Source organism: Camarhynchus parvulus, chromosome 10 (assembly GCF_901933205.1).
Source record: "Camarhynchus parvulus chromosome 10, STF_HiC, whole genome shotgun sequence".
Taxonomy (NCBI): domain Eukaryota; kingdom Metazoa; phylum Chordata; class Aves; order Passeriformes; family Thraupidae; genus Camarhynchus; species Camarhynchus parvulus.
The window spans coordinates 10,250,094-10,377,015 of NC_044580.1; the positions used below are offsets into that span (position 1 = coordinate 10,250,094).

General features: G+C 40.1%; 8 protein-coding genes across 12 annotated transcripts; 6 read left to right on the forward strand and 2 right to left on the reverse strand.

The window, feature by feature from the left end:
- The first annotated feature begins 17,361 nt into the window (after positions 1 to 17,361).
- Positions 17,362 to 24,284, forward strand: SPATA5L1 (spermatogenesis associated 5 like 1). Its single transcript, XM_030955587.1, has 8 exons — positions 17,362 to 18,658; positions 19,665 to 19,850; positions 20,463 to 20,627; positions 21,098 to 21,307; positions 21,701 to 21,928; positions 22,793 to 22,927; positions 23,579 to 23,704; positions 24,076 to 24,284. Exons 1-8 carry the CDS (start codon positions 17,582 to 17,584, stop codon positions 24,226 to 24,228), a joined length of 2,280 nt encoding a protein of 759 aa, XP_030811447.1. The 5' UTR covers positions 17,362 to 17,581; the 3' UTR covers positions 24,229 to 24,284.
- Positions 24,285 to 26,294: 2,010 nt separating this feature from the next.
- C10H15orf48 (chromosome 10 C15orf48 homolog) lies at positions 26,295 to 30,136 on the forward strand. The gene is made up of 4 exons (XM_030955588.1): positions 26,295 to 26,369; positions 26,696 to 26,784; positions 27,541 to 27,601; positions 28,245 to 30,136. Exons 1-4 carry the CDS (start codon positions 26,328 to 26,330, stop codon positions 28,311 to 28,313), a joined length of 261 nt encoding a protein of 86 aa, XP_030811448.1. The 5' UTR covers positions 26,295 to 26,327; the 3' UTR covers positions 28,314 to 30,136.
- A 7,887-nt stretch (positions 30,137 to 38,023) lies between these two features.
- Positions 38,024 to 54,961, reverse strand: SLC30A4 (solute carrier family 30 member 4). The gene is given in 8 exon segments (XM_030955004.1): positions 38,024 to 40,466; positions 41,127 to 41,261; positions 43,514 to 43,619; positions 43,890 to 44,051; positions 44,054 to 44,120; positions 44,370 to 44,523; positions 49,420 to 49,566; positions 54,372 to 54,961. Coding segments are annotated over 8 exon segments (1,317 nt in total). The 5' UTR covers positions 54,763 to 54,961; the 3' UTR covers positions 38,024 to 40,311.
- A 4,167-nt stretch (positions 54,962 to 59,128) lies between these two features.
- Positions 59,129 to 64,774, forward strand: BLOC1S6 (biogenesis of lysosomal organelles complex 1 subunit 6). The gene is made up of 5 exons (XM_030955006.1): positions 59,129 to 59,313; positions 59,998 to 60,142; positions 61,206 to 61,293; positions 61,898 to 61,984; positions 62,723 to 64,774. Exons 1-5 carry the CDS (start codon positions 59,256 to 59,258, stop codon positions 62,840 to 62,842), a joined length of 498 nt encoding a protein of 165 aa, XP_030810866.1. The 5' UTR covers positions 59,129 to 59,255; the 3' UTR covers positions 62,843 to 64,774.
- A 1,773-nt stretch (positions 64,775 to 66,547) lies between these two features.
- On the forward strand, positions 66,548 to 75,111 carry SQOR (sulfide quinone oxidoreductase). Its single transcript, XM_030955007.1, has 10 exons — positions 66,548 to 66,672; positions 67,969 to 68,214; positions 68,540 to 68,710; positions 69,171 to 69,224; positions 70,788 to 70,982; positions 71,865 to 72,074; positions 72,540 to 72,723; positions 73,528 to 73,595; positions 74,418 to 74,596; positions 74,799 to 75,111. The coding sequence occupies exons 2-10, from the start codon at positions 67,987 to 67,989 to the stop codon at positions 74,854 to 74,856; spliced, it is 1,347 nt and encodes a 448-aa protein (XP_030810867.1). The 5' UTR covers positions 66,548 to 66,672; positions 67,969 to 67,986; the 3' UTR covers positions 74,857 to 75,111.
- A 393-nt stretch (positions 75,112 to 75,504) lies between these two features.
- LOC115907255 (nicotinamide riboside kinase 2-like) lies at positions 75,505 to 78,513 on the reverse strand. The gene is made up of 8 exons (XM_030955008.1): positions 78,221 to 78,513; positions 77,982 to 78,072; positions 77,535 to 77,580; positions 77,209 to 77,395; positions 76,899 to 76,970; positions 76,098 to 76,204; positions 75,806 to 75,897; positions 75,505 to 75,699 (listed from the first exon to the last, which is right to left on the reverse strand). The coding sequence occupies exons 1-8, from the start codon at positions 78,244 to 78,246 to the stop codon at positions 75,694 to 75,696; spliced, it is 627 nt and encodes a 208-aa protein (XP_030810868.1). The 5' UTR covers positions 78,247 to 78,513; the 3' UTR covers positions 75,505 to 75,693.
- Positions 78,514 to 78,735: 222 nt separating this feature from the next.
- Positions 78,736 to 86,739, forward strand: LOC115907649 (CDC42 small effector protein 2-B-like). Of its 2 annotated transcripts, none has more exons than XM_030955648.1 (5): positions 78,736 to 79,511; positions 80,907 to 81,496; positions 82,911 to 83,118; positions 83,546 to 83,647; positions 84,178 to 86,739. In XM_030955648.1, exons 3-5 carry the CDS (start codon positions 83,065 to 83,067, stop codon positions 84,250 to 84,252), a joined length of 231 nt encoding a protein of 76 aa, XP_030811508.1. In that variant the 5' UTR covers positions 78,736 to 79,511; positions 80,907 to 81,496; positions 82,911 to 83,064; the 3' UTR covers positions 84,253 to 86,739. The 2 variants fall into 2 exon arrangements, 1 of the variants encoding a protein (XP_030811508.1); XR_004061053.1 differs by having other exon boundaries at positions 78,739 to 78,841.
- Positions 86,740 to 94,702: 7,963 nt separating this feature from the next.
- Positions 94,703 to 120,847, forward strand: SPPL2A (signal peptide peptidase like 2A). 4 transcript variants are annotated; one of them, XM_030955258.1, is made up of 17 exons: positions 94,703 to 94,925; positions 98,683 to 98,802; positions 99,537 to 99,719; positions 100,492 to 100,581; positions 103,911 to 104,044; positions 106,137 to 106,288; positions 107,037 to 107,133; positions 107,640 to 107,741; positions 108,354 to 108,435; positions 108,694 to 108,768; positions 109,403 to 109,459; positions 109,617 to 109,670; positions 110,095 to 110,194; positions 111,016 to 111,093; positions 111,421 to 111,581; positions 113,689 to 113,722; positions 118,160 to 120,847. In XM_030955258.1, exons 1-17 carry the CDS (start codon positions 94,872 to 94,874, stop codon positions 118,189 to 118,191), a joined length of 1,605 nt encoding a protein of 534 aa, XP_030811118.1. In that variant the 5' UTR covers positions 94,703 to 94,871; the 3' UTR covers positions 118,192 to 120,847. The 4 variants fall into 4 exon arrangements, with proteins under 4 accessions (XP_030811118.1, XP_030811117.1, XP_030811121.1 ...); XM_030955257.1 differs by lacking the exon at positions 113,689 to 113,722; XM_030955261.1 differs by lacking the exon at positions 109,617 to 109,670.
- Positions 120,848 to 126,922: the final 6,075 nt, after the last annotated feature.

The following is a 126,922-nucleotide window of genomic DNA, read 5'->3' on the forward strand; positions in this document are numbered from 1 at the left end:
TCAAGTTTAACCAGTTCAGTATCCAATTACAGACTGAATCCTCTCACCTTTCCTTATTTCCTTTCCTTGCCCTTTAACAGGCACTGTACAAAGGTTCCAGCTTTGAGATATCAAGAGGACAGTACTTCAGCTTTCCTTTTCTGAGCATACTTTAAGAGTCAGAAGAGTGAGCTAGAAGTTTGGAATTTTTGTGGTTTAAGTCAAAATAGCTCTAAAAAAATTATGAATAGCCTATCAGAAGAGCAATGGGAGATGATTACAGGAATATACTCAGAACTGTCAATATTATTTACCTTTTGGAGAAAAACTTTTCACCTCTATACAAAGCGATCAAGGATAGCAATTTTCAGTTATGCTGTGTTTGTAAAAGAACCTATCTCTTCAAGAACAAAAATTAAATTTAATGCTAGAAAAAGTAATCAAAAATTGCAACATAATCAAACCCTTTAATATTTTAGGCTTCTTAATTGAGAGAAACCCATGACCAAAAAAAGTCTTAAAATGTATTTAAATTCTTTTTTGTGGTTTAATTCATTATTAAAAAAAAAAAAGACAAACCAAAACCAACCAAACAAAAAACCCCACATTTGAGGAAACTAATATGAATAACCCTTCATTCAACATATGCCCTCAGTATGAGAATTTTTAGGCAAGTCCAAAGGAAGCTTTGCCCAGTTACTTGAGTGAATTCTTTCCCCATGTTGAGCATATTAGGATGAAGTGAACCAGGCACCACCTCAGGTCACTCTCCAAAGAAAATTTTGGAAACAAAAAGATCTGAGGAAGATTCTGAAAGACTCTCAAGTGAAGCATATGTACATATGTACAAGATCTTGCAGTGAGACTAGTGAGTTTAAAAATTAAACTAGTGATTTCAATTTTTATCTTTAAGTGGTTGTAAACCACTGACAGCCAAGAAATAAATCCCATGTAGTCAAAATTATTTTAGGTGGGATTGAGTCCTCCATGCGAACAGAAATTGCTGAACCACTCTTCCAAATACAAAACTGTTTCTGTGCATCTCAAATTATGAAGCCTTGTAAAAATGTGCATGGCCTCCAGCAGGCTCTACTCCAATTGCAAAGAATGCATAATCTTTGGTATTGCCAGTGATGTAGTTTTATTTACTTAATTGCTTTCTGATTACAAAGGAGTTCAGTCTTATGAAAGATATTGATGAAATCATTGAATGAGACAGTATTGTACATACAATACTCCAGCAGAAGTACAGTTTCATGTGAAATCTAATGTCCAAGTGAACTGAACAAGGGATATTAGTTCTCCAAAAAAGAGTATTTTGTTCTGGCACTGTTTCTATGTCACTGTAAAATTAAAATTACTGAAGATACTTTGATTACAAATTAAAGATGACCTTAAACCAATAATACTGAACATAAGAAATCACAACCTTAAATCCATTCCCATTCTATAAAGAAAAAAAATTATATTTTGAACTTTAGCGTGCATATAAATTGAACTATTTCTGTAAGTCCACTGCCAGTCTTCTTGTTGGCATTACACAAAACTTGGTAAGACATCAGCAATTCTGCTTTGGTTCTACCTTTCTGAATCCCAGAGACTCCCTCACCAGTAAGGCACTAAAAACACATTCCCATGTATAAAGCTGTTCAAACCCCATGGAAGAACACAGAGGGCCAGGACAACACAAAGAAATCTACTCATTGTAACAGCCAAGCATCAGTTCAGCTTTCACACAGATACATCTCCTCACTAGAGGAGAGCCACTCACCAGAAAGGGAGCCAGTCTCAGATAATCACACATCTGTCATAACACTGAGATAGATACCAAAGTGATGAGAACAGTTAAAATTAATAAAATGAGAAACTATCATTATCTTTGTGCACTGAATAAGAGGAGAGTTAGATGGAAAAAATTCTGTCTTGACTGGGCAGATGCATTTACACCACAAATACATGTGGACAGATGTTCAAATAGACTCACATATAAAACTGCTTTTGAAGATTGAGAACTACCCTCATCATTTGCTATATAAGGACAGTGGATCTAAGCTCTGTATTATTCAATTTTCAAACTATTTAATAAGAGAATCTGTTGCTAATGAAAAAGTGAATGTGTTGCTATTTCTGTCAAATCCATTAGACAAGATGTTTGAGAAACACTCAAAAAGAAAGAAAAGCACAGGAATAGAAACTGTCTGTAATACTCATCCCAGTAAGGATCCTATTTATTCCAATTTCACTTGTATGATGCAAAGAATATAATTGCAATTATGACAGCATGCAAAATTCAAAATTGACTGGACTGCTTTTTATTACTGCTCAGTGTGTGACTTGCATGTGTCAATAACAGCAGCATGATTTTAATACAGTATGCTGGGCAAAATGTTTTAAAAGATTTGAACAAGAACCACCAACATCTGTTTATAAGCAAAACTTTTGCAAATAAAGCAGAGATGAAGTCAGGAATTTTGATCTCGCTTATCTGGTTATGACTAACTGCATTGATGGATGCTTTGTCTGCTGCATGTGGTGCACAAGTGGTGAAAGATTAAGGGCAAGACATCAGAGAGACAAGAAAAATTGCTGTGCATCAAGCAGTCCATCTGCTTTGGCCATACAACAGTTACTATCAAGTGACTAAGAGGCCAAATCTTAGTCTGCTTCTGAAACTGGGCCATCTAAAAAACAGCTTCAAATTCTACTCACTAATACACATTTAAGACTTCTGTGAATTCTCTGTGGATACATTGTTTCACATAAATCACTGCCAGACAAAAACGGTAATTTTGGTTTATGTTTAAACTCAGGTTTCTTAAATAGCATTTAAGATGGGGTATGTTGTTTTATTTTTATATCTGACTTAAGGAATAAAAATAAAGGCTTTAATGACTACAAATGTAATACCATGGACTGTAATGCTCTGTTAACCTCCTCTATTTAAAAAAAAGTTTATATATAAAACCCACACAAATATGATTCACTAATACACACCTAAGGCACTAAAAATCAAGGACAGCCAAAAAAGGACTGGTGATACCTCTCTCAAGAAGTTTGCTGCACAGCTTTTAGAAGTTCCCCCCATTTAAAGCACACTGAAATATCCACGTTTATTTAGCTAAAATTCCCAGATGCATATATAAAATGTTTGGTTAGATGAGGACTGTCACAAGAGTAGTGACAGTCTGTGTTTGTGACTAATTTTTGTAGAAGTTCATTAACTGCCTTAAAATTTTATATAAAAGGAGAATTAAACATGGAAAGCCAAGTGCTACTAGCTGCATTGCTGTATATCTTGAAAAAATATTTGGATGGTTTTATCTTTTGGAAGAGAATAAGGTAGGGTTATCCACAACACAGAAAACTACAGTAGAACCACATCAATACACAATGATAATGAGAGGTGCCTTAAGCACTCTGTTCAAGAGTGGTAGCATCACAGAGACAACAGAATAAAATAAAACATCTTGGATTTTAATCACCTAAAATTAGTTCTCAGCACAATTGCTTTCTAAACTTGCTCAAAATTCAAACTGAGAAAACATCACTTGAAATTTCAAATGTACAACTCAACAGTATAAAATGCAAATAAACAGTTATTACACTTGTAAGATAAACTTACAGTTTAAAATTAAGTCATTAGCTGCAATATTGTCACCAATGAACACTTCAGATTTTTAGCTGTTCACCTGGTTATCAATTTATGGCAAAATTGCAACACTAATCATGAAGATAAGTGAGCACTAGCTAAGAAAACTATTTCAGCAAGATGTAGCACTTCCATTAACGACAAAATCCCATCCTATGAGATTAAAAGAGTTCATTCTGAATGTAAACCTAAGGACATCAAGTATTCTATAAAATTACTTAGCATTTTTTTAGATCATCAAAAGCACCTCTCGTTTAATTAACCTACAGCCAAGTGTTTGGAACACAACTTAGGTTTGCTATGAAAAACATACCAAACACCACATTTTCCAAATTAGTTTACTACTATTATTTTAAAAAACCTTCAACATTTCTCAGAAGGAGCTTTCCACTCATCATGCAGCCCAGTTACAGGTCAAAGGGCTAAATCCTGTAATTATTCAGGCTATAAGCCTATTTTTGAATAAATATACTGCTGCTTCTAAGTTTGAAGAACCTTGTCCAGCACTCTTTGAACTCTGGCTACAGCAGGCTTTTTCCATTTTTAACATGCATGTTGTCAATACTTTTTTAATTTAAAAATAATAATTCACAGCCCAACATCCAATAACCATTACATTTTTATTACTTTTTTGAAGCTGGCATACATAAAATAACTTTTTTTTGAGAAACCATTTGCTAAAACAAGTTTTTACTCACAAAGGAATCCACTACTATCAGTCTCTCTACATTACCATTACACATTAACAAAATGGAAAGCAACCCAGCTTTTCAAATCAGTTGTCTTCCTTTAAAAAAAAAAAACAAAGAAAATGGCTTTGTCTAATTTATTGAGTTTTTCCCAGTTAAATATCTCTCTCAAAACCAATGGCTCAAATTCCCCTCAAATACTTTAAATGTGTTGTGTCAGAAAACTTGATATGATTCTTACCATAATGTTACTTTACAGTTCTCAGGTGAAACATAAGACTTTAAACAAAGCCTTGACCTGGAAGCTTACCAGCTGCAGTATTTCTTTCAGGACACAGCATTCAGAAGGATGCTCTGTGGTGGGATTGTCATTTGTGGTGCTTTGCAACACTAACACAGCATCTTCACAAATAGCCGAGAGAGAACCAACTTCAGTATTTCCATGTGTGTATTTTTCCTCCCTCCTGCACAAGAAACAATGCTGCTGTTTCCACCTATCCAGGGCATCCCAGTGCATACATTGAAAGGTCCTAAGGGAAGTCTACATTATAAATTCAATTCAATATTTAAGTTCTGCACTGAAATAATCATGCTGGATATATTAAACTCTATGCTGGTGAGCAACAAAATGCAAGATAAGTACACTAATAACTGATCCCACAGCAACTGCAGCTGTAACAAAGGGAGCTTGTTTGAGTTTCCTGTCAAATTAAATGTTCTAAGCCAACATAATTTTATTTAGTAGGCACTGTTAGTGTAGCTAAGGGAGCCGAATTCCTAAAATGAACAATAAACTTTCTAAAAGAAGTTTGGCTGTGGAGACTAGGTGGCTTCTCATGAAATTCATGTGCATCTATGCTGCCTGTGTGTAGCAGCACAGAGAATTTTTTCTGGCTTTCATTTCATGCACAGGGCTCTATCCTGCTGCAGCAAACCTGATACTTTTACATATTTTGTCTAAGATTAAAGCTCATTTGTGCTGCTCATACTACACCTTTGAGACCCCAATTCCTAACTACCTCTCTTGCTGCCAAGAGCAATTACTTTGTCTCTCACCATGGGCACAACAGATTTTCCCACACTGAAGAGAAACCACAAATTCTCTATAAACAGGGAAGAATGGACAAAAGACTTTTTTCTTCTCCCTAATATCTTAAATGTCTGATTTTTCTTACATCTTGCTGGGTTTTGTTACATATTTTATTGGTTTTCAGAGGCATTCACAAGGAAACATGGGGAAAATGAATCTCAGTTGTTAAAAATCTCAAGCACTTCTAAAAACTGGAGCAGGTCAGAGCTATCTGTTTATATAAAGTCCAGAAAGCTCCATTATGATCACATAATGTAGGCATGGCCAATTTGTGGTTCTTGAGCCACATGTAACCTTCAGGCAGTTCAATGAAGCTCTAATGGGGCTAAATCACGCAACAAACACATGTCTGCCCTGAGCTGCTGAACAATCCAGACCTGCAGCTCTGGGCTAGCATTCATGGTCAGGCTCCTCATCTCTTTCATCACACAGAAATATCTGCAAAGCTCCAACAGCAGCAGATAAAAGAAGGCACATTCAAAGTATTTTCATGGTGTTACCTCATAGCATTCATAACTACCATCTTCTGCAGCACTTCTCCCTTTAAAGTATCCATTTCCACTCTTTAAAATACTCCCATCATTTCATCAGGTTACTTGAGGACAGAGCACTCAAATTCTTGTCTCCATCTCAACACACTGCCTGACTACCAAACATGGCATTTTCCACTTTTTAGTTTCTGAAATTCTCCTTTTAAAAAAAAAGAAAAAAATAAAGAGCTCTCCTCTACATCACTCAGATTTTTTCCCTACTTCTCAAATATTTTTGGTGTTAATTCGGCACAAGTACCACCACATAACAAAGATTCAGAGTCTATTCAGTCTTCTACAAACTACCTTTGAAAACCTACTTATCCCTGAACACACAAGATTTTTGTTTAAAGCTACACAGATATAAAACAGATCAAAATTTGTTAATCAAGAAATATCAAAACATATTTTAGAAAAAAAAAATGGGGTTATATCAACTCTAAGTTTGGGGAGGGGAAGTATTTATTTGAGACATACATCAGTATGGCAATTAAAATACTTTAAGTCATAAGATTAGTTTTATGGGTATTTCATAATTATTCCTTAATATGTCAATAAATATATATGGCTGTATATAAGAAACAAAAAACTGCCATTAAAACTGATTTCAGTTTCATCTAAAATTGAGGATTGGAATTTTCCATATTATTTATATCTCTTCATTATACCAGATTCTTGCATAGGGAAATATACACATGCTTGGAAAAATTATACTTACATTTTATTTCAGATTAATGTTCTTTTCAAAGTGTTGCAATTACAATAATGGCTTCCTGCTATTCCCAGCAGATGTCACTGCAAGGCAGGTGCAGAGAAGGCACATATGTTGAGAGAACTGAAAAGGGCAGCATAAACTGCACAGGTTCCCTTGCCCACACCAAAAGGCACTTTATGAATCATTTAAACTCATTCCAAATTTTTTGCAAGATAAATTTAGTTTAACTGCTACAACAGCTATAAATTCCAATTTTAAAGTTTTCTTTTCAGCTGTCTTGTCCTTTTTATTTCTTTTTAGGACATCTGATTTATCTTAAAATTCTACTATGCATTATCCTCTGATTTCAGACTAGTATCCTCTAATTTCATTTTTTCCAAGTGCCCTATCAGGTATCCAGTGGGAATCTGAAGCTGAGAGGCTGTTAATCCACTCACTTCATCAAACCTGGGTGTAACAAAAACATGGGCACATATCTGGGGAGGCAGTCTTGCAAAAGCTTTGTACCAACAAGCTACTTACCCCCACTCCTATGTTCAGTGTCACTCTAGAGAGAGATGTCACATGACTGAGCAGGTCTTCAGATCCTCTTTAAAAACAAGAGCATGAAAATACTTTAATCACTTCAATTTCCCTGCTTGCACCTTTTTGTAAAGACAAAGGCAGTATTTCAGAAAAAAATAAACCAAAGCAAGAGAACACCTTTACAGAAATTTAAACAACTATGGCTTACGTAGCTTTGGGCTTCAATGAAGTGAATTTAGAGCTTTGAAGAGATCCAGCCCGATCTCTAGCTTTAAGCGGAAATTAGGATCTTAAAAATGGCACAATCTCTAACAGCTTTGAAAAAAGGCTGATAAAATGAAAAAAGTTAAGAATCAAAGCACTGTGGGTAAAACAAACTGCATGACTTGAGGAAAGGTGTTTCTACTGAGATGTTTCATTTCATAACAGATGGAAAAACCAAAACAGAATCTTTAATTTTATGAAAGCATTTGTTCAAGAAGCAGATCTACACAGAACATTCAGAGGGAAAGAATTAGTCTTCAGAAAGAACTCATCTTTAAATATATTTAATCAGTAGTCACTTTCAGTCTTGTAGATCTATGGGAGAGAACTGTCACATGTGTCTCATGAGTTTAATTCCCTAGTCACAATTCACATGACTTAACACACTCTAAGGATACTTCCTGGACATCTGCACTAGCAAGTTACTAACAGGGTACTCAGCTATATGTGATTACACCATCTTGCTTCATCAGATGACTCCTCTGGTGTCTAATATGTGGTTCATGTGAAAGCTAAGTTTAATTTCTAATTTATTTCAGAAGTTCTGATTTCTTAGAATTCTCAAAATGGGAAAAAAAAATTAAGTTCCCTTAGAGAATAATTGAGATATTGTATAGTTTCTTTCTTCAAGTCTTTGTTGCAGACCAACAAAAACTTCCTAACTAAAGAATCCAGCTAATTGAAGAAAGACAGCAAAGACGGTTTAATTCATGCATTAGCAATTTCAATAGTCCTGCTTTTCAGACTACACCATTATGAAAAATGAACTAAATTTTATCCAACTGCATTTTAGAAAGGAAAATATTCATACTCTGCTAGTCATCAACTACAACAAGGACATTTGAAGTCATAATTCAATTTGCTGTGGCTGGATGCAGCTCCAGCAACCTCAACAGGTTAATTATTTCACTGATATTGCTTCACAGACCTACATTCACCACAATAACAAACAGCTGTTTACCATTAACAAGACTCAACTTGACAAGTGGCTTTATTATTTTTTAATTATTCACTTTGATCTTCCACAAATTTTAATCATCATTTTCAATTACAATGAAGTTACACTTGACAAGAATCTCCTTTGGGAAAACATTCTGGAAAAACAACATTTCCTTCAGGCTACTGATGTTCATGGTGCTTCTCAAGCTGCCCCATCAGTTTGGGTGATGTAACAAACTATGCCTATGGTCACGTTGTTGGCTTGATAGATTGCAATTCAAAACTCAGTCTATTTCTGTTTGCTCAAGCAGTGCAAGTTTTCACTGTCAATGATCCATGTAACATGAATTTGGAAGAGCATTCTTAAGCTTCTAACCTGATACTTCAATGAGTCTGTTCCTCGCACAGTTAAAAAGGTTTAAACCTTTGCAGAATAAGGTATTTCTATTGCAAATATTCCCAGCCTTCCCCTTTTTCAGTTCTGCTAACTCCATGCCTACCTGAACACCTAGGTTGAAATTTTAAAACATTGTAAGTAACAGAATCAAATCATCTTTTGCACAGTTTTAGCCAGCCAGCTCCCTAAAGCACAAGGCAAGATCCCCAAACTGATGCCATTAGCAGAACGTTGCTTAGTTACTCCAATGAAAAAAGCTACTTGAGTTAAGATCAAAGTCTAATTACAACATCTGTATCACAGCACTAAGTTGTTCTCATTATAAACAGGATGACTTTGTAATTCTTACACCAGGAAAAATTGAAGGAAAAGAATACTCTCTTATTAGGAGAAAGAAATCCTCATTGCAAGTTTTCAAAGTAATACATTGCTACAGTTCTTACAAAATAACAGGGGTGGCCCTTGGTACCACCTGAACACTGATATAAATTCAAAGTAATTGCAAACTTCAAGCCTTAAAATCATCAATGCCTTCAAGTTATTCATGCAGGCAGTAGCTCATTTGTTCTTGAGAACATCCTTCTCCAGGGTCAGCTTCGCCCTCTTGAATGCCAGAGAAAAAACCCACACAGAATTCATGTAATTCCCAATGCCTTAAATACATTTTCTATATCCACTGACAATGCTGATTTACAAACCTAAATGTTTCTGTTTCTTTGGTGGCTAAGAAATTCAATTTCCACAACAATCTAGGGTAACAGGGAATTAATTTTAAGCAATATAACACAAGTAATGAGGAACTTTGAAAGAGAAGAAATGGGAAAAAAGATCTTAAAGATGAAGCAGCATGAGCAATAATTGAACCCTTTTCCATTCAGGCCCACTCTAAGGAATTTTGTATCACAACCAGGAATCTAGAAATATGACTTAGTCATTATTTCTGTGTGAATCTTCAATCTCTCCTTGTTAGGAAAAAAAAAAAAAAAAACACATTCCAAGGTCAGAAGCTAAGGAAATCAGTCACTGAAAATTCTTGTTATGGTTTTCTTCCATTTTTGTTCATGACAGCATTTGGGTGACATTACTTAACCACCAGCAACTGAAAGTCAGTATATTACAAGAGAAGATCTCATTCTGTGAAATATTTTGCATTGTAAAGTTCTCTGAGGTATGGAACTCTTCTAACAACATAGAAATCATTCCTATTCCCTTTGTCAAGTTGTAACAGTCTCCCATCAGCAAGATCAGTCATCAAAGACTGGAGTGGGAAGTACAAAAAACAACTCATTCCAGTAGCCTTAAATATCTTAAAACCTGAATAGACAAGGCATCTTAAATATAGAAATGCAAAAACCCAGACAGTGAAGCAAAAATTCATACAAGTTTAGAATAATTGATCTAATTAAGAGATGATGACAAGCGAAGACATGTCAATATTTGGGCATGACTATGTTCCAAGATATTTGTTTTAGCAAAGAGGAATGCTGAAGGCATAGGACCCCTCCCAAAAGCAGAGACTAAAATTATTATACTCCTCACAGACAATTCCTCAATTGGATTGACTGTCTCTCCAAAGTTTCAAAAATACCTCTCCAGCTAAAGTATAAGAGATGCGCATAAATATGGACAAACCACACAGCTATTCTGATATATAACAGCTCAAAAATATCTGTAGAATTATTTCACATTCCCAAAAGGAACACATGCATCCCTGTAAAGGCAAAGAAAGTGCAGGTTTCAGTTCTAAGAATGCTGCTTTTCCCTTCATACTGTATTTCCTACCCTCATGGAGCCTATTCCAAGGTTTCCTAGTCACAAGTCACTGGCCTTCTTTTTGCTGTCTTAGTCCCTTTCTAATTTGTCCTTCGCTCCTCTCTAAGAGCACAGATGACTTCTATAAACACTGTAGCACATTTGATGCTTGAAAGACAATTTCTTTAGCAGAAAAAACAAATATATTCACTTAGTTGAGAACACAATGGTTTAACTAACAGAATTCAAGACTTACCACTGCATGGGCTATAACTGTATGAAATTACCGCTGCTAAGGTGAAGTCAGATTTTGCCAACTTTGCCAGTATTTCTCAGATAATACCAAGACCTCAAATGTCTCAGGAAATTGAAGGTGCTCATATACCTTTCCACAGAAAGAGAACTAGCCAATAGATAAAGAATAGTTCCATGCATTTTAATCAAAATTATAATCTAGATGCAACTGCTAACTATGACCCTCCCATAACAAAATTCCTTCCCAGTGAAGAAATATCATATTAATGCTTTCTTGTACTCTCCCTCACCCTTTGTATAAAAGGATAAATAAAAGACTAAAGAACTGCTATGACAAATATTAACATCCTTTGTAAGGACTCTACACTAGGGAAATTACACAAGTTTCAGGGTGTCTCCAAAAATAGTAATAATAGCATTTAATCACAAGTACTTCTTAGAATGTATTTGTTTCTTTATTTTTAAAATAGAATCAAATATTCTACATTCCACTAGAAAATTAAACTGTGAATAAAAGTAGGCAAACAGGCCTCCACAACAATAAGTTACAAGAGATGACAATGTGCGGTAACTACTCAAATAGTTTCAGGAACCCACACCAACTGACAGTGGTTTATAGAGAACTTGGCTAGCATGCAAGTAAAACAGAAAACCTTACAAGGAAACAGTTCCCAAACAAGGAAGACCATCTATGTAAAGAAATGTTCTAATGTACACATGGCTACATACTATCAACATATCAGCAACACTACAAAACAAATCTGGAGAACAACAAGGATCAGCAGCTCTGGAAGAGTTAGAAACCAGCAATCAAATTTGATAAGAAGGATGGCAAGGCACACCCAGAGAAGCCTATGCCCAAGCAATACAGCCCTAGGAACAATGGCCAAAAGCCCAGGCCACCAGACAAAACTGTACCAACAGGAGCAGGTCCATGAACAAACCAGGCACTCCAAAGACTGCTGTAAAGACACAAACCAACAGCTCAAACCACTCCAGAACAAAGCCCAAGCCCTGAGCTTAAATAGAGCTTGGGGCTCATGGGCGGAGGTGTGGCTGGGGAGCCCAGGTAAGTGTGGTCAGGGTAATGAAGGCCCATTGGACTACTGAGTCCTGAGAGGGCTTGGGAACAAAAACAGTGAAACAAAAGGAAGCAAAAACAAGTGCATCAAAGGCTTTCTAACATAATTAAGCACTGAGCTCCCCTCCTAAAAGCTGATTGTTTCCCATGATAACCCAAATGAATTAAATGCTAATGCATTTACCTAATTTTACAGTCTCCAAAGGGAAGGGATTTCAAATTTCACAAAAATGCTTTAAATAAGGGCATTGAACTTAACCATTAAAAACAATTATTAGGAACCAAAGCCAAGTGGAGTGAGCAAAACAATTATCTGAAAAAAAACCATAACTGAGTGCAGGTGACGCTGGCCAGGGTAATACAGATGTTTCACATACATCTTATTCTTAATTACTCTAATTAGCTGCTGATTTAGTATTTAGTCTTTGTGCTATCTCTATATTAAAATATCATTCAGAGATCAATGCATTTAATTGACTCCTATCAATAAAAAATGTAAATTACCTGACCTTGCTGGAGTTTTTAAGTTAAGATTCAATGACATACACATTCCTGCTCTAAAAACCAGTCTAAGCAATAGTCTAACATGAATACTCTGTGACTGTGCAAGGAAGTGATAGCAGCTGTTCTGAAGAAAGTAACACGGCCTATGACAAAACCTGAAAAAGATATAAAAGAAAACCTACCTATCTGACTTGGAGGAAAGGAGAGAAAAAAGTACAATACATAGCTGTGGTGTGGCACAAGGGAAGTGTAGAAAAAATGGTTGAACATTTTTCAAGCTAAGTTCTAGGTAGGAAAACAGATCTACTGAATAACCATCTTCAGACCTAAAGCCTTTAAGTTCTGCTCCTGCTCAAAAAGCAGGCACTGCAAGGATTCCTAGAGTGCCTGGGTAGAATCTTTAGACAGTTCTGGGTAGATACTTGGAATGTAGGAATGTTCCTACAAAGTAGAGAGAATTCCTAGAAATTCTTCTACAAAGACTTCCTAGAAGGCACAGAGGGGATTCCTGGATGCACCTGGAAAATTCCTAGAAAACATGGGGCAAACACCAGACAAACTCCTAGGGTACACTCAGAAAATACCTAGAAAACAGAAGAGAAAATAGAACATTTCTAGGAACCATTGGCAGAAATTCCTACAAAGCAAGGAAAGAAAATTTCAGAAAGCACCATGAAAATTTCTATCAAGCCTAAAAAGAAATTGTGAAAATTGTATAATAGCACAAGGGAAATTCCCAGACACTACAGTGGGAATTCCTTGACAGCATTTGGGAAAATTCCTAGGAAGCACTGGGAAAAGCCCTAGAAAGGTGCACGTCCCTCAGGTTTGTATGGCCTTCTCTAATTCTCAGCCAATCCACTCTCATTCCTATACTGAACACCACATAAGGATTTCAATTTTACATATCCAAAAGAAGATTTAGTGAACCACTGGATTATACATTTTGCTGAAACAGATAACCAAGCATCCCTAAGCAGTAATCAAAAGGTGTTATAGACAAATACTGACAAAATTTAAAATGTACCCTGTCAAATTATCTGCAGCTGTCCATTCTCCCTTCTTTGAAAAGCTTTCACCCCAAAGTTTCAAGAGAAGGGAATGTGCAGTTGGGACTCCAGTCACTCCCAAAGAAATGTAGAGCCTGAGCATAAAATCCTTTCCTTGGCAACTTAAGACAAGCGAGTTTCCCCTGGCAGGCTCCAGGTGCAGGCACACATTTTTCCTGATGCACCTGCCATGATGGCAATGACTTCTGCTAGAGATGCACATCAGTGGTATCCACCTAAGGTGCAGTGATTTCACCAGAACTTCTGTCAGCAGGCAGAGATTTTCACACTGTAAGGCCTGGGCCTAACCCATCCCCTGGGCCTTGCCCATCCAGAATTCCAGACTGCAATGGAACTTTTTCCATGTAAAGATACAAGAGTGGATGCTCACTAGAAAATTAAGTAAACACATTGAGGGTGGCCCTCCCAGAAAGACATGCAGACACACAAAAGGTCTTTCCATTCCATTTTTAAGCATGTCTTTACTATTTATTTATGAGCTTTTGTTATAACAAAGCCTGGTGTTTCAAATGTGCAATATCTGGCCTAAGTGTCATAGAGAACTTATACTTAGTCAAAGAACCTCCACAAATACTAAAATCCTGCCCTAAAGCATATACATGCCAGCTACTCACTTTGAACTATCCTTATTTGATTAATAAACAATCAGACCACATCTTCAAATCCATCTACCATGAAAAAAAGACCATGTTAAAAACACAGTTAACTTGTCAATTTAAAATGAAAAATTCCATTCTGGTAATAGATAGGGTAAAAGCTACTAACAAAAGAATCAGTTTAATATTTTATTTACTTTGTATGCAGGGAATTATTGTAACAAGACAATTATTTTATTTCTTGAGTCATAATAATTGGGAATTTTGAACATTAGTCCACCAAAACCCACTACATATATTAAGGGAACAAGAACCCAATGAAATATTGTTCTTTCTTTTTAGAATCTTTAATAATTGTATGTTCTCTTATAAAAGAAGTTAGTCTGGTACACTAAGTATGAAAAAGAAAACAAAAAAAAGGGAACATGAGTCCCTAGAAATAGAGAGCAACAAGCTCAACAAGAAAAAGTAATGAAGCTGAAAATTATCTGAACATTCACTGTGCCAGTTTTTCAGTTTTGTATTAGAAATGGAGTGAAGACAATGCTGGATAATATCTGACTTCTCTAAGAACTGATGACTACTCCCTCCAAATTATCAGATCTGAAAGGAGAAATACAGCCATTCTTGAAGATCAGCTGCCATCTAGTGAACAGTGAGAATATTGTTTAAAACATTACTTTCAGGGGTTTGTCAATTTAAACTAGATTCTTGGAGGAATATTGTTTGCTACTTTGTAAACTTTGGGATCTGTAAATTATTCAGGAGCATGGCTGCTAAAAAGTATACATTTGACATGACAGCAATATCACTCAGCAAAGTTTTCTAAGAAAATAAATAAATAATATACATATGATTCCACATTTTTTTCAAAATAAGCCAATCCTCTGCTCTTTCCATAGGACATATTAGTTTTTTGGGGGCTTCACTATACTGAAAAAAGAACTGAACTATCAGTGTCTTAAAGTAAAATAATCAGTATTACAGGAATAAAATACAGTAAAAACTTTAAAAAGTTTAAGTAAAAACTTACTGAAATGTGCTCATCAAGCAACAATAGCAGAGTTTTTACATTGGACACTAACTTTTGCTACTTAAGATTAGATTTGCAGGTGTTTTCGTTCTCATAAGAAATCAGATTTTCCAGATGTTACAATAAGTCTGTTAGAGGGAACCACTATATATGAATATAAACCACAGGGCTCATTGCAAATATTCAATTTTCCATACTTTCCCTTCCTAAACACAACTTTCTAAAACCAAGCAGAGAGTTTACCACTTACAGTTTGAAACTCTGAAACACAAATCTGCCATTTTAAACAGAGTATGTTTTTTGTTTAATCGAGAATGTACTTGAGGGCACACATGTTTATGAGAACCTTTGATGGAAAGAAATAAAACAAGAGAATATGTTTATAAGACATTGGCTTGAAAATACATTTGCCTTCTTGGAATGAAAGCTCCTTATAATCTTTTGTCTGTACATTCTCTGGACAGACATTACTATGTCCTACACCAAATACCTGGTAAGTCTACACATTCCATATAAGCATATTCCATATAAACATTTGCATATGTGTGAAGTACAGAACTGTGCCATGAAAAGAAAGATTAAGTAGATATCCAGGAGTAGAGGAATAGAAAATAAACACTGAAATGAGAAAATTTGGTCACGAATTGAAAGGAAATCTATTACAGGCCCTTTTGCATATAATGAGGCTTAAAGAGAAGGCTTGCTGTTTTTCACACTACGCAGCCCTACAAAATTTTGTGAGCTCCTATTCAGCATTTAGAACTATTATGAACTGGTTCTCTTAACACTACCTGCTTTTATTCATATGGCTTACTGAAATATTTTGTGTAGAGCCTTGGTTCAGTAAGGAATGTGATTAACCAGGACACCATCACAAAGGTTTTCTTACACTGCCCCTCCGGACACCTTCAGGATACAATGCAGGACAGGTTGTAGCTGTGCTGAACCACCTTCTCTGGGTTTTCTGTGAATTTAACTGTGTCTGACTAGCATCAAGCACTTGAGATCCCAATTCTTATATGTCTGTGGTCTCAAAGTGTGTGTGTATTCAGCACATGTGACTTTATTTAAAACAAAGTTACTTTCAAGAATAAAACCATGCACATACTAAATTTTATCTTGTAGCCCACAACGCTGACAGACATCCTGGAAAATTTTTATAAAAGCACCGCACAATTCATGGCACAATCTAAGAAGGTGGGGGACCAAAACTTTTCTTAAATGCTGACTAAGCATTTGTCAGAGCACATACTGCAACAGGTTTACCAAATGAATTAATATCTGTGTCTTAATTACTTGTATCAGCAGCTTCTCAATCCAATACTGTGGCTCCCCACATTTTTTAACCAGCACCCACAGCCGAATCAATGGTGACTGCTGGTGACAAAGGAGCAGAGGGAAGCACTGGCAGGGGCACAGGAATGGGGATGCTCAACATTTGGGAACATGTTTCAGAAGCCCTGAACAAACAGGCAGCACTGAGGAGACAAAAAGAGGGCAAAGAAATGAGGGTGGCAAACAAGCCCTGTCGTGACCAGCTCTGTGGAGAACAAGCCAGATGGCAATTAGAAAGGGGGTCAATTTATTTCATCTATGGGATAAAGGTATAAGAAGTCTCCAGGACACAGCACTCACCTCACAGGTATTGCTGTGTCAGCCCTTCAAAAGGGAAGGCCCAGGGCAGTGGCTGAGGGAGGGCATGAGGGAGATGGTGGACATTGAATACTGTGGCCATTTCTGGGCCCCTCAGTTCAGGAAGGACAGTGAGGGACTGGAGCAGGTCCAGAGGATATCAATGATCTGGTGAAGGGTTGCCAAGGATGCCAAGATGGTGAAGGGCCTGGAGCACAAGTCCCATGAGGAATGGCTGAGGGAGCATGGAAGGCTCAGCCTGGAGAAAAAGAGGCCCAGGCAGGACCTTATTGTCTCTACAAGTCCCTGAAAGGAGGCTGTAGCCAGGTGGGGCTTGGCCTCTTCTCCCAGACAGGACAAAAGGCCACAGACTCAAGACGCACCAGGGGAAACTTAGGTTGAACACTAGGAAAAAATCCTTCGCAGGAAGGGCGACTAGATATGTCATAAAAGATATGAATGAACTGCCCAGGAATCACCGTCCCCGGCTGTGTTTAAGGAGAAACTGGACACAGCACTGAGTGCCACAGTCAAACGGACACGGTGGTGTTGGACAGGGGCTGCATTCAATGATCCCCAGCTCCATTTCCACCGAATTCATTCCGTGATTCTGAGGGGGCTGAGGGGGGGCGCAGTGCGCGTGCTCCGCTGTGGCGCATGCGCAGGGCCGCCTGTCAGCGCGCGAGCGGCTGCGCTCCGGCCCGTCCGCTCCCTGCCCGGGGTCCCGTCCCGCCCGCCGCGGGTCGGCAATGCCGGGCGGCCGCAGTGCGCCGGGCGGCGGCGGAGCGGGAGCCCCGCGGGAGGGCCAGACGCGGTGAGTAAGGAGCCGACGGGTCCGCACGGAGCAGGGAGGGTTGGTACCCTCCCTCTCGGAGGCAGCGATGGAGGCGGCAGTCTTAAAGCTGCTCCCGCTGGACCCGCGAGATGAGGGCACGCAGCGGTGCCGCTTGGGACCTGCCGCGCTCTCCTTGCTGGGAGCCAGGATCGGCGCTCCGCTGAGGATCTCCTTGCCCGGCGGCTGCTGTGTGTGCACGGCGTGGCCCCGGCACGACCTGGCGGACGGGTACCTGCAGGCCGACCTCAGCTGCAGCACGGCGGGGCTGCCGGGCCGGGAGCTGCGCGGGCTCTCGCTGAGCGTGGGGCGGCTGCAGCTGCTGCCGCACGGACAGCTGCGAGCAGCGGCCCTCAGAGTGGTCCTCAAGAGCGCCGCGCTGAAAAAGTCGACTCCCAGAGCGGTGTTGCAAGAAACAATCAGAGAACTGCTAAGAAATGTGTATGTTTCGCCTGGTTATGTTGTTACTGTTGCCCCAAGTCCCGAAAATCCCGTGGTGTATGTTGAAATACTGTCTGCGTCTCCTTTGGAGGAGGGAGCTGGACTGATAACTCCCCAAACAAGCATAAAAATTAAGGAGGTGATCACTTTAGAATGGTACAGACATCTGTCAGAAGACACTGCAAAAACTCCAGTTGCAGGACTGGATGATGTGGGGAAGTCTTTGAAAGAAATTATTGATTTGCCTTTCCGCTTTCCAAAAACTTTCAAGAAGCTGGGCCTTTCTGTCCCGAACGGAGTGCTGTTAATTGGGCCCCCGGGTGTAGGGAAAACGCTAATGGTAAAGGCTGTAGCAAAGGAGCTGGGTGCGTATCTGCTTGGCATCAGCGGCCCAGCCCTCCATGGTTCAAGACCAGGAGAAGGTGAAGAGAATTTGCGAAGAGTCTTTGAAAAGGGCAGAGAGATGTCAAACGAGGGCCCAACCATTCTGTTTTTTGACGAGATTGATTCTTTATGCCCGAAGCGAGGAAGTTCAAACAATGCTCCTGAAGATCGTATTGTTGCTCAGTTGCTGACGCTGCTGGATGGTGTAGGGAGTGAGGGCAGGATGGTCATTGTGGCAGCCACAAACAGGCCTGATGCCTTAGAGCCTGCACTGAGGAGACCTGGCAGATTTGACAGAGAGGTAAATAAACCGTGCCACTCATACACTTGCATTTTTCTTTCCTTATTGAGGTGGAAGGGGGCTGTTAATAGTTTTGTTTAAGGTCTTCTAGTCATATTTCATAATGGGATTCTACGGGTTTGGGACAGGTGTCTTGTTTCTGTCTGTAGTTTGCTGCAACTTGGGTATGGTTGTTTTGGGATTTTTTACTCACAGCGCTGAGAGCTTCATATACTTGAAAATGGATGGGAGGAGTCTTTTTGTTTCTTTATCATAGAGACATTGACCTGATCTTCAGGGGATTTGTTTGCTTACAGATGCTTAGCTTTACAGGATTGGATTTTTTCCATTTAAATCCTAGATTGCAGATTCGTGCATTTCTCCTTAAAAATTTATTTTGACAGAGACCTAGTAACCTGTTGCATCAAAACTTCTGTTCAGGCTTCAGTAACAGAGGTTGGGTCTACTGTGGAAAACTTCCATTAGCCTAGTAGTCCAAGGAAGAAAACCACATGCAGTAATACAACATACAGTGCTTGTGCTTGTATTGTTTATTTTCCTGGATAAACCCACTCCTAGATCACCAGTTTAATCAAGTTCTTTAATTTTCTGGGATTTATAGATTGTTGAGATGTATTTTTATGATGAAGTTTTACCAGGTTTTCAATAATATATGAATGTTTGTCTATTTCATTTTTTCCTATCATATTAGTCTAATTTAGTGCTTGTGATGTAAGGAAATTATTATTTCAGTGTTATGGGACTTGATAAAGGCTAAGTTGTTGTCTTGTCAACAACTCTTTATGCAAACACTGTTTCCTAGGAAAGTACATGGCATTTTAAGTACTTGTCATTTGTATAGTGCTGGCAATAGGTTTCCTGTAAAACTCTTTAGTTGGGATATAAGTATATATAAATTTTCAGTAGCCAATATAAAGCAGAGACAAAATTGCTGGCTTAGGTCTGTAAAATAAATGAGTATGGCAAATTATTTGCTTAAAATTTTTGCTTATTCTGTTTGGTTTAGGTTATTATTGGGACCCCAACAGTTGCACAGAGAAGATCCATCCTGCAGTTGCTGACATCTGACATGCCCATTTCTGCAGAGGTTGATTTGGCTAAGCTGACAGAAATGACGACTGGGTATGTTGGAGCTGACCTTACAGCACTCTGCAGAGAAGCTGCCATGCAGGCTGTGTCCCACAGCTCTTGGGTATGGATGCAAATCAGTCAAGAACAATGTCAGTAATATTGGTACTACCCTTTCTTCATTAATACTTGAACAGCTCAGTATGTTGAAGACTTGCACCGAGCATATTATAAATATAAATATGTTGGTTTTGCTTATCCTTTCAGTTCTCACCTTAGTTCTGTTACTGGATCTGTGGTTTAGTAGTGGCATTTTATAACCCATTTGACATAAAGTTTGTTACATTCTTCAGTATGTGGTAAAAATGGATTTTGCAACTTTTTTATTTCTATTCATAACATTGTAGGATGTGATGTATGTTAACCCTGAAAGCAACTATTTGATTGAGTAGATCACTGCCTAATGGAGCTATAGTTTAGGGACGAGTAGTTTTCTCTGAAACATTAATTTCTGTTAAAATTGGGTTTTTTTTCCTGTGTAAAAACTTGCTATTAAAGAGGTTATATTTTACTTTATGTTGCACTTTTGTGTCTGCAGTGTTTAAGCACATTAGATCAGGAATTGACTTCCTTATTAGTTGTGTTTAGCCTTATGTGAAGTGTTTTGCATTTAATGCAGCATTTAAGTATTGCATTAAAATGTTGTTAATATGCTCTGTCTGGGCTTATTTTTCAGGATTCAACTGAAACTGAAACCATGATCAACATGGGAGATTTCCAGGAAGCTTTTAAAAAAATACAGCCATCCTCTTTTCGAAGTGCAGTTGGACTAACAGAGTGTAAACCTGTGACTTGGGAGCAAATTGGTGGTCTTGAAGATGTGAAATTAAAGTTAAAACAGGTAATGCATTAAACTAATATAGATAAACAGCTAATTTCTAATAGGCACTCCAAGGTATTCTGTACCTTGCATCACAAAAATTATTTCTTTTGCAAAATACCTGATTATAAATTGTATTTTAAACATTATTATGGTGTTATCTTGTAATCTCAAGATACCAGCGCCAAGCATAGTAATATGGGAAAATAGGCATGTTTTTGGTAGCTGAAAAATATTTAACTTGTAGCCAGATCATTTGTCCATTCCTGAATATTTATCCAGGGATGTCTCTTGGGTGTTATCTTGTCAGGTTTGCTTTTATTTCTGTTTCAAAGAGAAAATGTAAGCAGGGGGCAATATATGAAGAAAGACTAAATCACTATTCTCTGATTTCCAATTAATGTTTGTATCAAGGAGAGGAAATTATGTACTTGGCAATTTTATTGATTGCTTGTTACTAAGAATTTCATCCCTTTTTTATGTACTGCCAGAGTATTGAGTGGCCTATGAAATTTCCTGAGGCATTTGCCAGGATGGGCCTGTCTCATCCCAAGGGGATTCTTCTCTATGGGCCCTCTGGGTGTGCCAAAACCACGCTGGTGAAGGCTGTGGCCACGAGTTGTCACTGTTCCTTTCTCTCCGTAAGTGGTGCTGACCTCTTCTCACCTTACGTTGGAGATTCAGAGAAGATTTTGTCTCAGGTATGGTTTTTAATTTGTGTAAGGTTCTGTAGTCTGTTTTTGCTTGATTTTTGTAAAGTATTAGTTAGACCTTAATTTTGTTGTTGAAAAGATGATAGAGCTCTCATCTGATTATAAAATGGAAATGGTTTAGAGATTCACATGTACATAAAGTGAGAGTCTATCCCTAAAATTGTACCAATGTTAAACTTCAGATTTCTAGCCTTTTGTTTTCAGTTCATTTAGGAATATATAAAAAAAGAAGCAGAATTTGCCAAAAGTAAATGTAAGCTAGAACATCTCTTAAGAAACATTGCAAATGTACCTTTAAAGTTAAGTAAAATACAGAGTCTGTGTAAGTGGGATTCTTTTTGCAGGCATTAATGTTTTATTTCATTACCATTTGTTGAAAAGGTTTTTCGCCAAGCAAGAGCAAATACTCCAGCAATAATATTCCTGGATGAGATTGATTCCATCTTGGGATCTCGGGCACTCTGCAGAACTGGCCATGGTGTCTCAGAGCGGGTTCTCTCTGTTCTTCTCAATGAATTGGATGGGGTTGGGCTGAAAGTTACAGAAAGAAGAGGAGGCAAGCTACAGCTTGAGGCTCAGTGCCAAGAACAAAGTGATGAGGAAAGAAAGGTATTTATGCTCCCTTTTCTTTATAGGAAGAATGAGAAGTGCTGTCCAGGTGTTTCAAAAATTTTAGTTGTTTAGTTGTTTAGGCATTCACATTTTAAACTTAAAAACATGCAAGAAGCTGCTTTACTCTGCCATAATTACTAGTTTTTAGAGGATACTGTATATAGGCTGCTGATTGTTTTTACATACACTGTTCCTCAGTGAGGCTTTGTTTGACCAAAATACCCACACAGGCATCACTAGTTGAGTGTTCATCTTCTGTCACAAAAATCCTTTTATTGACACTAAAGTAATTTTTTAGATTGATTGTGTTATTTTTACTCTTAAACAAGTTCCTCCCTGACCTTACTTTTCCTAAGTACTTCCCCTACTTCATTTGCAGCTCTTTCTCACACATGATGCTTACAAAAGCAGCACAGTTATTATCAGTTATTTATTTAAACACAAACTTGTGCCTTCACTTGTCAGTGAATTATTCACAACATTTAATATTTAGCTTTTTTGTATATAAATTTTTTCTTATTATGATACTCTCTGGGGGAATAATAAAGAAGACAGTTCCTGAATTATAGGATACTGGATTTTTTGCATATAAAAAGTTCTTTGTTCCAATCTGGTCAAAGTCTTTATTTGTTGCCAAGGCAGATACTAACTATATTTCTTCTTTGTCATGTAATCTGCCCTGCACCAAGGCATTTTTTTACCTCAAGAAAGATAAAATACTAATATTGAAGGGAAAGTAAAATGTAAAATTACCTTATCTTTTTGCCCTTCCCCTCTTCTCATTAGCAGTTAACTAGTATCTTCTGATAATATCTATCTCAACCATGTTGCACTAATTTGCTTACATGATCTCTTACTCAGCTAGAGTTTCAGGAAACTTTGAACAAAGATTTCATGGTAGTTGCTGCAACAAATAGACCAGATATGTTGGATGATGCCTTGCTCCGCCCTGGAAGGCTGGACAAGATGATTTATATTCCACCTCCGGATCTGAAGGTACTACACATCCATACCTGGCTTTAAAGGGAGAGGTGTTAATTGCCAGCATACTTTAAGAGCAAAGGGGGCATATTCCTGTAACATCCTTAGCAAGTGAGGGGTGTTTCACTGGAGATCAGACAACAAATTCAAGGTACAATGAAAAAATTTAAAAAGTAATAAAGATATTTGTATTTTAAACACCAATAACATTTTAACTGGTGTAGGTAGTTATCATATTGCATATGGAAAATAGAGAAAATGTATATTTATAAAATCAAGCTACAATTCAGGAAATATCAAAATAAGTTGTCTGTCCTTGCTTCAAATAATTTTTGTGTACTGTTCCCAAGGCTAGTGTAGCTATTTCTCTTGAGCTTCACAAAAAAAAGTTGTCCCAAAGTATGCCAAATCAGACCTGTTCAGCCTAAAATACTGTGTTTTCATGAAGCAAGCAGTGACTGTGAATAATAGACCTTAACTATATGAGACAACCAGAAGTGCATTATCACCATTAGTAGCGCTCTATTCTTCCACCAAAACCAGGTAGTTTTGGTGCTCTTCTGAATTTTCCCTTGCTCTAATTTCAAGTTTGGTGCTGCTTTGGAGAGAGATTAATTTTTGGTTTGTTTGGTTTTGTTTTCTTGCATAATATGCACCAATTTACAGGGAAGACTTTCCATTTTGAAAATCTGCACTGAGAAAATTCCATTAGATACTGATGTGTCATTAGAAGATGTGGCAGTCCTAACAAACCTCTTTTCTGGAGCTGATATTGAAAACCTGTGCAAGGAGGTAAGAAATATTCCTGGCTCATCTGTGAAATAAGCTCTAAATAGCAACTCTGAATGAAAAAAGAGAGCTAACTCATAGATGTTACTGAGCCATCTGTAGTAGAGATGCTTTCCAAATTTCCATTGAAAATCCAAAGAAAATGGTTAAAACAGAAGAACTGAACAAGGGTTCATTCTTTAAATAAAAAGTTATGGTAACCTTACTTGGATCTTTATCTGTTGTTAAATAACTGTTACTTTCAGATGTTTTAAGTTATTTTCAGATGTTTTAAGTAATGCCTTGTTCCTTGTAAAATATTTTAGAATACTTACAGTATTCTTTACAATTTAAAACATGATAAGGACTAAGTTGTTTTTCTTTTTCTTTTAAAGGCTGCTTTGTTGGCATTGCAAGAGAATGGACTCGAAGCAACTGCTGTAAAACAGGAACATTTTGTGAAATCATTGCAGACTGTAAAACCATCTTTAAACATAAAAGACTTGGAATTTTATGAAAAATTCTCTAATCGAGAATTAGCCTCTTGAATCTATAAAGGAGTGGCATAAGTATTTTTAAATATATTACAAAGATTTTGAAAAGGTTTGCATCTTTCCTGCTTTTTAACACTGTACTTACTGTAGTTTTCAGGGAGTGTGAAATACAGTAAAGTGTCATTTTTGAAAAGTTCTGTAATTTAAATAAATTAAAATCTTGTTTGCTTTGGGTAGGTTTACATCTGATGAAACAAGTAATTGAAATAGATGAAACACTATGGAAAAGCTTGGTGTTACTGTAGATTTCCTACTTTTAGGTCCAAAAATGGCATAATAAGAAAATGTAAAATGTGCTGTGAAGTCTCCAAAAGACAGCAAATGCATAGGAAATAGAAAAGCTTTCAGGAAATTAAATAGGAAGAAGTCCCACTCTATATAAAATGTAAGATGTTTTATATGTGCCTATCTAGGCTTACATTCTTAAAAGCAGATTCCAAAATACAGTGGCAGTGAAAGGGTTGCCAGTGCTTAACTCCTTGGTGTAGGTTTGGAAGTCAGGGGTTTGGGAGTAATTTTGGATTAGTTAGTGCTTACTGTACGAACATTTGGATTGAGTAAGCAGATACCAAGTATGTAATCAACTCAAACTATAATTTCTTCTTTAGAAAAGGGAGTTTGCATAATGACAATTTCTGCAGAATTATTTTCCCCACCCAGCCATTCCTTGTCAATACATTTTTGTGGGTTGCCTTCTAAAAGACAGACACTTCTAAGGAAATTGGTATTTACATGTATATAAGTATGCATTTTAACTTACTAGAGTAGGAAGGTTTTTTTTTTTATTACCTTTTTCCCAGTGAAAATGCTTGGGAACAAAATACACCACTCTCAAAGACAGTTCCTTATTTTAGCCAAGATTCAGAAATTATAAGCCCTTTAACAATTATTTCTTTCTCATAACAGGCACCCTAGGGACTACACTGAGTATGGTTTATAGTGAGATGGATCACAAAAGGAGCTTCCAAGGTAGCTGGTGGCTGAGCAAGGCAAAAGGCAATAGTAGAAGCTGTTGTAACCTAGGAAGGGGCTCAGATACAGCTGCCCTACAGCTTGGCTTTCATCACCAGTTTATAGAAGGGACCATCCTGTAGCTTTCTTGGGAGCAGCACATAGACAGTGCTCATGACCTTCCCAAATACACAAAGATTTCTCAGCAGCAGTGCTGAGAAAAAGTATGAAAACTCTGTTTTGCTTCCCAGTGTTTGAGAGTTTACATTGGAATTGCTGCATCTCAAAGTTGTTACAGTAAGATGCTGCTAGCTCCTCAAAGATGCTGCTGCATCATTTCCACACTTGCTCCCTAGAAGGACCAGCTGAGCTGTTTGTGCCCTGTCATGTCTGTTCCTTGCTGCAGGGAGTAGCAGAACATGCAGTACAGGCAGCCTCTCCTTCCTCTCACTGCTTTCCAGTGGGCAAGAGAGAAGGGGAGAAACCAATGGATGGAGTCGCCTGCTCTCACCTCCAGCCTGCCCCTGGTAGTTTTTCTCAGAGAGGGATATTGGGAAGTGATATTGGGAAATTTTTCTCAGAGAGGGATATTGGGAAGTGATAGGAGCTGTGGAACACAGGGCAGTGATGAGAACCTGGGCCTGGGTTGAGCTTTTGCTGCAGCACGAGGGGACACAGTGACACCGGGCTCCTCTTTTGGTCACCCTAGGCAGCTCTCCAAGCTCTGAAGAGGCAGCTCTGTCATCACCTGGGTGTTTGCCTAGATACCCTCTTCTTTGGGCAGCTGCCTGGAGAAGGGGCAGACAGGAGGCCAAAGGAGAAGCGGAGTAGCCGGGTTGCAGTGCTGCAGGCACGGGGAGAGAAGGGTTGGCGCAGGAAGCGCGCCGGCCGCGGCCCGCTCTGTCCGGCCGCTCCCTCCGGCACCTGCAGGGGGCGCTGCCCGCTCGCTCCGCGCCGGCCGCGGGGGGGCGCGCTGTCCCGCCCCCTCAGGGCCCGCTCTGTCCGGCCGCCGGGGGGCGCGCTGTCCCGCCCCCTCAGGGCACGGGGCTCAAAGAGCGCGGGGCGGGCCCGGCCGGCGCCTCCTGCCGCAGTCGGGGAGAGCTGAGAGTCGCTGGTGGAGGCGCTCCGCAGCTGCTGCCAGCATGAACAAGGGCATCTTGCACACGCTTAGAACGAAAAGAGAAGTGAGTTCGCCTGAGGGGTCGCGGCCGTGGTTACCCGCCCGCGGGGAGGGATGCGAGGGGTTCGGGCGGCTGCACCGGGGTTGCCGCTTGATTTCCCGAGGAAATGGGACCGGTGTAAAGTTCTTGTATTAAAAGTGAGGTGTGAAGGGTAATGTAGAGGTAAAAGTGAAATTCACGTATTAAAAATGAAGTGGTGTAAAGAGTAATACAGAGGTAATATACAGGAACCGGTAATCCCTGCCTAGTTCTGTGTAACCCTTGCTCCCCTACTCGTGGGTCTGTAGCTGGGACATAAGATCAGCTCTTTTCTCTATTTTATCTTTCAGCTCATTCCCCTGGCCGGAATATTGTCCTTCGCAGCAGCTGGGGCATTCTCTTTTTGTGTCTATTCCCTATTCAGCAAATCTGATGTGATGTAAGCAAAAACTTATTGCTTGGAGCTTACCCTAACATGTTTTATTCAACCAAGTATTTCACTATCATGTTTTACACACAGAAAAAAAAACATTGTGCCAGGCACGTGTTCCAGAGTACTGGTAATGACTAAAGTATCTGCAGATTGTAAATAGTGAGGAAATTAATTCATTTGGAGTGTAGTCCAAGTTATTTCCTAACTTTTGATTTAATAATGATGGGGGTTTTGCTTTAGGTATAAGAAGTTTTAAATGTTATAATTAAGAATGTCATATAATCACATAGGTAGATGAGATGCACATATATTGCAACCAGGCTATTGACTTGTATATAGAGAACAGTGTTTGATAGTATTCCAATGGCTTGGCTGATAATTGGAGCCAAATCCTATACTCTTAAAGGTTTTGGGAGTATATTTATTTATTTTAAAGTGATTGGAATAGGCATTTTAACTGTTAGGATAAAAGTGTTAGGGTAAAAGTCCCTTGTGTCTTCATTCAGTTTTGATTTTTCAGCTTGCTTCCCTCACAATGATACGTGAACAGTGCTGGCTTGCTTGGTGCTTTAGAAGCTGCAAATAAAGCAAGCTATCATTGATTCCTATCCAGATTTTAAAATACAGTGCCCAAACCTGTAAACTTGTGTTTTAGGGAACTCCTTACTAAAGTGAATAGCTCTACTGACAATAGGCTGCTCATATGAAAATGTGTTCAAGGACACACCTTAAAACACAATGCCTGTTTATCTTCTTTTAAAGCATTCACAAGATTGGCAGTTCAGAACCATGGGAAGCTATTGATCCTGCCAAGCCTCAGAAGGTAATTTGTACATATAATATATGTATAAATAGCATAGATTTCCAACACAATTAATCACTTTTTTCAATGTGTAAGAACTAGCAAAATATGATCGAGAGAACAAGTGTAAAGTTGATGTGTATCTAGTTAAAAGTGGAAACAAATGCTTCTTTCATTACTTTATGTCTTCACCTTATTAGCTAATAATAGGGATCTCTTACACTGTAGGTCTGATCTTAAATTCATACTGTACTTCTGGTTGTTGTCTTATGTGTGTTCCCACCCCAAACATCCATTTACTCCATTTCATTGATAACAGTGGAAATTTGGAATATAGAGGAAGTGCTGTTTACCCTTACCTTGTTCCTGAATTACAGAATTGAGTAAGAATGTTTGAGTACTGTAGCCCAAAGGAAAAATACCTTAATTTATTAGAACACTTAGAATAAGGAAAAGTAAAATTATTTGGCATGATTACTTAATTAATATCCAAGTGATTTTGTTCAACAAATTATTGTGCCATCTGTTGCATATTTCTGAAAGGAAAATGTAAAGCCACTAGAACTTCTTCACCAATAAGCTGATCTTTGATATGGGGAGGTGTGGGAGTGGAGTAAATGCTCACTGGGATTTTACTAACTTTCATATTTTCCATTTCTTCCAGCTGGTAACAATCAATCAGCAGTGGCAATCTATAAAAGAGCTGGAAGAGGTCAAAAAGCTGACGAAGTGAGAAGTTTCTGTTGCCTCACAAAGGTACCCTATGAATCTAGTGGAATCATTTCTGCACAAACTTGACTACTGAAATCAGTGTGCGGAAATGCTTCTGCTACATTTTTAGGGTCTCCCTACATTTTTTTGGCCTCTGGATGAGGAGTTTGATGTTGCTTTAGAAGCTGGCATACAGCATCCACATAGTCCAAAAATCTGAATCAAAATACTCATTTTCAATAAGCATTTGATGTAAATTTTTGAGTATTCAGGTGGCAATTACAGATCAAAAAAGCCTTCATAGTTTTTGTAGCATTTCAGGATTTGTTTCAAAATACATTAGTTTTGCCATTTTATTAATTTTTAATAAAATAAATTCTAAATTTGTACATTTAATGTAAATTCAAAATATTTTCTAAATTGGGAATCCTGGTCTTCTTTCAGAGACACCGAACTTTCTGTTCTGTATTTCAATGTTGTATAGAGACCAAAGTCATAGCCAGAGGATGTCTTTGTATGGCAGCATATGTGGTCATACAGTACACTTGCATTCCTTGTCTGCATTAGATGTGGGGACAGATTAACAAAACTAATGTTGTGCTGTAAATACTGAAACTTACCCACTGAGGAGTCCAATAGGTTATTTAAGAGTGTATTTGAGACTGCAGATTTAGAACCTCAAAACCTAAGGGTTAGGCATGGCTAGAAGGAAAATGAAAATCAGGTAAATGTAATTCATGACTGAATTTTTTTGAAGTTACTAGAATTAGAAATTCTGCATCATCCAAAACTACACAATGTTAATTTCTTCTTTTTGTGCAAGGTTGTTCAAGTGCAAGCTACAATGTACTGCACAATTAACAATATTTTGAAAGATTTCTACATGCTATTAGGAATATCTCTTCTATCAAATAGAAACTAGCTGATTAAAATTAGGAATGATTCTATGAAGAGACAGTTCCTCTTTAAGCTTCTGTGTGTTTGATTATGGGTTGACCAGGGTAAGAATGTAATGGGCAGGGTCCCAGTAAAATCATGAGACAATAAGTGCATCCAATGGCAGAGCAGTCCTTTTGTAGATATTTTCTGTATGTGCCCTCTTCCAAGCAGTTTCTCAATCTGTTCCACAGTTTATTTTACAATGGATTGTCAGAATTCATAATGCTTTCTGTGAGGAAGAAAGCAAAAGTGAAACAACTGCTAATTGGGAAAAGTCCCCTTAAATGAGTAATAGTCAAGTGCTTTAGGTCATTCTGCTGCAGCAAAGACAAACTTCATTTAGAAAAGCTGTCTCCTGAATTCCAAGGTAGCTTGACTTCAGAAGCTGTTTTCTTCAGCTGAGAAAAAAAATAATCTAAATGTTGCATAAATATTTGTTTATCTAGTAAGGATGACTCAGCAGCATTTCTGCTTTAGAGTGAGAGGAGCTACTAGTCTTCAGAATAAGTCCTTAGCTTATGTTAAAGGAATGACATTACAAGAAGATTATCATAGAACCACAAAAATACAGAGCTCTGAGGAATACAAGTTTTAAGTGCTTTAAAACAGAAAATATTTTAAAATCTTTCTCTGTGTTTCCATATTTCTATGGACTGTAGCAAAAACAAAGTGCCATGCTCCAAGTTGATGCATTGATTGTTCTTCAATAAGTCACTTTTTTTAGCTGCAAATACTATGACCTAAGTATCTGTCAACATTAGGAAAATAAGTGTAAGTAAATTTTAGTTAATTTTTGTATTTAGCCACATTTCAGTGATGTTTCTAGTAGCACATTAAGCAGTGTGACTGCTGTCAGTCACAGGTTGTTGCTTATTTTATCATGTCCTGAAGCATAACAGCTTTGCTAATAAATGTGTTTTCCTTTGTAAGCTGTTCTGTTTTTCTTTATTAATATGGATTTCTGGGGAGGGTTTTCACACAATCTAAGAAAACAAAAAAAATTTTTGGCAGTTCAAAAAGATTATGAATATTGTTAAAGCTCTTAGGGTTTTGTGTCTTTTCTGACTGTCCCTAAAAATCTGTCTCCTGCATAGAGCATTTTTCTCTTATAAGTAGCATACACCAAGAGCAATTACTGTGTCTCCCCAGGCACCTATTCAACATAAATCTATAAAGCAATGTGCAAGTTATTTCCTTGTTCTACAAACAGTAAAGATTCAACTGGTTGAATTTTATGAGCTGATGTTTATGAGAACAGTAAGGCTTCCCTGATCTGTGTCCTGCAAACCCATGAGTTTTAATTCCATGAACAATTTAGAGGCTATTGAAATAATTTAACAACTTTCTTATTTCTCTCTATTTCCTTTGCTGTCTTTGGTCTCCTACTCCATTCTGCTCTTGATTGTGGTTTGGTTGATGTTGGCTTTTTTTAACAATCACTAACTTTGCTCGCCCTAGCTAGTACATTTACATGGAACTATATCACTTCCAAATTTCATATTAATTATTAAGTTTAATAAAAATGGTCACTAGTTTGTTAGAGTTTCCAGTATAGGTTGGAAGCCATTAGAAGTGTGTTTTGATAGTTCTAATCACTATTAGAAATCCATCATTAGAATCTATAGTCATGCTTCTCTAAATTTTTCTATGTAGTCTATATGTAAATAGCTTTCTGGAAGAGCAGAAGAATAGAAGACTGCCTTTTGCAGTGTATATACAATGAATTGATAATTTTTGTTATTACAGTAGTACTTCAAGGCCTTAAATCTGCAGATCTTGTGGTGGTGTGGCTATCAGAGAGCTGTGTTGGGGTTTTTTGTTTCTTTGCATGTGATAGCCCCAGCGTCATCATTTCTCCTTCTGCACCCCTGCATTTCTCTGCCACAAGGTGCTATTAGTGTAGTTCTGCACTGTCTGGTTCCTTCAGTGGTGCCTTTCTGCAGAAAACAGTAACTTACAGAGGGGGCTGATGCACCTGCTGGAGGAAATGGTTCATCCTGCAGTTGTCTGCCTTAATGCAGAGGGTGGCTGTCCCTAGGACTAGCTGTGGAAAACAAACGAGTAATGGGAATGATTACTGAATCCAGCCAATATTTGGTGTTGGACACTGCTGAAAAAGCTTTCATGTTAAGCAAACATGGCACAGTTTTCCTTTGCTGTCCAGCACATCCGTATGCCAGACAGGAGCACATGGACAATGAAATCCCATGAAAAGTGTAACTGAAATAGCAATGAAAGCACTACTGCTGGCTTGGCCTGGGGCACTGGGGTTGGTGGGTGTTGCCCCTCAGGGGCTGGTGTGGACAGGGAGCAGGCAGCTTGTGTGCCCAAAGCTCTCTCCATGGGGCAGCAGCCATGGCTGTGATGGCCCCTGGGAAGCCGTGAGCTGACGCCGCATCCAAAGCACCTCGGCCTGTGCGCCCCGCCCTGGCCAAAGATCACACACCCTCACCAAGGTGTGCCAGCCCTATTTATGCTGGACCTTGCCCAGGTGAACAAGGGGTTTAGTTTAATTAGCATTTACTTTTAGATAATTTTGTTGCGGCCTACATTCTGACCAGAGCCATTGCTGGGGAGGTGTTGCCCTTCAGGGCTCACCCAGGGCGTGGGAGAGCCCCTCATAGCATGGGGAGCCCAGGGCTGGGACAGATTTCACCCTAACAAGTGAGAGCTGTCCTGCAGCATCACCACAGTGCCTGTGTGGGGACTGAGGGCCCTGTGAGCGAGGTGTAAGAGTGGGGGGGACAGAGCACTGGTTGGGAGCCCTAGAGACAGTTTGTCTGGGTACCAGGATATAGACCAGTGCTGGCCTTCACTGCCAGGTTACCAAACTAGTTCAAATAAACCCTCATCTCTTACCAACAGGGGCATGACAAAGGCTTTGGTTTGGTGTTGGTTTTCACATTTAAGTCTTCCAAGGTTTGGCCTGGTGTGCCAGGCTGGCTCCGTGGCTTCTGTTCAGGGGCTGTGACACTGCATGGCTCTGTCCTTTATCTGATGCTGCTGCTGCACAAACAAGGAAGTAAATGCAGAAAGTCTTGATCCCTGGTAGTAACAGAAAAATCTTATCAGTTTTCCAAAGAAATGCAGTCATCTACTGCTAATAAATCACCAATTCACTACATTAAAAGAAAGGGAAACATGGGGTTTTTATTCAAGCTGTTAAAACTGTTTCATTTAATGATGCATCTTTTCCTTCTGCTGTGACTTTTATAATTCAATAAAGCAAGCCTAAATTTTTTTTAAGACTGTTAGCACTATGCTGCCCATGCTGCTAGCATTATTAAATATGTTAGCATTATACTGCCATTACTGTGTTTAGTTTTCCTCTTGGCAAATGCTTTGAATAAAACATGCTATGGTCAGAAAAAATTAATTCATCTTCAAGACTGCAGTATCCACCTCACTCCCTAAAGCAGAAATTCACAGCACAATCCCAGTCACAATGACTTGCAGTTCTAGTCATTGCCTCATTGCCAAACTCTTGCCCATATTTTCTATGTTACAATAGCATGTTTTACAAAGTAGATGAAAAAACATCAGTTTGAAGTTAGGTTAATGTTTTATACTGATTTCAGGGAGGCATGAAATTAATACAGTAAAGTTTGCAGTAGTTGTGTATTTGAACTAGCATGCGTTTTTTGAAAATTCTCTCTCTTCTTAAGAAAAATTAAAACGTTTAAGAACTGGGCATGTCTGTGCTCAAGTTCTATTAGTTCACAGAGGAGGCGTTTCCACTGCACAAAACAGGGTGTTACAGGGAAGTTGGTGTTTGAGGATTTACTGTTGAGGGTGTCACTTCTCAGTAGGTGTAAAGGGCACAGGTGTACACCCTCTGCAGTAAACAGAATTACCACCAAAGTCATAGGTGGATTCCCTCAATAAAGAACCAAAGTGTTTGACCTTCCTATCTGCTTTTAGAAATCCCCACTGGTGTCTGGCTGGCAATGCCACAGGTACAACCTGCATTCCTTCAGGAATAGTACAGCACAGCAGGAATAGTACAGCTGTAGCTACAGTGCATTTGTTGAAACTGGCTGTAATCAGTTACAAAAAGCAAAAACCAACTGAAGTTCTTTATCTACTGGGCTTTTTTCTTCTTCACTAAACAGATAAAGTATGGCAACCCAACAAAGAAGGGAGATGGGGGAAACTCCAATATTCTTTTTTTCATACTTCATACTTTTCATACTTTTATAATGAAAGTTTTTGGTGTGGGCTAGACAGGTAAAATGTACCTTGTTTAGGAGAAAAGTGACTGTAAAACCAACAGATGTCTTAGTTGAACTGCACAACAGATCAATTTATGCTGCAGTCTGTAAAGGAAATTGGTATTGATTTCATTTCTGACCACCACAATTTGTTCCAGGTACAATAGTATGTTCCATACTTGGTTGCATGGTAGTGTAATGGAGTCTAATGTTTCCCAGTTGCTATCTGCACTACCCACATGACCTGGCTTTATATTTTCTTCCCTTCTTCTTCTTTTTGTACACAAACACGCCTTGCATCATAAACAAAATATGAACTCTTAAAAAAATAAAAAGAAATTTTAAAAAGCCATGCAAACAGCCCTGCAGTATTAATACCCCTACTTAGCCATAGCAGGGGGTGGGCTGATTAGTAGGGTTTAATTTTGTTATTACTCCAACTCCGTGAGCAGCTTCCTTCTAGCTCTGACAGCTAAAATTAGGAACTAGCTCTTCTCTTGATCCTCTCCTCAGAGCAATCTCAGATGTAGTAAGTCTGTGGAAGAAAAATATTCTGCTTTCATTGCTTCTTTACAAAGACAGTTAATAGAGTTAATGTAATGAGATATCCTGCATAGCTATTCATATCTAAAACATATCTTCATTTATAGCTAACTGCCCATGAACCTTTAACATTTGATAAGCAGAGAGTTACTGTCCTTTGAGTTTTCTATTATATGACTTGAACTTTGCCCTGTGGCAGGTTGAGGAAGCTAGGTTGCTTGAAAACCATCCTCATTGATTCCATATAGGTTCTGTTTCAAGCAAATAGAAAGAAAACAGTGTGTAACTGATTGGGCAATTTCTGTTTCCAGTTTAAGGTGTGTCTCTTCTGCAATAGCTTAGAAAATACAGAATTGCTTAATAGCTTCAAGAAATGAAAGAAGACTTTACTGGAAGGATGTTGTGGTCTGAGTTCATCAGCCTCCCTCATCTGTATTTTCTCTCTCTGAAGTCTGTTCCACTAAATCCAAAACCACCACTGTACTAGCAATGTGTTTACAGAATGTAAACACAACAATATTTATCATTTAAAATTGTACCTGCCTAGTTTGAAACAAAATTGTTTCCCTTGGTTTATGTTTTTGACTGAAAGTGTCCTCTGATTCTTCAGAAAAAAGCACAGTCAGGAATGCTTCAGATGGAAGTATCTGCACCCCAAAGAAGGAATACTTATTTTTATGGAAACAAAGGGCTTGCATGATAACTTACCTTGTTAAGTATTAGTATTAATTAATATAATCTAATTACATTTCAGATATCTGTAGCCTCAAATAATTTCTATTCATATGATTTTTTTTCCTTAGATGTTTGTACCTGGAGGAAAGCACTGGAGCTTGCATTCCATGTGTTTACCCATATATGCCTTCAAGAAGTGTCTAAACTCCTTCCCAGTAATTGATCAGGCAGTCTGTGCTAGGTTTGTGCTTTTCCTTATTGCATCCATTAAAAAGTTAAATCCCCTGTGGCTTTTTTAGGAAAAAATAAGAGGGTTTGGTGGGGGTTTATTTTAGGGGGAATGGGATGTTTTGGAGTTGTGTTGCTGTTTCTTTACTGACTAATAAGACATTTCTAGGATGTGTAATAGAATATATTCCCTTGCCAGCGGGAAGTGTCCGTGGCTCTGCTCAGCACAGAGCTCTTGGTGAACGCTGGGAGCGCTGCGCCATCGTCTGGAAAAGCCGGGAACGGCCTGGAAAGCTTCCAGGTGAGGAGAGGCTTTGTCCATGCAGGTGCGTCGCACTTGTTCTCACAGGGGAAACGGGAGCACGAGAAATCTGTAAAAAAAATGCAGAATAATTGTATGCTACGTTGAACTACAGAGCACCATCTTAACTATGAAAGTGTTTGTTTACAGTGATTTTTCTCAAAAATTCTGTTTTACAATTAAAAGGTAAAGGTAACTGGTTTTATAAGTTCATGTTTCATCACTTTAGGGATTTATTAAATAATTTCTTTGTGTGTGCTTTGGGAAAAGAAATAGAAAGATTGCAGGGACGTGGGTGCTCTCAATGTACCTGGGATAAAAGCAAATTTTTAGTCTGCTTGCCATCTGGGTCTTTTTGTTTATTCATCAGCTGAACTAAAAATCCCTGTGTGTATCAGGACTTAGCTATGTAAAACAATGCAAAACACACTCGATACAGACAACACTGATGATTTATGTGCCCTCATGTACTGGCTGATAATGGTCCTGGAAAAACAACTTATTTTTTTACCATGTATAATAATAAGGCAATCATGAAACAGTCATCTTAAGGATAAAATTATACTTTTGCTTATGAAATGGCACATTTTTCCCCTATATAAATTGATGCCATAAAAGGTGTAAATGTTTCATTGCTGTAATAAAAGCAGTTATTTTATCCTGCATATTTAGCACCAGTTTTTCAAACTGTGCAACACTGAGAGAAAACAGAGATAAAGGAGCAAAAATACTCAAAAGAGCAAATATGATGATGAGGATATAATGATTTTACAGCTTTACACACAGAAGGCAGCTACACGTGTGTTTTAAGAGCAGATTGCTGTGGTGGCTGCAAAACAGAAAATGGAAAGGATCCATATTTATTCTAGTAGCTTCCAAAGTTGTGTCAGATATTTCAGAGAAGGAAAGAGCATGTAGGGTCCTTCCTAGAGCATTCAGCTGTGGAAAATGGAATAAGAAGAGTAGACCAGTAGGGGATTTTTCAGCTCCAGAGCACAGACACTGTCAATGCCGAGCGTGCTTTGTTATAGAGGGGAGGAGAGGGTGAAACTGGAAAGGAAATTAAGGGTGGGAAGTGTGGAGGACATTTTTTTTTTTTAATGGTAGAAAGGAAATCTAGAGGCTTTCAGATTAGGTCTTTCCTGTGAATTAGCAACTTGGTTAGAGGGCTTTATTTTTATTTCATTGATCAAAGAGGCAATGATCTTGGGGCAAAGGCAGGCCTGTATTTGAACAGCACAGTTCTTGGGGTGTGTTCCACCCCTGGTGCAGTGAGAGAAGCTCCTGGTGACCCTGGAAGCAGCAGTGCCCAGACTGTGAGCTGGACATTATTAATGAAACTGTGGAGAGGACAGAATATGGCAAGAAAACAAAGAGGGAAACTGAGAGCAGTGGCATAATGCAAAGAGTTGGTGAAAAATGACTTTTGAGATATGTGTGCTCACTCCTGGAAAAACTAAATGTGTTTGGAGCAATCAGCAAGAAAAAAGACCTTGGCAATGCCTTTTTGGATAGAGGGAAATGAGCTGGATACTTCCAGGGGATTGTCCCCATCTCTTGAGATCCCAAGGGAACTTCTTCTCTGGCAATGGATTCGTTTATTGGACTAGGAAGCTGCTGCAGAATGTACCATGTTTTTTACCCAACTACTCATCTTTGTTCATTACACTTACAGTTATTTGTAGAGAGAAATAATGCTTTAACAGCCCTGCCTGTGCAGCATCAGTGCAGTGTCCTCATGAGATCCCACCAAAATACCTGAACAGAATCCTTGCCACTCATTACTTGATGTGTGTCTTCTGGGGTTTTTGCTTCTATGTCAGAAAATTACTTTTAAATGCCAGCCTTCTGCTTTTCTGAGTCACTCTGCCACTTGGGAGTGATTCTGCAAGAAATAGCAGATATGTACAGTAGTGAGAAAATTGAAGACCAGATTCAAGTATGACATTTTAAATGGTAATTCTGCTGGTGAAGAAAGAAATGCTGCTGGTATTGAAAAGACAAAATGTCGACACAATTAAAAACAAAAACCAAACCACATAATTAAGCAAGGAAAACATTCAGAACCAAAATATGTTTCTGATAATCTTCTTCTTAGGATAAGAACACTTCAGAAGGGAAGAGTAGGATGTGAGGGTTTGCAGTCTACTCATATGAAAATGTTTTCTTGACTCATATAAGTAGGTTGTCATCAAAACTGTATCTGTGCTTCAGAAAAGGATGGGTGACAATCACCAATTTAAAAAGAAAAACCTTCTCCCAATGTGGACTTCCAAAAGTGGCAGAATTTTCTTGGGATTTCATCTGTTCAGTCAGCAAGAGTATTCCAGCATAGCTCTGGAAACCAGAGATACTGGTTGTGGAAACCTGCTTGGATCTTGGAAGTTTTTTGTTTAGAAAGAAGTTCTGTCAAGTATATGCATTTTCATTTCAGGCAGATTTGTTAGAAGGAAAAGAATAGTGTAAGAGTGTGTAAACTATCTTAGCCACATTAAATGATCTGGCTTGGAAAAACATGAGACCTTATTTATAATAATCGCCCTTTTCTCTAAGCTGATACTAAAAACAATCTTGGAGTATCTATAAAAACTTACTGATGCTTTTATTCTTTATTCTCATTTCATCTTCTGTTGCCTTTTCTCTGAACTTCCAGTCTACAGACCTTGGTAGCAAGGGCCCTCAAGGGTGAATGTAGGGTTTCAGGAATGTTCTGCCAGTTGCTTCATGATGATCCTTCACCATAATTTGTCAGCTTATACTTTCTGAAGTGCAATTATTGCACGTGAAATCACAAGTCTTAAATTGTTCTGACTAAAGACAGACAATTTATTCTATGTATAGCATCTGCAAACTGAGTTAAAACTGAATGTTCAGACATTTCAAAACACAGCTGCCCTAAGAATCAGATTGCTGTAAGAATTCGAAGATTATGAGAGAGAGAAATACAAATAAATATTTTATAAGACAATGTGAAGTTTAATAATCGATTTAATAAAACCCACAATAAAACAACACACCTTTTTTCTTCAATTGAACAAATGTATAGTAAATTATTAAAAAACTGCAAATACAATACATGTCTACTGTACTTCAACATCTAATTACATCAATGGTAAACCCCAATTTAATTAAAACCCATTTGAGCATTAGTATGTGCAAAATACCTTTGTTTGTGGTTTTTGCCAGTAAGTTTGAAAGGATGGGATGCACATTTTTAATGAACTGTGATATGGCTTAATTGATGACAGTGTTTGTATTGCAGCATTACCTTCCCAAGCACAGCGCTGCTTTTCAGCTGCACACACTCCCATGATGTACAGCAGTGTTCCTGTTTCTTGCCCAAACAGATACAATCTGGTGTTATGTGCACTCTGTCCAGATTCTCAATGTGTTGTCAGCTTTCATCAATAAAAATCCATCATGTGATCCCTACCTCCAAAAAGGGAGGAAAAGAAGCCAAAATTGTTACCACCAAATCAGCCTTATGAAAATGTGAAACGCTAGTGAGTTTCAAAACAGAAAATAGCTGAAGTATTCACAGCTGAATATCACAATAACCATAACTGGGCAAAAGCTTTCCTTTCTGATCCACACAGAGAACTACTTTTCATGTCAGTGGAAGTTCTGCATAAGGTGAAAGTACAGAATAAACAAAAAATACTCAAAGCCAAGTTCTTGCCATCTTCTGAACTTTGTACATCGTGTTCTTGCTGCCCTTCGCTTCTTGAATGCGACTGACGTCAGAAGCAGGTTAAATCTGGGCTTGTAGGTGAATGATAGCTTAGTGTAAAGATTTATTATCTTGGGTACATTCAGAATACAGAGGTTCCACAATGAGGCCAAACAGTTCCACTTTGTGGACTCTGAGCTGTCCAGATGAATACACAGTCTTTCCAGGTTGCCTCCTCTCTGTAAATACAAAAGGGCCTTTCTGCCACTGTAGGTTGTTATGATATTGTTGTCCAACATCTTTAGGTTACAGAGCTTCCTTGGATTTTGCTTTATCCATAAGCTAAGTAGTGGGAACTGCTATCACAGTGGCATTCCTGTCAGGATGCTGCCATGCTGTGCTTAAAGCAAAGATGAAAGGTCAGAGATTGTGATGGATGGAATTGTTCATGTCCAAAACTTCTGCTCCCCACTTTCCTGTTAGATGCACATATCTGTAGATTGCATTTGAGAGTATTTCCAAGTCAAATAGCACTTCTATCATTTGACTTTTCTTTTAAAACAAAACAATAATGGAAAAAATTATCAATTACAGGACATTTATTAATTACAATTAGAATGCATGCTAATCAACTGGCCTTTTAATGTGAATCAAATGATGGTTTAGACATTCAAGATTATTAATAATAAATTCCTCTTACAAGTCAAAACTTTATAAAATAAATAACCTGTTCCTAATGTATAAATCCTATTCTAAAACACATTAAAGATAACAGATCACTTAAAACACTTTGGGTCCAGTGTTGGGTCTCTAGATAAATACCAGAAGTCTGGGCAAGGAGCTTCCTGTCTGGATCTCTCAATGCCCAGATTAAAGCTAACTTTCTGGTCTGGGTACAGTAAATTCTGTATTTTGCAGTGTCTCCAAAGAGACAGTTTCCATGAGAATTCAACGTAATGTATGTGTTAATAATTGAGATACTGTCTGAAAATTACTATTGCAAAAATACTGAAGAATTAATTTGGGGATCATGATATATTGTGCAACCCTGGTAGGATCAGCTTTAGACACTTTTGACTGAAATACTGAATGCCTGAGGCTCCTTTTGGAGTGCAGGTACTTCGTGGTACGTAATCTTTAAAGGACAATATTGGACTGTAATTTGTGAGGTATCTGCAGAGCCACGTTCCAGTTCGTAAACAATAATCCAAAACCAGCTTTGTCTCAAAACCATAATAAATTGAATAAACCAGTACAACGGAGAGAGTGAAATAAATGTTCCGTAGGGCAACCACTGCACTTTTGCAGCACCAGTTCTCCCTGCTGCATGTCCCATGGTACAAATCCACATATTAATGGTTACTATTGGATGATTTTCATTTTGCATTTATTGCTCTCAGTCTTTGACTACACAAGGTAAAGAATAAGGCAGCAGTTCCCAAAACATATGAAATTAGGCACTGGAACTCTGACAATTCGCACAGGTTTTGCTGATTTCCTGTTTGTAGCTCTGAAGCTGAACAGAGCACTTGTACATTCCAAACGTGTTCAGCAGCAGTTGCCGGGCCTTGGACTGAACGTCCTCCCATTTAGATGAACTACCAGGAACTGCAAAATTAAGAAAAGAATTAATAAATTCACTCCTTAAGAAACCTGAGCAATGCAAATGTTCTCAAACTTATCACAGTGCCACTGATAAGAATAATTTTGCTTACACTTTATTAATTCAATATTGTTCTTGTGGTCACTGTTGTACTCTCTCTTCATCATTTTACACCTCTCTTGATAGAACTCTGTGTGTGTCTGATACATTCCCCCCAAAAACCTGAGCTGTCCTACTAAGAATGGATATTCAGAGCATAGTATAGTCTGTAGTATAGTATAGTTAGATGTCTGAATCAGCACATTTTGGCAAAACATTTATTTTTCATATGTTACATTGTTCCACATTAGAACTTCACCATTTCTTTCCCTAAACATGTAAGAAAATTTCTGAGGAGAAATTTTGTGTTGGTTTTTTTTCCCTACCCAAAGAATCTGCATTGGACATTTTGGTATGAACATATTTTATTTGCACAGTTCTCATTTACACCATATCTTTCTTGGCCAAGGTGTCCTATTCCTTGCTGTACAAAACCAGAGTTAGTAGATTTTCCTTCCCCAGAATGATATTTCTTGGTTCAATTTAAATAACAATATGAAGAGGAAGTGATGGAGTTTTTCCCTAACCTCGGATTTCATTTAGAATTATGCTATCCAGCAGCTTACCTAGTTGCAAGTGGACTATGGCAGTTGTTTTTCCTGCAGTGAGAGACCAAACATTTAAATCTTCTATAGAATAAACATCCTCAATTTTCATCAAGTCTTCCTTGATGCGATCCACATTTAAGTGCCTTGGAACTCCTGTGATACCAAACACGAGATAAAATTAATTCTGTCTTCTGCAAAGTCTCAGTAGCCTTTAAAATGTCACAACAGATCTCAATGTCAAAGAAATTAGAATTTGTGCTGTTGGAGGTGATTAGTAACTTCTATGTTATGAACAGAAAATAATATGGAAATGGGCCTGTTAAATCTGGTATGGATACAGAAGTTGTACAGGAATTGCAGAGCTGTCTCAATGGAATCTGTCCTGTCCAGAATCCACACTCTGGCAACAGCAGCATTAGATCCTTTGCAATGATGTACTTTTGTTGACAACTCCACTGCAGCTTCTAACCCTTAGTAATTGCTTAGGCCAGACTCTAGGGTCAAAAAAAAAAAAGCTAGGGCCTGTCTCCTGAAATTGCTTTTCAGGTACCTGGGATCATGTTCACAGGCTACAGTAATCCATGTGGAGTGGTCAACACAGAGGACTGTGTTTTACAGAGTGTCATCTCTGCAAATCAGAGATCAAGTCCTTTTGGTATTTTCAGCAGCACATCTCTAACTTACCACCACCATCCATTTCTGTACAAAGGGCAAAATCAAAATTTTAGATAATCAACTTGGGTCAAAAACTAAAGCAAGTACTGAATAAACTCCTTCTGAGTAGTTTTGATGCTACAGTAGCTTTTATTGCTTATCTTCTAGATTTATGGAGTTTATGTATACTATGAGGAGTTCAGCCACTTGCTTCTCAGATTTCTTCAGACTTTTTGCATGACTTCTCTGAACCTTGTGCCTTACTGTCTCTTAAATTACATTATTTCCAGTACTGTCTCTTTTGAAAGTTCAGTGTCTAGGACTGTCTCACATGAAACAAAATTTTTCTTCTAATGGAGACCATCAAAAATAATTTAGCTGATAAATAACTAGCTAACTGTCTGGTATTTGTACAGCTTTCTTTGTCCCAGGAAAAATGGACTTAAATTCTCGTATCTACATCATACTTGTGATGGGCTTCCATTCTGCCTTATAAATCTATATTAAAAGCTAGAATCTCATTGCTCGTGTTGGACAGCTATTTAATTTTTTAATTTAGCATTCTTAGTATAATGAGGAAACTGAAGTTAATACCAAAAGTTGATACAACTTCAAGGGCCTTGATGTTGCAGCAGCAGTTTCCAGTATAAACACAAGGCCATTCTCTGGAGATCCTGAATTTGAGTTGGAAAAGTACCCTAGTATGCATAAAGCCCACATATCATCACTTTTAATGACATCATTAATATGGAGATTTTTATGGCAACTGGCATACCTGTGCAAACAGCTACAACACAAAATATCTGGAATCTGATACTTCATTAGTTTGTCTTATCTGTTTTCTTCAGCTAAATCTGTTGCCTTGGAGCTAATTGAGGATTCTGCAAATTTCATCATTTTTGCCTTCTCAGTGAACTTCTACTTTGTTAGATTTTTTTTTAATCTTATGGGACAGCAAAAGCTTAACTGAAGATTCTGAGGTTTCTGATTTAAACTTGTTACATAATAAAAGTAAAGTCGATGGTAATTCACATGAGACAGTTAGGAATGTGCAGTTAAAACCTAGGATTTTTCTCCCAGCCCTGACATCTTCACTTTATAAAGTAATAGTACTAGATCAAGCAGTAATAGTTGCCATGTAAGCTGTGATAAAGCAAAGGATGTTGCTGACATGTTTCCCTCTATGTCACACAAGATAAGATTCTTCAGCCCATGTTCAGCTTTTTCTTCTCTTTTTTTTCTGCATTTTACATCACTCTTAACTTGCACCTTCCCCTGTGGGAACAGTAGATACACACAAGTAATACAAAGGCACTTGTGGGAAAGGGGAAGACAGGACTGCCATGAACACGTGTCCAGCCATTTGCCTATGCTTGGTGCCTCCTTTTACCTGCATTCACATTCACTTTGACTGTACAAGTAATACAAGCGAGAGTGTAGAACCAAGTCTGGGCAAATGTTCACTTGATTCAGCTGAGAGCCACTGCAGACACATGTGAAAGTTCTGTACATTTCACATCTGCATCTCCTGATGGTAAAGAGTGTGCAGATACAGGACGTGTGTTGTTCTGGCCACAGTCAAAGACACCTAAAAACTGCTGCAATTTAGAGAAGCCATAAAGAGCCACCAGACTAAAGCAGCACCAAGACAGACAGGTCTCCAGGTACAATCCACATAGAGATGGGGATCATGATGTCAAGAAAACTGGTATTTTCCATGTAAAGTACTGCAGATTGGGCACAGATCTTACCTTCCAGAATAATAACTCCCGTGTCACACAGAATTCGAATTGTTGTAAAAACCACCAGTATGGAAAATACATATGTACATATAGGATCAGCAATCTTGTATTCTGGCTGCAAAAGGGAAATTTCACAATGTCAAAGGATGTATGCAAACAAGATCAGTTACAAAAATGTGACTCAGAAGACATGGTTACTTCTAGTTGCAAGTCAATATATATAGTAGAGACAGTTTTGCTTATTTTGCATGATGTATGAAGCTTATCATAAAATATCATTAAAAATCTATTTTTAATAACTTACAAAAACAGGTCCCTTTTGACTTTAATCACCAGAGCTGAACTGTCAAGATTCCTCGTGCCTCCAGGAGAGGACTTTCCTTACCTTAAAGCGGATGATGTAGGCAGCTACGAGCACCCCAATGCTCTGTACCAGGTCCCCCAGGGCATGCACAAAGGCTGCTCTCACTGCCAGGCTGCTGTGCCCGTGGCTGCTGTGCCCGTGGCTGCTGCCCTGGGCTGCGCTCGGAGAGCTCGGCTGAGGTATGCGTGAGAGTGAGCGTGGGAATGGGAGTGGGAGTGAAGGTGGCCAGATTGATTCAGCAAAAACCCCATTCTGAAAGTGAAAGGAGAGAAATGCTTCAAGAAACAGGCTTTAGGATTTGTTGGGTGGGGAGGATTTGTTAGGGTTTTTTCATTTTAAACCAAACAATTGAAAAATAATACTTGGTGTAATTTCTTGTCTTATTTGGGAAAATTAAGATGTCCAGCAAAATTACATCCCATGACAAAGTTACAGGCCATGAATGAATTAGCAGCTTATTGAGAATACATTTATGAGTGTTAATGGAGAGAGAGATCTTACATTAAGTTAACTGCAACACCGACGGCTGCTGTGATGAGCATGATATCACCGTTTATTTCATAGTCCATATGGATAGTTCTCTGAACAGCCTCGTACAACAGGAATGCCATAAGGATATAGACCAGCAGTACACTAATGATGGCTGACAGTACTTCTGCAAACAGAAAGGAAAAAACATTGTAAAAATGTGTCTCTGATCCATTTCTATTTCCAAATTAGAATGTGGACAGGGCCTTGTTTTAACTACTTTATCCATATCATACCTAATATAAACAAACAAATTGTGTGATAAATAAAACTTGTAAAATAGGATTAACCAATAGAGTTTGTTCTAATAAACTCCTTCACATGTCCCTGCCATCAGTATACACCTCAAATTATGTTTTCTCTGAAAACTTCTGCATAGGTGATGATCCTGACTTCTTCAGATACCCAGAACATTTGCCTGAGAATTCAGAGGCAAAGGCCTTGTCCAGGGATGAGGAGGACAGGTGATCTCAAACATTACCAGCCTACCCACAAATAAGGGAAACCTTGATTTTAAGTGTCCAGAGTATTAAGCTGGGTTTAGAAATTATTTTTATATATCCTTTTTTTTTTAGTTAGGATGGAGAAGAAATTACAAAAAGTTAAAGAAATCAAACAGTACAAATTCATCACACATTATACTCTTAAGCTCCTTGACATATGTGTTCATAAATGTTATCTGAGGCAGATTTCAGCTACAAAGGCTTGCTTAATGTAAGTTTCTGTATTGCTGTGATATGCTGTTCTAACATTATCTAATATTTACCAAATATTATTATTTCACAAAAAAGCAAAAGCATTATGACTATTATTTTGGCATAGAAATTAGAAAACTAATAAAAACTAGTATTTCATCGTCCTGTGCTTTCTGCTGCCATTTACATCTGTGGAACGTGGTTACAGTCCTCTACGAGGTTCCTGCTGTTCAGATGGGAGGTAAACAGGGCTAAATATTTTATAGGTTGGGACTTTTATGCTGCCTCAGTACCCAAGTCATGAAATTGTGCTGGTAATAGCACACAAACCTGAGAAGGATGAGTCCACACTACAGTTTTAAGGTCCTACTATAAAGAAGATAGGTATTTCCAAATGGGCCACTAGATTGCTTTTATCATAAATGTACTTTTTACCCTCTAGCTTCATATTCTGAAAACTATCGCCTGCAGCAGCTGAAACTTAAAAAAAAAGGGCAACACAGCTGGCAGAGAAAACATTAGCCCAGTTAAAGACTGTCTCAGTTATAATCAAGTTAATACAGGGCTTTACAAAAAGCCCTGGGAAAACCTTAATGCTTGCTCCATTGTATTGCATATAAATCTGCACCCATGCCTGAGTAATCTGTAATCATTATGCATAATGCTCATTACTGTCACTTGCCAGATGGATCACTGGGATCTCAGCCTTCCTCTGTGAACTCAAAGATCAGAGGTGGAATTAATTTACTTGGAATTGTAATGGTTGTTCTTCCCCCTAGTTCCACACATGTTGCCCTGATTTATTCCCCAGTAAGGGCAAAATTCTGCCCTTGGCTGTACCATAGTTCTAAGAATACTCATCTGAGAATTGCCTCTCTTCTTTCTCTGCTTTCAATCTGTCAGCCTGCAGTACAACTTGGGTTACTGCAGATGCCTTCTCTAACACAGAAGTGTTTTAATTTTATTTCTTGAGTATTACAGCTATATCAGCATTTTAGTGTCACCAAAATCAGTTGATCCAAGCGCTGAATTATTAATATCATTATGGGAGAAGAAACTCACACCACCACATTCAGCTGCTGGGTAATGTGTCAGTGCCTGGATGAGGAACAGCATTAACAGGCAGTAACAAGGCTCTGAAAGTCAACTGTCATAATCTGAGATGATTTCAGAGCAACTTGAAAATCCTGGAAATAGCCACAGAAATGGAAATTATCTTTACGAAGCTGGCAGATTATTCAGGGCAACAGTCCTAAAAATACACAATACATTACTTAGAAGGTTTTCCAGATTGCTTTTTTAAAAACTTGTGAAGCCATAGCACATTAGCATTTACCAGAGAAATAATATAGTGTGCTTTTACAATCTAAACCCATATTTTCTGCAATGGAAACCAGTGTTTTCCTTGAAGTTTCTTCCAGAGTCACTGTCATGTCAGCATTGTAGATTTGTGCTGAGATCTCTCCCTTCTTGTGAAATGAACTGTGCACAGTCTCAGTGGACTGGCTGATTCTGTCATTACTAACATTGTCTCTGCAGCAATGGATGAGTGCCAGGTTCCATATCTATGCTTAAATCTGCTCAGTGTCTTGCTGAAAAGGAGGTATGGGGAAACTGAACTATTTTTGGCTTCAAGAATTTAATTCTTCTTTAACATGACTGCAGTTTCCATTGTTTTGTCTTCACTTTTCTAACTTATTCCTGAATCTGTCAGCTTCCTTTTCACAGCTGAAAAGGGAATAAAACTGAAGATGGAACTTGTATATTATGTATTCAAACAGAATTCAAATAAATGAAAATTAGTGCTAACTTCCTTCTGGAATTTGACAAGACAACTAACAGTTCTGTTGCTTTTACAAAGTGAAATTTATGGGAATAATTGAAAATTCATCATTCTGCAAACAAAAATGATAACAAGTACCAGAAATATTGTTCATTAGAACGTTTTCATGACTACTGAATGTATGGATTATCTTAAAACAATGTAGAGCAGGTCAGTGATGACACAGTTCTTGCACATAGTCCCAGCTTTAAACAAATAATCCACATATTCTTCTGTGACAGATACCAAATCTGTACCTTACTTTGAACATCCTGACATGTTTTAACATCTCTCTTGTGAAGTTTAAACTATTGTTGAACTGATATTAATTGCTGACAAGCTTCTTACATATAGGTTACTTGGAAAAATGTGTTACAACAAGGATATACCCTAGAAACTGCTTTGTTCCATTGCCAGCACTCACTGATGTGTGAAACTGGGCCCTCAGGCCACAGCATTCAGACTGGGTGCCTAAAATCAGGCAAATAAATTTCACAAATATGATTTTTAAAAAGACTGTATGTAGTAATTTTGAACCATCCAATCTTCTGTACTTTGGGAGTCCCTGGCAAAGCCTTGACTCACTTCCTCTTCCTTCCTGCAGCACAGAAACTTCTCCTCAGCGCCAGGCTCTCCTGCTGCTCATCCAGAGAGCTGCACTGCTGCTACTCATGCAGGATGGTTGAAAGGAACCCCTGGAACCTGTGCAGTCCTGCTCAAAGGAGGGTCAGCCACAGTGGGTTGCTCAGGGCTGCTTGCAGGTGGGTTTCGTGTATTTCCACTCCACAACCTGTTCTAGTCTTTGACCACCTGCTGGCACTGGGAGCAGAAAAGGAGGAGCAATTGTTGCAGAACTGAGAGGCTGCTCCCTGTAGCTGCTCCTAGAGAGAAGGGCAGTACAGATTAATTTTATGGGCCACATCTGGCCCATGGACCACCACTGGATCAGTCTGGCTAGTATATGACTAGTATTTTTCCTGGCAGTAAATTAGAAAGAAAAAAATATACAGAAAATGAGGTGGCAGGAATCCTTAGGGATTTCTTCTTTCACATTAATTGAAAAGTCAGCGAAAATTTACAGAACTGAGTAATATTTTAATGGTTAAGTAAGGTCCATTTATTTTTTTTAAGATAAACCTCCGTTTCAAGCTAGGCACGTTCAAGGTATGTGCTATTTGATTTTAGAAAAGTTACAAAGACATAGAAACTACCCAAATTATTTTGAAATAGGGTTAAAGTATGTATAAATGCTAACATCCTTCTGGAGAGTATGAGCAAATGCCAGGGGCATACCTGCAAGGTCAGGTTTCAGTATCAGAGGAGCTGCTATCACAAAATTAAAACTTCATGAAAGAAAAGTTTGTAATGGGAAATGCTGGCATTGCTAATGCTTTCTTGCTAGAGCCCCAAAGAGCTTAGCTAGTGTACAGAGTTATGCATTCATGCACTAGTGACTAACTGATGACAAATGACAAGGAGTGATGGAGTTGTTGAATTCTACTGCTGTTCTAGCAGCCAAAATAAGAATTGCAAATAGTGACTACACAAGAATGAAATTCCTTGAAAAATGTATGCTATAGATTGTTATTAGAAAACAGGTAGAAAACTGGGAGACTAGAAATTATCTATTTCATGAAAAAGATACTTTGAATTTTTTGCTAAAATGTCTGCAGACCTGCAGCTGTATATTATATCCAGTTAGCAACCACATGAAAACACCCTTTATCATCATTACATTTCCAAACATGAAGTAATAAATCCTGAAAATATTATTCCAAGGGTTAGTCCACAATTCTGTTTATACTTCTTTTTAGAGACACCTAAACTGAATAGAAGTTATTTAACTTTTTTGTATTTTGCAAACCATGGGGCATTTTGACCTCAGCTTACTGTGGTTTGGGGAATGCAAGAGGAATACTGATTTATATGAGCTTTGGCAGGGCAGAGCTCTCTAATAATATGTTCTACATAACTTCTTAGTTGTGGATTAAAATGTAATTTTTCACATTGAATAGGACCTTTTTCCAGTATCACAATTCTGCTGAAGTCAACAAGATTTTTTAACTCCTGGGCACTGGCAGTAATCTGCTGTGAACAACCACGGGCTGACATGCACAGCTCCTGCACCAGCAATGTCACCATGAATTCAATTCCCCAGCCTTACTCTTCAAGAAGGAAGATGAATCAAGCATTCAGAATTTAACTCAATCTGCAAAGTGCCAGTTCCACAGAAATGGAGGGACTTGCCCTGCTCCCAGTGAATGAAATTCTGCTGTCAAACTTTTGGCCAAGTTTGGTTTTTTGGTTTTTTCAATCTATTCACCTGTAGCAATACAACCTAAGCAGTGTATCCCCACTGGCCAGTGACAGGTTATTGAGAGTCAGTTAAAGCAGCTCTTAGGTTTGTTGCTACTTTCTTTCTAGCTACCTGTTCTTCTAGAATTAGGTGCTCTTTACAGTCTTTGCTTAAAATCCTCTTTAACAGCAAAATCTGATAGCTACATACCCAAGCGATGAAATCCAAAAGTGAATCTCTTTGTTGGAGATTTTGCAGACAGCCAGAGAGCAAGGAGGGTCAAAATAATACCACTAAGGTCAGTGAGCATGTGAAGTGCATCTGTCATAATTGCTAGACTGTTAGCAACATAGCCACCTGAAAACATAACAGGAAAAGTCAGGACATATGACATTTTTTATTATTTTACATAATATCCTCTTGCACAGCTTACAGTTATTTCTTTTTCAGAATAGTATATGAGAGCCCTTCTTATACCCACTAAACATGGAGGGGTGTTTGCCATTACAAGCAAAATGCCATGCTATAATTTCAAGCTACCATAGTTAAAAGTGCAGTCAAGTGTGCTTTCTATTAAGAAAACGATTCACTCCTGTTATTCTAACAGAGACTACTTGCATCATAATGTTTGCAAGATCAGGTCCAAAACAGTTTTGTATCTTTTCTCTACATATTACTGCACATGTGCTTAATCAACTGATTCTTTTGTTAAACTACATCTGTTAAACACTCTGACATAACAGAACAGGAACAGAACTCCATAGATTCAATGACCATGAAATTTACCCTGTCCCCTTTTTATTTTCATTACTTTATCATTTAACGTTAATTATTCCCCATCCTGGAAGAAGTGTGTAAGTTCTTGCAATATCTATTGCAGACAATGATTTCACTTGTACAGCATTTTTCTTTGTTATTGATTACCATAATTTTTTCTTGTAATAATGAGCTGCATTGAGACAAATAACCTGAGATCAAAGGTTAATATCTTTGTTCCAATTCACTTGCTAGAGCTGCTACTGGATGAGTGAGAGATTTAAACAATGCACCTCTCACTTAAGTATCCTTTATACAGAGGGGAATCAAGGACAGCCTGTGTTGTCTCCCATATGCTTGAAGGTAAGCCCATTATCTCAGAAAAGATCAAATCTTCAGTGTCAGCTCAGCTAATATTCAGTTTCTCTTTTTACCTTGAGATTGTCATGCAGCCTGTAAATTGTACTGAGTAAAGTGTGCAGCTGGTATGCCATTTGGCAGGCTTCAGGCTCCAACTAACATTTCAAACAAAGAAATCTTCATATACAATTAAAATTGTCTTAGTGAAGAGGCTGACCAGAGGAGGTAGCAAAGGGGAATTCACAACTGGCTGATAGCTTTTAAGACTGGTCTAAAACCTTTGTGTGTGTGTGGCTGTGGGTGTTCTTATGTACACACCTGCAGAGAGAGCTACTCTCCTCCCCAGCCAAACACGGAGCACAGCTGTCCTGCAGTACTGTTTGTGCTGTGGCCACCTACCAAATGCACTACATTTCAAACAGCTCCTTTCCTCCAGCCCCTTTCTTCAATTGTTCAGAACTTTCTATGTCAAATTCTTCTGAGGCTGAAATTCTCCAAAAGGCCATCAGAGCTCAAAAACAATGACTTTTTAAGACTTAGCAATTCAGCGGCTTTTTGAGTAAAATGAGTTATGCCTTTCTTTTCTAAATTAATTTGTGTCCTCCCATAATTTAAAAAAATTATTTAGAGTGCAACTCAACCTCTTTTACAGTCAACAGAGAAGAAACAATAATTTATATGTAAGGACATTTAGTTCAGCATGTTACATATATCATTATTTACAGCATATATGTTGATTCATATGTATTATTTTGAGAATCACTTCATCCAAGAAGACTCAATTCCACTTCAGCTAGCCTCTCACTTCTAAAGATTTTCAAAATAAAAGTGTAAGGAAGGAATTCAGATACTGAAACTAAACATAATGCAGCATGTGTGTGGGTTAAGAAAACATAATTGCCATTTACAAAGTCCTGAAATCAAAGGTTCTCTGTTTCTACAGGTATCGGTTCATCACGTGGTTAAAGGTACTGCCCAGGGGCTGTTTAGATACAATTGGCAACTTGGAAAAAAAGACATCTGTAACCTTTACAAATAGCTTGATGGCTCACCACTGTTTTCAGTGACCCATGAAGGACAGCAGTTCTCCTCATGGATGATCAATTAGAAATCTCTAAACATAGCTGAAAACATCAAAACCCTGTGAGAAAAGCTAATTAGGACTTGCAATATGTTTTTCATTTCTTGATGCACAATGGTTTCCCCAAAGTGTAAACTGTTATCTAACTGGTGATCAAATGAAGCAACAAACAATGAGATAGGCTGAAGTAATGAGTTTGGAAAAAATATGCCAATCAAGATCTCACAAAAAAAGCTGCTGAAACAAGATTTCATTGGTAACAGACACCAGAAAAATTTTTACTGAAAAAATTAATTGTCTGATAGAACCTTCTGCCTTTCTTTTAGAAACTCAAATCTGTCAAAGATTATAGAAGGAAGTCAGTTAAAATATCCTACACGATCAGAGTTTCCCAAATACCTGAGCTTCAGATCAATTCATAAAGTTTGGAAATTTGAAACCAACCAAAGACAGCACAGTACAGGGCTGGAGTGAAATAAATTAAACAGGTGGGACACTGACCCAGGACTTGGGGGCTGTATCTCTAATTACTCTTCTGCTGATTATTACTTGCCCTGTGACAAGTCATTCAGGTCAAGATCCACAGAATTACAGAGATGTCCAAACCCTCTATTTATTCTCTGTGGAAGATGGATCCCTGAATATTTGATGGGTCTGACCCTCAGTGCTCTGATTCTGTGTCCAAAGAACAAAATATGGCTGGGAACAGCACACCCAGAGCTGAGGAGGACGAGTCCACAGTACAGCACCAACACTCTGTGCAGACAAATCCAGCCTGCCCAAGCCCTGACCGTGCAGGAAGAACAAAGATGATGTGACAGTGATCAGAGTATTTTTACTCTCAACATCTATTGTTTCTAGGGCTCTCCCTGCACTAGCCATGGAGAGGTCTCCAACAGCATGAACTGGATCCAAAGCCCCAAGCAGAAACGCTCCCAATGACTTGAGCATCAACCTGCCAACAGCTCAGACATTATTCAGTAAGAGGCCCTTCAGATGAACTAAATTCACTGTACATCAGAACTCTGATACAATCAACTAACATCACTCTCATGTTAAAAGATGTCTAAGCCTAAAATACAACACTATGGCTTATCAAATTTACCCGAGTTCATGCTGAACCAACATCTCAGCCAGAGAAACAACATGGAGCCAGGGGGCAAATGGAGGCATTCAGCCAAATCCCCACAGGTTTCACACATACCACCGTAGCCATAATAAGCGGATGTATTGTGGCCTGTTATTAATGATCAGCCACACACTGAGACATGCTGAAAGGCAAAGCCACTTTTTTCCATTAACCCACATTCCTGAAATAAGGCCCCAAATAAAACCGATGCAGACACAATCAATACTCTGGTCTCTCTATGAAAAATGAACATTTCTTGTCGGGTTTTTTTCCCCCTACATCTATGGGACAAACTGCAATAGTTTCCTCTAGCAATTTTTTTCACTATCCATCTTGCACAAGTTTGTCTTAAGAACATAATTCACAGCTGTCCTAGCAAAAGCATCCAAGAGCATGAGCTCACTTCACACAAGTACTCAATTGACTCAATTTGCAGGAGTCAGGAGGAAGATGTAGATCCCATGCTGCTGTTCTTCACTTCCAGAAAGTTTTTATGATTTGATTTTTTGTGTGTGCTTGAATTATGGCAAGTAATTAATCTGATTAGCTCTGATTCACACTTGAATGTTGAAATTTAAGAAATTTAAAAGCAATTAATTGCTATGGAGAGACCTGGCTCAACATACATATCAATGTACTGGCACTTTGCAGTGTTCCCCACAACTCCAAATCGGGGGACAGTGGGTGAGAACATTAAAGCATTTCTTCAGGAGGCCGAGTCACACCCAACAGACACTTGCACTGCATGGCACGGCTGTATCCAAAATAGATAGCAACAGGACACAGTAAGTGAACAGAGATTAGCAGATAAATACCGAACTTTGTAAAAATGATAAGGCAAAGGCATTTTAAATGTTATGCAAAGGCATAACATTTAACAGGTAATCTATGCATCTCAAGGACACTCATATTTTATTTCAAGTCTATGCTGCTATAGCCTATCTGATAAAGCACAGTTGTAAAATGTTGGTGTATAATGCACAGGTTCTCTTCATCCTTCATCCTACACTGCACAGCTGTTGGGAGGGAGCAACAAAAGCTGAACTTGAGCAATAGGTTCATTCTTCTGACCAACAATCAGGTGCTTATATTGGGAATTCATTTGCAGGTAAAACCCCACTATACTTCTGCAAGTACTAACAAAAACCACAAATAATTTAATGCAACTACTTGGTATTCTTATATGTTGTAGCAGGAAGCCTTAAAATATCTGTCACTTTAAATGACTGTGCTCATATGATTTATGTCTGGATGGAGCACATGCTAGTCCAGAGCACAGTTGGACATCAAGAAGTTCTCAAGGGAGTGATGTCTCCACTGGATTGCCATTGATAGCTGAGGACTTGTCTTTTTAGTTCTAAGTAATAGTGTGTATTGCTGTTTCTGGATAAAGACAAATACCCCCGAGTATTACTTTCATTATTGTGGTAAATGTCACATTTAAAACTGTATTTTCCTCTTCTTCTCTTGCTGCAAGCACAGCAAGATTTTATGGCCGTTGATTAAAAAATACTGCGACTGAAATTGTTCATGCCACTTCTCCTTTGTTAAAAACAACTTAAAAACTTACAAGAAGAAATAAAAATCCATTAGACAAACAAAAATTTGTGTATTTTATGCCATTCCGGCTAATTGCTGAGAGGTACCTTTCAGGTAAGGAAAGTTACAAATTCTTTCAAGGAAAATACAGATGGACTTTATTCCCTCTTAATCTCTGCACGTGCAGCTCATCTCTGGTCTCTCTAAAGGACTGATGGTTCAAAGCCAAGGCCACAGCAGCCTAACGAGCTGTGAGGCACCGTGCCGGAGGGATGGCACAGAAGGCCCCCGACTCACCTATGAGCTCCCCTGTCATGAAGAGGAGGTAGAGGAGGGCAGCGAGCGTCAGCCGCTTCTTCACCTTCCTCTGCTTGGAGCGCTCCCGCCGGCTGCTGCAGCCGCTGCAGGGGTCCGGCCGGCCGGCCCGGGCGCTGCGCAGGGCGATGTCCCGCTCCAGCAGAGACTCGTCGTCGGACGGGAGCCCCGGGGACGCCCCGTTCACCGGCGTCTCCGGGGCCGCCTCCGAGCCGTCGTCCGCCACCACTACGCGCAGCTTGTTAAACCTGGGGAAGTCCTCGTCCCCCACCTCGTCCGAGAAGTCAAAGGCACTGGAGTCGTTCAGGAACAGAGGGTCCTCGCTCTTCCCTAGCAGGGACTTGATGCTCGCCCAGAGCCCGGCCCCAGCCATAGCGGCGGCGCTCGGGGGCCTCGCCGGGCGCGGCCGACCGCCGCGGGCGGCTCCGCTGGCGCAGCTGAGCCCTCGCAGGCGGCGCCCCGACTGCTCGTCGTCCCGTCAGGGCATGTCCCCTACATCGCCCGGCCGGGCCCCGCGCAGGTCGGACGGAAAGGGGCGCGGGGCTCCGCCGCGGAGCGCCCCGGCACCGCCGGTCCGCAGCGCCGCCTCCGCGCCGGGCACCGCGCCGCGAGGCGCTGTCACCGCCCGAGCCCCGGTCACCCCGCGCAGCGCTCAGCCGGCGCGGCCCCGGTCACGCCGCGGCCGGGCAGGCGGCGCCCGGCGCGGGGCCGCCTCCCTGCCGGCGCAGGGGGAGCGCCGCCGCCGCCATGCGCGTCACATCCCTCCGCTCCGCGCTCCGCCGCGGGCGGGCAGCGCGCCGCCCTCGTAATCCCTGCGCGCTCCCGGGGCCGCCCCTCGTGCGGCGGCGGCCGCAGTTGGTGGGAGTCGCGTCCCCTGCGCGCCCGCGGATCCCGCCGGCACCGCGCCTGCGCCGCCCGCGCGGGATGGCTGGGGTTCGAGTCCCGCCGCCGCCGCCTCGCCGCGCCCGCGCTGCCCGCGGAGTGAGGGGACCGGGCTGCGGGGCTCGGGGGGCGCAGGGGCCCGCCCGGTGCGGCGGCGGCACCCGCGCGTCCCTCGGGGCGGCCTGAGGGGCTGTTCCCGTCCCTCCGTGCCTTTGTGTTCAGCGGGTAAATGCCATGCGAGGTAGAGGCTAAGAACTGCCAAAGCCATACAATGCAGGTATGGTGGTCTGTGATCGGCAGAAACCTGTGGTCAGTACATTGGAAGCCTGAACTGCATAGTTCCGTGCTCTGGCTTCAGATTTTGAACGGCAGAAGTTTGCATTGTATTGCTTTTCTCTTTCTCTTCTGTCACGGCACAGCTCTTTACATTGTTTCAGTAACTCTGTTAAGATAGAGTTGTAGGAAGTTTCAGATGCCTTTCTGCACATTCCTTAAAGGATGGAAGGGGAAACAAACCTCAGGGACCCTGCTGTTATATAATTCCTTTCATAGCTGTGCTCTAACACAAGAGTAATTTTTCTGAGAGGTTATTCCTGCTCCTTGTGGTCTGAGTACTTGAAATTTTCTTCTGAGTTTCAGCCTACACATGTTCTGCATCAGTTTGTACCTATGGCCAAATTCTGGTACTGTATTCAGTCAGTTTGCTAAGCCATAAACGTTTCTGGGAAATCATGCCTGTCAGAGAGAAAGTGCATATCTTGCTTTGTTACTGGGTTGAAGGAAGTTACCAAGGGAAGGCTTTAGAGTTGTGCAGAAGTGCAGGATTTTGGAGAAGGGCACTCCTTTTCTGGTCCAAGGCTGATAGCAGATTCTGGTAGGCATCAGGGCAATGCTGCAGGATAGGGAGTGAGCCCCTTCTTGGAACTGGCCCCACGGGAAAGGGAGTCCTCTGTGGTAAGCTGGCCTTGGGTGGAGGTTGCTTATTGTTGTTCTCTTAATGATGTCCAAAAATAGACAGTATGACACTTTATCTGAGCTCCCTTGCCACTTTACAATGTGGGTGTTTTCCTGAGCGTGAATCTCAGGTTATTTTTCTTCAAGTGGCTAAAGTGGTGCCATCTCCCGCCCTTTAACCCACCTCATGATTCCCCCAGCATTGTTACCAGCACAATTGTTCAGGGGCCAGACAATGAACTGATTCCCTGAAATGGGTCAGAATTAAACAATGCATATTGGGAGGGTTTTGGATATATTTGTATGTGTAACTGAGACTGCTTGCATGATCTCAGCTTGCACAGACATCCATATGACAACGAGGGGGCAGCGAACAGTGTGGGAGTCAGAATGAGCAGCCAAGGATGGGAACCAGTTAAGCCAGGCTTGCTGCCCAGGAAAGTGCTCCCAGCTGTGTTCCAGTTCACCCATTTTGGATGTTTCTGTTCTCTCTGCGTGATTTAACTCACTCTGTGTCTCAAGAGTTTCACCACTTGTACCAGCACAAAGTGAATGAAGGACACACAGGCATGAGCAGCCAGGAGGCACCAAAAGAACTGCATTTAAAACTGTTTTAAAATGTTGGGCTTTACACTGGAGCTTTGCCACTCCTACGGGAACAGAAACTTCCAGCACCGAGGAAGGATATTTAGCTGGGGGGACTTACACACTAAACCAGGGCACCAAGGTTTGCCAGCTCACCTTTTACTGAAAAACTAAGACCAGATGTGTTATCAAGTCAAGAACCAGCTCATGCACTGGAAAGATGAGCCTCAGTTCTCTGAACAGAACTGTTTGTACCAGCTACACTCAATTTCTTCATTGTAACAGCCAAGGCTCTACTCTTTCTATAGTCTCATTTACTTAATGAGGACAGAGAGTCTCTAAGATGTTATCTATTAATGTGAAGTATTTCCTTTTCATGTTGTCATCCCTGAAGTCACGTGGCACCTCCTATGCTGATGGTTTAAAACATCCTATTTGCTATACAATTCAGGCTAACTTAACTCCATTTTCACTCACATTTCTAGGGTGGGGCATGGTTACAATAGATGTAACTGCTTAAATCAGTTGCAAATAAAATCCAGAATGCCTATGTGATATTAAAGGTTTCTGAACACAGTTGCTACAACATAAAATGAAACCCAATTATGTGGTGTTAACAGTATTACAAACATAGGCACTTGGGAAATAGTAACTCTGAAACAGAGGACATTTTGCTGAAGAAAAGGAACAAGAAAAGTTTTCTATCATCCTCTTTTTTGGAACATTTGGGTTAACAAACAGTTAAATTTTAATTTGCGTAGAAAACCAGATAGCAGTTTTCTATTCCAATCCTTAGTCTATTTCTGCAAGACGTGGGAAGGCCTGGAACAGGCAAAGCAGGAGCACAAATCTGAAACTCCCACATCTCAAGTGAGACTATTTCAGAGTCATTATCTCACTTGTTCTTACTAGAAATTCCATCTGGAAACTGCAAAGTCTTTCCCAGAGAAACTTTCAACAAAAGTTGTGGGTTTTCCCCCCTACCAAAAGAAACTTTTAAGTAAAATTGCTAACCAGTTGGAATTAAGAATTTGAGTCTGTTCGAGTTAATTAACAACTTCCTCTTCTTGCTCCTTTAAAAAAGCAGAACAATGGGTATTTAATCTGGTGATGGAATAGTGACATAATTGTGAGCAAAAGTTAATCAGAATATGCATAAGAAGAAAAATGCAAATTAATTTGCAACAATCATGCTGTTAGAAATGTTAGTTTTAAGGTTGACAGATCACCTCAAAAGCCCCTTTTTTTTGCCTCAATCTGTTTCTGAAAAGCGTTAGGGGGACTGCCTGAACTGAATTTAATCTTTAAGGTTTGGGGATATATTGAAATACTGCATTAAAAAAATCTTTCTGAGTGGTCCTTCATTAGTTTTTCTATAGTTGCACCTGGATTTCCTGAAAAGACCTTTATAGGTAAAAGAGGAAAAAAAATAGAAATCCTACCATAAAAGTGATTGTCAGTAAAGAATATATATACTTGCAAGCTGGTCAGGGCAGGGTGCTGATAACACCAAGGCGGCAGTTTGATCCCTGTGGGGCACTCACTTAAGAGCTGAACTTAATGATCCCTCTGGGCCCCTTCCGACTAAGAATATTCTAAGATCCTGTGTGAAGTGATTCTGCTCCTGCACACTGTAGGGGGAGATACAGAGACAGACACACACACAAAAGCTCAAGTAGTGTAAAGTCTGCACGGTTTCTGGAGAATCCAAATCTATAAAATACAAGAGCAAGGATGTCCCTAAGAAAGGGCACCTGCAGTGACTGGAGCTGGTTTCTGTGCGGCAGCCGAGCTCCCTGGGCCGCGCTGTGCTGCCCCCACCGGGCAGCCGCTGTCCCCAGCAGGCCGGGCCGGGACCATCGCACCCCGCTCGCTCAGGGCCCTGCACCACGGCGGGGTCCCCGCGGGGCTGGAACCGCGCACGGCGAGGCTCGGCCCCGGCCCCAACGGCTGCCCCCGGGGCCAGGCAGCTCCCCACCGCTTCGCGCGAGTCAGGCCCCCCGGGGAACGGAGGGGAGCGGCGGCAAGGAGCGCCCGGCACCGCCACTGACACCCGCCGCGGACACCGCCCCAGCCGGCGGGCGCGGCCCCGCTGCCAGGCGCGGCCCCGCTGCCAGGCGCGGCCCCGCTGCCAGGCGCGGCCCCGCTGCCAGGCGCGGCCCCGCTGCCAGGCGCGGCCCGCTGGCGGCTCGTCACTCAACGTCGCATCGTCATTCGCGCGTCACTTCCGTGCCCGGCGCGGCCCAGGCCCGGAGCGCTGTAGCGGCGGCGGCAGCGGCGGCGGCTCTATGGTGCGGCGGCGGCGGGGCGCGGGCCGGGGGGCGCCGGGCCGGCCCGCTCGGTGAGGGCAGCCGGACCCGCCTGCCGCGGCCTCGGGCGGCCCTGCCCTGCTCTGCCCTGCCGTGCCCTGCTCTGCCCTGCCGGAGGGCGCCGGGAGCGGCAGCGATGAGCGGCGCAGAGGGGAAGGAGGCGGCGGCCGCGGGTGACCCCGGGCGTTCGCTGGGTACGTGAGGGGAGCCCGGGTCGGGCGGGACGCGGGTGCGGGGAGAGCCGAGGAGAGGCTGGAGCCCTCGCCGGGAGGCTCCGCCACAGCCGGGGTTACGGGCGGGCTCCCTCCCGCAGCGTTCTCCCCCGTGCGGGGGCCTGTGAAGGGTTTTGTCTTCCACGAGCAGACAGAAGAAAATCATAGCGTGCCCATACAAAACTTACAGGCTGTGAAGTTCAGCTCTTGGAGTTCAGCATGAACTCTTGGTGTTTTGAGTGACAGGCGAAGACCTTTCATAGTCTGGCTTGTTCTCAGACTTTGAAAGGAAAGGTTGGGCGTTGTTAAGCTACTCTTGATACATAGTCAGAACAATGATGTTGCCCGTTTTTTTCTTCAGTAGACTGAAATACTCAATTTTTTTTTTTTTTTAAGATGTATATGGAACAGTTATATTTCGCTCTTTCTATTCTGCTGCTGTTCACATAAGAGTTTACCAGGAAGCCTGTGATACAGGACTGAGAATAAGGCAGGAATAAAGAAGAAGAGGAAGACGAAAGTCCAGTTTAGTTGAAAAGTGCCAAGAATTTTAATGTGTTTTAATAAATTTCATTTTTTGAAAAGGAAAATCTAGTTGCTTAGGTGAGGCTTGAAGTATGTGCTGACCTGTCACACTACACTCAGCCTTGCTGTTCTTTGGTGTAGCTCCCAGTGATGCGTCTCCAGATGAAGGAGTTGTAGAAGATCTGCCTTTAATAGATGAGAAGGCTGTGGAGCAGCTGACTGAAGGATTGATTTCCCACTATCTACCTGATCTTCAGCGATCAAAATCAGCACTGCAGGAACTTACGTAAGCAGATTTTTGGAACTAACTTCATACACAGGCATACTTGGTTTGCTGCTCTTTTCAATATAATGTGCCAGCTCCCTTTAACTGGAATATAGTTTGTTAGCATTTCTGTATCCTGACTCGAGCAGCCTGAATAATTCAGTGATCTGTGGGAGTAGCAGGGGGTGTATAATCTGCAGTGCAGCCTGTGAGCACTATGGCTGAAGAATGTGTAACACTAGAAAAGTAAAATCCCCTAAGCCAGGCAGAGCAGAAGACCTAGATTTCTTAAATGATTATTCACTTCTGTAGTGGAAAAGTGTGCTAAAAGCTGGATTGATTTTGCTTGGGGACATGCAGTTTGTATTCAGGGCAGCTTGTAATGAGATATATTATTTATCAGTCTCTAAACCATATTGCAAAACACTTGAAAAATAGAAGTAAGGAGCTAAACAGATAACAGTTCTTTGTACACTGATACCTCACTGATAACCAAGAATAGTTGATTTCAGATGCAGATCAGATCTGCCGTGGATACAGAGATACTGGAAAGAGCTTTACATAGATCCATCTCAGGTTTTGCAGGGTACCTTAGTTTGGGTTTCACTGTGCATGATGTGGTTATGCTCCTGCCAAGGACAGCCTTTGTCTGGAAAGATTTGAGCTGATTTGTGTGGGATGGAGATCCTTAATAATCACCAGGAATCCACATGAGTTCTGTACAGAAATAACTTAGTCCTGCATCATGATGCAGAGGCACCCAAGTGGAAAGTCAAAAACTAATTGTTCTTCCTTTCAGTCAACCACTGCAACCTGGAGAGTGCCTCTTCAGGGTTTTGGGGATATTTATCCTGGATATCCATCTGCTGTATGATACCAGCTGAATTTGTGCAACAAATAGCAGCTTGGATTTTTCTAAAGTCATGTACTCTCATTTTTATTGAAATTGCCTAGCAATGCGTAAGAGGAATCTGGAATTGAGAAATGTTTATTGATACTGTTTTGATTAAAAGTCTATTTAAAGGGCTGGTTGAAAAGCATATGTGGTGCTTTACTTTGGGTTTATGCATCTTTTTTGTTTTAGACAGAACCAAGTGGTACTGCTAGAAACATTAGAACAAGAAATTTCAAAATTCAAGGAGTGTAACTCCATTGTTGATATCAATGCTTTGGTAAGTATCAGTAATGCCTTTTAAATTCTAGATTAGCATAGATTTTAGTGCTGAAGCATTCCTAGCAGCTTGTGTCTTTTCCTTTTTCTTAATGACCTACAGAAAGAAAACCAGTTCAGATATTAGGGACAAACTGCTGGAGAGGGTGGGAACCAGCATGTTTCCCTTAAATAGGAAGGGCGCTGGGAAGAGAGTGCAGGCTCAGGCAGGCAGCATTGGTGGGACTGGCTGTTCAAAGCCAGCAGCCAAAGCAAATGTACGCATTTTTTCAGTGGGATTGAGACTCCAGCATGGGATCTGTGTGCCTCCCCAGACTAGCAGGAATGGTGCACAAAACACTCCTGTATGGTGCATAAAGTTGTAATATTTTTGTTCTGTTTCATGAATCTTAACTCAGTAGATTACTGTGTGTAACTGTTGAGATGTAGTAGTTTTCTGTATTAATATATGTGATATGTAAATTTTATATATAAACTTGAACATGTTTGTTCCATTATCAAACTGTTCTGGTAATCACTGTTTTTGATTGCTGTTTTACTGTGTATCTTTATAAAACAACTATTCTAACTTGACAGTCAATGCTTTAAAAGTTACGGTTTTTAAGTTTTCAGAAGCTAAACACTATCACAACAAGTTAGTGAGTATTAGAAATGAAATGATGATGCTGCATGAGAAGACATCAAAGTTAAAAGTAAGTGGGATAAATATTTTTTTTTTCCAATACAGATACTTATGTATTATTGACTTCCAACTTTTATGTTGGTTGCATGCTGAAAATTCAGATTAAAATAGAATTTTATCTTAAAATGATGCTTTCAGTAGCTCCAAGCCATGTATGTTTTTAACCTTTCACTTGCTCCTAATGGTGCTCAAGCATCTTACACATCTGAACTACTCTTTCAGTGTAATGTTCATGTTTAGGTGGTGTAAGAATCGTGCCTTGTTCTGTTACTTTAGAACTTCCAAGCAGTTCTATTTGTTGTTTCAGTTTCATTTCAATGGAAACTAGATTGTCACAAATGTAAGAATTTCTCCTTCTGCTTAATGTACCATTAACAGTGGCATAAGTTCACTGGTTTCATGCTATATAGACAGCCTGGTTACATTCTGGCAAGATTAGTCAGTGTGTTCAACAAGAGAATTTTTTTCTTGGAGGCAGTAAATTGCATGGTAAGAACCTTGTCAGGTATACAAAGGATGACTTTTAGTGAGACTGAAGGGGCTCCAGTTCGTGTTTTCCCAGTGTGGATCACAAACCTCCCATTTCTGAACAGTAAGCTGAAAGTGGGAGGGATGAAGCAAAAAGGAACAGTTTATGCTAAGTTCAGGCATAAGGAAGATGTTAGAGAGAGGCACAATGGGAGGGATTTTGTTTGTTGCTTCACCTTAAATATATCTGAAAAACTTTTTTCTTGTCTTTTCTGTTTAGAAAAGAGCGCTTAAGCTGCAACAAAAGAGGCAGAAGGAAGAGTTGGAACGGGAGCAGCAACGTGAGAAGGAACTTGAAAGGGAGAAACAGTTAACAGCAAAACCTGCAAAGAGGACCTGAAACAGATCATGCAACAACTTGTCTGAATTAATGATTTCTACATTCACTGGAATTAAGGCAGACTTTGCTTAAATTGGGCTATAGCTGTTGCTAGCAACAGTCTACTCTCTGGTATTATAAATTCCAGAATGGTAATAATACAGTTGGTAACATTCACATTTTTTAATTTCAGCCATTCAAGTTGCCTTCTTTTGTAATGCTATGCAGTTTGATATTATAATGTAAGTTAATTTTTATATGTATGTATATAAGAGAACAAGGCATCATAGTTTTAAGTACCTATCCATTTTTGTTGTCTTCTGTTCATTTGGTGTTTAGAATTCTGAGATTTTATGACTGGCACATGTTTTTCAGACAAAATGCAGAGAAGTTCCTAAAGTTCAGTTCTCATCACCAGGCTTCAGTGCCTGCATTTTCACTGAAACTGCTTTGTTTCATGCAGTTGGGATCTGGCTTTGATCATAAATACTGATTTCTTGTGCAGCCTTAGTTTGATCCATCTCTAAAGAACTGAAGAAAATAGTGTATTTTCTGAAAAGTTCACTTCATTGCAGCAATCTTTTTTTTTTTTTTTTGTCATCAAGTTACTTAGAACAGCTTTAAAGTAACTTCTGAATAAGTTCCCAGCTGAAATGATTGGCAGGGGAGAAGCGGAACTCTAAAGATTGTCAAAATTGATGTGTGCACAATGCAAAGATTGTGCTTCCACAAACATTTAAGTCAAACCAAGAAACTGTTGTTTCTGTAATGGTTTATTAGGAAGACTTGTATGGTCTAAGCATATTTTTGTGGGATTAGAAGTTGTAATTTCTTTTATCTTGTGTGACAAAATAAAATATAACCAAAACTAAACTTTTCCACTTCATGTGAAATTCAGCCACTTGTGGGAAAACTACTGCATTTAGTGTTTTTTCCTTAACAAATGAATCATTTGCACTTCAGGGCTATCTAAGAGATTTTTTATAAGAGTCCTCGCCCAGATTGATGATTATATTAGTGTCTATTGATGAGAAATTTGGAATGGACATTGATATCCATTTCTCTGAATGTAATTCCTATCTTGCAGCACTTGGTGTGAACTCCCATTCAAATGAATGTACAAATTGTCTAGACTAGTGAAAGAGCTTTAAATTATTTGTTCCTACAGGCTAACAAACTAGTTATTTTATAACTGTGTTTCTTTTCAAGTATATCTGTCTTTCTTTTTAAGTGATAATGTAAATGCTGTGTTTTGAAGTAAGATAAAGGGTAAGCTATGTAAAGTTTTCCTTAAAATATGTATAGGGATGTATTACAGGGGCACAGTCCATTTTACTTTTCCTTCTGTTTTAGATGACTCACACAGTGTGCACCTGCCTGGACTTTCTCTGTTGTCATTTTCTGAACTCCTAATTTCCTGTTCTTAATATTTGCTATCTTCTTTTGTGAAAGACGTACTCTAACAAGTACCCAGGCATCATGCAAGGTAAACTGGGATAATGTTTTGGGGCAAGGAGAACAAACTGCTTAAAGCAGTCTGAAGAGACACTGAAATGCTTTTAGTGAAGCAGTATTAGATTAAAACTTTCCCCAGGTATTTTTCCCTGAAGTTGACTCATGGCTGTTAATTGCCAGTGGATTGTTGGCCTCTGCTGTGGTTTGTATGTATTTCTAAGAGAAATGTAAAGAATTTCCACAGTCCATTTTTTGGAGCAGAATGTACATAACTAAATGTTGTCTAAGTATTTTATTTTGTAATGTAATTTCACAGTCAGATTCTGGGAATTAAAATCGTTCTCATTAAACTATAACATGAACCTGGATGCCTCGGTATCCAAATCAGGATTGAATTCCTTTGATATTTCTTGATTTGTATGCCCTCATAGAATCCAGTTTACTGTATTATGTTGTATTTTCTCTCTCTGTCAATAACTGTGTGGTTTTTCCAAAGAACTGTGGTTTTGTGGGATTTTGTTTTGTTTTGTTTAAAAAATCGTGGTTACTTTAATTAAAACTAGAAATTCATAGAAATTGATATTTTTGAAATTTGGTACATTTCAGCATTTGGGATAATATCCAGTGAAAGGAGTCAAAGCTAACAGTGCTTACTTGAGGAATCACATGCACATACATAAAAATGTGATTGATTAACTTTTCCCATAAAAGCATGATAAGATCTGGGTTTTCTATGACTAAGGACCTAATTTTATTAAATGACCTTTCTGTAATAAAGGGGGGAAATTAATAAAAATTTATAGGATGAAGTTTGTTCCATTTACATAACTTCTATTAATGTGTTCTTAAATTACTTGAGTGAAAACTATAATTCATTATCTCCATAGGATGTTCTGCCAAGTACTCTTGTAAGTCTTAATGCATAAAAGTAAATGCTACATTGGATGAAATTAACAATACTGACATCTAAAAATACGTGCTTTCTTCATCATGCACAGCTTAAGTGAGCAGTTCTGTTGCTGTGTACACTTAGTCGTCCTTGATTTTATAAAAAGTTCCTTATGGAGTAGATAAATGTGGTAGTCCAGGGTTAGGGTTAGGCAGTGTGTGCCCTGCCCTCACACAGCAGCTCCCACCCTCTCATCCTGCCCGGACTTTGGAAAGGTTAAGGCAGTGCTTGCTCCCTACGGCTGCTGGAGGCCTCTGTGCTGCAGGTGAGGAGTTTCAACATGCTTGGTTTGTGAGTTTCTGAATTATGGAATTCATTTGAGTAATTTTTTTAATTAAAACTGCAGGCTATCTCTGTAAGCAAGTGGGGAAATATGTATGGGAGCTTAAAGAAAATACTGCAATGTTTAAAGGCCGTCCTAAAAATACATGTTTAAAAAAACAGCCCAACAATTTTCTCATGAAGAGATGAGGATCAACCTCTTAGAACAAAAAATGTGGAAAAAAGGCTGCACTATGATTATACAAAGGCAACTGGAAACAGGAAGTTGAGAAACTCATATAAATTATAAAAATGGGCAGTTTGGGTGTTTTAAAGGATGTAACTACAAACCCTGGGGCTTTTTTCTCTTTAGAGAAGTCTCTTTTATTAACAAAAAGTCTGATCTCTATGACACACTCTGAAAAATACTGATTTGTGTCTTCTTTCAGTACATTTTCTGTCCAGTGAAACCCAGGAACTCTGGGTGTTCAGCAGCTTTGAAAAGAGAGCCTTTGCCTATCACTGGGGGTTGCACTCCATCAGAGCTCATTTATTATTATTTATTGATCTAGTAAGTGTTTTGGTGTTATTTTACGAAGCTTAATAATTTTGCTGTTTTTCTGTCTATGGGAAAGGGCTCCTAGATTATAGTTTAGGGCTGGTGCTCTCAGGTAAGAGAAAGAGATGCTGAAGAATCAGTGCTCCCTCCATGAAAGTTCAGATATTGTAGTATCCGCGCTCCCTCCGTGGCAGGTGCTGCAGTGGTTGTGATTTCTGCTGTCGGTAACGGACTGTGCTGTGTGTGTCCAGGTGGGACTGGGCTGCTGCCTGGGACGGCGGCCAATGCCGAATGCACGGCTGGGTTACCGGGGATTGGCAGGGGGCCAGGTTTAGGACTGGAGTTTCAAAACTTTGGGAAGCACGGGGTTGGAGCTGTGGGTGCCATCGGCACCTGCCCGGAGGAGAGCACCCGGCTCAGCCCCTCGCGGGGGCTCCGGGACCACCGCCGGCTGCGCCGCCCGGCCCTGGCCGGCCCCGCCCTGCCCGTCCCGGCCGGAGCGCGGCCTTTGCCCGTGGCTGGGTAGCACCCGGAGCCCCGAGCTCCGCCCCGCCGCTCCCGGCACCGGCGCCGATCGCACACGGCCGACGGCACGATCCTTGCCCTCCCTGCTCGGCGCAAGGAGCGGTGAGTGCGGAGCGAGGAGCGGGCCCGGGGGGTCCGGGCTGCCGTGAGGGAGCGCAAGCGTCGGCTTGGGCCGAGCCGGGAGGCGGCGGGGGCCGTGCCTGTGGGTAGCCTGCGGGGAGCTTGAGGGCCGCAGCGGCCTCGCCCACTGGGTCGTGCCCCGGCCCCAGGGTCAGGGCCCTGCTCCCCCCGCCGGGCCGGGTGCCTCGGCCTCGGGGCCGCGGAGCGGCGGGACAGCAGCGGCCGCTGTGACCTCAGCTGACGGGCTCGCAGGTCGGGAGCCGGCCGGGAGCTGCTCGCCGAGCTGGCACACGTGCATGGGTGGAGTGCTTCCACTGCTGGTCTGGGCTAGCTGTTAAAGAACAGTTGCAATGATCTGTACTTCTTGCCAGTAGGACTTGTCTAACTATTTGTTCCAACTTCCTTCAATAAACTGGTCCGATAAAGTAGGCAGTCTGAGGAGCTTAGCATATGGGAGGTGCCCTGGAGAGGAAGAAATTCCTGTTGTCCTGAGCAAGAACTCTGCAAGAAGTGCCATGCTTGGGTGACGTGTTTGTTCTAGGCTCTAGTTGAGATACTGAGGTACTGAGCTCTCCTGCTTAGTCTTAACTATGATTTCTTTAAAGTGCATTTTCTTCAGTGTTAAACAGACTTATTCTAAAAACATGCAAACAAATAGCCTTGAAAGGGAATGAAAGGGAAAAGAGATCTATAAATGGAAGTGCACATTTTAAATAGCTGCCTGCACAGATGATAAACAACCTTCTTAAGTTAAACTAACTTCCTATGGATTTGGGTGTTTTGTTCTGAATGGGGAGGGGATGAGAAGAAAATGCTTGCATCATGTTTTGGATCTGCAAAACAAAATTATTAGCATTGGTTTTACAGTGATGCCTCTGAGATTTTTCCCTCTCTGTCCTAAATTGTAACTGTAAGGATTAATAATGGGGCATATATTATAAAGAATTATAAAGAATTCATGATACACAGACATGAGAGATGTCAAGATAGCACATGAAGGTGCAGAATGAGTTGCTCAACTACATCTAGTGTAGTGGAGAATTTTTGAAGCTGACATTGGCAGATTTTCTTGAAAATATTTGAGGTTTCAGGTGTAATTTTGAAATTCTGGTCTGTAAGTAACATAAATGAGTAAATAAATGAAAAAGATGTAATTCTTGCCTGATGACTTGAGGAATTTATTATTATAATTTTTGCCTTGAAAACTAACCCAGGCATTTAAATAGATATAAATTCTGCCTCCTGTAATTGTTACTGGTGCCTTTCCTTATCTCCTAGCTTCCCACTTAATGAAAGATGTCAGCAGTTGGAGCAGTGTTTTCCTGCTCCTGTCTCCATTCTGGTGTGTGGCTGCTGAAACCAGGAATGCAGAAGATGAGCTCCTTACACACAGCAGCCAGGTGTGCTGCCAGGGATTATTATGAAGTGCTCGTGTTGGGTGGAGGTGCTGGTGGAATCGCCATGAGTGCTCGGATGAAGAGGAGAGTGGGGGCAGAAAATGTGGCTGTTGTTGAGCCAAGTAAGGTGAGTGTCCTTCTGCTGTAAAGCACTGTAAAGAATAAGCATTTTACATGTGACCAGATGGGTCTGATTCTCGTCCCTCTCCAGCCTCACATGTTTTTAACTGTGGATAGTAAGCCAACTAACCATCTTTCAAAAGATTTTATATGACACTTTCTTCTCCATGAGATTTGTGCATCCCTGCGGCTTTGTCATGGAAAAATCTTAGTTGCTTATACAGCTTTTCTTGAGAATAATACAATGTTTAGAGTACGTTGCTCCCATTTGGAGCAGTGCCTTTAAGTCCCTTTAAACAGTTTTGAAAGGTCCATTTGAACTTTTATTTCAGACTCATTACTATCAGCCCCTGTGGACCCTGGTTGGTGGTGGTGCAAAGCAGCTGGCAGCTTCTGCACGTCCCATGGGAAGTGTAATGCCTTCAGGTGTTGAGTGGATCAGATCTCAAGTTACAGCATTGGATCCAGATAAGAACTATGTCTGGCTGGAGAATGATATCAGGGTAATAATAAAAAAAAAAGTTTTTTATGTCCTGAGTTCTGTCCTCTTCCTGCAGATTCCCTTCAAACTGCCTATTGAGCAAGGCCTCTAGCATCTAGGAGGCTGAGAAATTCCAATTAGTCGTATATACTTGATCCTAAAATCTTTTTCTAATAAAAATTGTGGTAGATAACTAGGTTAGAAATACTATTATCATAAGCTTTTGCCCTGTTTATGGTGAACTGAACAGAAAAGAAAGAATATTTTGCTCCAGTTACCTGAGTCTGTGTATCACAGAGGCTGTGTGTGTAACTCATAATGCAGTTAGCATTTTAACTTGAATTCTTAGAGCTTAATTTATGCTACTGATGCTCCCTATATCTCCTTCCTTTTAACTCTGTTGCTGTCAGGTAACTGAAATTTACTTTGAGATAATGCTTTGGTTCCTTTGTCTAAAATACTTTTTGTTCCTTACACAACAGGTATCTTACAAGTATCTGATAATTGCTCTTGGAATTAGTCTGCATTATGAAAAGGTACTTGTTTTACAGTAATCATATATTTACTAATTTTAATAGCATCACGTACATTCATAAAAGTAAATGGCTTTTCAGAACTGTTTATACTGCAAGGTATTGAACACTATGAATTAAAGAGCTAGAAGACAGACTAATGACTTTACTCCTTCCACAGATCCCTGTGTAATAACCCAAATTACCCTTGGGAAAGCCTTTCATGATAACTTTGTGGCATCTCTGTGGCAATATCAGCAGATGGGGCAGCAAGTTAAATCCAGAGCTTTAAGGCAGCTGTAATAATGAGATAATAAGGTGTGCTGACTGGAGTCTGAGGCATCTCTTATGTACACAGAATGAGGAAAACAGAGCAGTCAGTAAAATCTGACCTGCAGAATTAATTTGAGCTAACCTCACCTTTCTTAAAGGATGCACTTCTAAAGGAGCCAGCTGAGTTACCAGGCTTGTGTTTGAATAGGCTCTGGGGCCCTTCCCTTGTGAAATGTTTCCTGTACACTTCACACAGTGACACTCTGAGGAAAATGTTGGTGCAAGAATGACCACAGTGATAAGTAGGAGGAGGAAAACACAAAGGCAAGATGTCTGAGCAATTTGACTTTTGTGGTTTTACCCTGACCTGAATATGATGTAGTACCTGCCAATATATTTAAGTATCTGTTTGAAAAGCTTTCAAGATATGTGTCAAGCCAGAGCTGGTCTCAGTTAGCTACAGTCACAAATAAGCTCTGGTGTTTAGGTCAGTGGAATGAGGAGTTGCAGCATGTTCAGTGACCCTCCTCTCAGTCTTCATATCCATTGATTCAGTACAAGCTGATAAAAATAAATTCAGTGTATACTAGTAGAAGCCATGTAACACAGTTAATCACTGTGTAATGAAGACTCACAGTAACTTTAAAACAAAAGTGGACACTTGAAAAAGGGAGATGGTTTCTCTTCACCAGCAGTGTATTCTGGTGCAGACTGGAACATCCCAAACACATGGCAGTGCATGTAACATGACTCCATATTCTCACAGAACTTCTGCAATCCATTATTTTGAAATGAGTACCACTTCCTTTCTCACAATCAGATGCTTGGGTCATAGTAGGAGTAATAGGGAAATAATTACTGGATGCAGATTGGTTAAAACAAAATGATCCTAGGTAAATACAGGTATCTGCAACTGACTACAGGAAAGTTTCATTCACCTTATAAATTTTCATAAGGCTTTTTTTTTTACATTATTTTTACTTGTGATGATGTGGCAGTGACTTTATATATTCTTACTCTGAATTTCAGTCAGCAAAAACATGGGACTGGGTCTGCACTGAAGACATGCTCAGATGTTGCAGACCTAAGTAATTTCACAAAATATACATCTACAAAATCATATACTAAGTTCTAAAGGAAATAACTGTTTTATTGCTAGGCCTATTTTTAAAAATACCAAGTAGCAAGTTAGTATGGACTTTGTTATCGATAGAAACTTCTTATGTAGTTATTTCTCAGTCTGTATTTAATGCTTGTCAATGATGACAAAACTTTTGCCATCTGTACTTGAAACCTTAATTTCTCTTTTCCTAGATCAAAGGCTTGCCTGAAGGTTTTAATCACCCTAAAATAGGTTCCAATTATTCAGCCCAGACAGTAGAGAAAACATGGAGAGCTTTACAAGATTTTAAGGAAGGAAATGCTATCTTCACTTTTCCAAATACTCCAGTGAAGTGTGCAGGGGCTCCTCAGAAGATTATGTATTTAGCAGATGCATACTTAAGAAAAGTAAGTCTTTTACCCTCTCTGCCAGTGCTTTTCCTCACAGTTGGAAAGAAGTCTTGTTCTAAGGGTTTCATATTATCTTTAAAACAAATATAAAAGACATGAGAGTGCTGTGACTCAGGATTATTAAAGTGACTGAGTTGGTTTTTCATTTTTAATGTGTAAGGAATGCAGATAAATGGATTGTACATAAATGTTTAGCATATATTTAATATCAGAGAAACTTGTAGAATTCAGAAATTCAGTTCAGAATTTCATACTGAAATAATGGCTTGCCCTGCTTCTGGTGAGCTGCAGATACAACTGTTCTCAGCCTAATTTATTACCATAATGGTGCACCAAAATAACGCTGGCTGGAATTACATCATTCTTGTTACTTTAAGTACTTCATACCTGTTGCCATTTATCTACTAGTCTGAAAAGTGGCTATGCTTGCTCCTTGGGGTGCATTATCTCAGCATCAGGAGGAATCTTAGCCAGGCAAGCTTAGTGGAAGCAAAAGACAACTACAGGTGGAAGCATCAGGCTTCATATGTGTTTAAGTTTCATGAACTACCTGCTGGGTGAGTACCTGAATTATGCACAAAAGTGAAGATTTTTGAAAGCTTTTTAACACTAAACTGCTTCAAGAATTTAACCTGCATACAGCAGTTCCTCAGTGCTTTGCAGCCACCTCTTCTCATGAGTTGTTTGTGTGAGGTATCTTCAGGACCTCATGCTGAAAGGGCCTACCTTCTAACATGCTGTGAAATATTAATTAAACATTCATTAATAATTGAACTGCATGAATAGTTCTATCAGCTCTTTAGTTGTGCAGCACAGTTCTTTTGTCTCTTCTTGTCACAGTTTCTTAATAGAAAAGGCTAATTGGATCTCCTCCTGCAGACAGGAAAACGTTCCAAAGCAAACTTCATGTTCAACACCTCACTTGGTGTGATTTTTGCTGTTCAGAAATATGCTGATGCATTGCTTGAAATAATAAAGGACAGGAACATTACTGTTAACTACAAGCGCAACCTCATAGAAGTTCGAGCAGACAAGCAAGAAGCTGTGTTTGAAAACTTGGACAAACCTGGAGAGACTGAAGTTTATCAGGTCAGGAGCTTTCAGACCCCTCATTTGGTTCTCTTTCTTTTCCTTGTGTAGTGCAAAGTAACTTTTACATTGTTATAACACAGTCTGCCTCGTTGTGCATTGCTGTTCCCCCTGAGAGTACTATCTCTAATTTAGCAGAATATTAAAAACTTTGAAAGCAAGGTGGAGAGAAGACAAAATGTCTCATAAATAATGCCTGGAATCCTGTATGCCATGGGAATGTCTCAGGTGTTTATGGAGGAAGGCAAATTTCTTCCAAATGGAGTTGCTTGATAAGGTTCATGTTAATTAAAGGATGCACTTGAAATTTGAGAGCAGATTTTCATTCTATATACTTATGTTTAAAAAACCAAAACAGACTCAAACCCAAGAAACCCTCTCTCCACACTGTGTTTATTGTTTTATACCAACAGGTAGAATTTGTGCTGATGAACTAACCATTGAGTGCCTTTTCTTTCTGTTCAGTATGAAATGCTGCATGTGACACCCCCAATGGGGCCACCTGCTGTACTCATCAACAGTCCTGTCTCAGATGCAAGCGGCTGGGTGGATGTAGATAAGGAGACTCTACAACATAAAAAGTATCCTAATGTCTTTGGTATTGGAGACTGCACCAACCTTCCAACATCAAAAACTGCTGCAGCTGTAGGTAAAGTTGCATGTGTATGTTTGTGTGTGTAAATGACAAGAGTGGAGTCAGTAAGCTTCTTGAGTTTGTTACTCCTGAGGTCATTACTTCAATTTTGAGCTTTCCAGATCAGAGTCTCCTTAGCCAACTAGCTACCTACAGACCATGCTGATGCCACAATTCTATTGTTCCAGGTGCCTCACAGATTAACTAATTCTATTTTTTGTGTTCATAGAATGTCATATAATGAATGTTCTTGTATTCCATCATCATTCAGTAATGAACCTTTCTGCTTTTTCTTAGCTCCTCATGCATGTGTCACCTAACTGATAAGTCACTATCAAAAAATCACATGTTCTGGCCTTGTAGCCACAGGTTCCACAATTAAAACACTTTAGGTGTATGGCCTCACCATAAAAGGCACCATAAAAGGCAAATAAGAGTAGGAAAAAACCCCAGGCTATACAGTATGTTATTGATGTAATGAAAGGGTGGAGTCTACAGTTACAGCACTTAAAATGAAACACAAATTCAGTGTGCCAGAATGTCAGTGTTTGATAAGACTGAGCAAGTATAATTTATTATAGGAGAATGGGCATAGGCTAAAAATATCAGCTCAAGTTTCATTAAGCTTTAATATGTTCGAAACAGTGAGGCCAAAGCATTAGCCTTTTTTTTTTTTAATCTGAGTCAGTAAACTTACATGTAAGTTCAATCGCAGCTGAATTGTCCAACAAAATGCCTGGCTACTACTGTTTGCTTTAGTAATGACAATAATTGTTGGCTGAAACAGTCTTAGTACATTTCTATTTCTTTCTTATTTAGCTGCACAGTCTGGAATCCTGGATAAAACCATTTCTCTGGTAATGAAGAACAAGTTGCCAGTTAAAAAGGTACTTACAGTTCTTGTCTTAGGGAGAAATTCTCTTGAATGTTTTCTTCCTTCTTATGCTGGAGGTCTTGCAAGCAGCTCAGTGTGTGAACTAGAAGGCAGGAAAGGCTTTGCCTCTGCAGTTGTGGTGCTAAATGGTTACTTGCTGCATGTCAGAGTAGTAATGGAATTGCACAGTACATGATACTGCCATTGAAAGTATTACCTCTTTGGAGCCCTGAAGGTTAGAGGCTGATTAGTCAGGGTTTTCATCAGTGCAAGTGATTTACTTACACTGTTGAGGTAATACCTGCTCCAGAAAAACTCTTGCAAACTTGCTTCTCCTGTGTAGGATATGATCTTTTAAGGAGGTAAACTGAAGCTTCTGTACTACAGCTGTTAAGCTTAAATTATGTTCAAATTTGTCCTTGACCTTTACTTTTATTTTACACGTGGCTTCCTTGGGGGCAATAACCTGAATATCCTGCAATTCTCTGGATATTCTCACTAAAGTTCCTGTTGGCTTGTTGAAGCAAACCCCAACTCTCATCCAGATCTGCTGGTCACCAGTTCCACTGGTTACACTGACCAGCCACTTATGACATTATGCCCTTTTTTGTTCTAGGTTAGGTGTAATTTCAGCAATGTTAAGCAGATCTACATTTGAAAGAGTGGCTTAGTATTATGGTTAATAAACCAGAACTGGCTTAGCAGCCTTCCAGTTTCACTGATATTTACACTGGAAATGCAGAAACCTCCTATAAAGTTACTTTGAAATGTGAATGTTAGCCATGGCCTTTAGGCTTTGGTCAGAATAATGAGCAGTGGGTATATTTCATTGCAGTATGATGGATACACATCCTGCCCACTAGTGACAGCCTACAACAAGGTGATTCTGGCAGAGTTTGACTACAATGGTCAGCCTTTGGAGACCTTTCCCATTGACCAGAGTAAGGAGAGAAGAACCATGTACCACATGAAAGCTGATATGATGCCTCTGCTCTATTGGAATGCACTACTTAAGTAAGTACTGAAGAAAAACAGTCAGGTATAGACACCTGTTCTGGTTTAGTTCCTTGCTAGAATACAAGCAAAGTACATCCTCAGTTGTGATCAGAGCAGCACTCTAATGCTCATCTCTTCACAGTATGGTATCTTATAAGAAAAAAAACCTTTCCCCAGGCCCTACTTTGATAGTATGTGAAAGAATTTTCTCTGTTTCCAGGGGATACTGGGGAGGACCAGCTCCTGTCAGGAAGCTGATGCATCTGAGCTTGAAGTAGCTGCTGGTTCTCAGCATTGGTTAAAACCTTCTAAAGAAGTGGACTGGTTTCACACTGGATCAGTACAAATCTTCCCTCTTGGAATACCTGGCAGACATTTAAATTTTTTTTAATCAAGCTTTGGTCAATAATGTACTTTTCCTCCTATGGATTAAAGCCTTCTAAGTGCTCTTTCTGTGCTCTTTTATGTAAACTGAGGCCTTAAACTACTTCTATATTTGCACAGGAATCTGACCTTGCCTTACTCTACAGATTACTACAAGAATTGCTAGAATAAATACTTTCAAAGCTATTCTGTATGCAAAATTTTCTTCTTGAACCTAAACTGATTTGTCGGCATTCAAAATCAATGCACGCACTGGATTTAACAGTTATTCAATGCCAGTAAAATGGCCTGAAAGTCTCCAGTTCCCTAATTTTTGAAGAACATCAATCCTAATCTCTAAGCATACCTGCTGCCTAATTCTTAGAGGAATGCATGCAGAGTTTTGAAAGCAGAGAAGTCAAAGCAGTGTGTGTATATAGATACACACACTCTCCTAGGATAGCTGAACCACTTCACATCAGTTCCACTGTAATGTTTTAACCCGTGACATTAACAACATCATGAAAAGAGTCACCTGAGAAGGCATTCTAGACTGAAGCACATTTTAAGATCACAGACAAGGGGGAAGTGCTTTTTAATTATGGCCATACAGAACTCAGTTTTCAAAGGAAAGGTTGAACAAAGTTGAATTTGGGAGTTGAGTCTTCACAGAAGCTGGAACTTGAGAGGCAGTCAGGTAGACAGCGTGGAGCAAACAGGAATTATCTTCACTCACAAGAATCAGCAGCAGCTTATTTCTAAACAGAAAAATAGATGTGAACATATTTTGAGCTACAGTTTCGTACTTTTTCAACACAGGTTTTAAAAAGTTTGCCTTTGAATTGCAACATGACCTGGACATACCTGGGTGTTAAGCAGTTCCTCAATCTTATTCTGGATCTGTCCATACACATCGTTAAACAGCTCTTCCTTTGATTTTGTCCCATTCAAATGCACTTAAAGAAAGTAAAATAAGAGAACTATAACAATGTCTCTGTAAGCTTGCCAGATCCTCACTTAAAAAGCATGCACCTAGCTAGTATCAGAGAAATCTACTCCCTCCACGTGCCTCACCTCCTCTCATGCATCTAACCAGTATGTATTGCACAGGTTTGAGAAGCAATCTCATCAAGTGCTTTTATCATTAAAGACTTACCCACATCAACTCCAAGTTCTTCCATTATCTTCCTGTGCTTGATGTACATAGGCCAGACGTGGCCATCAAACAATCCAGGTGGATCTGGTACAGTGTAATTCCTTGAACTGTAAATTAAGGCATTGTTACTCTCAAGTACTCCAATAACAATTCAGGGAAATGATAGATCCTTCCTTGGGCTTCTCTAGACATTAGCCTAAGCCCATTGACTCCAGTTTGATGTCTGAGCTTATCAGAAGTCTGTAGTTAGCAAGAGCTGCAAGCATCAATTTATGCAAATAAACTGAAATTTGATGTGCAGGTTGAAAGTGGTTAAAATGCAAAAGGAGCTCCCAAGACAGACTGATCTAAATATTGGTGAATAAACTCTTAAAAGCTTTAGCAGAACTTTGGGTAAATTAGCTGCCTGCTTATTCCTCTTGAAATGTAATTCAAGTTTTCATTTGCAGTAAGAACAGAGTATGTGTGCAACAACACAGCCAAATGTAAAACCTCAGATAGTTTGAGACCTGGGAACTGTGTAACTGGAAAACCAGCATGAGAGAAAGCCTACTGAAAGGTGTGTGCAGAAACGGAAGGTTACATACACGACACAACAGCTTGGTGGGAAGTCAGAGGTCAGTTTGGTGAAGGAAGCTACAGTATTCTAACTCAGCAGCTACATTTGCCTTTATCCTTTCTCATCTAAAAGCTTCAGAGAAACAAAGTCTTGAATGGGTAATGCTAAAGTCTTTTAAAGTCTTTGAAAAAAATTACTTGAATGAGTTAGATATTATTGGGCTAGAACTCAGGCAAACTTACCTTCTTCTCCTTTTACACTCTTCATATGGAATGGAAAGAAAGTACCGATGGTGGAACACATCAATCAGTGGCCTGAAAGAGACGCCTGCTTGGTTACACCTCAACTAATTAGTAGCAAAACCCAGAAAAGTAAAACTATATCCATTTCATGTACTTAGAGCCACCTTTAGACTTGTGACACCTAAACTTGTCAGTAGTCAATGCCAGCTACTAACTCTTGGTTTAGAACAAGTCTTTTTACTCCCTTGGAGGTTTGCCCATTACATTAAGTAACATAAAAATCCAAATATATGAAGACACAATTGATTACCTGTAGGTGTAAAGTAGGAAGCCTTCAACAATAAGAATGTGGATTGTTTCATCTCCTCCCTCCTTATCTTCTAAGATCTGGGCATCCAGTGTGTTGTTGATCCCATGAGAACGTTCAAATTTGACTGGGTTTTTTATCCAAGCATTTATGGTACTCATCATAGCTTCCATATCTAATGCGCTAATCACTAAGACAAAACAGACAACTATCATTAAGCAGCAATTAAACATCATCTAGTGATACAGTCAGTACAAAACAGTGCACAGAAAGAATCAATATACTCTAAAATTTTGAGTTATGCTTTGAAAACACTAACAAAGGCTTACCATCATACTGTTTAAACCCATCTTCAACTTCTATCTCATCTTGGGGCTGAAACAGTAACAAGAGAAAAAAAACAAACCTGCTTGGTCAGGACAACTACTGAGAAGCTCAATACCCGTTTCAAAGCAAAATTCAAGATCCAAACCCTGAAGCTAAAAAGGGGAATCTTAACCCTCCACCAGGTTCCGTTGCGTGCAGATAAAACAAGCAGTACGATAAAGCCGCCTGCCCCTCTATCTTCCCACGGACACGAGCATGGCGCTCCGCGGAAGCCGTGGGGACCCGCTCTAGCGCAGCCTTATCCGGCGGCCGCACGGCCCCGCCGGGAGCGCAGAGCCGCGGGCAGGGCGGCGCAGGGCGGGCAGCGCGCCAGCAGCGCGGGCGGGCGGAAGCCCAGGGGGTCACCCCGCGCCCTCCCGCGGCCTGCAGGGGCCGGCTGGCCCGCTCACCTTGAAGAAGTCATCCTGGTGCACCACGCTGCAGTTGGGCAGGGCCCGCATCAGCCGGCGGGTCAGCGTGGTCTTGCCGCCGTTGGTGACCCTGCGGCGAGAGCGCGGCCGTCGGGAAGCGCCACGTGGGGCCGGTCCACCCCCCCCACCCCCACTGCGGCACCGGGAGGGGCCGGGACGAGAGACCCGCGCCCGTCCCGCGGCGCGAGCCGCCGTCCCCGCCCGGTCCCGGCTCTCACCCGCCGATGCCGATGATGATGTTCATGGCGCGTCCGGCGGCCGCCCGGCCCGACTCCTACTGCCTGTTTCTGAGGGGCGGGGGGGACCCGGTGTCTCCGGTACCGGCCGTCTACGTGCCTGACCCGGGACCCGGGCAGAGGGAAGGAAGGGACCGGAGAAAGAGGAGAAGGTGGAGAGGGGAGAAGCCAAACGTCAACTACTGGGCAGCGCCATGGTCGCTCAGAGCAGCAGCAGGGCCGGTCCGCGCCGCGCCGCGCGCTCCGCAAAGGGAGGCGGTGCCCCCGCGCGCGCGCCTTCCCCTCGTGCGCCGCCGCGCCCATTGGGCGGCCGCCTCCGCCGCGCAGCCAATAGAAAGCGGTGTGAAGCGAACAGCTCACGGCGATTGGCTGGGGCGCGCTCACTCACGTCCGGCCGTGTTACAGCGCGACCGCTCGGGAGCGCTCGACGGCCTCGGCGCCGGGGAAGGGCGGAGGCGGGAACGGTGGGGGCGCGGCGCCCCCTGCTGGCTCCGGGCCGCGCGCTCCCCTCCCGTGAGGGCGGAGTTGCGGCAGTGCCGGTGGCCGGGCCTGCGGCGGCTGGGCCGGGCCCCGCTCCGGACACCGGCCCGGTTCTGCAGTGAGGTGCTGCGCTAGGGCCGAGACCGGCCGTGGCTCCCCGTGAGGGCGCTCGAGGCTCCTGAGGGAGCGGCGGGGCGGGAAGGCCGCGAGTGCGGGGGGCGCCCCCGCCGCTGTGCCGGGCAGCCCCGCGAGCATCGCTGGGTCAAGGTCACGGCGCGTCCTCGGGCGGGGCCGGGGCCTCGGGAGGCCCGGGGAACGCCGACCGCGAAATCGACACCGAGGGATTCTCTTCTGTAGCCCTCTCTAAATGAGCGCAATTCCTGCTTTTCATGCTTCCCTCGTATGCTTTGCCTTGACCGTCATGTTTGTTCCTCTGCTGTGCCTGAGGCGGAGGAATTCTACCTTTTCTTGTTAAGGCTTTTTTTCCCTTCTGTAAAAAAGGGAAATTTATGATCATAGTTTTTTTTTTAGTAACAGTAAATTTCATCATTTACAAGCCACTTAATCCGTTCAACATGTTTACATTATTGGCAGTGGATATGTTGCCAACCATTTGCTTGCTTTTTGTTATTTTACTGTTTTTTCTGGTAAGACTGCAAGCAAACTTAGTTGATTTCTCTTGCAGTTGTTTTAACTTCCAAACAGAACACATACTTTGGTCTCTTGGCTTTTCTTCTTATTTGAAGGGGAGCAGACACATAGTTGAAAATAATTTTTTATTTTAATAATTAAGGTAATTTAGCTCATTTTCACTTTTAAACAGAGGGACTGCCTTTGTGGTTTGGGGGATTTTATGTGTGAGGGGTTTTTTGGTGTTTTTTATTTTGGTTGGTTGGTTTGGTTTTGAAGAATCATTTTTTAAATATATGTCTACTTAGCTTTGGAAAGAAGGGTGTCCTCAGAGAGTACATCCCAATTTCTTAGGTTAAAAATCCTACACAGGTAGGATTCTAAAATCCTACACAAGTAAAACCTTATTCTCAGCTTTCTGCAAAGCTCCAGGATGGTAGACCAATATATACATTTATGATACATGGTAGCATTATTATTATATAATTTGAGGAATGCATCCCTGTAATCTGTACATACACTGGTAAAATCAGAATGCTACTTGCAGGCAGCTAAGTTCACTCTACAGCAGATTTTAGCTGTTTTGGCCCCAAGGTTCTTCCAAAGTCCTAATAATTGTTTTGTACTCTTCAACTTTTTACCAAGCAAGATGCACTCTCCAAGTTTCATGCTCAAAACTAATACAGGTTTTGCTGTCTTTTGCCACACCTTGTCATTCAAATATGTAAACGTACAACTGTTTGAGGATTTTAACATGATGTTGATGTTAAGTGGGCAAAGGAGGGATAATGAACAAATTAGTAGAAGCATGGTGGTTTTTAGAAAGGCACTTAGGCAGAAATACACTGCTCCTTGCATGAACTTGGAATTCACAGAGCTGGAATGAAACAGCAAGTGGGCCCAGCAGAAATCCCAGTTTAACACTGGGTTGGGGCAGGAGGATTCCAGCCTGTGACAATATTCACTAACTGCACCTTCATTGTCCTGCACTAGCAGCTTGAGGCAAGGATTTTGCATGATCTGACCTTGAGTCTAAGGGCCAGTTGGGAAGAATAATTATGTTTAGTGATGTTATTTATCAACATTACCATATGTCTCCCCTGTCTATGTAAAGACTCAGGTTTTTCATTCAATTCAGGCCAATATTTTCTGTTGATATTTTACAAGTAAAATACAAGAAGACTTTGAATACTTTTTAATGCACAGCAATCGTAGGAGAAATTGATTGTTACACTCAGGGAGGTTTATCTCAGGGTTCCTAAAGCTCTGGGGCACTTTAAGGCCCTGGGTTCCAGCAGGGCTGTGCATCCTGCCAGCACATCCAGGGCCGTGTCTGCGCGTGCTAGCCATTCCCAGGCCCTTTGTCTCCTCGCCTGGATGATACTGCTGCCATGGTGAAAAACAGAGAGAAAGAACAACAGGATATTGTCCCGTTCTGGTCTGTGTGCCAACTGTGACAAAATGTTGTTTTCTCCTTGCTTCGGGGATTCTTGTTGACTTTTTCTTGTCTTTGGTGAGCCTGAAAACATTAAGATGTTTTTAAATTTCTTCTGGTTAGTGTGGAAACCTTGAGTCTCTGGGAGCAAGGTGGTGTCCCATGCCCTGGCACAAACGTTCCTGTCCTGGGGGATGATTCTCTGAGTCATGCAGAGGAAAAGAAGCGTTCTGATGTAAAAGACAACAGGAAGGCGTTCAGCACGCCGTGTGCCAGCAGGACACCTGCAGAGCTGCCGCAGGGTGGAAGTGAGCCACAGGCTGCATGGGGAGTGCTGAGAAAACTGCACGGCTGCACAAATCTGACGCCAGAGCAGGGCTCTATTTTTGGTCTCCTCTCTGCGTTTCTGACACCTGTAGGGACGTGTGAAGTGCACAGGAGACTTGTGCAGCACCTCCCGGAGCAGAGGAGCCGCCGCAGGGCATGGGAGCGCAGCGGAGCGTTCTTGCTTAGCCAACAGGACTAATTATAACCCAGGAATATGAACTGTAAATGTGCTGAAGCTGCCGAGACGGGAGCTGGGTGTGTGCCAGCGCTTGAATGAGGACGCACCATCCTGTCAGGACTCTCTGGGAGCAGCAGGCAGCACCGAGGTATGCACGGAGCCCCACGGAGGGAGATGGACACGCAGACGGGGGTACGGCAGGAGGACGGTAGGCGTTCAGCTGGTGCTTTGGGAAGGGCAGGGCTGCCATCAGTCTGCTTTCCAAATAGGTGTTCTCTGTGCTGTGACACACTTAAGAAAACCTTAGCTTTGATGTGGTCTCATTAACATGCAACAAACCCCAAAAATCCGCAGTTAATGTGAAGTGCTGGCAAAAGCTTTGACTTCTGCTTGTCTTTATGGTTGTGTGAACCACTGTCCCTCCTGGTGGTGATAAAAGACCATTGTGAGGGCATGAGGTAAAAAGTGATAATTGAGGCAGATAATGAATTGTATTAAAACCACCTAGGACAAACTGGAATAATATAAGACATGCTGCAGAAATGTATCATATAGACTACTTAAAACAAAGGGGCACATATTGCATGCTTTGGAAGATAAATTGCAGAAATTTAAAAAATCTGCTTGAAGTGAGACATGATGAAATGTTAGAAAACCAAAAAAGTGAAAGAAATAGATGTGGTAGTTACATAATTGTGGGACTACATAAGAAATGCCTATGAAGGAGGAAATGCCTCTGAAGCTTATGCTGGTTTGCTGTGAAAGCTTTAGTGGGGGTTCAGAAAGACTGAATTGATGAAACTATACTCTTTAACTTCTGCTAAGCTGTAAGCTTTAAAAAACCAACAAAAGTTTCTTTAAATGAACATGTTGTGATATTGTTTTAATGATCTGGGGTATGAAAAATTTGATAGCAAAGGCTAGTCTATAACCCAAGGCTTGCTTTGAACAAAGATACATTAAAAAAAAAAAAGTCAGTAACTCAGTAACTACTAGCAGTTAGGCTGTCTCACGGTACTTAGTGAGTTTCCCGGTTGTGTCTCTCCAGTTCAGAGTTGCTGTGTTAATACTTTTATACATTCCGGGAAGCTCTAGGCTGTGATGCATGGTTTTCTTGCTGGTATGCAAGGCTCTTCTTTTCTCTTTTAAGGGCTATTTGGAACTGTAGAAGGCTCTTTGCTTTGAGCTTTTTCCTATCTAAGTAGAGTAACCATATTATATGTAAGGCCTCCGTTTGTTAATGTTAGCTGGTCAATCCATTCAAAGCTGTTTTTTTCCAGAACAGTAAAGTTTCATAACTTAAATTACTTATAAAAATCATTCATAAGTAATGGTTAACTTTGTTTACAACCAGATCACAGACTGTTAAACAAGACTTAATTCTAGTATTGATTTTATCATATTTCTATAAACAACTTCCAATACTCTCTGTAAATATGCAGGGTTCTTAACCCTGATTTCTGACATGAACATAGTAATTTTAAATTGATGCTCCTCTCCTCTACAGGAATGTTTAAGAATGTAACAGGCTTGGTTTAATCTTAGGAACTGCCTATTGCTCAATAGCTGTTACAAAACTTTGATGTATTTTGATAAAAATTTAAATATTAATCTCTTTGCAGGTATACTTATCAGAGGCATTCTGTGATCACTACCAGTGAACCTGCACAAGCATTTCCTTTCTAAGCTCACTCTAGGAACTGCACTTGTCCTTGTACTGCTTGAACTCCCAGAGAATTATACTTAACAAGACCTTTTTACCTACTGAGAAATATAATGACTGAGTTCCTGGTTTGTTTTAACTGGTGCAATGGTGAACAGCCCCCACCGGTAGGTAGATGCACAACTGCCACCTTTTATTGGATTTGAAATTTTGTCTTCCAGTTACATAGGAAACACTTTCATTACTGTTGTTTTGATTAGTTTGGGCAAAGTAATGCAAAAGCTAAAACCAGTCCTGCTAAGCTATGTTTGAACTGTGTGTTCTCTGCCAGAAACCTAGACAGTATGACTGTTTGCAGTTCTCAGGGCCTGACTTTCCAGCAGTAAGGAAAGCTTTTGCTAGAATTCAATTAGCAGGAATAAAAGTGACTTTCATAGTGTCCTACTGTGAACAGTCTGACACTTCAGCCTGCTTGCCATGAGGTGTCATTTGGGGTCAGCCCTGGCTATTTATTTTTATCTTGGCTGCTTGTTTCTGGCTGAAAGCTGCTGATGTTTCCTGACTAGAGACCTAAGATATTTTATTTTCTCATAGAAGAGGCGCCGGAGACTGGACCGGAATATGATAGGAGAGCCCATGAACTTTGTGCACACCGCGCACGTCGGGGCCAGGGAGATGAGCAGTGACTATTCCTCAGTAAGTGTGCACCCCTGGGAGGGGAGAAGCACACATCTCCCCTCAGTAACCTGCAGAGCAGGCAGCTAATAAAATACTAGGTAATTATAACACAGAGAAAAATCTTGAGGGTGTTTTTATTTATCGATAGAGTAGCATCAGAACAGAACTGTCTTTTGGTTTGTAAATATGAGATACTGTGGGAGATACACTGAGAATGAAATGCTCATTTCCTCAGAATCTTTACACTATGAGAACATTTTGGATGCAGATTCTATGGATGCACTTGATGCTACAACCGAATCACCTTGAAGTCAAAGCGGTGGAGGGTAAGGGATGTAAAAATAAGTGGATTTTGTATAGCAAAATGCATCTCAAACACTGACTTAAAATAGTATTTAACAGTCCTGGCTTTAGTTATTATTTCTCCCTACTGTTGGGACTCAGCACTGCAAACATATGGCCCACCTGCCCTTTCAAATTGATACCTTTAATAATTGCTCTGGCAAACAGAATTTATTGCGTCTTCTAATAGGCTTTTTTTTTCCTAGGCTGTATCAATTCAGGACCACATGAAGTCTAAAGGTGGCTACACAAATGGCACTTCTGCAACTGTTGAAATATAGGAAACTGAGAGAAGGCTGAAATCTGCTCTGTCTTATGAGGATCCCCTGGACTGGACTGTGCTTTCATATTCTCTAAAACCTTGTTATCATGGAGTAGGGAGAGTACCTGAATTAAAACTAGGTCAGTACAAGCTTTGGTGTTCTTTGCACAATATCATCTGGAGGAGTTACTGTAAATTATCCTCAAAATGGTCTTTCATGGTAGTGTTGTAGTAACAACTGTAATTTGTCACTGTGGATGACTTCCTAGCTCTGTCCCAAAAGCTTCTCAAAGCTTTCATATCAGATGAGATTGGAGGTCAGTATGAATTGTCTGGGATTTTGGCATCTTTTTCTCCTCTCAGGAAATGCAGAGGATATTTCATTGGAAGGTATCACATGATTTCACTTCTTACATGGGCTAAACTGAGTTGCTAAGTATGACCTTGTAGCTGTCAGATAACTTTGGACATGTTTTTTAGATGCTTTACAACCTAATGCATAAATCTTTGGTATTTTTTAGTGCCTTTTGATAGTGAATGAACTCTAATGTAGGATAGTTAGCTGAGTCTGCAAAACACAGTGAAACTTCTGCCTTGCCGAGATAACACTTTTGTATCTAAAAATGGAGCTTTTGCAAACATTCTGACTCTCAAATGAGACTTAGAGCAAGAGCTGTGTCCCTCAGTGACTGGGCTGCCTCCGTGCACACACACTGCTGTGACTGGCAGCTATCACTGCAACACAGCTAATTGTACCTACCAGTTAACTTCCAGTGGTGCTACAATATGCTCACAAGTGTATGTTAGTTGTGCTTGACTGCCACTGAATTTTAAACTAAACATGTTTAAGATCCCTCTTTTTGTTACCTCTCTGTAACAGTAACCACACAGGACTTCAAGGGGTATCTTGCTTGTCTTTCTGGCTCCTTAATTTCAAGACTGTCTGTTTTATATGAAATTAATCTTTTCTTGCATGTGGTGTAAGTGATACGGCCATGTGAAGGACACACATTTAAAGAAAATTGTGAAAAGTTGCAGGAGAGTATTAAATGGAAACAGCATTTTGCAAAGTTCCAGCACTTCATAAATATTTAAATAAATATCCATAAATATTTAGACATACTCAAACTACAGTTTATTACTTAGTTCTTATTCATCTTTCTATTAAATGACATGACAAAACTGCTGAAGCAAAACTGGGTTTTTCTCTTACCCAATCACTGACAATTGTTCCCCAGCTCAAAATTCTGTATGACTGACATTGTAGAAACGGGAAATCTGCCTGCTCTCGTGGGATTAACTAATTGTAAGTGTTTAAATTGCTGCAATATCAGCACAAGTTATGCTGGAAGTCAGCAAACTCTGCCCTTGCTCTCGGCAGAAGATCAGTTACGAACTTTTTTCCATTAAAAAAAGAAATATATATATATTATATATTATAGCAAATCTTTGAACTTGTGTGATTCTGTTTGTAGCTGTGATACTTCTTAAATCTAGGCTGCTGGCTTTGCTGAATTGTTAGGCTGCCTTTTCTGAGCATACTTGGGGATTTAAAACATGAATGGTAGTTTCTGAATATGTTCAAAAAAACAGCTTTTCCCTCCCCCATATTTTATCTTTTAGTTCCAAAAAGGAAGAGGGAGTGTTGCTTTCTGGAACAGTCAACAGCTGATCATAACATTCTGTAACCACATAAGAGAAATCTAATATCCATGTCTTGCTAGATCCTTATTCTCAAATTAGAATGCACACCAAATCTTAATCTATTTTAAAATTAGCATCGTTAACTGTACATTTAGCTTTTGCAAGTCTTTTACATTTCTGTCTTCTAACTTGAGATATATTCTAACAGCCTAGTTAAGATATAGAGTTTAAAGAATCTAATTCTTGTATAGTGTTGAGGAAGCAGGAAGTGGCCAAGTTGTTTGAAAGAATAGATTCTAATTCATCTGCTATTACACAGAGTTAATGTATTCAGTCATCTACACCTGCCCAGAAGAAGTGGTGGTAGGGCACTTGTCATGAAGAAAATGGGCTGTGTTTTGTTAACACTGTAAGAAAGCCCATTGAACAGGACTTAGGGTTTCTTGAAAACCCATTCAGCAGATTTAAAATTAGTGGTAGAACTAGAAATAAAGGAGTTGGTGAATATTTCAGTTCTTCTCTCTAAAAAGAAATGAACAGAAAATTTGTTATTAAACACTTAATTTAGAGAAAAATCCTAGTTTTGATCATGTAAACCAAGTAGCACTATCTGATGTGAAAGTAACCTATTTTCATCAGGCTATATAGTATTATATAGGACCATATTGAAGTGCAACATCATTAAAAAGAAATGTTTTGCTATTACATTAAAAGTGTCATTACTTTTAAGAATCTAATAAACATAACACATGTTTTAGGGCTTAGGTATTTTTTGTTCTGTATTTAGAAACCTTATGTACCTGTAATCTATCATGTAACTCAGTATGAGCCTATCTTAGTTATAATAAATATGTTGAACTGGGCACTTGCACTCTTTTCATATTGTGGAAAATGTTGATACTTTCTCTGCACTGAAAACCTGTTGGTTAAGTGGATGGATCAGCTTGAATTTTTATTGCAAAGAATGAAATTTCTCCACTAGAGAGCACAATTTTACATCAAGTCTTCTCTGTTCTGCGCAAGCTCTTACTCCATTGGGGGTTTGGTGGATTTTTGAGCTTGACTGAAATAAAATACAGAAATAATAACAATGGGTCAAACTTTTTAAATCTACGTTGTAGGCTGTGAAGACCTTACATCAAGACAATCAAGAAACGCTGCAGCTCTGACATGATCATGATGACATTTTCTGGTTTCTTTTTTAGTCAGAAGTAAAATAACTTGCAAGCAGAGCAGGATCAACTGGTTTTTATGTAGGCTGGCAGAGTCTTACTTAGCACTGTTTGCTTCCTTGGGAAAAAGAATTTGGGATGGGGAGGTATTTTCAATTCTTGCTGTCTTATCCCTTGATGTTCCTGCTAGGCTTTACTGACTGTTCCATAATACTGCATACACCTGTGGTCAGTATATAGAAAAGGTATTTGTCTTTTTCACAGCCTAATATGTCTTTTTTATCTCCTGCAGAGCAGCTTAATACAATCACAGGGTGTCAATACTATGCTCCAAGTTGCCTGTGATATGATAACTTGCAACCCACACATGTGGCACTATTCCTTTGTATGCTCTTGCCATATTGGACTACCTGGTGCTGTTATAGCTTCCACTCTGTATAGACAAAAAATGTTAAGAGATTGATAAATACCCTTAATCTAACTATGCTGGTAAGAATAAGCACAATTTAACAGTGTTAAAATCCATGTTCATAAAATTCATTATGTGTTACTAAAAAATCCGTGTTCATGAAATTCATTATGTGTTACTAAATATAGTATCACTGGAAAAAGAAACTCCAATCTGTCAGTGAAAAAATGATTAAATGGCTGCTCCTGACCATGTTTGGATTTACTTTGCTGTCAGCACTGTGACACTGCCTTGAAAAGCCAACAGTTGAAGATAAGAACAATCTTGTCTGCCTTTCGTAATTGCTGTGGAACTACAGGAAGAAAAGAGTGCTGTTTTACAGTGGTGCTAAGGTACTCTCTGGTCAGTGGGTTCCTGTAAGACTTCCAGATACTTTGTGGTTAATGCTTGAAATTCAAAATTTTAGCAGCTTACCTATAAAGGTGGAGTCCTGAGTGCCTGAAGAGATGCTGTAAGTGGTTGGTGCCTGGACTTCTACAGATAAACTGTTCTTCCTTCATACACAGAGATTTGTCTGACACAGATGACACAAGGTACTTTGACCACTAATTTTTCTGTTAATATTTATGTGGTTACACTGTATATGTAAAAGGTTTCTCATCCTGTACAGAACAGGTCCTCTTTAACAACTGCTCTGTTGGACAAGTGTTTCCTCAATAGAGCATTAAGCTGTCGAATTAAACCTTTCATCACACACAGCTCTAAGCCAGTTTTTCTTTGCTATGGGAAAGCATAAAATCCCCTTGTTACTGCTTAGCTCTTCCTACTGCAGGGAAGGTGTTGAAGAGCTAACAGGCTGATCAGGAACTACAGAAAAATGAGGTATGGAAGTGAGGGAGATTTAGCCACAGAGAGGCAATGTGGGGCACATTAATGAGGAAGGAACAGAACATGCTCATGTTGACGTTTCTTATCTGCAATGCACAAGACAGCTTTGATATCAGTTGGAAAATACCCATAATATGTGCATAATTGGTATATGGAGGAAATTAGGCGCTTAAATGCATGACTAAGCTGGGACTTTGAGACACAGATTGCCAATATAACTTTAATGAATGGTAGTATCCTCTTCCTGCAGTGGCTTACAAAGCTGTTTTCAGAAAGTACAGAGCCACCCACAAAGGTAGCTCTGGTTTCAGCCGTTGCAGACTGATGTCACATTTATGTTTGAAAGACAAGAGGGATTTTTCTCTTTTTTTTCTGCTGTAGGTGAGGTTGTAGATGCTCTAAATGCCAAGGCTTGCTGCACCCACTGGAACACTAGCCAAATAAAAACTAACATTAATACAAATTAGCAGTAATAAAAGGGTATCTGCCTTTGGTCCACTGCAGTGCCAAAACTTCAGGGAAATGAAGTAGATCCAGCTGATATTCAGATTCCAGGTATTGGGAGGATATGGACAGGTTGGAGTGAAAGGTCATGAAGAATTCCTTGTGCCTGAGGAAGTTTGAGTGACAGTTTGATGGACTCTGCAGACTGAGATGCCAGAAGGTCACCATGGCTATACCAGATTTCCATTAATACTTTTTCTCCGGCTGTTGTGTAGAGTATGGAAAGATGGAGCAAAATAGTGAAAGCACTTTGAGTAGACAGGGATCTTACTGGTATGTGTTCTTGTGCCAAAAAACCTCCCAGCTTGAGGTGCTTGATACTGAAGCACAGCTCCTGTCTGCACCTGGGAGCTCAGAGAGGAACAAGCTCACAACTAAAGCTGTGTCCCTTCAGGGAGGATGAGGTACAGGGCACCCATGGCATGGTCTGCTTTGGCCTCTGCACTGCCTAAACCCAGCTTATCAGGCATTGCAGGATGGCTACTGAACACCTTGTGGCTGTCACTTGCTCCATACATCCTGTTTATGTGCATCCCATTAGCATGACCAATATCCTAAAATGATACCCAAAACCTTAGTTTAAGTGGAAGTTCTCTTAACCTGGTTTTAATGTAAGAGAGTAGTAATGGCTGGACAAGAGCCACAGCTTTGAGGTGTCTGTTGAGACCTCTGCAATGAATTACTCATGAAATTAAGGCTACAAAACTGTGTTGAAACTACTTTATTCAGTGAACTTTTTAGTGTTTTTGTTGTTATTAAAACAATATAAAGGGGAAGAATATTCTAACAAATGTTAAGTTTCCTCTAATATTTGCATATGAATCCAAACTGAACAAAACCAAGGTTATTATTACTAAGGGCCCATCCTAATTCAGAGAAAAAAAAGTTGAATCATGTTTTTTACTGTTTTAATATATATGTATATACTTAGACCATCTTAAGTAATGTGTAAGGAAATAAGCTATTCTTTTAAACTGAAATTAGTATGATTGCTCTGGCTTACTGAAAATTTTGAAAATGGACTTAAAATCTACATTTAAATAACTGGAAGAGAATTGAGTGTGCTTTTAAAGCTGGCATTGGCCTGTACAAGTGGATGACTAATTAATTTCATATTTCTTCATCAAAGAGCTAGAAAAAGTGGTTACAGGATTCTTTTTATTTTATATATAATAGTGTATTTACATGCATCTGATCTTGCTGGTGCTTAAGAAATAGGTGTACATTTTACATAATTTACATGAGTCTAAAGGTGAATGAAGACTGCCCTAATAACCAGTAATTAGTGAGCTGTGTGTTATTAAGGATTCATAGATCTGACAAAACAATGCTATTTATTCTAGTCAGAAATCTATTTTTAAAAAATTGATCAAATATACGCAAGTTTGAAAGCCTGGACTCAACATGAGCTGAAGCTGCAGATGAATGGTGAAAGAAATACCCTTTTAAGTGCAGTTACCCACACTTACCCTTGCAGTCTACCACCAGGGAATATTAAAACCTGCCTCAATGCCTTTGAGGGTGTGACACAAGCTTAACAATGTAATTCAAAAGTAAGGTTCCCATTGCTTCATTAATGCATGCTAATGGGGCCTTGCTACATAATGGTGTATGAGTAAGGCTTTCACTCACCTCTTTCATCTAGTTGTAACATTACCTTGAAAATGCATTTAAATTAGTTATTCTCTCTGTGCATAATATTCAGTGAACTAGGGTATCTCTGGTGTGCATAATATTCAGTGAACTAGGGTATCTCTTCCTTGCAGAAATTAATATTTACTGGTGTGCAGATAAGGCTGTTGTTTTGGTTAAAAAGCCCCTAAATGAAATTAAACAGCTACAATTAAATTAAGGGGCTCTCAGGCAAAGTATGGACAGCATAACAGTTCTTTAATAGGAAGAAATAAAAAGAATAAAATAAACAATACAGCCACTGGAAAAACTACAGAGTCAAAAATGACACCTGTTGGTATGCTAGTGGCAGTCCGATTGAAAATTGGCTGCAGTCCTCTGAAGTATCAGGTGTGTTCTGTTGGACAAGGGGGTTCTGTAGAGAAGGATGTAGTCTTCCTCTGAAGATCCAGGAGGAAAAGGTAGCTGCTGTTCCTCTGGGGAATCTCGTGGAGAAAAAAAAAACTGAAACTGCAATTTCAGAATCTTGGAGTATATGGGGCAGCAGTGCTTGGCTCCTCCCTCTGGGCGGAGCATCTCACAATGGGATGTTATAGTTCTTATCAGTCATGCACCGATATTCAATAGTCTGTTATCAGCGGAGGTCCCCTCCCGAGGAAGGTGTGAATGTGGTCATTCAAAGAGAGAGATAAGGCAAACTGCTCACTTGACAAGGTAATCAGCCATACAGATGGTAATGGAAAACATCTTGCATGCAATCTTCAACATTGGTACATGGGGAAAAGCTGCTAAACATGTGTTTGTATTAATAAATAATTCTTAAATGCTGTTATTTGCATGATTTGGATCAGTCCCTTGCCAGGAGATGCAGGTCCCATGGGGCTGTTGCACATGTCCCTATTGCTGCCATGTGTGCCTGTCTCACAGAGACAGCAGGCTTCAGCAACAATGTTTCCTGTACCCATTTAATCAAGAGGTTTCACTGTGTTATTTTGCTGTTTTGTTCCAGACTCCAGCCAAAAAGCTGTGAAAATATGAGGCACTGAAAGAATTAATAGGATGGAGTAAAATGTTTTTTGGTTAAGCTATTTCCTTTTCCTCATCACCTGCTTTTTTCTGTCCTACTATTCTGCTGCCTACTAAATTTCTTAGAAATATGTGCAGCATTTGGATCAGTGTTCTTTCTCAGTTCTTAGAAATTAATACATGTTAAAAATTCTTTCACCCCTTTGAAGCTTGTGTATTGATCAACGAACCCCAAATCCCCTCTGTCCTGATACTTGTGTGACATAACTGTTTGATAAGCAGAGTCCAGTTGCTTTTGCAATCTTAGTCCTCTAAAAGTTATGCAATGTTTCTCTAAAGCACCTAATGCTGATAGCCACCCTTCCACATCTGCCCGCCTAGGAAGAAACTATCTTCTGTTTATGGCATTTTATGCAAAATTAACAGAATTAGACAATAATTCAAAGTTAAGCTATTGGAAAAGCAAATTTAATTGCAGAAGGAAATACAGGGAAAGGAATAAAAAAAAGCAGATTGGTTGGGATGAGTTTACTGAAAGCCAAGAGGCTGATCCTTATGAAAAAACATAAATTAGCACTTAATGCAATGTTAGAATTAGGAGAACAGCCCTGGAAATGATGGTATTTTAGATTTCTTTCCTTGTGAATGCAATTACTAGTGTTTAGCAGTATGTGTAAGTGGTGAAAAACTGCAGAGGGAAGGAAAGGATAATTTCATTATTCCCATGAAGAAGATTTCAATAGATGCATAGTATTGTTTATTTTCTGTGCTAATTGTTATTTAGATTTGGTTTCCACTTTAATATCCTCAATGCCTACATGAAGCATCTCCATTTCTTAACACTTTCAGGAATGCCTTAATTGAGTTACAGATTTTATTCTGTGCTGATGTTTTGGTTGGGAAAGGGATTTTTCTGAGACTAGTGTTGCTCTTCTCTCTGGTGGGAAGAATTATGGTACAGAAAGGATACAATTCTTGGTACAGATCTTTAATATCTTATACTGTTCATGCATAGGGTTATATTGCTTATTGCAAATAAGGAACTTGAGGTTTAAAACTGGAGAAAAAGAAAGGATCCTTTAGGCTTTGAAGTCATTATTCAAGCTCTGAATGTTTTTACAGCCTAGATTTCTTCTGCCTAGCATTGGAAATCACATATATTGGAAATCACAAAATCTAGTTTTCTCAGTGTTGAAATTTGAAAATAGATCATGTTTTTAGTTTTGGTTACATATTACTGCTAATGGTAAAGCCCGGAGACTACTGAAGTTGCCAGTAAAGATTGCCTAAGAAGTTCTCACTGATATCCTAAATCCCTCTGAAATATCCTAAGCTGATACCCTAACCCCCTGGCCCCCTCCACAGCTTTCCAGTGCAGGCATTTCTAACCCACATAGTCCCACTGGACTGCAGAATACATGTTTAGTGTAAAAATGTTTTCACAGTATCTTTAAACAGCCATCAAGGCAGGGGACATCAAGCCTAACATACATTTTTGAGAGAGCAATTTCCTTTTATTCAGAAGAAATTGTATTCCTTTCTCCTTGGCCCATTTTTATTTCCATCTGTAGACAGAGTAAAAATTGCTGTGTTTTCCTGGGGAACACAAGGAGAAGGATTAGTACATGGCAAGACAGGACATGCTGCCATGGAATCTGACCCTGGGAGCAGCTACGCACTTGTAATTCAAATTAAACACTTCTTCCATGCCCAAAATACAGCGTAATGTACATACCCATAGCCCATAGCTCCTTACATCACAGAATTGGCAGATTTATTGAAGTAAATCAGTATTCATTTGTCATGCAGGTCTTGTTAGACTCAGAAGAAGAGACAGTAGTTGGCGTAAAGTGTCACGGTTACTCTGACAACAGCACCAGAATAGAAACACACAGATGGACAACGTACTAGCCTGTTTTTTTAAATAGCAGTTCTGCATAGAATATTAATTATTAGCTGTGTCCTAGTGTGCCATTATCTGTTTAACTGTTTAAGCACATGAAATTGTTAGACACACTTCTGCAAGTCAGCAATTCTACAAGACGCACAAGCCTGTTCTGTTGCTGATATAATGATGAATTGCAGATTGTCACTAAGTGAAATAAAAAGCCTGTCTGTTACCACCAAAATATCGGTACTGATCATAACACTACTTATGTACAGGTATGTAAACATTACTCAGTTTTTACAGCAACAGAACAGCTTCTTGTCAATTTGCCATAATGCAGTGGGGGAATGTTCTCTGGAGATGTTCCATATGCCTTTGTTCTTAAATGCACAGAGAGGGGAAAAACCATGCATGCAGGAATCTCCTTCCTCAGTTGTAATAACTAATAAACACTTCGTTTGTGAGCAACTCAAAACTGAGTTACTCACTCAAGGCTTTGATTTACTGATGCTGAAGTTGAGCTCAACTCTCCTACTCTTGCATCTCCCTTTCCCTCACACCTCCGCCGTTTCAGTCACAGCCACATTCCCTTCTTCCTTCAACAATCTTTCTTATCTTCACCCCTTCCTCTTCGCTGTGCTGGCTCTTGGGCAGGCCCCGGGAGGGGGCAGGGGGCGGACCGCGGAACCAGGGCTGGAAAACCTCCAGTGAAAAAAGGGATGTTGAACAACTTCCTTCGCTGGTAAATCACGGAGCTGTTTCAGCCCATCTCCTTCCTGGAAATCCCTGCTGGTTCTTACATCTGATGCATCACAGCCCTTGTAATACTTTCGAAACCTGGAAGACATCTTTGAAATGCGCTTGTGGGGTTGTTGTTTTTTCGGGGTTTTTTGGGGTTTTTTGTTTGTTTTGGTTTTTTAAGAGCAAACAACGCAACTTCCTCAATCTTGTGTTATAGGTCACACTGTTCTGTTTCTCATACTCGTTGCTCTCACGTACGACACCCTGCTATCCTCACCACACCTCTCCCCCACGGCTCTGCGAGGCGAAACACTCGGGTTGCTTTGTGTGGGGAGACGTGAGGCAAACGCGGCCGTTTCCTCTTACTTGTAAGGGCTCTGAGGAGTTTCAGCGAGCCCCTCAGTGCCTACAACACTGGGAGCTGCTGGGTGGATACCGCTGACAGCCACGGAGCCCTGCGAACCGCAGCGAAAGAACGCACTGCGGGCACAGAGGCACACGGACACCGGGGGCGGGGACGCGCAGCCCCGCGCCCGCCCGGCTCCCGCAGCGCCGCCCCGCCGGCAGCGCCGCCCCGCCCGCCGTGCCCGCGGCGTCCCGGGACCGGCCGGCAGCGGCGGCCGCCCAGGACGGAAGAGGAAGTGGCGCCGCGCCGGGAGCCGGTGAAAGGCTCCGCGGGGGCGTGCGGAGCCCGAGCCCAGGGAGGCCCCTCCCCGATCAGCCGGCGGAGGACGATGGGGGCGGCCGGGCTGCCGTGGGCCGCGCTGTGGGCCCTGCTGCTCCCGCTGGTAAGGACGGACGCGGGGCCGCGCTGCCGCGCCGGCCGGGCCCGAGCGGCGCCACTCGGGCCGGCGCTGGCGGATGGCGCTGCTGTCGCTGCTGTTCGCTGCCGGCCCAGGGGCTCCCTGTGCCCGTCTTCTCCCCCGGGCCCGTTCCCGGGAGCGCGCCGGCCGCGGCGGGCAGGGCCCACGTAGCTCCCATCTCCCGCGGCTCGGCTGCGCTGGGCTGGGCTCCCCCTGCCCCCGAGCGCCTCGGGGTCGGGCCGGAGTGTGGCCCGGGGGGTTTGGGCCTCCTGGGTGCGCCCCGGGCGAGGCCTCTCGGTTCCCCCATCGGGCCCGGGGAGCACGGGCCGGGCCAGCTTCGGTCACGCCGTGGGAGTTGAGATAACAAATCTCACGGGTGCCTTCGTGTATAAACATGGTGTTTAAAATTGGATGCGGGGAAGGGGGAAGCTCCTAGCGTGCGTGTGTGTGTGTATCCTGACTTTTGTCTCGTTCATCTTCAGTTTTGGTTTCGGTGTGGCACACATTATCAGCGTCTCCCTCTCCACAGGTGTACATTGCCGTGGAAATATGGCAGGCCACCTTCTGCCAAATGGGGTAGTGAAATGGGGAAGCCAGAAACCTCTATCAACTGCCTAGGCAGTATAAAGGACATGTATGCATTAAATGCTGTTCCACGAAATGGTTTTGTTGTTTGTTTGTTTTGTTTGTTTGTTTGTTTTTAACTTAATTTTAACAGAATTTATCTTGTTTTGGTAAGACAGGATGCCGAATACTTCTTTCCTATGTAGGAAGTCACCACTGGATATGCTCAGCAACAGGTGCACAACACAGTCTCTTAGTACCTTGAGAATGCCTGTGGGGGTAGTAACTTGTCTCCCTGGCTTTTCCTGAGTCCCACGTAGCTGTCACTGGCGTGTTGGGGTTTACTGAAGAATGGCTTTGCCCTTTACCTCAATGGTTTGCTGTTGCTGACAAGGGAAGGGGCTTCTGCCCTCTTATAAGACTCCAGGCCTTGTCCTGTCTCCTTCTTTGCTCTACAGATGCAGTTGTGGCAGTGGACCAGGTCATTCTGCCTCAGGAGCAATGTCTTGACATGAACAGCGTGGGGAGTTGGGTTTGGGGAAGGGTCACTGCTGGTCTGTGGGTGTGGGCTCCTGTTCTCCTGGGTCACAATGCCTGGAGGGAGGGAGAAGGGCTGATTTGCGTGTGTCATACAGCCACTGGCAGAACAACAAAATTATGGTTGTTCTGTTCATGGCTATTTTCCCCCCGCCTTTTAATGTTTCTGTGGGTTTTATGTTGTCACTTGCTACATACAGACTACCTTCTCTCTAGTCTGTACCTTTGAGTTTCTGTATGTCTTATCTAGGTACTAATTGTGATGGATGTTGTAAACATAGGCTTGGTTTGGTCTCTGTGTCTCCTGGTTCATCTGATTTTCTGTATTCTCTGTGGTGGAGTTACTGAGTGGACACTCCAAAGCTCAGCAGTCAGCCTGAGCTTATATCCCTGCAGTGACAGGGACACCTTTGGAAAATTAGGGATTAAGAGACAGAATGAGACTTCTTCTCTATCAAAGATAAGGAATTATACAACAAAAATTTAAAGGTGATAAGGGAAGGAAATACGATGAGAGAACTACCTGTCAGAAATAGGCAGGAATTTGTTTGGAGGTGAGGGGCTATTGGGAATTGTCTGAACCTGAAGGGAAAGGAGATGGTGATGCCCCTCAAAGTAAGGACAACTGTCATGCCTCTTCTCCATGGGAATGCTTTTATGCCAGAACAAATCAACCTAGGGAAGCAGGTTAATCTTTTCAAGAGGTGTTTCTGTGATCACACATTTAGTCTTGTTCTTAAGTAACAAAATTGAAAATGTGCTCGGTGAGAAATGTATGTGTACTGAGAGTAGGATTTATTCAGTGGCACAGCTGACTGCAAGGCCACCTACCCAAACCTAGCCCTTGTCTGTTGTGAAAGGACACTGAAGCCATTAGAAAGTAACAGGACTTTAGCTGGATGCAAGAGGATTTCGTTGGAGATGTTCCAAGTGAGGCATATCATGTAATGTTTCTTTTAATTTTTAACTTCTCAATGTTGTCTCTGGAGCTCAGCATGAATAGGTGCGGCTCACGTCATGCTCAGGTCCTGCCTCCCTCCACCTGATGAGGATGAATTGTGTGCCCTGATTAATCCCCAGAGGAGGGAAGCTTGCCAAACAGAACATGCATATCATGTAAGCAAGTAATCACTCCTTCTAGGTGGATTTATCTTGTGTAGCATTAACACTTGATTTCCTGGAACCCAGAAAACACTTCTTACGCTATTTGGTGAAGCAGAAAGAGCTTTTAATGGATGTAAGCCTCTGGGGCTTGCACCTGTTAGAAGTCTTTACTGCTTTTAATTCACCATTAGCTTGTACTTCTAGGTGAATGCATTTAAGAGGGCAGCTTGATCATTTTTGTGCTGATCATAAATCATGGGCCAATTGATTTCAGCTGACAGCTGAAGAGCTGTTCTGTGTTAAACAGTTAATGTGCTCAGGCCCTTTGACACAGTTCTCCCAGCAGATGTTCATGCACTGGGGACAATAGAATGGATTCCTCTGAAGAAGGGGTTTTGCTATTCAAACCAGGCAGACATAAACGTCTGAAACAATATCGTCACATGCCTTTATTTTCTCTCCAGTTCTCCCTTGCTGCAGAATACAGATCTAGCTGGAGGAGAAATGCCTCTCTAGCACTGTTAATGCTTAGCATTGTTTATCTAACTGTTTGGGCTTCTCCCCCATGCCCCTGCCTACTTCTAGCTTAATATGTTAGTGGTTTTTCTATACACATCTGAAATTTACAGCAGGATTTTTAAATTTTCTTTTTACTCTGATGATGCTTCTTGCTATTGAGGTCAATTTCAAGACAAACAGTTGAAGTAAGAACATCTTCCAGTTTTTTTACGGGGATACTTCTTTGAGATGCAAATAATGTTTATTTCTTTTCACTGCTTTATAGCTCTAGCTGCATCTAATCTTTAGTCTGTTCATTTATCCACTTAGATACCTGACCTTTATTTATGCTTAGGGAGAAGAATATATTCCTAACATTATCACAAGTTTTAAAATTCAGCTGTATTTGTAAATAAAAGGAATCATATTATGTGAGGGGCGCTAATCTTAAGAAACACCAGTATTTCCTTGACTACACAAATTCTTCTTAAGGTACACTGTAGTCTCTTTGTGTTTACAGTTACTTGTAAGTAACTAAAGTTACTTGACAAAAAAATTTGGGGAATTGTCATATGATTTATATACATATACATACACATATATATATGTAATACATATAATCCCCTACTTTTATTAGTAGGGAAAATTTTAGAATCTGTGAGGAAGGAAGACTCTAGAACTTCACCTCCTTTCCATGTGCTCTTCTAATTGCTCTCCATGTAAAATTGTACACTTTTGGAAGGCACAAGATAGAGAATCTGAAGTAATTTGCTTTGGTTTCTTGCTAGTATTCTGCTTGGTTACGTGAACTGTACGTGTCATAAATACACTGTATTTGCAAAGAGGATAAGCAGCATTATATAGTAACTAGGTTCTTATTAGACTTCCAACTTGCTCTCAAGCTTCCCATCTCTCATGGCATCAGTTATTATGTAAAATAATGAGTTTAGTGAATTTCTTTTCTCCTAACAGTTCAAGAATGTTTGCATAACTGATATTCTGAACTTGGTGGAACTCAGAACTCTGTGATCTCTTGCAGGTGGCTGCTGATGAGGGGATCCTGCACGCCTCTGGAAGTGGAGTGCCTCCAGTAACTAAGGATTACTGCATCATTTACAACTCCAATTGGGTATCTCTTCCAAAAACCTTGGACAATGCTGTAAGTAGCTTGTAGTCATACTCTCTAAGAAAACTAGAATGCAGTGTGAATTTGAGTCAACTATAACTGGTCTTCAAAATTTTGAGTTAAATACGTGCTACACTGAATATTTGCTGTTTTGATTCATGTTGTCCCCTTCTTCCCAAATCACCCCAAAAAAAAATCTGTAGTGAACATTTCTATCCTTGAAAGAGATGGCTTCTAGAGCTTACAAAGGGAATACTCTCTCTGTGCTCAGAACTAGTTTTTGAATTTATGTGTTTATGTATTCTTTTTATCCTGTTAATTTTTTTCCATTTGGATGTTATCCTTATGTCCAAGTTCTGTATTTGGGAGTTAAATTTCTGTTTATTTGTTTACAGAAATTGGTAAACTTCTGAAACTTTTTTTATATTGGCTCATCAGTTTGATGTACTGTTTAATTGTCTTGAAAACAGGTGATTTTTCTGTGTAATCAGTTTCTTATATTTAAATTACAATACCAGCTACTGTGAAATTGCACTTAGAAATAGCCAGATTATTTCAGCTTTATGCTGCTCTAAATGTTCCTCACTATTGCAGGCTGCAGAAATGGCTGCTGTGATTTTATATTCCTGAATTATTCTTTTCTGTTACACCTCTTCCTGGCAAATCTCCAGTTAAAGAGCATAGTAATGTAATCATCTGAATTAATTTGTTTGTAATATCAAATTTCCTACTTTAATCACATTCCTTTTCTCCCTCTTTCTCTGCAGACTTTCAGGACACTGGAAAACCTGACTTCTACAGTCCTCTGCAGTTCAGCTGAAGTTCCTTCTGGCTTAATGAAAGACAAAGCAGTTGTAGTGATGAGAGGAAACTGCACTTTCTTGGAGAAAGCAAGAATTGCACAAAGCTTGGGTGCTAAAATGCTTTTGATTGCCAGTAAATCTAGGCTGGTAAGTTACAACAAACAGTTTTCTTCTGTACTGAAATAGTGTAGTGTTTTGGTGCCATGCAGTGTTGTGCAGGGTCAGCTGAGAGAAGCCCCAAAAGCAGAGGAGCCTGAGCACAGGTGGGATTGCAGCACAGTCATTTACCCTCCCCACAGAGCTGTGCTGCCTGGACTGTGCAGTGCTGGCTTAAACCAGCTTAGAGGAGCTACAGAGCTGGATTTTTAAATGTTCCTTGTATCTTCAAACATGTTTCTGAATGCAAATACTTGTCTTTATCATTCCCTAATTTTAGTGCATTCTGAACTCCATGTAAACCTAGGTGATACTGTTTTGTAGACATGTGTGATAAAAATAAGCTAGGGAAATGTAATCCAAAACTGGAAATCAAAAAAGGTCTTGTGAGATCTCATTGCTTTTTTGTTCTCCATTGCAGCTGCAAAGTGTATGCACAAATATGCACAGTTCATGAATTTGTGTGATTATCACCAAAAGTTCATCTTGTTTTAGAAGTGTAGAGATTAAAACCAGTTTTGGTTATCCCTTGTAATACTATAAAAACACAACAGCAGTATGAATCCAGATGTGTTGTTATTATCACCTGGTTTGATTTAAATACATCTATCTTTTTTAATCTTTGCAAAGGGTGATGAATGAACTTTTTGGATTTTACCTTCCTACAAATACACTGAAATTGAAAGAATAATCTTCTTTTAGGGATCTAACCTACTTTGTAAATAGACTCAACATACTTAACTACTTACACTTTCTCTTTTAGTCTGCTATTTCAGATAACAAGACTGATTTTGAAGATGTGACTCTTCCAATTGCTCTTATAAGATATAATGACGTAGTAGATATGCAGCTGGTAAGTAACAGAACTTCAGCATGTTATGGTTGTATAAACTTAGGAATTGGAACAAATAGTTTAATTTCAGGTCAGGTCTGGATGTCTGCCTGATTTCAATGTGCTTAGATGCTGCTTTCATTCCTAACAGAGCATGGACATTTAGCTGTGAAAGTACTGGTCTTCCTAATCAGGTGAACAAGAAAGAATAGTTGGTTGGTTGATTGATTGATTGATTAGAACACTGAGAATGGGAAACACAATACCTGACTGGAGATGAGGAACCTTGGAAGTTTCCTGCTGTACAAGATAAGCTGTCTTCCAGTAGACTTGGATACAGCTGCAGGTGCTGACACACATGAAGAGCTGTAGCCTGACAGGGCTGTTCTTTAGTGCAGAAGCTACAGCAGCTGAGCTTGTAGCTGCTGGCACCAGAGCTTTCAGGCAAGCAGCACCTGGGCAGGTTGGATCTTGAGGAAAGACTGAGAGTTTTTTGCCTCTGCCAGATGCTGAGCTCCTGTATAATGTGGCAGCATTAGCTGAAGAGTGGTTTGGCAGTGTAGTTTGAGTTTCTGCTGGTGAGTTGATGGTGAGATGCCAAATGCATGTTATTAAAATACAGCAGTTGTGCTATCTCCTACCCTTTATAGGCAGGGGAGTTTGTTTTGGGAGTATTTGAGTTTGTTTTCCTTGGCATGTAATATTAGGATAACAAAACATTGCACAGGGTTTTAAGGAAAACAGTATATTTTCATCAGTGTGGCTTTTTCTGTTGTTATTATATTGTTGTTTTGGGTTTTTATTTAGTGTTGAATAGTTTTGCTAAGCAGGAGTTGTGTTGCACGTGTTTTTCTGGGGATAGCAGAGGCTAGCACTGTGTAGTCTTAGCTTCTTGAATTGAATTTGCAAGCTCACTTCACCATTTCTGCTCTTAATCTTCAGAGCTGCCATGGGAGGTTGTCTTAGGTAAGTATGGAAGCTGAAACTGCCTGATTGGTAGGACTTTGGCTGCTTGCTGTCGTCATTGCAGATAGGCACTGGCATGACCGAAGGTTTGTGCTGTCTTCAGACTGCCACAGCCTTGATAAATAAGTACTCTAGCTGGGTTCAGGCTGTCCTCTGTCTTCAGATTTGTTTCTTCAGTCAGACAAGTGTTGTTTGCTTGCTTGAGTGATTTTAGGATGCCCTCCTAACATGAAAGGGAACTAGGGCAAGTTAGGTCTGGATCTTCTCTGTACTTCTTTATTGCCCAGTTATGCTTGGAGTGCTGCAATGTGGAATCACTTCTGTACACTGGAGTAACTCAGCAAAGCACCTCTGCTGTAGATTGGTGTGCCAGGTGATGTCTCATACTGCTACTGAATCAAATAATTCATTTTTGTCTTAGAATGAGACTACCTTCATAAAGTAGTGAGGAACACAGCCTAGACTACAAGTGATCTTTCCTGGTTCTGCTCTAGTTTTTTTGCCAAAGCCTCCTGTCCTGTCACTGACAGCTGTTATTTTGAATGATATGCGCTGTTTGGAATCCAGCAGCCATTGTACACTTCCAACTACAGTTGCATTTCTTGTTTAACTCTCTTTAAAGCTTCCAGCTTCCTCCTTTTATTTAGAAGAGAGAGACAGCACCAGTCTGAGGGAAGTAGTTTGTATAAACATTTTTTTTACTTGACAAGTAAATCATCTCTGTTAGCCTTCACCATTAGAGCCAAGTCTGTTAAGAGTTTTGATAGCAGCAGCAGAGTGTTACAAACCTTTTAGTCAGTGGACAGCTCTCTTGCAGATTTGTTACCTGATGCAGTCTGTTTCATTCTAGTGTTCCCTGTGGTGGAAGTTGAGACTTAGGAAGTTTTTAGTGAAGAGAGGAACAATGGGAACAAAAGGAAACAATTGCCCTAGATTCTAATGTGAATTATACTTTGTAAGATTTATGAACCTTCAAGGAAAAACTGGATTAAGATATGTTGGAACTGAATATTAAAAATATATAAGCCTCTTAGGAGTTTTGGCTTTTTTTTTTGTTCTTGGTGTTGTGTGTTTGGGTTTTTGTGTGTATGTGGTTTGTTTCTTTGTTTGGCTTTTTTTACATAGAGGATGCTGTAATTTGAATAGGGTTTTTTCCCTTTAATGTTATGTTCCACTTCAATACAATCCATACACATTCCACAAACATACAATCACAGTGTTTCACTAGAATTTAATTTTATTCCTTGTTTTCTGAACTTCCATAACTTCAGGCAAAAGGAATGATTCTGACTTCTTTAGCCTGCAGAAAGGTTATTATCTGTAATTAGAAAATTTAGATGTTTAAATGATTCAGCTTTCTTTATCTATGGCCACTGTATTCCATTCTACCACTGGCCTTCCCGTTCAGTCTTTTTAGTGCCAGTTTGATCTTTCTGAAGCCAGACCTGTCTGGCATGTTCTTCTCTCCGTTGCTTTTATCTCACATGCAGACTGTAAACAAATCTGGGGTTTTTTTCTGGATCTCTGAAGTCTCTTCTCACTGCACAATTATTTTAGATGTCTGGACTTACTTTGACTGCAACAGCAAACTTGTCTTCCCTGCTACTTTCCATTTCCTGTCAAATTGTCATACTTTCTTTGTTTTTTAAATCTCACCTTTCAGTCAAATGGAAGCACCTTGGTTTTGCTTTCAGGATTTTTGTACAATTCAGTACCAGTTACGTCTCAGTGTTCTCTCCCATTTTCTTTTGTGTACTTCAGCTGATTGTTTTTTTCCTTAGGTCTTAATTTTTTAAAATAGTGTGAAATTGCTTTCTTTTCATTTGACTCCATCTCAACACATGTTTGTGTTAAGCTGTTGGTGAATAACTTCCTGCCACCTCGAGCTGTCACTGGTGTTCTGTCTGAAGCCTCATGTCAGGCTCTGAACTGGGTTCTGTGGGTTTGAGAGCCAGAGGTAGATCTGCTGGTACTTCAGTGGAACTGTGAGTTGTATTTCAAGGTGATGGAGTTAGATGTGCTTTCGTGCAGAGCAGATGTCTTTGACAGCACTGACAGCACCTGGTGTATTTTGGGGAGGCATTTGGGCTAGAGGCACAACCTCTCAGAAGTGTGAGAAGAATGCAAAGAGGTTCCATTTTCCCTTGTGGTATCTCTATATTTGCACAGTAATAGATTTGTTTCCAAACCTGACCACCCTGAAAGGCAGCATGGGAAGCATTGTTTCTTGGCAGACATATGAAATGTCTTGTGCGGTGAGTTGAAAAATTCCTCTCAGCATTGTGTAGATAAGGAGTAGGAAATCATGATGTACATCTTGTTGGAAAATAAGCAATATAATTTCTTTGTTCCCCTTATGAACCAACATGTATGTTATATTTCAGGTGCTTGGAAATGAAGTTAATGTGACTCTGTATTCACCACCTTTGCCAGAGTTTGACTACAGTATGGTTGTCATCTTCCTAATTGCTGTGTTTACGGTGGCACTGGGAGGCTACTGGAGTGGAGTAGCAGAACTGTAAGTTGGTTAAATGGAACTGCTTAAATTACATGGACTGCAAAGCTTGTGAAAGCTGTCACTATGATCAGTGAGAAACTATTTTCTTTTAGGTTGGTAGTTAAAAAATTAGAGAGCCTAAGTGCAATTAGCTGCTTTGTCATTAAATGTTTGAGCACTGTAACCTCTGAAAAGTCACCAGAGGTCTTTGAGGAACCTCAAGCATAGATTGTAAAAATTCCTGAGGGATAATGCAGCTCTTGGGAGGAGGCACGAGTTAACATTTTGACAAATAACCAAACACTCTGTAACTAGCATTATAATTCTCCAATATCCACAGTAGAAATTAGGTATTTTAGTTACACTTTCAAGTGCAGTGATTCAGGAGGTAAATACATATTGTATGTAGTGTCTGCATGGGTAGGGATCTGTACAGCTGCTCCATCCCAGCTGGCTGTGCAGCACTCCTGTCTCTAGGAGTAGTGGGAAGCACAGTTTGGGTGTCTGGCTGGCTCCAGATAAAGTCCAGCCTGGCTTATCTGCTTCAGCTTTTTGTTTTATCTGGTGGAGCAGCAGAACCAGGGCAGCAACAGCTCTAGGACTGGGCAGGGACAAGGAGGCAGCAGCAGTCCCTGTGCAGGGAAGAGGGGGTGGCCATGCACAATGTGGCGAAGGCAGAGGAAACTGGGGGTACTGGGGGTTTCTGCTCTGTCCTTGAGGGGTGTGCAGCTCTAAGTGATGCGCAGAATTATTATGCACAGAATTGTTATTAGTCTGGGGTTAAACTGGCTGCAGCTGGCCTTTGAGAGCACGCTGTTATTCTGCAGTATTTCTTGGGTGGCTGTGTGTGCTAAATGGGCCAGTGTGTGTTGCTACCTTCAGGGTCTCAGTGGTGTTCTGGTGCTTTGCTCCCCAGCACAACAAGGAGAGGATTGTATGTGATAACAACAGCTTCCTTTTTCCCACAGTTATGCAAATTAGCTATTTTCAAGAGATTAAAGAAGTAGAAGGAGGGGAGGTGTGTATGTTTCTTTTTTTAAAGGTTGGATCTGATTATGCTTCTTTTTCACCTGCAGTGCTGCAGGGTGTGGCTGTACCGAATGCTAAAATAACAAAATGTGGTGCTGTCTCCCATATTAAAAATACCTAGATGTAATTTATTAAACTAGTTCAAGTGCTCTTTCATAAATCTAGGGCAAGCTTTTTTTTAAAAAAAGCTGCTTATTCAAAGCACGTCTTCTGAGAAGGTGATTCATCTAACAAGGTGCCTTGCTCCTGTGGGTTACTCTCTTTTGAAGGTAGCTGTTTCAGTGCTGAATTCAGCATTTGGCAGATAGGTCCTGGGATTCCTCAGGAACACACTATCTGATGGGCAATTTGCACCAGGTCTGTACTAAAGAGTAGAAGGACTCTCTGCTCAAAGAACAAACACAGCAATTTAAGTCTCCTTATTTTGCATGGCGAGGTATAAATATGGAGTATGTATGCACGGGAATCTTACTCCTAGTGAAAAATCCCCAATTATACCACCTCTCTTTCACTTACTCTGTAATTATGAGGTGTAAGAGTAAAAGAGCTAGTACTTGGCAGGTTTCATTCTCTAATGTGAATGGGTTTGGCAGACACTTAATGTCTAGATGAAGTTTTAAGAGTGTGCAATACCTATGGTTTTGATTTATTGTAGGCATATTTATCAGATTGTCTACATTTAGCCCAATAAATTTTCTAATCAGAGGTGATGCACTAACAGAGCTCAGTGTGTGCATCCCGAAAAGCAGTTTAAGAGTGTAGTACTACTTTTCTTCACATGGGTCAGAGTTTTGGTTGGGGATGCTCCCCTAAAGTTGGCAATTACCGCACCATTGGAAAGGAGCACAGTTAAGAATCTTTTCCTTGTGATCTGTGCTAGGTTGGAAGTGCTTATCTTCATTAAAAAATGGAGGGATATTCAAACAAGAACCATACAGTTTTATCTGGGTTTAAGTCTAATGATAGTATGAAGGACTAAACTGAAACCTTGTCAGACTAAATGTTCTATAACTGTCAATTCTGGTCATAGCAAAACATTTTCATAATCTCATTTGAAGTAAATGTGTTTGTTTTCTTAAAACAGTGAGAATCTGAAAGCAGTAGCAAGTCCAGGGGAGAGAGAAACACGATGGAAAAAGGAAGAAAATGTTACTTTCACCCCTGTAACAGTTATCTTGTTTGTTGTCATCTGTTGTGTCATGCTGGTCTTACTTTATTTCTTCTACAAATGGTTAGGTAAGAAACAATGAATAATCTCATTTGACTTACTTTTCTACATGATATTATGAAGTGTTTAAGTCTAAAAAGCTAGATTTCTAAACTAAAATGAATATAACTTTTTAAATTATTCTCTCCATGCATGAGTTGAGGGTTGAAAGGATGCAGTTGCTACTTAAAGGAAAGGTTTCTTCAGCTGTCTTTCACAGACTGCCTTGACAGTGCTTGTTTTGAATGAAGTCATGTGCAAGAGAGGTGACTAATGATGAGCAAAAAAAATTATTTATGTCAACATTCTTGGGAGGACAGCAGTGACAACCTAGTAATGTTAAGAGTTTGCTTGATGGGAGCATTATTTGCTAGTTGGGGTTTGGTGTTTGGTTTTAGTTTTTTGGTGAGCATCTGTCTAGAAGGAATTCTGACACCTCTGAGTCAAGTTTTTGCTTGATGAGAGCTTTGTCATGGCAGAGACACTCAGAATTCAGCATTTTCTATACTCAGCTGACTATGGTCTCCCATGACTGTTGAACACTGCTCTAACTGTTAGCAGTTTATACCAGAGAATCACAGAATCCTCAAAGTTGAGAGAGCATTGAAGATCATCCAGTCCAACTGTCTACTCAGTACTGTCACTGTAACCCTTAAACCACATCACCCAGTGCGGTCAGACACCTCCTGAACACAAAATATCACATGTATGTTATTGTGTTTATTTGCTGTTTTCTATTTTTTGGCACTGATTCCTGTCTTCAATGTTTTGATTTAGTTTATGTTATAATATCAGTCTTCTGCCTGGCATCTGCGATGAGCCTGTACAACTGTCTTGCAGCATTGATAGGAGAGATCCCATTTGGGCAGTGCAGGTATTGTGTGCCTTTTCACTTATTAAAAATGACAGTTTTCCTCTGGGTATATTCTGGTTGCTACTCAAGACAGCATGAAAATACAAGAACAGTTTGATGAATTGTTTCCTGTATGGTTTTAGTGTGTGGGATAGTTACAAAAGAAAATTACAAGCTGCTTTAATAAATATTAAAGGTATCCGTAGCATAATCAACAGTTAAAATAGCTGTAGATTTGCTACGTTACCTTTATTTGAAAGCATTCTGTAATAAAATTTGAAAAGCTCTGGTTGGCTGTCTGAGCTTGGTTTTACAAAACTCTGGTTCTTCTGTCATGTGTCCTTATTTTGTTCATCAAGGAGCTCTGTAAGGGGAGGATCCTGCACATTTGATCCTGTTTGGAGCAAGTACTGTGCTACAGGCAGCAGAGGAGTTGGGTTGAGAACATCTCAAGCTGAAGGATGTGTGATAGCACAGGCATGTGTCTTGGCTGTTGCAGGCCTTCTCTTTTAATTATTTTCTTTTAGGATTACATGTTCCAACAAAACCATTGAAGTGAGGCTTATTTTCCTTGCTATATTCTGCATAGCAGCAGCTGTTGTCTGGGCAGTATTTCGAAATGAAGACAGGTAAGTGGTGCATTCTGTCTTGAGAGTAAGGTGAATAATTGGTGTTAATGAACTTCCCTGCATACAACTAATCCTGGAGTGCAGCACCCTTCTAAACTCCAGTACCAATTTCAAAAAAAGTCATGAAAGTATTTTGAAGCTTAACAAGCATGGGAGTAATAGAGAACAAAGCAATGCAAATGAGCTGTGTGGTAATTTGAAGTTATAAAAAACTATGAAGATGAGGAAGAACTAGCTCGATTGCTAATGATTGCCACAGAAGAAAAGAGGTGCAGAATAGCACAGGGAATAGCTCTGCTCAGCAGTAGCTACAACATCTCTATGTTACCAACACTGTTTCCAGCACAAATCCAAAACATAGCCCTTACCAGCTATTGTGAAGGAAATGTACTCTATCCCAGCCATTACCAGCACAGTTACCTGTTTATGATCAGAGGCTGGTATAAACTGACCATCTTGAAACGAGGACTTTTGTGGTTTTGGTAGCAGTAATTCTGAAAAACTAATTAATTTCTTCCTTTCTGAGAAATTTTCCTTGCTATTTCCAGAAAAAAAATAGATTCCAGCAGCAGTTTGAACAACCTGTAAAAATGTTATGGGTTTTTTTTTTAGGTGGGCTTGGATTTTGCAAGATATTTTGGGAGTTGCTTTCTGCCTAAACTTCATTAAAACACTGAAAATGCCCAACTTTAAGGTACTGTAAGTTGCTTGCCTTAAAATAATATTCGACTGCCATGAATCTGCAAGTTTACTGTCAGGAAGTAGGTTTTCAATATGCAAGAAATATATATTAAAAACGTAATATTTACCATTTTTAATGATTATTAAAAGAAACTAATCCTGTTCTAAATGTTGTGCCAGATCAAAACACATGGTACTGCAATGGTATCAGAATCTAGCTGTGTGATACTTCAAAACCCGCAGTAATATTTTCTTCTTTTTTTTTTGCCAGTCCTGTGTAATACTTCTAGGCCTCCTCCTTCTATATGATGTGTTTTTTGTCTTCATAACACCATTTATCACAAAGGTATGTCTGTGAATTTACTGTAAGAACAAAAATGTCTGGTCATTGGGAGAATATTTTTGTTTGACAGGTCAGTGTGTGCAGTGTTCTCAAGGTGGAAAAGCTGATTTCCATTTTTTCCCATGTAAGACAACAGTGGCCTAAATTTTGATGGCAATCACATGCTCAAAAATAAACCATCCCCACTTAGTGTGAGGGACAGTGTGATCGTGAGAAATTACTGCCCTCCAGTTTTTGTCCTTCTTTTGCTTTAAACAACCATTTATTGAAATATGCTCTAGTACTTCCTGCAGTGATCACTTGCAGTGTGGTATGAGCTGTGTGCAAGTGTTAGCTTGCTTTTATTTTGAAGTAGAAAGCTCATGGCAGAAAAAGCTGACATGTTTTTATCTAAAATTCCAGCTACATCTAGTGGACTTGTTGTTTGGGGTTTTTTAACATTATTTTAGGCTGGACTACAAGTTTTTATTGTCAAACAATGCAGTATAATCCTGTACAATACCAGGGCATTCCCTTTGATATTCAGGATTTTTCCAATCCTGAATTGTAAGTGGAGGTACAAGCAGTTTTTGTCAATGTAGTATGGAAGTTTTGGTTCATTAAACCACTGACTTTTGAAAAATAACTTTAATTTCAGAATGGGGCAAGTATAATGGTTGAAGTTGCAGCTGGTCCCTTTGGAAACAGTGAAAAGGTATGAACAGTCATTGTAATATGTGCAGCATTAAAGTACTGACTCTGTGTAGCTAATTCATAGTGTGCTTTTCAGCATAACTTTCTCACAAAATATAGCCAGCTTCTGCTATTTTCTTATAAGTATTAAATGCCTGTTGACTTGGGTTTGATCCTAGAGTGATGGAAACTTGGTGGAAGTCCCTACTGAACGCTCAGCTCCCCATGAGAAAGTAAGGATTGTATTTCAGATACTGGATTTTTAAATTATTTCCTCTGAAAAGACTGTTCTTTTGGGGAAAACCTTACTGTCCAAATTTCTCTTTAGGGCCTGGATATCATTGATCAGTATTCTATAGTTAGGTTAATAATCAAGATTTGTTACTCCTGTTACATGGTTAAATACGGTTTTAACTTTTTTTTTGTGTGTGCATATTATTTGTAAATTTGAAATTCCAGCTTACCAGTTGGCTTAAGCTTTATCTACTTTCTGTGTTGGTTTCTGGTTTTTACTTCAGGTTCTACCTATTTTGAAGTCTGCATTAACGATAAATTAATTATATTTAAACTGTTTATTAATTCAAGCAACCAAAAATATCCAGAACACCAGAATGCTTTAGATGAGATTTATGTGGCTTCTGCAATAATGTTTTCCAGTTACCCGTGGTTATTAGAGTGCCTAGACTTGAACACTCTGCATCAACGCTCTGTGACTTGCCCTTTTCATTGTTGGGTTTTGGAGACATCATTGTCCCAGGTGAGCAAATGGTTTTGGTAACTAACTTATGAATAAATATTTTGGGTTTTATTCTTAGCTGAATTGCAGAGTTTATTCACAGGGTAATTACTGAATCAAGTGCAGCAGTTTGCCTTGATCAGTCAGTGCAGAATACAACAAAAGCCATAGTAGAAGAAAGCTCACTATGTTATAGAATAATTAAATAGTGAAAGGTTTTTTATTTTCTGTTGGACTGGATTGAGTAAATGCAAATCCCGTAGGTAAATCCAGGTGTCCGTATTAGCTAATTATCATTAAAATCTCAGAAAGCAAATATTCTGTGACTTCGTAGGATTTTCATATCGTAGACTATGTAATTAGAGGTGAGGTAATGTAAAATATTTTGCCAAGTTTTTCCATCTTCCTCAGAAGAACTGAATTTGGCCATAACTGGAGTCTTGAGCAAATTACTTTAATCAAGAATGTGCAGGCAAAATTGCTGAATGTTAAGTGTGAGCATTAGAATCCTATTGAAGAAATTAAACATAGGTTGTTACACTTCTGTATTAGAAAGCTGAAAATAGCACAATGTAATTAGGTTGCTTGAAAACCCCAAACCTCTAATTCCAAGCTTGGTTGGCTCATGTTTCCATTATGTTTTTTTCTACATTTACTGTAGGATTTCTTAGACTGGTTCTTGCCTTTACAGAAAAGATGTTGGAAGAAGATAAAATATCATAATGGGAAGGCTTACTATAAATTCTGTAATGCTGCTTTTATTTGGAAAATTGGGAAGAAAAAAAAATCATGACTAAACATTTCATTAATCCTTTTCCTTTTTTAATTATTTTCCCTTCAAGGGCTTCTGGTTGCCTATTGTCGAAGATTTGATGTTCAAACAAGATCATCTTCTATATACTACATTTCCTGTACAATAGGTAAATTGTGATATTTCAGCATGGTTGATCTTCATAGTAGCTTTTTTTAAATGGCAGATCTAGATGGTTTTCTTCATGTAGGGTTTAATGTTTTCAAGAATCTCTGTAGAAACTCTTTTTAGTGTGACTACTTGTACTTAAGGTGACTATTCTTTATGGCAGTGAGTTGCTTTGAGAAATCTTGCAGATATAGAGCAACTTATTGTGTCTCTTCAGTTATATTAACAGGGAAAATATTGCTTAAAAAGAAATTGTCTTACTAAATGATTAACCTAATCTGAAAATTCTCCTGTTCCTGATTGTGTATGTATGAATGTCTTTTTATAGCTTATGCTGTTGGCATGGTGCTGACTTTCATTGTTTTGGCACTGATGAAGATGGGGCAGCCTGCCCTGCTCTATCTTGTACCGTGTACACTCATCACGAGCTCCCTCGTTGCCTGGAGGCGCAAAGAGATGAAGAAGTTTTGGAAAGGAAGCAATTACCAGGTAGGCTGGAGGCCTGGAGTATTCTCTTTATTCTGTTGTTAATTTCTTTGAGTATATGCTTCTCTGAGAACTTGGTGATAGATCACCTGCAACCCAGTTTTTGCAAGTTTTCCTGTGATCTTCTGGAACTAATAAGGAAAAGTAGTCTTTACTCTTAGAAAATCTTACTCTAGTGGTTGACATGGCAGAACAAAGCTCAAGGGAGATGAAATAGCTGCTTCAGTCCTCAGGGAGGAAAAGTAATTTGTTCTATTTACTTTGAAATGTTTTCTTGTATTTTAACATTCCCCATCTATCATCTTGATGTGGTATAACATGAGTCACTGAACTAAGCGTGCAGATTCCAAACTGCACTAGTTCTGTATTAGAGACAGTCCCAAAAAATTGGGGATCAACTAGAACTTCAGAAACTTTCCCTGGATCGCTGATGGCCTATCAGGATTCTATGGAGCATTCAGGAACAAAATAGCTGGGTTCTGTAACTGTTTCCTATCACAGCACGCACTGTGGGCACCCTGCCTTGGGTATTCTGTATTACCCCTTGGTTATGTCTAACACTACCCAGGAATTGCAGTTTTTAAACTCTCACCTGTTGACATGTGCACGTTTTCCTTGATGTGACTTGCTGTAGTAACTGGGTGTGCCAGTAACCCTTGTGAGCTGGCATTTATCATCAGACAGAGCAGAGATTATTTTGTGTTTTGCTTGAGACCTAAGTTCAGTATTGTTTGAATTTACCATCACCTATATCTAGGGCATGTTGAACTTGGAGCTTGGATGGGAAAAGGTGGGTGTCAAGTTCATGGTGGATAGAAGCAGCTCCTGCTTTTTTCAGGATTGGAAAATTTAAGTGGATCAGTGGAAGTCAAGAGTAATTCCTGTAAAACTACAGGCACCAGCTCCTATAGTATTACCAGCAAAATGCTACCTTTTGTTGATCTAATACACTACACCTGCTTCAGCTGGACGTTGGCCTGGGTGTGAAATTACTCAGATTTTCAGCTTTAACTAAATACCCTGTCTTTTTGTTTACAAAATCAACTCCTCCTTTCATAGGTCCAGTGAATAGAAACCCTCTGTAGGTCAGAATGAATTTGGTTTACTGTGCATTTATATATAAATTGGTGACTGTTTGTTTATTTTAGAAGAGCAAAGTCACATTTATGAAGCCCAGTAACTCTGGGTTTGTTGTGGGGAAAACACTTTGCAATTTATTTTCCTCACTTGAGTTCTGAGTAAGATTGGCCTAAGTAAATTTGGCAAGTCTCCTTAGCAACAAAAATTTCTTGTACTTCTTGTAGCAAGACTCATACTTGAAATAATTATGTTGCCATAGTAGTTATTTCATGTCCTTTCAACTGGTTTCTTGAAGGATTAAAGCTACTCTGAACTTCAGCTTGTTTTGAGTTAGATGACTTCATTTCTAGCACAATTTAAAATGTTAATTTCAATCTCCCACTCCACCATCTCTGAGTTAGACTTGTCTGTAACTGAGCCTGCAGTTGAGCTCTGTGTAACTGTACTAACTTCTATTTTTTTGTAACTTTCTGAAGAATATTTTTATATTAATTTTTTGTTTCCAGAGAGTGTTATTCAAGTGTCACTCTTGAAAAGCTGCAGGGTTGATCTTTCTCGTATGTTGTCCTTCTTATCTAAAACCGTATTTTGAACTGTCCTTACTGAACTTACAAACATGCAAAAAAATCCAGGCAAACAAACAAAACCCCAAGCAGCCCCAACCCACACAGCTCCAGGGTTGAAATCCTCAGCTTTCAGTGCTCACTTTGAGGAGGAAAGATATGGAAAGGTGTCAGAAGACAATTTTTTTGCTACAGCAATGATTGAGGCTCAGGCAGAGCTGCTCTGTTGACAAGGGTGGCCAGTCTTGTGTAGAGGTTTGCTTTACCCTCATGGGAACAGAAAAACCTTGCAGAGTTGTTAGGGCAAAGTGTCCTAAGAATAGGGGTAGAAGAGCATGTAGAGTGCATGAGGTGACTAAACTTCATAATAATAGTCCATTAGGTACGTTTTTGGATTTTGGGGTTTTTCTGATTTTTTTGTGGGTTTTGTTGTATATGATTTTAATAATGGAATGAATTTTATTTAGGTATCGGACTCCTCCAGGACGCCTTTGCTACAAGGTGTGATTATGGCCTTCTTTTAATGCAACTTTATTAATTGTCTTACAGTTCCTTTTTTCTTCTTTTTCCACTTCTGCTTCCTCTTTTCAGTCTTTTTTGCATCTACCTCTTAATTTTGTATAAATTACTTGATAGAAGAGGGTAGAACTGAAGACAAGATACAAATCTGTAGTCACTCTTAGGTGTGAATAGGGGTCACACTTAGGTCTTCTGGGGTTTTTCTTTTTTAAAGGAGTGCAGGAAAACATAATATTGAGTAGCAATGAAGCTGTGATTCCTAAGCCTGAAGGCAGGCTTTGTTTGCTTCTCTACTCTCCAGCTTCCCAAACCCTAGGACTATTTGCAGTTGGTGTTAGTTCCAAATATTTGCAGTTGGTGTTAGTTCCTCTTCTGTTACCTCTATTGCAGTCCTTCACCTGATTTTTCTGTGTCACGACATAGATGTGAAAACCTGCTTAGTGCTAAACAACAATTTTGTTGTCTTGTGTTACAACGCTGAGCATTATAAGTTTGCCTTTAGCAATCATGTCTGCAGCCCTGTGTCACGCTCCTGCTCCACAGTGTCCTTCTTGCTGTCCTGTCTGTCCCTGGGCTGGGGAGCAGGGGCTGGGGCCGGCTCTCTGCTGCAGCACGTCTGGGCTGCAGCGAGCTTTGACCTTTCTTGGCAGCAGCTCTTGACTGCTAACACTGATGGCATTTATTTTTGCTGTCCACACAGCTTGCAGAGGGCAGTGCGAGCTTTCAAATTTCAGCTTCTCGTGGAATTTAAGCATTTAAATATAATCTTGAATTATAGTTGCTGGAGTTATACATCTATTTATAAAGTGTAGGGTGTCTGCTCTGAAGACAATTTGAGCTGGTGAACTCTGTCTGTGTCTTAAGTTCTCAAATAAAAAGTACTTTTCTCATTAACTCCTTTCTTCTAAGAAAGAGTACTTTAACAATTTAAGTCTCATTAAAAAGCCTTAATAATATAAACCAAAGATGATATTAGGAAGTGGTAGGGGTTGAGTGCAAATTAAAAGCAGATGGCCAGACTATTTTTATAACTTAGAATTCTTCTGTCCTGCTGTGCACACTCCAGTTCTTGGATAGGTTGGTTAAAATCACTTTTTAAGTTTCTGCTTTATACGTATGACAAATACTTGACTCCCCAAGATAGCTCTGAGGTCCCATAATTCATAGCTGAGGTAATTTCTGTTTCTGCATAATGATGCAGTCTTAAATTCTAGTTATGCTCAGTGTGGCTCTCTTATGGTGTAGTCTTGAGCTGTAAAGAGTTGCTGCACAGCAAACATTTTAACTATTCACTGAAGTGCAGAGATTTCTTGGAAGAGTAATGTACTTACTTTCCTGCCATCTAACTGGCAGTGTTGCTGCTGTGAAGTGTAAAATAAAGGTTTATCTAGGTTTCTGGATTGCTCCTCATGAATGCTTTCATGATAAATTAATTTCATACTTATTTTCCAGTTATTGATTTAATTTTAGAATACTATTTTTTTTTTGTATCAGTACAGTCAATGAAATAATTTTAGCAAAATCATGGAAAATCTAGTGGCCTAAGGCAACTTTGAAGTCTTCTACATGGAGTAGTCTTGAAACTTGTTGGAGTTTGTCAGTTTGAAGTGTTTAGCACTTCTTATCTCTCTTTGAAGTAATAAATCAACAGATTTGTCACTGGCATGTTATACAGCATGCACCTGCTATTTAGTAAGTTTTATAATCACATTTTTAGATTCTTGCAAATTCATCATAACTGGGAGTTGTTAAGAATTCCATGAATGCAACATTATTGCCATGAATCTTGCAAGCAACTGTGTGCATAGGTGTGCATACTGTGTGCTCTTACAGGGAGATATTTGTACTGCCATTTCTACTCTGTGGAAGTGGTGTTTTTTTTGGGGTGAGTTTGCTGGTTTTAGTTTTTAATGATTCACCATGTTAGTAGATAGGTTAAACAAAAATGGTTTTGTTACAAAGCTGTCTTAACACCTCCTCCTTAAAAACTGTCAGAAATTCAGATGTGAGAGCAAAGCTTCTAAGTCTCCTCCACTTCAGAGATGTTCATGAGCTCTCCACAATGTACAGTCAGATTGTCTTGTTCTTAGCTTAAAACAGCAGCTGTGCCCAGGATTGTAGCCAGGTCCCTCCATTCTGCAGCTGGTTATTGTAAAGATTCCTGCAGCTGGTTATTGTAAAGATTCCTGCAGCTTCTGCGGAGGCTTTGGGGGCAGGGGGGCTGTCCTGAGAGAATCCACAGTGGAGATACCTTTGTGGACAAAGCTGCTTAAATGCCACCTTATACTTTTAGAGAGGCACCAGTTGTCCCCAGCTTGAAGTTGTGGGCTGGAGGCTTAAAAATTTAAATACAGGTGCTATCTCCAGCATTTGTACAAAAAAAAAAGAACATTATTTACTGCTTTGTATTGTAGGATTACCAGAAGAATTTTTGACTTTGGAATACACTGAATTATTGCAAGTACTTTTAACTCTTATTTCTAGAAGCATCTTTTTGCATAGGAAAAGACTGTACAAAAATGCCTAGCAAACTTACTTTCTCTATGCCAGCCATTAGACGATCCTCCCTAGGCTGAGGGGAGATACATGGCATGACTTGATGTAATATGGTACTGTGGGGAGAGGTTGTTCTTGTTTTATCCTGGAAATGAATACTTTAATCCTCATTCAAAGGGATGGTTTGAGTTCTGTAATTGTAGGGAGTGTTTTGATTTTGGTGACTTTTGATGTGGATTTTTGGTCAGTGTAGAGGAAAAATCTGGATATACTGAAGTAAATGCAAGATTGTCATTAGCACAAGAGCTGGGCATTCACTGCTGGACTGAGTGCTGCTGCTGCTCTAACTCAGTCCTTAAGTCTATTGGCAAGACTGGTGCCTGCCTCAGTTCTTACTGTCATTATTCTGGGACATGAAGGGAGGGTTGTGAAAGGCCTTTTCTGGTCTTAGATGGATATTGTGGCCACTGGGCTCTCCTAAACTTTCCCCAATCCCACTGACTTCTTTTTTGGAACTGTCATCTTGGTTTACTGCACAGCATGCTGGTGTGGCTGGACTGTGAAACAGCTTATTTAAGCAAAAGTGCTTTTGATAAGGTATGTTTGTGTACTTTCCACAAAACAAAATTCTGGTGGCATAAAAGAAGGAATGGCACAGAGCTGGGTCATAACTAGAGGAGAAGAGAAAAGTTAATGGAACAAGTCTTTTTACACTGTACATAGAATTATACCACACTTAAGTGTGTACAACACAGCAGTGTCTGAGCCTGGCTTTGTCCTGGCAACGATTCTGAGCAGGTGCTAGTAAGACAAGAAAATAATTGTGTGGAAATCTGCCCACCTTAGATCAGAACCCACACAGTGAGCAGCTGTTGCACAGAAAGACAGGCAGGACATGCCACTATGGAAGAACATAAGGATGGTTTTCTACTTTTTGATGCTTAAAACATTATCTCTCATCCTAATAATCCTGCCACTCTGGGCATATGAGCTCCTTGGCACATTTTTTTTTTTCAGCCTTAGTTGTACTACTTCTGTGTCTTCTGTCTCTGGCTGTCAGCTATCCAAACTGTCCAGTTCTTGGCCCCTTGTTAATTATGCTCAATTCTGAAGCACTCAAACTGATGGGCTCAGTTTGTCACACTAACAAATGTGTGTATTACCTCTGTGATTCATTCGATGCCTTGTCCCAGGAGAAAAACCAGAACCTTCATTGCCTCCAGCAGTACAACAGTGAATAGGGAAACAGGCTGCTTTTTAGTCAGGACAGCTACAGATTTGTTTTGAATTATTCAGGCAATCCAATCAGTTACATCAATGCCAAGTAGAATCAGTCTATTTAATAATCTTGTTTGGATTCTCTCCTCATGCAGGACTTTAGTTCCATTTCCTTTGTCCTTTCTGAAATAAAAGGAAAATTTACAGAGAAATGTGACACTACAGTTAGTTTTGACTAAGTGTAATATAGGTAAGCTTTACAGCCATGAAAAAAGAAAGTTAGTCTTTTCTGTTCAAGCTATTGCTTGAATTAAATTTTGTGAATGTCAGGTAAGATCCTAGAGTCTACTTCTAGTTTTGCAAACCATATCTTTGAAAAATTTGCTTAACCCCAATTGTTTTTTGTTCTCTGTATTTAATAATTGATATACTTCTGACTCACAAGTTCATTTTCTTGTAGAGGACTTGGGTCCTTGGTTGGGGACTTCTTTTGCAGTGGAAAGCATTAGCTAATACAGCTTTGATTATTTGGCTTAAATACTTTTCTGATCTATAGAAGACCTCCTAAATGTATGCTGCTGAAATGCACTCTAACATGTGTTTAATTATATTTCTGTTAGCTAACAAATACTTTAGATCAATGGGGTAAAGCAGTATTTCTTTATAAAGAGCCATCTCTTTTCCTTTTTTTTTTTCCTTTTTTAGATGATGGAACACCTGGATTACACAGGAAATGAAGAAAGCACAGCATCAGCCACTGAACAGCCTGGAGGACAATAAGATGTGGGATATCCTGATTTAAAATAGCATTTGAATTTTTGACAGCTGAATTACAGTAAATTTGGTGAAATTTTACAATAGAGTGTTTCCCACTCTGTGTAAAAGGGTTTTTTATTCCTGCACCTATATTTTTATGGAAAATACTGTTAATAACATAAAAGTAATCAAAATAGAGTTGCATTTTTACAGCCAAACCATAGCTAGTAAAACTGTGCCTTATTTCAATTTAAATAAAAGGATATTTTCTATGCAATTTTCCAACCGTGTTTCTATACAGTATATTTTTATAAGAGTTGCTTGCCCATATCATCATAAGTGAAATGTTCTTTTAAAGTTTTGATTAAGACTAGTTAGGTTTCTTTGAAAAAAAAATAAAGTACTCTTTGTACATTTTCTTTCCAGATTTTGAATGCAAAGTTGGACAGTAATGTAACTATAGCAACTGAAGAATGAAACTATAGTTCCATAACTACAAGTAATTCAGTAAACAGTGTGTATGTTGATGTACATTGTGAGCCATAAAATAAATAACAGGGCAAATTGAGTGTGGGGTTGTGAACTCATCCTCCCCACTCCCCTCATTGTATCACTGGCTTATGCCTTAATTGTGAAAATTGTTAAGCTTTGATGCAAGTCTTTGGATTATATACATGTCCAAGCATTTAAAAATAATAAAAGAGGGGAGGTACTTAAACATAATCCTGAATACTTCTGTGCAGCTCCTGGAATAGCTGACAGATAAGATGGTGTGGAAGGCAAGAGGTTTTTTGCTCAGAAGGTGCTATTTTAAGGGATGGGATAAAATGTTAACACTGGCCTGGTTCTCTCACCTGTTGAGAGTAGGTGTGTGTTTGTGGTCTTCATTTGGCTGTGGATCAGTTCAGAGGGATAGGGGAAAACAGGACAGGGTTTTTTGTTGATTTTTTTTTTACCTTTTGCATCTGCACCATACTTTTTTTAAAAGTATTTTTGAAAATTCTTTGCAATTGATAGACAAAACAGGTTTGAATAGTGCTAGTAGTACTAGTGTTAGCTAAGGCAATGCATGTGTTTAACTTGTTTAATCTTAAGTTGTTTCTGCTTTTGAAGACTTGGAAAAAGGATAAGTAGTTTAAATCATTAATTTGCATTTAGAAGAGTTTGAGTTTGTTTGACACCTGGTCTTTTTTCAGGAAACTGCAAATTGAGGGGATTAGGCATAGAAAATTCGTATAGCTGTAATGCTAACACTTGACACCAAAGAAAACTGGAGAAGGCAACAAGGGGAGACCACTGAGTTCACTTAGTGCTCATGTCAGGTAGTTGTTAAAACATTTTTCCTATTCTTTAAATGAATGTCATTCCTATAGCAAATACAAGTTCAAGAACCCTGGAGAAAACAACTGAGTAAGCACATGCTGGGCAGTGGCAATGGAGGCTTTCCTGCAGTGCCTCCTTTGTTTGAAGGTCACCTCTGGACATTTCTAGTCGGTTTGGGGCATGTCAGCTCAGGAAAATTTACCCTGATTAAATCTAGTTGAGCTAGATTTACTTTGGAAGTGTGCTAATTAAGACAATTGAAAATCTGTATTGGCAGTTAACAAAGGCTAACTGCAAATTTACCTAATTTATATCAAGTTTAAAGTTTTGTTTGCAAGAGTCAGGAGCAGACAAAGGACAGCCTGGATATCAGTTGTTGCCATTCACAGAGATTGAGTGTGGTGCCAGTTGATACGGGTAAGATAATTCACCTTGTTTGCAGCTTCCCTAAGAAAACAGAAATTACAAGCAGTTTTTGTATGTCAGTAATTCCCCCCCTTGACTCGAGCTTGAACTGACAGCCTCAGAATACAGTGGTCATCTTCTGTTTTATTTAACTGGCATTTCATAATAAATTAAAGCATACCTCAGTGTTTTAATAGCAGACTGAAAATGTGTCTTCTGATGTGTTATGCTCTTTGACAAGCCCAGTATCTGCCAAAGTTCAGTGGTTTTGAAGAAGTTTCTGGAAATTCCTGAAGCAGATAAAGAAGTCATAACTCATTCAAAATCATGTACAATTGAAAGCCCTCAGAAGCTTCACAAATCTATGTAAGATGACTTCTTTGTCTCTTTGAAATCTTCCACATGGAGGATTTATTAAATTTTCAGCTATAAGTGATAATGGAATTAGTATAAATAAAAAACTTTGGCAACATAAGTGTATTCAGCAGCTGGCTGTGGAAGCTCTGTCTTGTTCTGTGCCTAATGATACTCCATGCCTAATCATGCCTGAGGTTTCACACACGTGTTGCCATTTAATGGGATGTAAACTAACTTTTTTTCCTTTCAAATGCTTAGGTGCTTTGTTTACAAAAATGATGAATGGAGTTTAAAATTTTATATAAATAGTAGGTTAGTATTGACTACTGAAATGAGGTTTTTATAAGTTCAATAGAACTGATTGCAACACTTCTAGCAATTTTGAATGTTTTTAATATTAAATTTGGTTGAGCTAAACACTGTTAAAAGCCTTGTTAGTCATACTTTAATAGAAAAATCTTACTACCTTTTCATTGTATGTTTACTGACAACTGCCCCCTTCCTTATGACTCTTTAAGTTATCGCCTTAAAAATGTTATTAATAAATGTTACTTGGAAAAAAATAGTTGTGTAATTGCTTTGTTCTAACTCATCCTTTTCCTACTATGAATGTTCATGGCAAAACAATTAACACTTCATAATACCAAGTTAAAAATCTATAATGCACCCCCATGAGTATGTAGTTGCAGTTTTTCTTGATGTATCAAAGTTATGATTCCACTTGTAAGTGCCTGTGTGATGCATTTGGTACATTGCTTTTCTCTGTTTTTCCTCTGGGATGAAGAAGGAGGAACTGAAGTGAGTTGAGCTGCATCAGTTTTCCTGGTGTGACTCAGGAAATGCTTGTTGTACATTTGTTAGTGCTGAGGCTCCCTGAAAGTACACCTGAGAAACAGTGAGCTGGAAACTTCACAGCTGCAACGTTCTTGATGGAAACAAGCTCCCTGCAGTCAGCCGGGAACTGGTGCTGCAGAGGCATGGTTCAGCTGAAGATGTTTAGCCATGAGGGCAGGAAACAGCCAAGCCTCAAACTGAAACCCAGGCTGGGTTGGAAGTGTTGGCAAGGAAAAAGAAAAAATCACTGAACCTGAGAGCAGTTGAGATGTGTTCCTTGAGCCATCCCTACAGCCCTGGGATACAGTGCTTTGGATGGAACATGTTCTTGGGTATTTTAAGTCTCTTTTGCTTGTACAGTGGAGGTTCCAGTAGCTTTTAGTCACAGTAATGAAGTGCTTAATGGGGAGAGAACCTTCCAAAATGCTCTTTGAATTTACTTGTAAAAAGCAGAAGTTAAGAAGAACAGATGTAGCTTCAATCAGCAAACTTGTTTTTCACTGTCTGTTCCCCATGCAGTCCGTTATTAAGGCTGCTCCATCTGACCCACTGGGTAAACTGTAAATCTCAAAATTGCAAGTAGAAGAGTTTCTTCCATACTTGGCAGTTTAGATCAGTCCAATCTTTACAATACAATTCCATTTAGACACAAAAATAAACTTTCCCCTGTGAGTTTGGTCAAGCACTGGCACAGGTTTCATACAGAGGTGCAAAATACACGTGGCCACAGGCCTGGCAGTCTGCCCTGAGCAGGAGGGCTGAACAAGGCAACCTACAGAGGAGCATTCCACCTCTACTGGTCTGGTTATGAAAGTGGGGGTTTTTACTTGTTTTCCAGCTCCAATGATCTGCAATTTTTTTTTTTAATTCGTGGAAAACCTCAAATTTTATCACCCCAACATGAGTTTGAGGTTGTTTTTTGTTTTGTTTTTTGTTTGGAATAATTTATACTAAACTGTCAGATTGAAATTTATTTAAGTTGTCTTTGGATTTCTAAAGCTTTCAGAAGCTAAAGCGCTGTTTTGTTTTCAAGTAGCCCATACAGCACATTTTCTGGGTGAATGCTTTATCTCTACAGTTTTTGAGGAAAGAAGAAGGGCAACTCAGCCTGTTATCCTTTTTGTCAGTGGTGAGCAATCAAAGTTCAAGGTTTTGTGTTCTTGACAGAGGTTGATGGTGGAAGCTCAGGTATCTCTGGAATTCCTCTTACTGATGAAGAATGTGCAAGATCCTGTTTCTCTGAATACTGAGGACATCAGATAGCTGCGAATAGGTTTTTGCTCGCAGCTCAAAGACCTTTTAACCAAGAAGGTGCTTAGATCAAAGAGCTTTCAGCTTTTTTTAGGGGTGTGCTCATGGGTATTCTGCTGTCTGGCTTCTGTGCTCTCTCCTTGCCCATGAACATAGGACCTCCTTTCTTTCCTCTTTTCAATTTGGAGCAGTACCAGCATGATTTGAAGTGACTTTGCACACTATCTTGGACAATAATATGTTCCTCTGTTCTAGTATGGAGACCATTAATAAACAATTTTCACAGGGAAGCTTTTCTAAAAAGCTAAAGGGAGGAGAAGGTTCGGAAGGAATGAAACTGAGATAAAGTCATTTTAGTTATATTTTTAAAGGCAGGCAGTGATAAAATCTTGCAAAGCGTCACCATTATGTTGTAAATGCGCCCATACAATTCCTGGCAGCTACTGATTTTACACATCTAAATAGAGATGTGTGGAGGCACACCCTTGGCAGTTTTGTGCAAGGCTATGGCCTATGTTGGTTACGCTGTCACTATTTTCTTAGCAGGAAGTAACATATCATATTCCCAAATACAGGATATACTTACATTCTACATTAGATGATGGGTTGGGTAATGTATCTCTTTTTGTGCACTCATGGAGCACGTAAAAGAACATTCTGAATTGCATGTGCTCAATAACCTCATTAACTTGATATCCCTTGCTATTACTATGGAATATCTTTAATACAGACTTTTAAACTGAAAACCCACACTCTTTGTTGCCTAATTTGGATGTGAGGAGTCCTAGCACAAAGTCGAACTGGAGTTACTGGTTTTGCACTCTGAGGTCGGTGTGTTTGGCCATCGAGCCCCTTGTACTGCCATCAGAAAGCAGAAATCAGAAAGCCACCCTCCAGTTCTTCCCTCGGTTAGTGGGGATTTGCCATTCCCAGCAAAGCACTGAACAACTGAGAAGCCTCACGTGCCATTCCCTGCATCTGTGTTCCCAAGTCAGTGGCTGACTTTGCCTGATGCTCTGGCCCTTAGTTAACACTTAAATGCAGTTGTTAGAGAGGAGCTGAACTGCACTGGTGGCCCTCAGGTGACAGCAGATCAGCTCTCTTATCTTCAAAGCCATGTCCCCCTCTCTGGGACTGTGTGGTACAGAGATGCCAATGCTTTAAGATTTTAACACCTGAGCAGTTTTGTTATTTGAATTTAAAGACATGCATTGTCTGTGAGATTGGAATCTGAATCAGTCACAGGGGAAATTGTTTAATGACTGTTAAATATGCAAAATTAACTTTTTGTACATTATTCTCCTGGTGTATCTTGAATTTACCTTGGATTTTATGACCTGTTTCTGTATGCTTGTTTCTTTTGAGGGAATACATCTCAGCTGTTAAAGCTAACATATTGCTTAGCCTAACTACTTTTTGCCTTTAAGGAACCTTAATATAATGCAAAAAGATTACTAAAATTTTGGGACCTCTCCAGAAGATGCATGACTCTGAGGTGTACCACAACCAAAGTAACCAAAATTACTAAGCATTTAAAAACTGTGAAGTTATGGATTTTCTAAGTTTTATTTTCCCTAGTTTCAATGGCAAGAAGCCTCCTCCTGGCTGTTTTTACTTCATCCCATTCTGAAACATTGTATTTTGAATTGCTGATAAATTATGTGATTGTAATGTTATTTGGTATATTATATGAAAGTTATTGGACAAATGTTGTCACAAAAAATCAGCAATTTCAGCACAGAAAATCTTCCACAAATAATGGAGGGGACCTACAGATCCCATTAATCTGTATCATTGTACGTTTTTTGCCTTACCTAACAAATTTTAAACTTCCACGTGGAAAAAAAAATGCTATGTTCAGTTTTTAGAAGTAGCAGTCTGAATGCAAACTGCTGAGTTACCACTACAGCTGTAGCTGGAGAAATGATAGGACAAACCTGTGGCCAAAGAAAAAATAAGGGATTTGGGAGAATTCAGCCCTGTTTCAAAAATGTGAAAAGTGAATAAATAATAACGCTTTTCTGCCACAGATTACTTCACCGTGGGACAAAAAAATTGTTTTCTACAAAGAATCTGTTTGGCTTTGAGTGGGACATTAACTAGATCTCCTTATCAGTTAGCATTTGCAACTTGTTTAACTGCTTGAACCCTAGAACTTATTTTGAACAACTGCAGAGTACCAGCACATATCTGGTTAAACTTTTTATAGTGTTAAACAAACAAAATCAAAACCAGGTCACTTTCATTTAATGGTAACTCATTTAGTTTCCCATCAATTGGAATGCTGTGGTTTTTTCCCTAAGCATGAGTCAGTGTTTCATCCATGTGAGGGTGAGCAATCAAAGAGCAGCATCCATACTGGGCATTGCAATATTGAGATAAGAGCTTCCTAAGAAAGTTTCTTATCCTTTAGCATTACATTGAAATTGAATTTAATGGGATGTAAAACTTGTTGGGGTTGACATCACAAACTTTACTAGGTGTAGTGATGATTACATCATAAATGTGTCAAGGACAGACTGATAGCTTGATTTGAGATGTAAAAATTAGATATGGGAACCACATAACAAAAGGAGTTTAAAAAAAAAAACCAGTTATATTCAATCTGAGATAGCAAAAGTTTGCTTCAGGTTAATGGTCCTTAAATGCCATAAGGTATAAAATAATGCTTCATTACTTCCTTGTCGTTCACAGCTGACAGGTGTTGATTTGGAAGGAGATAGAGGAATTTTGAGTTGACTTTTGGTATGAACGAAAGGTAACACTTAGAATGACAAGTAGCAAATGCAAGATTTAACATCTGAATGTACAAGAATTCACCTTTTGGATAACTAACTGCTAGTTTAAGGTCAAATCATGCCATGTTCTGCACGGGCTGATCAAGGCAGGAGGAGGATATGAGGTGACTGTGCCTCACTGCCAGGTCACAGGGATGTGTGTCACTGCTGCCGTGTCCTTGCCTCCACAGCACTGAAGGCTCATGCTCCCCCAGACAGCACGAGGCAGGGAGGATGTTGATGACTCATTTTCCTTTCATTTTCATCCCAAGCTGTTCCTGAAACAATGTGCTCTTTCCAGCTAAGCTTATCACAGCTAAACTCAGAAACAGTTTGATATTGATCTCTACAATTTTGCAGGATCGACAGGAAAACAAGGCATGAAAATTCCTCACCTTACACACATTCTCCTAAACTAATAGCTTGTACCAGGGAAGACTCATGCCCAGGTTGGCCTTCACCTACTTTTTCCTAATTTCCTTGCTTCTTCTAGCTCTTGGATTTACAAATATGAAACTTAGAGTCCAACATGATAATCACGAGAATCAAGTCAGTATAGCCCAAGTATTGCTGTGAGATGAGGTGAAGAATCTAGTCATAGAAGAACTGACTCATTCATCTAATGTGGGATGTGAGCTTTAGATCAATTAATTAGAAAGTGAAAAAGAGGGAGAGAGGGAGAAGGAATGAGGTGATTTCTCATAAATGCTTTATGGTATCAACTGCAGAATTCAAAAATCCCCCATTTTCTCTACTTTGGAAGATTCTTGAACCATTTCCAAAAAAATTCTTTTGGGCTTCCACTGCTCCTTCTGTTCCTGCTCCCTAAGCCAAGAACTAGCACATGGGAATCTGGGCAGGAACAAGTAGTGGCAGATCAGCAGGCTTGGGACTTCTACACAGTAAGAGTGAATGGAGCCTCTTTGTTGTGTGATCTTGTACTCGTTTTAAGTTTTTCCTGGAAAAGCCTAATTTTCCATTTCTATGGAAATTGAGAGTCCCAAGAGCCTAATTTTCATATCTATGTAAGATAGCTGGAATTCTTCTGAAGTTAACTTAAAACAAACATTAGGAGCTCCCCTGCAGCTGAGGAACTCCCTGCAACACCCTAATTTGAGTTGGATGCCTCAGCTGCTGGGTCTTCCCAAATTTGCACCTATTGTCTGCAGCAAAGGTGTTCTGACACCAGAATTTACAACTGGACTTGCCCTGCTAAACAGCTGTTAATGCAAGAATGTTTTGTTTCTACAAACAAACTTGTTAGCTACAGTTGTGTTAAAAAAAAAAAAAGGCAAGGAAAAAAAGGGCAAAAGTGGCTGCTGCAAATTAGTGCTGGGTTTCATTTCTGATCGTGCCTGTCTGATCATTGGAATGGACTCTGTCACCCTGTGATGCACAAGCCCAGGGTCCAGGTGTGAGCTCATGTCAGCTCAGCCCAACACTAATGCTGGCATTCTGCAGCAAGGGGAAAGAGATAACTCAAAACAGCTGACAAATGATCAAACCTGAGTATGAGAAACCAAAGGTTTTTAATTACTTTGAATGCTTGGATTGAGTTTATATATAATTATTGCTCTTGTATGGTCATGGTATTTCAGAAAGAGATGAGAGATTTTTCTAGGATCTTCAATTTTTTTAATATAAGGGACACAAATAATTTAAGCCAAACTCAATCTCTCATTCTTCCCTTACAAATGCTGTTTACTCTAGCACAGAGGTTGTTGCAAAAGCTACATTCATACTACAGATGACATATATAGTAGAA

Excerpts from the sequence above, each read along its gene's own strand:
- SQOR (XM_030955007.1), top strand. The coding sequence starts at position 67,987 with ATGTCAGCAGTTGGAGCAGTGTTTTCCTGCTCCTGTCTCCATTCTGGT. Across the intron at positions 73,596-74,417 it reads ACAAGTTGCCAGTTAAAAAG|TATGATGGATACACATCCTG; the intron begins GTACTTACAGTT and ends ATTTCATTGCAG. Across the intron at positions 74,597-74,798 it reads TATTGGAATGCACTACTTAA|GGGATACTGGGGAGGACCAG; the intron begins GTAAGTACTGAA and ends CTCTGTTTCCAG.
- LOC115907255 (XM_030955008.1), bottom strand. The coding sequence starts at position 78,246 with ATGAACATCATCATCGGCATCGGCGG. Across the intron at positions 78,073-78,220 it reads ATCATCATCGGCATCGGCGG|GGTCACCAACGGCGGCAAGA; the intron begins GTGAGAGCCGGG and ends CTCTCGCCGCAG. Across the intron at positions 77,396-77,534 it reads TGGGTTTAAACAGTATGATG|TGATTAGCGCATTAGATATG; the intron begins GTAAGCCTTTGT and ends GTTTTGTCTTAG.
- SPATA5L1 (XM_030955587.1), top strand. The coding sequence starts at position 17,582 with ATGGAGGCGGCAGTCTTAAAGCTGCTCCCGCTGGACCCGCGAGATGAG. Across the intron at positions 18,659-19,664 it reads CTGGCAGATTTGACAGAGAG|GTTATTATTGGGACCCCAAC; the intron begins GTAAATAAACCG and ends TGTTTGGTTTAG. Across the intron at positions 21,308-21,700 it reads CAGAGAAGATTTTGTCTCAG|GTTTTTCGCCAAGCAAGAGC; the intron begins GTATGGTTTTTA and ends TTTGTTGAAAAG.
- LOC115907649 (XM_030955648.1), top strand. The coding sequence starts at position 83,065 with ATGACTGAGTTCCTGGTTTGTTTTAACTGGTGCAATGGTGAACAGCCC. Across the intron at positions 83,119-83,545 it reads ATGGTGAACAGCCCCCACCG|AAGAGGCGCCGGAGACTGGA; the intron begins GTAGGTAGATGC and ends ATTTTCTCATAG. Across the intron at positions 83,648-84,177 it reads TGAGCAGTGACTATTCCTCA|GCTGTATCAATTCAGGACCA; the intron begins GTAAGTGTGCAC and ends TTTTTTTCCTAG.
- SPPL2A (XM_030955257.1), top strand. The coding sequence starts at position 94,872 with ATGGGGGCGGCCGGGCTGCCGTGGGCCGCGCTGTGGGCCCTGCTGCTC. Across the intron at positions 107,742-108,353 it reads GTATTTCGAAATGAAGACAG|GTGGGCTTGGATTTTGCAAG; the intron begins GTAAGTGGTGCA and ends TTTTTTTTTTAG. Across the intron at positions 109,460-109,616 it reads CCTTTGGAAACAGTGAAAAG|AGTGATGGAAACTTGGTGGA; the intron begins GTATGAACAGTC and ends GTTTGATCCTAG.
- C10H15orf48 (XM_030955588.1), top strand. The coding sequence starts at position 26,328 with ATGAACAAGGGCATCTTGCACACGCTTAGAACGAAAAGAGAA. Across the intron at positions 26,370-26,695 it reads CGCTTAGAACGAAAAGAGAA|CTCATTCCCCTGGCCGGAAT; the intron begins GTGAGTTCGCCT and ends TTTATCTTTCAG. Across the intron at positions 27,602-28,244 it reads ATCCTGCCAAGCCTCAGAAG|CTGGTAACAATCAATCAGCA; the intron begins GTAATTTGTACA and ends CATTTCTTCCAG.
- BLOC1S6 (XM_030955006.1), top strand. The coding sequence starts at position 59,256 with ATGAGCGGCGCAGAGGGGAAGGAGGCGGCGGCCGCGGGTGACCCCGGG. Across the intron at positions 59,314-59,997 it reads TGACCCCGGGCGTTCGCTGG|CTCCCAGTGATGCGTCTCCA; the intron begins GTACGTGAGGGG and ends TCTTTGGTGTAG. Across the intron at positions 61,985-62,722 it reads AGAAGACATCAAAGTTAAAA|AAAAGAGCGCTTAAGCTGCA; the intron begins GTAAGTGGGATA and ends TTTTCTGTTTAG.